A 139,726-nucleotide genomic window follows, 5' to 3' on the forward strand; every position below is an offset into this window, starting at 1 on the left:
CACAGAGACCATATGACCACTAGGCTAGGCTTCCATAGTTCCAAAGTGACATTCTTGTGTGTGTCTGTCTCTCTCTTTCCATATTTTTTGTTCTGACAACAGCTGATGTGCTTTAACCATTCACTGTGCCTATGAAATGCAGAGTCGGATGGGATGGGATGGGGGGGGTGTCACAGATGGATTTAATTTTAAAAATATCTTGCAAGATGTTGCCAAAGGAGCTAGTTGCTAGACAGGTTAGACCGACACACCCAGCAAGCTATGAGTGCAGGATAAAGCATTCAGTTGCTAGATTAGACAGGCCTTGTCTAAATGCAAGAAATTAATTTAAACCAGTTTAAAAAGATTGAGTTAACCTGGCACAAATCCCCGTGTGAATGCTCTTAATTCGGTTCAGGAACAGGTTTAAGCTAAACTGAAGTGGCTCTTAATCGACAAACTGAACCGAAATAAACCAGTTTCAATCCAAAATAGAAGCCTGCACACAAGGGTTAAGGAAATCATTTTTTTTTTAATCACCCTGGCATCGTTTTCTTGTGTGGACACCCTTAGATGAGGTTACATAAATCCTAGTAGGCTACGTGAAGAGAAGCAGTAGCTACATCAAACAGATGACTCAGCTCATTGTGATCTGCAGAATATAGCTAGTGAAGGAGGTTAGCATGACCAGCTGCCTCAAGCCACTTAATACATTTCTGATGCTGCCACCGACTCAGGCTACGTGAAAACTCCCATGAGCGCATTCCTCGCTTGGCCCCTCAGCCCTTCTCGACACGGCTCTTCCGAGCTGACAGGACTCGTAACAACTTCCATCAAGCATCCAGTGCCGATTCGTTTGTCCTTCAAAGGAACGACCTCGTGCCACCTGACATTATCCCCAATCTATCAGCTCTTCAGCTGCAACTTCTCCACTATGCTCTGTTCCCCTGCGAGAACAGGATGGCCAAACTGAACTCCCCAGCCTGAAGTGGCCTCCAGCCAAAGCCCGCAGCTGGTCTAGTCATTTCCTCTGCCCAATTCTCTTCCCTGATGGAGCTGGTTTGATTTATTTATTCAATCCCTCATTTGAATCCCTTTTCTCGTCCCTGCCGGGATGCTGTGCTGTCAGCAAGGGCAGCAGGCCCATGTCTTTTGATCTGGGCGGCCGCCCTTTCATCGCAGCCCTTTGCCCTTCTAACCTACCTCGCCGCCCCTTCCGGGAAGCTACACTACTTTGTCCAGAGCTAGCCGGCAAAATTCCATTCAGTCTACTGTCTGTGGGGCCGAAACCGCTCTGCAATCGTTAATCAGCTCGGATCTCCTTCCTCCCCGACCGCTGCCACCTCAAGTGGCACTCATTAACTCAGCCTGGTAAATAGAGTTGCATTAGGATTGCTTCACAGGGCGATCTGCCTGCCTCCCAAACGAATTTTAGGTATACTGCCTCCGCCATGGTCAGTGTCCAAGTCTCTGGCAGTAAGTTCAGGAAGAGGGGGTGACGTTGCACTCTATAGGATTTTATGAAAGTATGCTGATGAGTGTGAATATAATGTAACTAAATCTGCTTCATGCAAAAGGTCTCTTGTAAGGTATCATTACAAAGCTTATAATCTACTGAGTGTGGTCATCCTGTTGGTATAAATGTATCACTCTTGTACAGATGCTCCCCGGGTTACGCAAGACCCGACTTACGCAAATCTGGACTTACGGAAAAAGCTCTTCTTTTTGGGGGGGGCGTAATTGTCGGGTATACGTTCCCGACTTACGCAAAATTCGACTTAAGCAAGGCGTTCCGGAACGGAACGATTGCATAAGTTGGGGAGCGTCTGTATCTGAAACTAGAAATATTTCCTAGCATAGCTTCAGTACCATGGCTTGGTGGTTGGGTCTCCATAGACCCTGGGGGTACACAAAGGTCTTTGCGGGGGTGCACCAACTCATCTAGATATCTGCCTGGTTTTACAACAGGCTACATAAAAAGCCCCAGCCAAGTCAGTACAAACTAACATTTCGTACAATGACTTGTTTATGCTGCTCTATAGGCTATACACGGAAATGTAAGTACAAGATTTCTATTGTGATTGATTTCTTTTATAATGATATGGTAAAGAGGAGAAAGTCAGCGAGTTTTCAGTAATGGCGTTTGTGACACTTGCGTATTTTTAGGTCGGATTTTGTAAGCAGGTCATTTTTAAGTGAGGTGGAACTTGGGGGTACGCAAGACAAATCAGACTCCTGAAAGAGGGACAGGAGTCTGGAAAGGTTGAGAGCCACTGCCATAAAGGGCATATTACTAGCGCCACCCGGGGGAGCGCTCCTTTACCTCTAAACGGTAGATGGCCACATCCAAGCAGCAAGGTTCTAGCCCTGGGTCTGGGAGTTGCAATGCAACGGGGGGTGCATTATAGCCTCTTTGTTAAGCTGGCAAAGTACCTTAGCAAGCTCATGTCCGTCCAGCACCTGGTTTGGGTCACATCTACAGGGCAGAAGAGGGGACACCTTAATATCAGGTTACATGACAGCTCCTGCCTGGCTTCTCCCAACCCTCCCTTCTGTGGAGTAGGAGGAGCAGCTCTGTATTTTTCCAGAACATGAAACCTGAGTGTTTGCATTCCCATTTCTCCTGGATGGGTCAATATTTAACCACTAGGAACCCAGCCAAGAACCCCCGGCAGAGTTGCTGCGGTGCTTTTAATCTCTCGGGGAGGCAGCTAATAGTACAAGGATCGTGTTTGGTTTGTACTTGCCTTGGATGGCACAAAGGGCATTTAAATTCTCTCCCCTGCTGGGTTTACTGCCCCTGCCTGGTGAGAAGAGTCAGCTGGAGTCACACCTTCCCTACAGAGCCCGCTGGCCTTGCTAAGCGCCCCCCTTCAAAACTGTGTCATTGGGGAGCTCCAGACTTATTCCATCTCAGTGACTCTTGGAGCAGATTGGTTCTGCTTAGAATCAAGAGCCGATTCGCAAACAGCAGGCGGGTGTAGACCCCAGCTGGGCTCTGGGAAGGAAAAAAATAAAATTAAAAGCATGATGCTCTTTGACTCTGGCAACAGCAGCAAGAAACAAAAGCACCAGCAATCGGGATTTCAGCTAGCAAAGATACAGACGATGCGCGAGCAAGAATGGAATCTAGCTCACTCCCCTATAGTTGATTTGGATCCTGTGCACGGGGCTCGTAGCCGCCAAATCTTGTGTGTTTCACTGAAAGGAAACAGGTCTGGACTCAAAGCAGCAAAAAGCAGATACAGAGCCATTTCATTTAACGTCTTTGTACAGGGCCATATTCTGATCCCAGCTCTACCTGGGTAAATCTGGAATAACCATTATTAAAACACTCTCTGCAAGACCCACCACAGAGCAATGGATTATCTCCATTGTACAGCACATTCTAAACTAAATAGAATATCCTTTATCTCAGTACATTTTAGAAGGGGGATGAGTCTTATGTGTAAAAATAGTCTGGTGGGCAAGGCACTGCACTGGGACGTGAGAGGCCACAGTCCAATTCCTAGATCTGCAACTGTGTGACCTTGGGCAAGTCACGTCATCTTTTTGTGCCTCGGTTTCCCCAAAGTACCTACGCAGGGAGAAGGCATCTGATACTAAAGGGCTCTTAAATCCAGCCGATAAAGACATCCCAAGATCCAACAGCGAAGCTTGACAGATTCAAGCTAGAAAAAAGGCACACATTTTTAACAGGGCAGGTCATTAATTCCTGGAACCACTTCTCTAGGGGTGTGTAAAATTCTTCATCACTTGAAGTCTTTAAACCAGGACTGAAAATGATATACTCTAAGTCCAACCATGAGCTATTGGGCTCAATACGGGGATAACTGGGTGGGATTCTCTGGCCTGTGTCCTGCAGGAGGTCAGAGAAGATGATCGTATTGGTCCTTTCTGGCCTTGAAAAACTCCCCCAAAATCTGTAAAACTGGGGGTGGGAGGTGGAGAGATTCTCTCTCTCTCTCACCCTTTGTCTGTCTCGTCTCTTTAGCTTGTCAGTTCTTTGAGGACTGTCTCTCACACGGTGTACATGCAGCACCTCACACAACGGGAACCTGATCGTGATTGGCGTCGTACAGGGAGTCAGTCTTTAGAGCTCTATGCACTACTGTCATACTAATTAACAGACCACGACGAAGGCCCTACTTAATTTGCGATACTGCAGATATTGCGGCTCTTGTAATATTCCGCTGCAATTTTGATTTTAATTGGCTTACTTTGCACAGTCCGCAATTTTGCGCCCGTTTTGAAGGTTGCAACACACACTTCCCCTCCTCCCCCATTAGTACAGTAGAACCCCATTTATCCGAGCCCACAGCAGCTGGGGTTGGGCTGTCAGCCCCACACACGGTAGGGCTCGGGCTGTCAGCCCTGCGCATTGACTAATATAGTCGCAGCAAAATGTCTAGTTATCAAAAAAAAAAAAAAAATTAAGCAGGCATAACATAGTAATTGAGTGTTTATACTGTTCCAGCAACTTTTTCTTAAACAAATAGGTCATCTCTGGCTTTTTCAAATTGCCACAATTAAAAAAGGTCAATTATTACTTTTCCGTTATTTTCAATGTCTTGTCTGCAACTCAGACGCAATTATTGGACAATCATCTCGCGTTTCAAGTAGGGCCTTAATAATGAGTAGCAATCATTGCATAAGTCTGTGATTACAAGCTGGGATAGTATTAGAAGGATTTCAAATCCTCTCATTTCAGGGCATGAACTGATCTGTATTTTCCATATGCAACCATGTGACCTTCAGTGCAACTGACTTATTTTCGATTCAGAGCAAAGGAAGAAAGAACCAAAATAAAGTCCCTACCCCCCACCCCCACCCTGCCACTCCCATAACTGCTGGACTCCGCCTCCTAAAATGGCTGCCTGTCTCTGCAGGCTGGCAAGTTCTAGAGATTTAAAGGGGCAGGACACAGAAAATGGAATTACACCAGTGACACACTCGTTGCACAGGCTGGGGAGCCAGCCAGAAATCTCCCTGCATGATACAGTATTGCAGAGGAGCGGCCACCCCAGATCAGACCGATGGTCCATCTAGGCCACATGCCTATCTCAGGTAGTGGCCAGAACCAGCTGTTTCAGAGGAAGGTGCATTTTGGAAGTGAGACTATTAAATCAAATCCTCCCAGCTGTCAGAGACAGGCCATTAGACTAGATGGACCATCAGCCTGTGCCACTCAGGCAGTTCTTAGCAGCTGCATATTTCATTCTCAGCTTATAAATTATTTTAACAGAGAAAAGAAACACTGAAGAAATAACCCCTGGCTGCCTGGAAGGAGAAATAGCTTAGCTTCATCACATTCACCTACGCTTATGAGCAAATTTTCAATAAGGTAGCAAGTTCTGTCCCCAAAGGCCAGCAAAGTCAGTCTTAACATGGGAGCAATGGGAATGGAGGCCAGAGATGCCATGGGGAAGAGGAGACCTGCCTACTAAAGGAGAAGGGGAATTCAAGCATTCAAAGAGACAGGACCAGGACAAAATGCTTCCTATAGCCTTTGGAGTGCAGTAGAATTCGGTCCCCGGTGCCTTGCTTAGTTTTGTAGAGAACGGGTTGGAAAAATTTCGACAGCAAATAGCAGTTTTGTCAAAATCTAACTATCTTGCCAGATTGTGATGAATTTTGTTGACACACCAAAGTTGAAGCGTTGTTAGCGTCATTTTGACTTTCATATTCTATGAACGTATTACAATAATACAGTCTCTTTATTTTTGTTATCTCTAATGTGATGTTTAGGCCAGTTGATATTTGAATGCAATATGAAATGCAAACCGAAATGAGCTGAAATGACGCGGGTGAAAGGAAACGTTCCACAAGTCCTGAATCAACGTTTTTCAGAATTTTTGCTGGGTGGGAAATTCCTACAGTTCTGCTTTTTGTTCCAAATGGAAGCGGATTTCCCCCCAAAAATGCTGGACTGTCCCCTGCAAGGGAAACTCCAGTTCCCGACCAGCACTAGTTTCCCAGACTTGCTCTAAAAGCTTTGTCCGAACCCATCTCAGCAACCCAGGGAGGGAGTTATTCCAGAAATGCCTTCCCAAGGCAAGCAGTCAAGATCAGATCATCAGCATTGCACCTGTTTAATCATCCAGAGAGGGAGCAGGGGCTTTATCTCCCTCATCAACCCCCCTTGGGCATTGCTGCAGCATGACTGTGCATAGCACCAGCGAGGTGGGAGAGCAGGGGATTGCTTCATGTTGTTGTATCTCCACATTGGGTGGCTATTGAGAGAAGGGGAGGGGACTGGATGTGACCGTTCACACCTTCCCTGCCCTGTCATCAGTTGCTTGGCTTTGCAGGGGGCTCCTCAGGAAGGATGCTGAACACACCCTGCTGTGTGGGAACAACCGTGAAGCGTGATGCTGTTTGTCTTAGTAACCCTACCCCAGCTCAGCCCTCATTAGCAACCCTACAATAACGATCCAGCCACTGCAGCCCCACCCCTGCTAGCAACCTACAAAAACAGTCCACCACTGTGTGCAGCCCAGCTCCCTCTAGCAACCCCGCAGTAACAATCCGGTGCATGCCTCCCAGCCCCTTCTAGCAACCCTACAATAACAATCCAGGGCATGCAGCCCTCGCTAGCAACACAACACTACAGCTGTCGCGGTTTCACAGCTCTGGGACCTGAGCTAGCCCAATGAAAGCTAGCTCAGGTATGTCTACATAAGCGGTGCTCATACCCCATGATTGCAGTCTAGCCATACCCCCCAATCACTCTGTGTCGTTGTTGCTGTGAAAACTAGCCTCTAGAGCAATCATAGAATACCACGGTTGGAAGGGACCTCAGGAGATCATCTAGTCCAACCCCCTGCTCAAAGCAGGACCAATCCCCAATTAAATCATCCAACAGATTTTTGCCCCATATCCCTAAATGGCCCCCTCAAGAATTGAACTCATAACCCTGGGTTTAGCAGGCCAATGCTCAAACCACTGAGCTATCCCTCCCCCAGGCATCAAACTTTTTTTTGGGGGGGGGAAGGGAGCCTTCCCACTCAGTCATGGGGTTGCAACCCCACTCCTGAAATTTGGGGCAGCTGCCCCCTGACATCATGACGAAGGGGTGGCCAGACCGAATTTGAGCGAGTGGCGTTTGCGACCTACCCGGCGCATGGGCTCACCACGCCCACTAGCACTCTCTGATCATGCTGAAGTTGAAAAACAACCCCCTGTCAACCGTGTGGATATTAAGGTTCGTGGTTTGTAGAAGGTTTCCTAGCCCGGGCACGGTTAGCCAGCAGGCTCAAAGGCCTGATTGATTCCAATCAAAGGGGATTTCAATCAATGTATTAATGGCCCCAGCTCCATCTAGATTACACTGGAAAATCCCATTTTGTAAAGGGGCGGTGATGAAAAGCTAAAAAAAAAAAAAAAAAGGATCACTAAAACACCCCCAGCTTTACAAACCCTCCCGCCCCCCCCAGAGGTTAAGAGCGCACTAAGGCAGTTCACAGTTTACCCTACGCTCCAGCGCAAAGGCTGCCTGCCAAACAAGCCGCCCTGTTTATTTACCAGCCTCAAGAAGCAGGAAACAAAAATTAAAATATTCCCCCCTGCTGAACGGAGCATCCGGTTTGCTCAGCAGCAAGGCAGCCGGGTTTCTGGCCGTGGGGCAGCATCTACCTGGACATTCCTAACATTCCTTGGCCAAGGCAGCTGGTCGTAGGTGGCGAGGGGGGAAAGGGCTCTTTACACCAATGACCCTACAAAGCCAACGTGACCTAGGAATGTCTCTACTGTGCAGCACTGGAGTTACGGGTACCAGAGCAGCGAGGAAGGCTGGCCCAGTGTTAGGATGCTCTGGAGAGACCTGCATTCAATTCACTCCTCTGCCACAAATTCCTTGGCCAAACCACTCTGGGCCTCAATTTCCCCATCTGTAAAACGGGAATAGCAGCCCTACACCGGGGGGAGGGTGTGTGTGAAATGCTGAGATCACGGGGACCATATCAATACCCGATAGACTGTTGGTTAAGAACAAACGGATTAAAACCATAAGATTAAAAAAAAAAAATTGTTTGGTCTCATCTCATTTAAGATCCTTAAGCACATACAGAATTGGTCCCTACAGAATGCTGCTCGGTGCTCAGGTCCATAATGAATGTGAGCACTAATTGAAATTCTGTCCTCACTGGCACAAATGGGGAGCCAGGGGAAATCAGAGCAGAATTCCCTTTCTATATAAAGAGCTTCACAGGCTGAGGCCGATAGAGTGAACAATGTCTGCTTTACGGACGCCCGATGGATGGGGAAATTGAGGTACTGAGCGGGAGAGTGATTTGCCCAATGTCACCCAGCAAATCTAGTTGCAAAGCCAAGCATACAACCCAGGAGTTTAAACTCTTAGTCTCCTTTATTCTGGACACCACTTCTCCTCCCAAGCCAGGAATAGAACGCAGGGCCTAACACTTTCAAAGACACCTAGTGATTTTGGGTGCCTCTGTTTTTGGAGGTCCCACTCTGAGATGCCTTATAAGGGGCCTGATTCCCAGAGGATGAGCACTCAACACTCGCTGACAAATCAAGCCCCTTTAGAGTGTCTCCCCAAATCACTGGTTACTTTTGCAAATCTTGGCCTGTATCTATAGAGACAGCTGAAATTGCAGCCACCTCTGGGGTGGAGCCCAGCAGCTGGTTCGATAACCGCACGGTAACCATACTGACCACAGCAGGATTCTGCATAGCTTGTGAAATCCAAGAGGCTCTCCAGCCCAAGGGGAGACTGATTTTTAAGCATTATTCAAAAAAAAAATATATATATTTTCAGTGGAAAGATATCAATGCCGCCTATCCAGCGATCGCAGCGCAGGCTCAACAAGGATGCTTGCCACACCATCTGAGCTAAGCCAAGTAGCCACTGCGCTGCATATTTGACGCAATATTTCTCCAGCCCTAAGAACAACTGACCTTTCTCTGGAAGCGGTGATCCCATTACACAATATTCTAGGTCACTGCTGCAGTACTCACGGTGGGATCTGTACCCACGTGTTACGGGGAGACTGCACGACACTGGTGCGATCATTTCTCGTCGGCAAGCTGCAAGACAACGCGGCATTGGGAAAGCAATGAGCCAAATTCCCCTGGTATAATCCCACTAAAAACAATGGGGCCTGAGCCCAGGCCTCAGAGGCGGTCTACTTCACCGAAGTCACTCCTGATTTATAGGGGGGGATGTAAAAAGAGAATCAAGCCAAGGGGGGTCTAGTGATTACAGCAGCTCAGCTGGGAGTCAGGACGCCTGGGTTCTATCTCTGCCACTGACTTGGTAAAGCTACCTCTGCTTGGCTATAAAAATCGAGGTAACACCTGTTTTGAGGGAGAGGGTTGTGATTAGCCCGGGTCAAAAATGTGGGGCTGAAAAACAGGCCAGCACCCCAGCTGCTGTAAAACAGCTCAGCTCCATTGAAGTCCACGGGCCAGATCCACAGCTGGTGTGAATGGTTTGTAGCTCCACTCCTGTGCTATTTATACCATCCGAGGAGCCGGCCATATAAGGATCTTGATCCACGGGGGCTCAGTGCTTTGTTAAAATGCCTTTGAGTATTAATATCCGACCCGGCCCCAGATGCAGCTGGGACTAAAAGCTCAGCACAAAGGCAGCTCTTTTCATTGCCCCGAAAAACATATCAATTTCTCCTTCCTGCTGCCTTTAATGGCTCTTGCTCCTTCGCTTTGTGCAGCGGGGTAGGGAGTGGGGGGGCGGCTCTTTTTAGTCTTTGCAAGCGCCACCGCTCCACCAGGGAAGTGGTTTGTTCTCCTGAATGCCTCAAATTGCAGCAAAGCGCCCTCACGTTAAGAGGCTCATGCTCCCAGCAGCGCCTTCCCACACGAGCGTGTCAATTTCTCGGCAGAGAGAGACCGTTTGCTAACTTAAGAGTAATGTCCCTGGGCAGATGGCTCCCTCCCTTTCCTCCTCTACATCCCTGACCCGGACTTTGGAACACCCTTAAAACCAAGATAACCCACCCTGCCTGCTCCTTCTGGGGTTTTTATACAGTCCCAGGTTTCACACCCACCCCTCTGCATGCTGGGAGAAGGCTTTGGGGATCAGATCCTCAGATCCTTACTGTACAGATGCTCATGTGTAATTGACCATATTTAGGTTGACAGCAGGATTTGAAGCCTAGACTTTCCACACTCTGAGCAGGAGCGACTACCGTTTCAGCTAACAAACTTAAGCCTGCTATATAGCAGCATCAAAACTTTTATGTGGACCTGCCACTAGTGGAGGACAAAGACTCTCCCAGCATTGGTTGTGCATATACAATCCATTGAGTCCTACTAGTCTCCCTGCACCTGCTCCAAGAGAGGGTGTCTCTTATGGGACTTGCTCGTTAGTTCAAGCTGTAGCAGCACATGCCTTTAGCTCTGGAGGTTCCCCAGTTCAATCCCAGGTGTGTTGGCCAAGGCAGCAGCCATCCCAAATACCGTGCTGACCTGATCAAAGAATATCAGGGTTGGAAGGGACCTCAGGAGATCATCTAGTCCAACCCCCTGCTCAAAACAGGATTAATCCCCAATTAAATCATCCAACAGATTTTTTGACCCATATCCCTAAATGGCCCTCTCAAGGATTGAACTCTCAACCCTGGGTTTAGCAGGCCAATGCTCAAACCACTGAGCTATCCCTCCCGCAAATAATGCACCTCAGTGGAACTCCTAGTAGCTTGGGAAGCAGCTAGGAAAGATTCCTTCCTGACCCATTGCCATCGGCCACTGAAGCATGACCATGAGAGGTGACAGTGTTGATGCTCTACCAGCCCAAAATCCTTTTCAGGGCAGTTTAACAGCCATGTTTGTACCATGTGGCACTGAATCAGGGCTTGTCCTGCAGAAATGGACTGGATAGGTGGCTCCCCCCCACACACACACAATTTGGGTGTAACCCACATTCCATCTCAGGCTGGATCCAGCATTGCTGGGCATAGAGAGGCCTGGTCCACACTACAGAATTCCACTTCCTGGCCAGTTTTAATCCACCATCCCCTTAGGCTCCCAGAATCCTTTTCCCACAAGCTGCTTTGCTGGTCCAGGGAGCTCAGACAGGGACTGCAGGAAGGCCCTGCAACACGTGACTAGAGCGCCTCATGTGGACGCGAAGTGTAACTGCCATCGGAACAGCACAGCGAGAGCGGGTACCCTGCACCACTGCTATTCACACTGCTCCCCACATCGCTCCAGTTAACTATGGAGCAGGCAGACACAGCAACCGCTTGCACTCCTCCTCCCCCATCTGACCCCTCCCCCACAAACCAACCCTCCCTCCCTCATGTCCTCCAATATCTACACGGCTCTGCGACAGGCTAACCACCTTGGCAACGTGGCATTGCCACACAGGCGCCGGTATGTCTTTTACCAACCATTGCGCCGCTAAGCAGGATTAATGAGCACCCGTTGCACCCCGACCTGGCTCGAGAGATTCCACGCAAACCTCATTAGAGCGAGACACACACCCCAATTACAGCCGGTCCCGCTTGGCTGACAGCGTCCCCTTTGACCTCCTCGCAGCCGCGCTGACGCAGGCCATGTCAAGACCGTTTCGGGGACCGGGACGGGATTAAGCTGGGAAGGAGCAAGCCATCAAAGGGGCCGAACAGAGCAAAGACCAAACACTGCGGGGGTCGTCGGTGGGGGAAGCCTGCTTGGAATCAACATGCAAGGTCAGCAGCTGTTTAAAAGCAAATTGGAAGGCACAATTCTAGTCCTCCCTTCGATAACAGTGGGAGCGTTGCACCGCTAAGAACGAAGGACTAATCATTATTTAAACTGCTACAGCACCCAGAGGTCCTACTCAGGATCAAGGCCTTGCCTGCTAGGTGCTATACAAACACCTAGGCCTGCTCTACACTAGCATTTTTAAGATTGACAGGGTTTATCGTAGGTGGGATTGATATTAAGGTCGCCTGACACTTCTCATTACAAGCCCCTGTTTTCAGTCGCTTATAGCTTCACCAAACTTCAACCCCTTGGGGGGAAATTTTCCTTGCTGGATGTCTGCTTCAGGCTGACCTGTTGTGGAAAGTGTCAGCCAAAACGTTTCAGCTGTTTCTGATAATGAGACTAGGGGAAAATATATTGTTTAGCCCATGTTAAAAAAAATCTGGCAACCTTTTCTTTAGAGAGCTCATGGCTTTTGGAGTAGGGTCCTGAAATTTGGCAGGAGGCGGGGTGGCCTTTGTGTCAGGGATGTGCCTTTTGCTGTGCCAGTGGAAATCCACTCAAATTTGGCCAAATTATGAGCCTTTTAAAAATGGCCGGTTGCACGTGCTCAGTAGAGATTTTTTTAGATTTTAAGCAGCTAAATTCCCAAAGATTTGGTCCATGTAGAGCCAGCCTGGCACTGACCAAGGCTTTCCCTGCAACTGCAGCTCTGGATTGCTGCAGTTTGTGCCGGGTCCAGGCACCTTAGAGGTTTTTAAGGTCAGGCTTATCAAAGCCCTGGCTGGGATGATTTAGTTGGGGATTGGTCCTGCTTTGAGCAGGGGGTTGGATTAGATGACCTCCTGAGGTCCCTTCCAACCCTAATCTTCTACGATTCTATGATATACATTAAGTTCTATATAATGCTATGTACTGTGAAAACAAACCAGCATCTCAGATCAGACACCCAACATTAGTGGCTACGAACGCTCTGTGCCTTGGTTTCCCCTCTGTAAAATGGGGATAATACCATCCCCTTGCCTCACAGGAGTGTGGGAAAAATAAACTCATCTGGGAAGCGCTCAGATGCTACAGGGGTGAGTGCCCTAGAGAAGCCCATGAGGAAATGAATCATTCCCTCTTCAGTGCAGGTTTTGGAGAGTGTGAAGTAAATAAAGCCTGCAGCCACCTACTGAACAATGAGCAGAAAAGAGGCGATTAAATAGCCGCTCTTTAAGTGACCACTCCACTCTGTGCACTGAACGGGGCCAGGCTCCTTTAGGGTAAAAAAAAAAAAAGGAAAGACCGTCTCCATGCATAGGCACAAAGGGGTGGAATTAAGGATGCGCCGGCAGCTTTCCTTCCAGCATCTCCTGACCTCCAAGTGCTTGACTTTGCAACCTTAATAGTGTTCTTTGGACATGGTTTTTTTGTGTGCAATTAGTTATATTGCAATAGCACCCAGAAATCCCATGCAGGATTAGGCCGCTGGTGCGTTAGGGGCTGTACAAGCACACGGGTCTGCCCCGCACTAGCACAGTTGGTAGCAGAGCTATGGGATTTCTGTCCCTGCATCACGTAGACTTGCTCCGTGTCCACTTTAAGGCTCAGCCTCCAAGCTCCCATTTACGGAGCGGCTGGGTGGCCCTACCAGCGTAGGGGCTGTCCCCGGGTTCACTCTCACTGCATGATTCAAACCCGCAGCCAGCTGCCTAAGACAAATCTCTAGTCAACGCAGAGGGGAGCGTCAGTCCTCCCCAGCACACAGCAGCTATCTCCACATGGGGCAAAGGGGTCAGAGAGGCCTAACGAAGCAGGCAGGGTCTGAGTTTTAAAGCACACACACACACCCCTGCCAGGAAAACGTAAGCACCCAAAGATGACATGCAATGCACACGCCTACGCCCACACATACTGCAAGTGCACACACACGCTATACATTCACCACACACAGACACCTGATTCCACACACACACACACACACACACACACACACACCTGCCTGCAGGTCAGCTGACAGGCTGACACACACACACACACACACACACACACAGCTCCGAATGCAGGTACATCAACGGGATATACACACAGCCACGTAAAATACCCACATGCAGGATCAACGGCACCATTGCTAGAGGGTTAATAGTTAAGGTTGGGCTGAGATTTGCGGTTATAGCTGTGTGTGCATCCCCCCGACCAACACACAGGTGTGCATTCACATGTACGTACACACTCTCCCTTGCACAGACACGGTGACGCACATGCGGACAGGTGGAAATACCCGTGTGTCCGCCCCCCGCAGCCCGTCCTTTCTGGCCGCCAGGGAGCCACAACAAAGCCAGCCTTTCTCCCAGCTCGGCAAGCCGCGCCAACCTCACAACCCACTGTGCCAAATTACAGGCAGCGGGGCTGTCGTCAAGAGCAGGAACATTACCTGTCATCATCGCTGCCGCTCAGGGGCTGCACATGGCAGAGCACGGGGCCCCACCCCCATTCTCCTCCCCCGGCTCCTGGCAACAAGGGCCAGATCCCGCCAAGCTGCGACCCCTGCCGAGCCCCTGAACTTAACAAGGGTGGATCTTTGCTGTCACTTGATCGCTGCCTTTCAACGCGCCGTGCGCTCAGTACAGGCCCCTGGAGGTGGTAGGGGATGAAAGCCGCTCAGCTAATCCTTGAGGGGAAATTGCAGGGGAGAGGTATGAGATTTGTTATTATTTTCAGGGGGGGAAAAATACCATGTGCATTGAGTGGGAAGGGGCCGGGTTGAGACCCCTGTGGGCTGACATCCTTCATGCTGCATTTCTCGGCAGAGCAGGAAGAACGGCCCAATGGTTAGGGCGCTAGCCTGCGAGTTAGGAGATCCGGGGTCAATCCTGTCCTCTGACACAGGCTTCCTGTGTGACCTTGGGCTAGTCACTTAGCCGCTCTGGGCCTTGGCTCCCCATAAGGGGTGGGGTGGGAGGATAAATTCATTCAAGAGGGTGCTTAGTTATTAGGGTGCTGGGGGACCAGTCAAGGCCCTGCCTGACTCAATCCACACAGGCTCAGGCCCCCCCAACACCGCCATGCAGAGCCCCACCTGGGCTGGATTGGAACCAGTGGCCAGGAGGACTGGATCAGAGCTGTGGTCCCTCTCGCTCACACCAGCTGCTTCGGAGGCAGGTGCAAGATCCCCTACCGCTCTGGGCTGAGCTGACTCCAGGCGGGTGGCGCGGGACTCGTGCCGAGAAGCCGCAGGGCTCACAACGCTGGCTGATATTTACGAGTCTCGCTCTGGGTGGTCCTGTGGATCTGGATATGCTAGTCCCAAGCTCTCAGGTCTGCTTCATATGAAAGGTGGTCTAGTGCCTGGGCCAGACTCCCACCTGGTGTAAATGAGCCATTGCGCCACTGGCGTCAACAGGGCCAGACCCCCACCTGGTGTAAATCAGCCATAGCTCCAGTGAAATCCACCCGGACGTCCTCTACCCTCACAGCAGGTACAGCGTGGGCCGCAGCAGCGTAAGCTCCTCTCCAGCCACACACACGTGCTGATCCCTGAACAATCTAGCTGCTCCTACGCCCCACTCACCCCAGTGTCCGAGCACCTTACAGACCGGTGGCACAACTACTTCTAAGTGCCAGGTTGCAGCGCCGCTCAGGTTTGGCCCGTCTGCTCTTCTGTCATGCCCAGGGGACGGGGGGAGTTGGGGCCAAATCTGAGCGAGTGGCGTTGCGACTTGGCGCACGGGGTCACAGCCCTGCTCAGGTTTGACCTGGCCGCTCCCGTCGCCGTAGGCAGAATCTGTGGCCCTAGGCAGCTGCCTAGTTTGCCTATAGCTGGACAGGCCGCAGAGCAGGTTCTTGGATAGACCAAATCTATGCGCCCCCACCCCCAGCTTTAAATGGTGCCCCGCAGCCCCGGCTCACAGACATTAACGAATTCACCACCCCTGGGAGCTACGGCGCATCATCCCCACTTTGCAGATGGGCAACTGAAGCACGGGGACTATCAAGACAAATTCAGATTAGAACTAGGTCACAAGCCTGGAGGGTGAGTAACCAGGTGCCAGGGAAGTGGCGGATTCCCCATCTCTTGGTGTTTTCAGATCCAGCCTGGATTCCTTTCCGGAAAGGATGCTTGAGTCACACACGAGCTCTTGGGCTCCCTAACTGGATGCAATTCTCTGCTCCGCGTTACAGGGGGTCAGGCTAGGTAATCTCAGGGTCCCTGCTGGCTTTAAAAACTGACGCAGCTAGAAGTGACTAGTGCAAGGTCAGCCAGGGGCAGACCCAGGAACTGAACCAATCCAGCGCCCCCCAACACCCCCCTTCTGCCCACAACGTCACTCGGTCAGTCTGTGTCCCATTCACACCAGGGCCATTCTATGGTGGGAGGGGTCCCCCCTCCCCCCCGGATCTGGGCTGAGAACCTGCAAACTCATTTCCCCGCCTGCCAGAGGATGTGAAACAGCCGAGGACCGTGGGCTGGATGAGACAAAGCCAACCTGCTTTTGCAAGTGCTGAATGTTCAAAGCCCCGCAGAGGAATGTACAGAAGCGGTTGGAATAATGGCAGGCGTCCTAGCAGGGCAGACAAAGGCTTGAAGGCCGATCAAATTGCATTCAGAAAGGGGTTCATTACAGCCCTTGTAAACACTCAACGGCATATGTCCCTCATTAGATCCCCCGGCGAGACGTGCAAGTAATAGCGTTATATACAGCCAGCCAGCGCTGCCTTGAAAATCCAGCTGCAATGGGGCTGTCCCTCTCCCTACCCCAACACAAAGGCCTCCTCAGGGCTCGAAACCACTCGAGATCGCAGCACGGGTGGGGGAGAGCAGGACTCAGGTTAGCTCATGCTTGGCGTGGAGCAAAGAACCTGCCCCCCCGGATTCAAGCCATTTCTTTGTGAGCCCCTGGGCCCGAACAGACAGCTCTGCCGCATAGAACAGGTTGACGGTAGAAAAGCGCTGGATTTTTGAGGGGGACCTGGTACATTCAGGAGCTTTGGTGCCGCCACGAAATGAGCCCCATCAAACCCAGTGGCAGGGGCTGCGTTACGTGAGCCGGGAAGGAGTCAAAGCCTGATTTTGCCAGACCCACACTGGAAGCAATGAGATCCTGCGGCCGTCCAGCCATCTGGCCTCATTAGCAGGCTCCGCGCTAATCCAAAGCAACACCCCGGCAGATGTGAAAGGACTGACCTGAAAGAGGTCTATAAAATCATGCCTGGGTGTGGAAAAAGTAAATCAGGAAGTGTTATTTACTCCTCCTCGTAACACACGAACTAGGGGTCACCAAATGAAAATTAATAGGCAGCAGGTTTAAAACAAACAAAAGGAAGTATTTTTTTCACACAACGCACAGTCAACCTGTGGAACTCCTTGCCAGAGGATGTTGTGAAGGCCAAGACCATAACAGGGTTAAAAAAAAGAGCTAAATAAGTTCATGGAGGATAGGTCCATCAATGGCTATTAGCCAGGATGGGCAGGGATGGTGTCTCTAGCCTCTGCTTGCCAGAAGCTGGGAATGGGCGACAGGGGATGGATCACTTGAGGATTCCCTGTTCTATTCATTCCCTCTGGGGCACCTGGCGTTGGCCACTGTTGGAAGACAGGGTACTGGGCTAGATGGACCTTTGGTCTGACCCAGTATGGCCGTTCTTATGTTCTTAAAGATTCAAAGGGCTGGCTTTTCCCTCCTCATCCTCCAGTTGGGGACACCCCCTTCCCAATCAGAGGGTGCAAAGCAGCTTGGATCTCTTTCAGTTCCTCATCTCCACGCCCTGCATCTCGCCGATGGCAAGGCCAGAAACCTGGGTCACAGCACCTGAGAGGCAGCCGGGCAAGTTGGGAAGGGCACTGGACTGGGAGCCAGGAGACCTGGCTTCTATTCACGGCTCTGCCACTGATCTGCTGGGTGACCTTGGGCAAGTCCATGTCCCCTCTCTGTGCCTCGGTTTCCCCTTCCACCCTTTGTCCGTCTTGCCTACTTACAGTGTAAGCTCCGTGGGGCAGGGACCCTTACTATATATCTGCACAGCACCGGGCTCTGGATCGCTAAGTGCAGCCTTAAGACAAATACCCCTAGCTCCTCCATCAGAAGCCGGGAGGTTCCCAGGGGCCTGCTTTGCTAGCAGCTCCCTTGTTGGCTTTTTCTGGTCACAAACCTAACCCACCATGTTCAGCGCCACAACAGATGAAGAGAAGCAGCATGAAAGGGGCCATGGCAGAACTGGGGTTCCCGTGTGTACTGCAGCCATCGGGGATCCCATAGCTAACCCTAAGTAATAAATCCATACCGTACCTCGACAGCAAACTCCAGCAGCTGGTTCAGGGCCCGGAGCACCCAACGCCATAGTCCTTCTGCATACGACCACGCTCTCCGGTTCGCTCGCCGGGCAGAGGTAGCAATCACAAGCTGCAGCTGCCTGGCATAGGTCTGCTCGCTTTCCGGGCTCTGCTTCACGCCTCTGAGGCTTGGCACATGCCTTCCTGTTTTGGGGGGGGGGGAGGGGATGGGGACGGATGATGGGACAGGAGGTGAGATTGGGTGGAGGGGGCTGGGCAAAGGTACCAAACGAGGATTGTGCTCCTGAAAACGAGGTACAATCTGCGGGGGGAGGGGAGCCCGTGCACCACTGCCCCCTACTGGATGGACTCAGAACTGCTCAACGGGGTGTCAGAGAGCTTCACGGCTCATGAAGATTCTCCCCTAGTTCAGGTGGCAGGGGCAGAAGAGGCTCAAGACAATCAGCCGGCTTAGGCAAAACTTCAGTATGCTTCCCCTGCCCCACATCCCCATAGGTTAGGGTGGCAGATTTGGCCCCCCTCCCTCATGGCGGAGGGGAGGCCATGACGGAGGCGGGCCAGACTCCTGATCCAACTGGAAGCTGCATGTCACAGCTGGCCCTTCTGTCTACAAACCTAACCCCTAGATCCAGATCCCCCTCCCAGTTTGTTAGGGTTGAAAGTCAGGATCCAGAGCCTGCTCCTCAAATCCCCAGCTTGCGCTAATCCCTAGATCGGGGCAACCCCTGAAGATCTGTCCTGCACAGGCAGCGAGCGAGGGGTTTCCAAGGGACTGCTGAGATCCCTGTAGGACCTCAAGCAGGGCTGCCAAGGGGCCTGGCTTTGCACAGGGAGATTCCCTGACCCCCGGCGTCATCGTGGGTTTGAGATCTCAGCTCAAGGGCAGCGGGAGCGCACTGCAGAGCGACAGCAGGCTTAGGGGAGGCACCGGGCGGGAAGGCCCAGGGACGGGATGTTTAGACAGAGCCGAATGTTGGAGAAATGCTGCGAAGCAGAATTCTGCTCCAGGTCATTGAGCAGCAAAGGCCCAGTGGCGCTGGGGGAGCTCGGGGCAGCAAACTGCCTTTGTCTGCTCAAATCCCCGTGCAAAGCGCCGCACGGTTTTGTAGGGGCTTTTGATCAGCGCAACGGGTTTAACAGTCCCTGTGTGCAGCTCAGTGCTTGTGTGCAGCCCTGCAGGGGCAAAGCAGTGTGTGCAAAACAGTGCCCATGGGCAACCCTGCAATAACAAACCAGGGCGTGCACCCTAGCCCCCATGGGCAACCCTACAACAACAAACCAGGGCGTGCACCCTAGCCCCCATGGGCAACCCTGCAATAACAAACCAGGGTGTGCACCCTAGCCCCCATGGGCAACCCTACAACAACAAACCAGGGCGTGCACCCTAGCCCCCATGGGCAACCCTGCAATAACAAACCAGGGCGTGCAACCTAGCCCCCATGGGCAACCCTACAACAACAAACCAGGATGTGCACCCTAGCCCCCATGGGCAACCCTACAATAACAAACCAGGGCGTGCACCCTAGCCCCCATGGGCAACCCTACAATAACAAACCAGGGCGTGCACCCTAGCCCCCATGGGCAACCCTACAACAACAAACCAGGATGTGCACCCTAGCCCCCATGGGCAACCCTACAACAACAAACCAGGATGTGCACCCTAGCCCCCATGGGCAACCCTACAATAACAAACCAGGGTGTGCAACCCTACAACAAACCAGGGTGTGCAGCCTTGCCCCCATGGGCAACCCTACAATAATAAACCAGGGTGTGCAGCCTAGCCCCCATGTGCAACCCTACAATAACAAACCAGGGTGTGCAGCCTAGCCCCCATGGGCAACCCTACAACAACAAACCAGGATGTGCACCCTAGCCCCCATGGACAACCCTACAATAACAAACCAGGGTGTGCAGCCTAGCCCCCATGGGCAACCCTACAATAACAAACCAGGGTGTGCAGCCTAGCCCGCATGGGCAACCCTACAATAATAAACCAGGGTGTGCAGCCTAGCTCCCATGTGCAACCCTACAATAACATACCAGGGTGTGCAACCCTACAATAACAAACCAGGGTGTGCAACCTAGCCCCCATGGGCAACCCTACAATAACAAACCAGTGTTTGCAGCCTAGCATCTAGGAGCAACCCTACAATAACAGACCAGGGTGTGCAGCCTAATGCTTACAGACATCTCTGCAATAACAAAGGCTACGCAGCCCACCACACACAAGCAACCCTGGAACAGCAAACCCTGTCGCAGCGACCGCCCGTTAACAAGCCAGCGCATGCCGCCCAGCGTTCACCCACCCCCCAGCTAGTGCTTTCAGCTCTGGAGATCTCCGGTTCAATCCCAGGTGCACCACACTGGCACGGACGGAGTGAGGCCTGGCGGCTGGATTCCACCCCGAGTGCCGTGGTGGTGAGCTAAGGGATATCCACCTGCCCTCCAGCGCTCCCCCTCTCTAGAGACCTGGAGCTCCGCAGGTCACACACGCCACGGGGTTGCCGCGCAGATACAGCCAGACCCCCAAGCCTGGCAGGCAGTCTACGTGCCAGAGCCCATATAGCCTCAGAGGGAGTGTCATTGGTGTGGGTGACACAGCAGCCAGGGGTGTTTGCAGAGCGTCACCAAGCCCAGGGGAAATTGGGAATGACAGCAGTAGAATAGACAGCAGCCCCCTGCCCGCCCCCAACCGGCACATCAGCACCGGGGTCACCTGCAGCTCACCAGACAGGCAGGAGGAGGCTGGGGTGCATGGGGGGGAGGGTTGAGAGATTAGAGCAGGGGGCTGGGAGTCAGGATGCCTGGGCTCCACTCCCAGCACCAGCAGGGGAGCGTGGGCTAGTGGTTAGCGCTCCAAGTACCTCCTGAATTGGCTCCGGCTAAAGCCGTGCCGCACGCAGCAGGCAGGCTGCCTCTGGGAATCTGGGCTTTGCCATCCCCTCCCACTGCTGAACACTGGCAGAACCGTGAGTCATGCTGGCCGACGGGCAGCTTGCCAGCAGACCCCCCTACCTGCTGCTAGCGTCCACCTGGGACTGAGGGGGTGGTGGGGGTGTGAGCGGGAACAGGACTGACATCATTCCTCTGGGGAACCCAACAATGAAGCTGCCAGAGAAGGGGGGGTCTGGTGAGAACCCCAATATCTCAGCTAAATGCCAAAGGAAGTCGCTCTATTTTGGCTCATCCTTTTCTGCCACTGCTTCAGTAAACTGTTGCTGTGGGGCTGTTCAAAATCTGCCATGCTCCACTCCAGAGCTGGCTGCATTTCAGCACTGGGTGAGTGATCCCCGTGAAAATTTGCTATGTGACTGTTAGCCAGCTGCCATGTTCCACCCCAGAGGTGGTTGCATGTTGGTGGCAAGTGAAGGAATTCCTTCTGATGCTTTGAGATGAGCGGCACTAAAGAAACGTGAGATACTATTATCTACTCTCCTATTGAGGGAGTCGGAGTCAGGACTCCTGGGTTCTATTCCAGGAGGGAGTATGGCCTAGAAGTTAGCACAGGGGACTAGGAGTCAGGACTCCTGGGTTCTACTCCTCACTCTGCCACTGGCTCATGGGAGGACCTTGGGCAAGTCACTTTCCTTGAGCCCCGTGCCTCAGTTTCCCCAGCTGGGAAGTGGGGCTCGTGACCCTGACCGCCCCAGGGTCTGCCTGGCATGGCCTTGCTGGCAGGCTGAGGGAATCGCTGTTACTCACTGGTTTCTTCCTCTGTGGCAGGGAGATAGTGGTTCGCGATCTGCTCCACACGGCTCAGAGCTGCGTTCACGCCGGGCTCCAGCGCTTGGCGGACGACGCTGGCATTCAGGACGATGTTCACCCCCAAGGCCGCAATGCCCACCACGTCCTCCACCACCCCGCTGGCCCTCTCCGTCAGCCGGCCCACTCGCTCGGCGGTGCTGGCCTGCAGCTGCTCCATGCTCGCAGCCAGGCTGTCTCGCAAATTCCCGAGGACCTGGGGGCGACAGGGGCGAACTCACATCAAGAGGGGGACCCACTGAGTCCCAGGCAGAGCGCGGGGTGGCACCGTTACACGGAGGAGGAGGGGGCAGGCGGAGGGTTAAGTGTTGGGCCATATAAGGAGAGCAGTCCATTCAAAGCCCCCGGTATCATGAGGGGGTACAAGGAAGAGTAAGATTAAGGTGTGGGTAAGCGTGAGGGGAAAGTAAATTGTGCAGTAAGTTGGGGGGGGGCTGGGGGGTGCAGGTAAATTTGGGGTGTAAGTTTGTGGGGAGGATAAAGTGTGCAGGTAAATTTGGAGGGCGGGGGGCTGGTTGGCATGAGTTTCAGGTGCAGGGAGGGGTCTGAGGAGGGTGAATTCGAGAGCAGGGGGTGGTATGTGGGGCTAGGGGTCCCAGCAGGGTCGGAGGAGGGGCACAGTGGAGGGCTGCAGGGGGGGAGTTACCCTGCTCGGTGGAGGTTGCTGGGGGACATGGCACATGGGCACAGCAGCTTGCTCAGCGCAGAGCTACGGGCAATGCAGACTGGTGCAGCCAGGCTGGGAGCAGGGGAACCAAGTGCTAGGCCTGGCGTCTCCCCATCTCCAAGGGCAGCCAGAGGGAGAGGAGATCTCTGACGGGCAGCTGCATCCTTTGCCTCTGGGGCCCTGGCAATGGCTTTCAGCTGCAAAGAGCTGTCTGGGGGCGCCCTCTGGTGGCAATGCCATGTATGGCAGGTGTGCATGCCACCTGGATATGTGCTTTTGGGAAAATACCCTGGCACAATTACCTCCCCCAGCGCCAGAGACGGGGCCATCGTGGTCGGGGCGGTCTGTATGGCAGCAGGCCGGACCGCTGCTTATCTGTAATGATGATGCCCACACACTCAAGTCTCTCAATAACTTTTTTACATACATCCAAACCAGGGGTGCCAACCAGGATGAAATTGGCAGCTTCTCCCCCCAGTATTCGGCAATAATAGGGGGGCCTGCTCTTAGAGCTCCCGGAGTACTTTACAAGCACGAATGAACTGAGGCTCATCAGCTCCCTACAGGGTAGCAGAGATTATCCCCCTTCCGCAGGTGGGGAAACTGAGTCACAGAGCTGGGACGTGAGTCGCCCAAGGCTACACAGCTGGGAATAGAAACCAGGAGTCTTGACTTTCAGCCCCCTATTTTCTAATCACTAGATCCTACTCCCCCCTCCCAGAGTCCAGAATAGAACCCACGAGTTATGACAAGGAAAACGGGATGGGTTTGCGGTTGTTTCTTTAGTCACAGCATCCATGGCACCTCTGTCAGATCTCAAAGCATAACCCCGCCCCAGCAACGGGCCTTTTACCTCGTCTGCTGACTGATCCAGAATGGGGAATCTCGCCTCCAGCTCGTCCACACCTCTCAGTGTGTAGCTATTAACCGCAGCTACTGGGCAAGAGAAAGCCATATGCACGTCACAAATGAGCACCCGCATCTCGGACTCAGTAGGGTGCCAGCCTACAGGGGATGGGTTGGGGATCCAAATCTGGGTTCGGGTTTCAAGTTAGGGCTGTTTTTCCGCCAAGCCTGGTTTTCAATGGAAACTTGAGTTATTGAGTAAACTACATTTTCCACAAAAATTGTTTCCCTCTGGCAGAAAACTTCAATTCTCCGTCAAAAGCCAACCCCCCCCAAGCCAAAATATTGCAATTCTGAAATGCTGCCAGGGGATCTCATGGGAGTTGTAGTCCTGGTGCTCCATGCTTCCATTCTCCTATAGGGGTTGGGCTCCCCTGTCGGACTTCATCTCCTATGATGCACTGCCTCTTCTCAACAAGAAGGGATGCTGTGGTGCATCGTGGGAGCTGTAATGTGGCCAGGGAGCCCCACCTAAAAGGAGAATGGAGCCATGACGCATCCGAACATTCACTTAAAATTTGCTGCGTCCATAAATATTCCTGCCGCTAAAAGCTCATCCTGGAGAGTATTTGCAGGAAGTGAACACAAAAGGGACGTGGGATCAGGGTAGCTGGGTTGACCTGAAGCACCTCACCTTGGTAGCAGGGTTCTAGTCTGTTATGAAAGTGCTAAGGGCGTTTGCTGAGTTGCTGGTGCAGGTAGCTCGTTACCCTACTTGGACAGAAGGGAGCTGGGAGTGGCTTTCTGGGGAAAGAGGATCTAGGGTGTGGGCTGAGTAGCTGGTGCAGGTAGCTCGTTACCCTACTTGGACAGAAGGGAGCTGGGAGTGGCTTTCTGGGGAAAGAGGATCTAGGGTGTGGGCTGAGTAGTCCTGTGGGAGGAACCTTAGGAGCCACCAAGCCTGGGGAGAAGATTTGAGCTGAACTTGGTTATCTTGCTGCTGTTTGGTTTGTGACAGAAGGCCAAGCCCGGTGAGGGGGGTGGGTTTGGACGCCGTGTGGAGGGTAGACTTCCTTTGTAGAGCAGGTTGGGAATGGTGGCTGGACTCTTGCACCAATGCTTTGGTGCCATTCTGCCTTCACTCCAGAAGTGGAAATATTAAGATAGAGCAAAGAAAGGGCCATTCCCATGCCGTAGCCAGTCTGACCAGTCCTAGCAACATCACACAGAAAGCCTCGCCGCCCCCCCCCCCCCCGGGTCATACTCACTTGGCACCTCCAGCCTCTGCATGACCGGAGTGGCTGCCATCATGGCCACCCCCACCACGGTGCTCACGCTGCGCTCTGCCACGCCGCAGAAGAAACCCACCACGGGGTGGACACCTTTTATGTCCGCGTAGGTGAACACAGCGATCTGATAAGCCGAGTTGAACAGAGGGATACTGGCTATGCGCGCCAAGGTGTTGCCCTAGGGAGGAGGAAAATGGGATTCGCGTGAGTCTGGCTTGCTGGCGAGCATCTTTACAGAAGCATTTTCAGTGCCGTCGCCTTCAGGCCTGAACAGCAGCTACCCAACTGCATGATGCCACCTGCTAAGCGCAGCCCTTAAAGTCACCCTGCCATCCTGGAACCCCTTCACTGGCTTCTAGTGCATCAAAGGACAAACCCCTTGTCCTCCCTTTCAAACCCCTGTGCAGTCTCCCTCCCCACCCACCTAATACAAGGTAAGATTATTGGGAGGTTGCAGGCAGTCTAACAAGTTCTATTTAGCTGAATGTATCGGCAGTTAGATCCTGGATGAAATGCTGTGTTGATAGTTCTGATGCAGTTCTTTATTGACCTCTGCCTCCTACCTAAGTCTCTAGGACTGACCCACATGCTCTACAAATGCCATTTAACTGAATGAACAGGCAGCGAGATCTTGGGGGAAACACTATGTTAATATTTGTGGTCGTGTTTTGGTTTTAAACCTCTTCCTTGTCTGAGTCTCTACGAGGGACTCATTTGTAGGTGCAGAGCCATGCCTACACGTTCCACCCACTCCAGCAACTGCCCCAGGATTACACACATGGTTGAATACATTCTTTGCACTGGTTTCCTCGCTGCTGCCTGCGTTCGTCCCATTCCTTTCTCCTCCGTTGTCTCCGTTGCGGACAAATCCCGAAGCCCTTAATCAGGAAAGACTCCCACTGACTTAGTACCTCAGATTATTAGCGCAAGGAGATAAAAATCACAGTCGCCGCCCCAGCCTGCTCAAACTCCAGCTCCTCCGCAAGATTTTTTGCTCTTTTTGTTGTTTGTAGCCAGGGCTGTGCGGAGCCTCATCCCCACCTGCCCTTCAGTGAAGCAGTCTTATCCGGGCCTACTGTCCATCAGCCCCTCTCACGCCGCACCCTCCAGGTCACTGCAGGCCCTGCTCCCTCTACAGTTTAACCACCCCGGTGCCCTCAGAGCATTCCCTGTAGCGTCCAGCCCCTGATCCGGGGCCATGCGGACTATCCAGGTGTGCTGTGCCCAAAGGAACAAAGAGTGACGCGGTGCAATCATAACATGCTTCCCAGAGCCTAAACTTAGCAAACAGCTTAACCCCCTGTCTAAAGACATTTCCCTTGCCCAGCGTTCTCTTCGGCATTTTCAACCATGCCTGGTTGTGACTGCCTTTGCAGAAAGGTGACTCGCTGTCCATTTTCTTTCTCAGTGAAGGGCGCCAGGGGGTCTTCTCCCCCCACCTAAACAGAGCAGCGCAAAGCTTTGAAGTGCACCTCAAGGTAAGGTTCTCTCCCCCCACAAACACACACACACACACCCGCCCCTGCTGTTTTTCTCTTCCTGAAGTTCTCAGCCCTTCCTTTGCATTCAGTTCAGACTGGCGGCAGGTGACCCCTCATGAACCAGACCACGCTCCGGTGACACGGCCACAGATGGCGGGATGATCTCAACCTGGTTTTCGCCCACCCACCCCAGACGATCCTCAGCTGGTGTACACTGACAGATCGCCATTGAAGCCAATTCCGCTGTTGTCATTTATACCCTCTGAAGTTCTGGCCCAAAGGCTTCTGAACAAATTGTTCTGCAGAACTTGGGGGCAGCTTTTTGCTTTGTTCGTATACAGCGCCGAGCACAACGGAGTCTTGGCCATGCATGGTGCTCCTGGGTACTCCCATAATACACCTAATAAATAATAATTCCACGGGGAGCATTCATGCAATCTTTCTATTTAACATAACCAAAGGCAGAAATGTATTGTCTATGCGGCACGGCCTCCCACGTGCCTGCCCAAATCTGATGGGCCGGGGTAAGAGAATGAATATGATGAAATTTACTTACATTCTTTAAAGCCATGCTTCCCACTCAGCAAGTATGGGGGAATGGAGAACGCTGGAACCAGCCGTCCTGCACTACGATGAGGCTACTCTTCTCCCTAGAAACCAACCAGTGGGTAAAAAGTTCCCACTGAGCAGCTTTTATGTTGGAGAAGTCTCCACCCCTTCGCCTTTGATGGCTTTAATTGATTGTCGAGCGGAATTCCAGCCTCAACGAGGATTAATAGACTCAACTTTTGTCAATGAGATAATCTTGCGTCCCCCATCAAAGCCCGGCTCCAAATGGATCCAGAGAGCAATGTGTGGCTTCTAGACGAAAACCAAGGGAGGTTGGCACAATTTCACTGAGGGGTTTTTCTCTAGACGAACACTTCGGTCACGGAAAGCTGCTGTGTAAATCTACCCCACATGTAAGGTATGTCTGCATTGCAACTGGGAGGTGTCACTGCAGCATGCCTAGGCATACCCGTGTCAGCTTTCATCCAGCTAGTGTGGCTAACAGTAGTAAACATGGTAGCAGGGGCTAGAAACCCACGTACAAACCCAGGCTCGCCAGCGAGCTTGTACTCGGGTGACTAACCCATGCTGCCATGTGCTACACCGCTATTGTTACCCGGTGCTAGCTACATTAAAGCTGGCAGGGGCATGCCTACCTGTGCTACTATCACTCCTCCCCTTGCAATGTAGACGTACCCTGAGTGCGCAGCAGGCTAGTGCGGGGTAGATTTACATCCTGCTTGCCATGAACGAAATATTTGTATATCCAAGCTCTTAGAACCCCAAGGAGCGAAAGCCTCCATAGCCCGAACCCTAGAGAAGAGCTTTTGCTCATTGAGAAATGTCTTGATTCTAGAACTAGGAATGGAGCACAAGATTGGACGTAATCCTGATTTTGCGGCGTTCAGAGCTGGATCCGAACCGGCTCCTCTCTCTGTAAAGGGCCAACTCCAAATTCTGTATCCGGTTCCACCAACTATTATAAACAGAATTTCACTTTCCCACATCCCCCACGTAACCAAGGTAGGAGCCAACCAGATACTGCAACATCCCACTTATCCTTCTTTGCAGCATCCTTCCGAAGGAGCAATTTTTCTCTTGCTAAGCACGTGTAAAGCTAGCGCTTAGAACTGCTTGTTGGTTGCGTCTCCTGGTATCACTCCCCTCCCCCCCCCAGAACAAGCTGCCCTTTATGACAAAAGAGGAGCTCTCAGCTGTGAAAAATGTCATGCCCTGTGCGACGTGGTTAGGTCGACCTAATCCGCAGTGTAGATGCAGCTAGTTTGACGGATGAATTCTTCCATTAACCTATCTACTGCCTCTTGGGGAGGCGGGTTACCTGCACCGATGGAAAAACCTTGTCAACGTAGGCAGCACCGGCAGCTCCATAGCTGTGCTGCTGTATCGTGCGCATAACCTCAAGTTGAAATAAAGAGCAGAGCATCAAATACATCTGAAGTGATACACGGTGTTAGATTTATATGCAGCCAGCTAAGAGCTCATTAACATTTTCTCTGCATATTCAGCTATACAGGAGAGCAGGGTAGAATTTGGGGTCAGAGTCCCCCCTTTTCCATGGGGAGAACCCCACAATGAGGTTGGGGGGGGGAGGGATAGGTTTCATTCCCACATGGCACAAAGCAGCCAGATTATGGAGCTTTTGTTTGAAAAGGGAGATGAGCCCTGACACACGCTCATGTGAACTAGATGCGTTCCGGCGGTTAGCGCTCGCCCCCGTGTCAAATCTCTCTCGGAGGTCATCTGCAGAGACGTCGCTGCTACGGGAAGTCTGCAAAACAGCCTAATTAGGAACGGATTCAGGGTGATGCCTGGAGGGACACTGGGAAGACGGGTTTGTTATTTTGTGGGCCCCTTCGCCTATCCGCCATCATTTTTGAACCGTAACCTACGTATCTGGGGATAAAGCTTGACTGCTCTGGGTCCTTTTGCCAACACATCGAGAAGACACGAATTAAAATCCAGTCAAGAGTCGCACCTCTTCTCAGCTTGCCGGCCACTCGTGCGGTGCTGGTGCTCCAACCTCATGGATATCTACCCAGGTCCTAAATATTGCACCTGCCAAATGCAGTGCGGCAGCTTGGAGCTCCAGTCATCATTGTGGCAAGTTGGACTCCATGACCAACACTGCCCTGGTGGGACCCGGACAACTCCAGTCTCCAACCTTCCACTCCTGGCTGGTATCCACCCCCCTATGAAGGCAGGGCCCTAGCCGCATGGCTGCACAGAGCCACCTATCAGAACAGATTATTTCACGTCATCTCAAAGCCGCCTCAAAAATGCCAGCAAAAATCCAAATGCCCCTTTGCTGAATTAGTTGAGCCTCTCAGACAGTACATCAGATGTGATTTTTCTAAGGAACAGTGGCAACAGGTGGTGAATGCCATGCCCAGTCCAGTGCCCTACTCACTGGGTATGCTCTGCCACTGACTTGCTGCAGTTGTGAACAAGTCACTTCCCTTCTCTTTGCCTCCTTTTCCTCTCTCTAGTTCTCATGAGCTCCAGTCCAGCGGCCAATCTGCTGGACCATACCAGCTTTGCAACGTAAGTGCAAAGTCTGATCATCTCTGCCATCGGAGGACTTTTATCCATAGCTCACATAAGATTTATGAATAGCCAATCTTTTGCCTTTGGAATGGACTCAGCTGTATGCATGAGGAGAGATTAGTAAGACTGGGACTTTTCACCTTGGAAAAAAGATGACTAAGGGGGGATATGACAGCGGTCTATAAAATCATGACTGTTGTGGAGAAAGTAAACAAGGAAGTGTTATTTACTCCTTCTCATAACACAAGAACTAGGGGTCACCAAATGAAATTAATAGGCAGCAGGTTTTAAACAAACAAAAGGAAGTATTGCTTCACACAACGCAGAGTCAGTCTGTGGAACTCTTTGCCAGAGGATGTTCTGAAGGCCAAGACTCTAACAGCGTTCAAAAAAAGCACTAGATAAGTTCATGGAGGACAGGTCCATCAATGGCTATTACCCAGGATGGGCAGGAATGGTGTCCCTAGCCTCTGTTTGCCAGAAGCTGGGAATGGACGACAGGGGATGGATCACTTGATGATTACCTGTTCTGTTCCTTCCCTCTGGGGCACCTGGTATTGGCCACTGTCGGAAGACAGGATACTGGGCTAGATGGACCTTTGGTCTGACCCAGTATGGCCGTTCTTATGTCCAAACCGCGCTCCCAACTGGAACTCCGCTATAATGGCTCCAATCCTCCTTGCCCTTGTAAGTTACCATGTGAATACTGCCTCCCCCAAAAGAAACATCTGTTGCAAATTAAGAGACACAAGATGACAGAAAAATAGCAGCAGCTTTGCTTTTTAATTCATTAGTTTGCAAACTGCCCTGTGTCATCTTAAACCTGAGGAAGAGCTCGGTGTAAGCATGAAAGTTTGTCTCTTTCACCAAAAGCTGGTCCAATCAAAGATATTACCTCTCCCACCTTGTCTCTCTTTTTAAACTATTTACAAGTTAATTGTACCATATTTACATCAAACTGACAACGTGATTGTTAGAGACACTTTGCGGCTGTCTATTGTACATTTTAAGCTTCAAGAAATGTAACAATATTGCTCTAAAATGTCAAAACCTTCATGTTAACCGTATAAAGAAGCTGCTGGCGGCTGGGTTTGCTAGTGGCAGAAGCATGTGTCAATAGTCGGAAAACAATTTACAGTGATATTTTTACTTAGCATAACCCCGACCCATTTAACTGATTTATGTTCGATCTGCTCTCTCCTTCACCAACGTTAGGAAGTGTCAGAGCGACATCTAACAATATGCAACAATGGCACTTAACAGCTAAATTATTCTTACTGATATGTGATCTTCTACGGGCTCTGTACTCAGACTGAGATTAGCACCTGCATAATGCATACGGGTCACCGATATCCACAAAGACACAACTCTACTTACATTTTACCTGGACAATTTAAAACATCTTCATGTTGCAGGGGGTGGCAGAGCTGTGACCCAACTGAAAGTCTGGAGCCCAGTTCCTCTTATAACCGCCTTGCTATTTGTTTGGCTAACAAGCCGTCAGTTTTCTCTTGCTATAGCTTATCATAGTGCAAGGCAGCTAAAATCCGAGTTACCCGGGTGAATGAATATTTGTGTATGTACGTGCACAGCCAGGGTTTTTCTTCACCAGGGCAGGCAGTGGTTCTCCACCTTTTCCATACTGGGATCCATCCATTCCATCCCTTTTAGCACCAGGGAAGGGCAGTCTGGCCACAACCCCTTGACATCTGCTCACAAACTCCAGGTTGAGAAGCCCTGAGATAAGGTAAAAAGAACAGGAGTACTTGTGGCACCTTAGAGACTACTCCTGTTCTTTTTGCGGATACAGACTAACGCGGCTGCTACTCTGAAACCTGAGATAAGGTAAACAGCTGGGGTTCTAGAATACAGAAAGACTACACGTTAAAAGTGAGACAATTAAGGAGCAGTGCCTGCTGAAAGGGGGTCTACATAAAAATGGCCCCCAGTTACTCAGATCTCCGCTTCCTGAACGTATGGAGTTCCCATCGCTGATGAAAAGAAAGATCTCCCTTCTGCGAGCTTAGCAGGAGCGAATACAGCTGCGGGAGAGCGAGCTGGAGTCCATTCTGACTCATGTAGCACCAACAAAATGGTCAGCTAAGAACCTACTACCACAGTGATTAGGTCAGAAGCTGACCAAACAGCTGGGTTTTCACATCTCGACTGGGAGTCTCTGGCACCAGCAATTGGAGGAACCGTCTTGACTTGCAAACTAACAAAACTTGATCTACTTTGATCTGTTAAAATGACCACTCTGTTCCATTCAGAGAAATTAGGTTTTGCAAACGATGGGTCATTAGATATTTGATGGATCATTCTATAAAGTATCTGTCAGGATGCACAGATGGTAGAAAGGATTATTTAGTGGCTTAAGTAAAGGGCAGGGAGTCAGGACTCCTAGGTTCTAGTCCCAACTTTGCCACTGCCTTGCTGGGTACGTTGGGGAAAGTCACATCTTTCTGTGCCTCAGTTTACCCATATGAAAAATGGAGATACCAGCTGCCTCCAAAGGTGGTTTCATACCCTCATGGACTAATTTTTAAAGATGCTGAGCAGCTGCAGCCCCTGCAGATTTCACTACAATTTATGAGTGCTCGGCAATTGTCAAGGATCAAGCTGTTATATGCTGTACTAAGGCGACAAACGATGAAGGGGGAGATGAGTTTAGTAAGGTACAACAGCCGCTGGGGGTACTTCTGGAGGACCACTAGCTCTTGATTCCCCAAGGTTCAATTTTCCCTCGGGGTGCCCTTTTCCAGGTACCAGACCCCTTCTCCCACAGGGATCTTTTCCTGCAGTCCGCCCATAGGGTCTTCCGACACTGTGGCCCGCAAGGGCCCTCAGCTTCTTCAAGGAGGGATCCTTCTGCTGCTCGGTCTGGAATTCAGCTGCTGGGTTTGGGGTCCAGCCCTCGTTGGCTGTGCCTCAGTTTCCCCGCCTCGGGACAAAGCCTCAGCCCTCTTAAACCCTGTTCCTGGTAACTCACTACCCCCGTTGGGAGTTTTCCACATCCCCTGCTAGACAGACTCAATTGGACTGCGCTGTGACGTTCTAGGCTTGAGGGCCCTGAGAACGGCCTGTGCTGTGTTCAGACATACAATAAACCCTTCTCTTTTATGCTGGCTGAGAGTCCCGGCAGTCCAGAGAGCGGGGTGGCCCTGAGCACAATGGAAGTACAGCTTCACGGATTGATAGCAAGTTTGTTATGTTGGACGGCGGACGACAGAGCTCTGTGCCACTCAGACACTGGGCTGGATTCCCATTTAACCTTAAGGCCCCTTTACAGGGCTCCGGCTGTGTATAAGCACCTTAAAGTAGGCCAAAACAACAAGGAGTCTGGTGGCACCTTAAAGACTAACAGATTTATTTGGGCATAAGCTTTCGTGGGTATTTTCAGATGCATCTGAAGAAGTGAGGTTTTTACCCACGAAAGCTTATGCCCAAATAAATCTGTTAGTCTTTAAGGTGCCACCAGACTCCTTGTTGTTTTTGTAGATACAGACTAACACGGCTACCCCCTGATACTTAAAGTAGGCCATTCACACCCACTTTAAGGGCCCTTTACAACACTGCCCGAGTGGTGTGAAGGGCAATGAGAATCAGGTTCAGCAAATTACTCAATTCATTCATTCCATGATGACAGCCAGAGAGCAAGTTTTCAAACCCTCTGACTCGAAGAAGTGGTCTCTCTCCTAGCAGGCTCTGGCCACAGGCATTTTGGTGGGATTGTGGTTGGCACGTGCTGCGCACGAGGCCTTACATACACAAGGATTGAGCCAGCTTCATCCAAGGGAGCTGGCAAGGTTGGAGACGTATCAAGTACTGTGTTTGTGAAACATACAGGCTTGCTGGGCTGGTCCCTGGTTAAAGACTGCTAGACACACACCTGCCCTGACTATCTCAGGTGCTTATCTGCCCCCATTACCGATCTGAGCACCTCACACTAACATATTTATCCTCACCACACTCAAGGAGGCAGGGCAGGGCTGTCATCCCCATTGTATTGCTGGGGACCTGGGGCACAGGGAGGCTAAGTGATTTGCCCAAGGTCACATAAGACATCTGTGTCAGAGCAGAGAACTGAATCTAGCTCCCCGGAGTCCCGGGCTAGTGCTCTACGCACTGCACTATCTACTTCTCTGATCGAAGACAGGCACCTCGCGTCTACAGAATTCCAGCACAAATCGAAGTAAACCATCAGACACTGCTAATTCAGAAACATTAACTGATGGCGCTGATATTTTAAGCTGCCGTTCCGGGAGGGGGCAGAGGGGTGTCTTTAAAATGTTCTATTTAAAGACAGTTTTGTCCCTCTTTTTCATTGCTAACCATGGCTGCATATGAATGAGATCTTTGTTCCTTGTTATTTGTATGTTCCTGCTGCTTCAGGCAAAATTCTCTATTGGAGACACGGTAATCCACTCTGCAATATGTGCCTGGATACCACAAGTAGAGGACTGGGCCTTCGGGTGAGGAACAAAGCAGCCAAGAGCCTGGCTTCACATTAATACTACCAGCACCGAATACAAAGCAGAAGGAGCGAATTATACAGAGAATACCGTGAATTCTCCCGCCATGGAAGCTTTTGCTAGGTACTGATGAGGCATCAGTGGGATTTTAATGTCTAGGGGGTTGGAAAGAACAGGCCAACTTCTCAGGTAATGCAAGTCAGCTCCACTGAGGGACCACCACCCATTTACACCAGGTGGAAACCCGGCTCAGAATCCTCACGCTGTCACAAAGATCTGGGTTCAATTCCTGGCTCTGCCAGTGACTTGTCTACCCTTGGGTGGGTCACTTCACCTCTCTGTGCCTCTGTTTCTCAGCTGTAAAAAGGGAGATAATATTAGACATACCTCAAAGAGGGGTTGTCCTGAAGGCATGGATGAGTCCTGAAGGCATGGAAAAAGAGCACTGATCGCTAAGAGCATCCATGTGTACAGCCCACGACAGTTTAAACGCAAGCAAGATCATTCTCATTACCCTACATACATAATTAAAAGAGATCACCGAAGAACGCAGTGGCTTTAGGTATAAATGCAATCCTTGGTGATCAAGATCTCTCTGCAGCCAGATCAGCCATCAGTCTGGAGGGCTGCGTTGATGATCTGACTTTGCACAGAGAAACAGAACTCGATAAACTCCAGTAAAGTGGTAATTTCAGATCAGCACGTACGTTTATTACGAAAACAATCTCAATACAGATTTCCATTCAAAGTTAGCACTGCCCCATTTGTTGTCTTCTCCTCTCCAGTTTATTAAAGTACACCAAAGAAGCCATTAAAAAAAAAAAACAGCGGGGTGAGCATTTGGCTAGCTGGGTGAACAGGAGTGCAGGCACAGGAGGGTAGGTCTGTGTTATTCCTACTTTACAGATGGGGAAACTGAGGCACAGAGACATGAAGGTCCACAGTCATTCAGGGCACAAGGAAAAAAAACAAAAACAAAAAAACCCCCCAACAGAACCAGGAGTCCTCAGTCCTGTCCCTGCGCCGAGATCACACCTCATCTTACAGTCTCTACCCATTGCTGCAAATTGGTGCGGATCACGTCGGTTTCACTTACCCGCTTTCACAGGTCACCATGCTCCATGCCTGAACATCCCTACGTGCTTTATAAACAAACAATGGAAAAATAGAGCCAGACTGAAACAAATAGGAGAGGCAGGAGGAGAGACTGAATATTGCTGTTTACCTTTGTTTTCCTACCATCAAACCTAACCTAATGTTGCTGCCAAGGCAGCAGGAAAATCCACGGTTTCCAGGCATGGCAGAGGTGTCAGAACTGGGGACGGCATCAACAGGAACGGCTGGGAATGCTGCAGCCTGCACTCTGCCAGCGCACACAAGGACATGCCATGTCATGTCATCACCATTAAGTGCCGCTACTCCGCGAGCTTCCCCGGCACCTTTCAAAGTTACCTGGCATTCCTAATAAACCGGGGCTTCGCAATCCACCTCAGGAGTCTCTAGCCACTAACTCCAGGCGCTTGTTACTCACAGTACTTCAAGGGTTATATTTAAAACAGGACTTCCACTTGAAAGGTGCCAGCTGGCCAGCCGTGGAGACCAAAGTCCACTCTGTATCCATAGACCAGGTAGTACATGGGCAGCAGCAACGAAGGCCTCCCCTACTCGCTACCTCCTGGCTTTACAGGTTGGGAAACTGAGGCATGGAACTCCTGTAGGGACAAGAGGGGAGCTCAGTCTCCATGGTTCATCCGATCCCTGGCTAAGGCTGTGAATTAGCATCAATTCTGGTGGCGGACCGTGAACGCTTGTCCTATCATAGGATCGAGCCCCCGCCCCGAAATTCACTGCATACCAGCCACTGGATAGTAGCAACCTTGGACCCCTAACATCCTGGGCTGGCCTTGAACCGGTAACAAAGGCGAAGGTTCCACATCCCTCTACCAACCTGCCAGTCCTCCCGGTTAAGGTTTAAGTTTGAGCCAGGGGTGAACGATGGTGAGGATAGAGAGGATGGAGGAGGTAAGGCCGCACAGCCCCACAAAGCCCGGGTTGGTCTTGTACAGCCCCAGCTTGTCCAGCGGGATGAAGATATCACAGGCGTTTTTCACCACGTCCACAAGCAGAGGGGGGTTGCTCCTCAGCACATGCACAAGAAGGTGCAGCTGGACTTTCAGCCTCAGCACCAGCTGCTGGAGACTGCTGTCTGCTCGGAGCGCGTGCCTGGTCTCGCTGCCCTTCGGACGCTTCCCGCATGCCTCACGCTCCATCAGGAGCCGGATCTCGTAGGCATCCCGGCTCAGGTTCAGGATCAGCGCAAAGAAGTAATATCTGAAAGGCAGAAGGGGGAAGGAGAGAGGGTTTATCAGCTAATATTTACTGTCCACTAAAGGGATGAAACTCCCACTGACTCCAACAAGAGTTATGAGTCAGCAGTGTGCCCTCCTTGCCAAGAAAGCCAACGGCATCTTGGGCTGTATTAGTAGGAGCATTGCCAGCGGATCGAGGGAAGTGATTATTCCCCTCTATTCGGCACTGGTGAGGCCACACCTGGAGAATTGCGTCCAGTTTTGGGCCCCCCACTACAGAAGGGATGTGGACAAATTGGAGAGAGTCCAGCGGAGGGCAACGAAAATGATTAGGGGGCTGGGGCACATGACTTACGAGGAGAGGCTGAGGGAACTGGGTTATTTAGTCTGTAGAAGAGACGAGTGAGGGGGGGATTTGATAGCAGCCTTCAACTACCTGAAGGGGGGGTTCTAGAGAGGATGGAGCTCGGCTGTTCTCAGTGGTGGCAGATGATAGAACAAGGAGCAATGGTCTCAAGTTGCAGTGGGGGAGGTCTAGGTTGGCTATTAGGAAACACTATTTCACTAGGAGGTGGTGAAGCACTGGAATGGGTTACCTAGGGAGGTGGGGGAATCTCCTTCCTTAGAGGTTTTTAAGGTCAGGCTTGACAAAGCCCTGGCTGGGATGATTTCGTTGGGGTTGGTCGTGCTTTGAGCAGGGGGTTGGACTAGATGACCTCCGGAGGTCCCTTCCAACCCTGATCTTCTATGATTCTAAGAGCAGGGTGGCCCCCTAAAGCTACGTTACTGCAGCTGGGGTGTGTGACTGCAGCATGGGCGGCGGTTGCTTGAGTACATACCCAGGGTGCTGGCTAGCCTGTGCCGCTGCCCATGCTGCCATTGGAATGAGACCTGGCTCTATTAAAGCGACCTTGGGCATGTGCGCACGTGCTCCGATCACACCTCCCGACGGTAGCGTGGACAGAACCGAAGCATCTTCATCAGGATATAACCGTAGGACGTGTCGTTCAGTGGCCAGTCTACAGGTCGAGACACCAGGACTCCTGGGTTCTATTCCCAGCTCCTACCCGGACGTGTGACTGAAGGCTAAAGCAGTGGATTGGGTTCTACTGGAATGACCTTGGAGGAGTCCCGTCACCTCTCTGTGCTTTGCTTTAGCCAGCTATTGGATGGATGCAACACCACTTACCTCTCCAGGGGGTGGGAGGCGTCATGTCTGTCAAGAGCTTTGGGATCTCTGGATGGATGCTAGGGAAGTGTTACTAGAATCCCATCTGAGGGTCAGCTGCATGACAGGACATGTCACCTTATTGGAAGGCAATATGGCCAATGCAGATTGCCCCCCCCCAGACATTCACGTGCACCCAGCCCGACATGTGGACTGTTAAACTGAGCTCACTGACCCTGCGTGGATGTCAGAAGCAGCACAGTTCAGTGCACGGGACGCAGCACCAGATCCTGGTTCTATTCCAAGGGCTGCCACAACCTTGCTGTGTGTCCGGGGGGGAAGGGTGAGCTGCTCTGTGTCTCAGTTTCCTCGTGTGTAAAAGCACAGAAAATGATACTCACCCATTTCTGTGCAGCCCTGAGATCTGCAGACACAAGCTGCTGTGTTAAATAGTATCACTGCTGCTAATAAAGAGCCCTGGCCATTTTTTCTTGCAAGCGTAGGGGTGCTAACGCCATTGCCTTATGCAAATTCAAAACTAGGGCTTTATATTCTGCCTATTAGCACTTCCCAAGGAATTTCTATGGCTATGCTTCAATGAGCCGCGGCACAGAGTTCCTGCGGGCTGTTGAACCGTTCCTGCGGTCCACCCCAGAGGTAGCTGCAGTTCAGTGCTGGGCAAAGTGATTCCTGTATGCAAGGTTAACAAGGTGCTTTGGGATGGAAAGTGACTGGGAGCAGGGAAAAGGCAGAGCTATATTGTTCGCAAGGATTTGTCGGAAACTCCCCCCACACACACACTCACCAGACAGGATCATCCCTTACCAGGAAAAGCAAACGGCACTAGCCCAGCCTCACCTGAAGGACCGCTGGCTCCACTTTTCCTGGTCCATGTGAGGGAGGAGGCCCGACTTCCCCGCCCACAGGATGTTGTCGCAGGCGAAGTACATGGCTCGGTTCAGGTTGCTGACGGTGATGCAGAAGCGTAAGACCACATCCGACAGGTGGATGGCTCGCTTCGCCGACTCCAGGGCGTCCGCCGAGTTCCCCAGCCGGAACACTGGAACATCAAGCGGGTCGAACGAAGAGTCAGCCAGACACTCCCTGCTGTTATGTCACTACTAAGCACGTCACTGATGCCAAATGGGCCAGGGATCTGGGATAACTGACACATCCCTCCAGCCTTCCACGCCAAGCTGCGGGGCCACAGACCACCCCCATCCAGCATTGTGGCACAAAACTACAACCAAAGGTAATTACCGGGGTAAGAAGAACTGGGTTTCTCTTGTTCAGAGACCCTGGAAGCCTCCCATTACATCCCCTCTGAAGATGATTTCACTTACGCTTGCGCCCCAGGCTCATGTGAGCCTCGAGCTGTTTGATCCTGGCGAGGAAATCAGCACTCGCTCCATTCTTCTGCAGCGTGTAGCCGAGCAGAGTGCAGGCATACTGAGCGGCTCTGAAAGAGACAACTGAGTATAGGAAATGCACCTAGCAAGACAGGATTTGCCTTAATGGATCAGTCCAGCAAGCCCAGACTCCTGCCTCCACCAGTGGAGGATGAAACACCCTCTTCTTCCAACCCCGGTTGGCTATCTATGGAGTGCTGCCCATGGCAGGGAAGAAAAATTTCTTCCTGAGCCCTGCAATGATCATCATACTGAAGTATGAGATTCAATTACCAATATTATTACTGGCCAGGAAATTCCTGCAGCAGGGAGTTCCATAAGTTGGCCACGGGCTGCTTTAGAAAGCGGTCCCTTCAATGGTCTGTAAAGCTTGCCATTTCTACCCCACATCCAGTGACTAACCAATGAGGAGAATAACTCGCCTCTCAGCCCTACGAAACCCAACACACACACACACGAGTCCAACTAGCTCATTTCATCTGAGGCTTGTTAGACTCTGAAGAGTTTAGGTTAAAAATAAAAGCATAAAGGATCTGATGTCTAACTAAGTCTGCCTGGGACCGCCGCACTCCCCGCCATGCAGAATGGACATGCCCTGAATATTTAGCACTTTCCCATTGCAGCTGCACATCTTTGGATAGCATTTACAGGCCTTTTCAAATGACCCAACATGGGCCAGTTTCTGGACCCAGCTGACGGGACCGGTTTCAATTCTGCTAAGAAGATAGTTCTGCTTCGCTCCAGGAACTCTCTCTAGACTCAATAGCTTCCAACTTATTTTCTTTCCTAGAGGAGAGGGGTAAATTCCCTCCCCTCTCCCTGGCTTTCAACTTTGAGGTCAAATTTTTCAAGTTTGGGTACCTAAATTAGGCACCTAAATAAGACCCTGATTCGGCAAGGTACTTAATGCATGGGAGTTGTTCCAGTGAAGCCGGCGTTTAAGTGCCTCGCTGCATCACGTCCTAAGTGGGCTGATTTTCAGTGCAGTTAAGCACCTGCAATGCAATGATTTCCATAGGACATGTGGGTTTTCAACACCTCTGGAAAGGAGGCCACTTATTTAGTGGGCTAACTAGGGATAGAAAGGCCTAATTTAGGAACACAGGCCTAGGCCTGAAAGGGACTCCTGGGTCATTGCACCCAGTGCGTGCTATCACGGCCAACCCCCTCATCCCATCCCGTTCAGAAACTGATCAAGCTCCATTTTCAAACTGCTTAGAGGTTGTTTGCCCTTACAACTCCTACTAGGAGGCTGCTCCAGAACTTTACTCTTCTGCTGGCGAGAAACTTCATGCCCAGCCTATATTCCTGGCCAGTTTATCCCCGTTTGTTCTTGCGCCGACACTGTCCTTTAGCTTAGATAGCGCTTCTTCCTCCCTGGGCTGTATTTAGAGAGCACAACCATATCCCCCTCCTAGCCTCGGTTTTGCTAAGCTATAAAAGCCAAGCTCTTTTAATCTCCTCTTGTAAGATTGGTTTTCCATTCCCCTGATCGTGCTAATAACCCTGCAAGGGCCCAAATTACCACTTTAACTGCTTCCCAACCACAGAATTATTATTTTTAGTCATATCGCAGTGGAACCTGGGGATCCAAATCAGGGCCCCATTATGCTAGCCCCTATATTATTATTATTATTATTAATTTGTATTACCCTTACATTAGCAAGCTAAACATTTCGCATGAGCATTTGCTAAACATCTCATGGGTACTGTCATGGCTTTGAGGCTTCTGTATGTCCTTCCCCTACCCTTCTGGAAAGGGCACACAGAAATCATATGCCTTGACTTTCAGTATGTGGAAAAAATAAGGAGATTCTTGGCAAACTTCAGTGCATGTGACTTCTTAATAAACAGCTCCCTGTTTGACCATCTGGCTTGGTATGAAATTGCAGATCTGACACTTTCATCTCTGCGTAAAGCCAACGTACTTTTAACCCAGATAATAAATGTCAATGAAGTAGGACTGGGGAAAGTTGTGCCATCATGAGATCGTTTTGATGCCTATGGAAGATCTGTTCCGGAGCTTAGATACCATAGTGAGAACTGCCCTCGCAACACCTAACAGAGACAAAATGGTTTTTAAATAACAAAAATTAGAAGTAGGTTCTGAGAAGCATTTGCTCAAACACTGCGCATGGGGAGGATGCAAAGACGCACTGAAGATGCTGATAAAATCTCAGCAGACTTCTATAGATTGTCTCCTCGTAAAACTTTTGGCTGGAAAATGTTACCTCCCCCAGCCTAGCTTTAAAACATTACTGTCTGATCCTGAACTGCTCTTTCGAATGAATTTAGTCCTCCCAGAAGGTGTCACATCGATATCCAGGATTTGATCTGCTGTTTATTCCCAGAAAAGGGACAACCTGGGCAGCTTTCTCCCACCAACGAGCCTCAATTCCACCCTGGGCAGCAATGTCTAGTCTCCATAGCCAATTCAGTCCCCAGCCTCTATGCTGAGAAGGGGGCCCAATTAGTGCCAGTTGTGGTCATGATTTGTCACTCCTAAAATGAACCTAGGAAGATCCCAGACCCAGCCATGTTCAGCAGGAAGGAATGCAGCTGCAACAGGTTTGAGGGAGAAAACCTAAATAGGGTTCAGGAGAGAAAATGAGAGGATCCCCTCCACCTCCCCGCATCTTCTGACAATGAGGTTTCTCCTGTTCAAATCATGTGATTCCAAGGGCTACTTAAGGAAGAGGAACCAGATGAGGCTGGAGTTGGAGTGAGGCAGAGCAATTGGAAACGCTTCAAGCGGATAAACATCATCTGAATAAAAGCAAGCAAAGCCAGGAACAATATGTAACATGCCTGCTGATCATGCTTGCGTTAGACAGGGAAAAAAGTGTCCGTTCATGGAGAATTCAAGGGAGGAGGACAAAACATTATGGAAGCAATTCAATATTAGATCAAACTGAAAGGAGTGTGTCTCACAAATAACGGCCCCATTTGTGAGTACAGGAACAAGGTTTGATATGAAAAGGAGCTTGAGCACGCCAACTCCCAGGGACTTTAATGCTGCGCGTCTCAGGCTCTGGCCCAAGCCTGCAAAGGCTAAGGACCCATGTGGGTCATGGAAACAGGACATCACTCTTTGTGGAAGGACAGGATCGAGGCATGTTTGCAGAGGGAGGAGTGACCAGTGTTACCAACTCTCGCGATTGTTTTGCCAGCCTGACGGTTTTTGCTATTTTCCTTCAAGTTTCAGCTCCAGGAGTCTTGGGATTACGGGAGAATCTCAGCTTAAAATTTAAAATAAAAAGGAAGTTTCTAGCTCTAAAGGCTCAGAAAATCTTTAGAGATAGAAATAAATATTTAGCAAATAAAAAGAACCAATTTCTCCCCCTTAAATCTCATGATTTCTATGACAATTTCATAATTTTGCAGGGACCAGACTCATCATTTTTCAACACTGGGGTTAGCAATACTGAAGACACTTCCCACTAAGGGCTTGGCTACACTTACGCGGTAGTTCGGCGGCTGGCAATCGAACTTCCGGGTTCGATTTATCGCGTCTTGTCTGGACGCGATAAATCGAACCCAGAAGTGCTCGCCGTCGACTCCGGTAATCCTGCTCGGCGAGAGCAGTACGCGGAGTCGACGGGGGAGCCTGCCTGCCGCGTCTGGACTGCGGTAAGTTCGAACTAAGGTACGTCGACTTCAGCTACGTTATTCACGTAGCTGAAGTTGCGTACCTTAGTTCGAATTGGGGGGTTAGTGTAGACCAGGCCTCAGATGTAGTCTACACTTTGACTGTGAGAACACCTGCCTTATATTATTAAAACAAGACAACAAAAGTTGCTTCGTGCTAGATTTCTTCACTAACCCCATTCTCCCATCACACCCCCTTCGTCTGCTTCTTCCAGTGCTGCATCTCGTCACAACCCTTGACTGTGCTCAGTGCAGCAGGGACTGTCTTTACTTGTTTGTATAGCACCCATCACAATGGAGCCCAGGTCTCAGATTGGGGCATTTAAGTCCTGTGTGACACAAATAAGAAGTTTATTGGACAGCGAAACTAGTTTAACCTGTTCCACTGGGTTCCTTGTGATCTGGCTCATTGCTCCTGTGTTGAGCACCCTACATTGCAGCGTAGCTCAAACCGTCCAAGTTAGGAGCTGACACTATCTACCACTGAGACCTCGTGTGGTTTAGTGGATAAAGTCCTGGGCTGGAAGCCAAAAGACCTGGGTTTTATTCCCAGCTTTTCCACTGACCCTGGGCAAGTCACTTCCCCTTGCCTGCTCATTTCTCCTCCCACTCTGTGTCTTGTCTGCATGCACAACGCCTGGCACTACGGAGTCCGGAACTTGGTTGGGGCCAGTAGGTGCTACTCTAAAAGAAATAAAATATTAATACCACAACCACTGGAACGTTAAGAATCCCAGCTCTCCAGAAGGAAACCCAATGGTCTCTAGACCCAATGGTTCATAATATATCAGACCTTTAAATCTGTCACTGTCTCCTGGGTCTAGCAATGATTTTTTTAGCCCAGCTCTGGGACCGAACAAAGCAAATCAGGAATTATTTTGGGGAAGTTCTAAGGCCTGTGTTATACAGGAGGTCAGACAAAATTATCACAATGTTCCCTTCTGGCCTTGGAAACTACGAAATCCTGAAATCGATGAAATCAGAAATTTTAGGTTCTTGAACATCTGCTTCATGCAGGAGTAACCTGCTTCTAGAAGGTATTTCCAATCACGACCATGTGGCACTGAAAACTCTGATGTCATATCCTGTGCAAGCCAGAAGCTGCCAACTAACTTCACAGGAAAGCAACAAGTGTTTAGTGCCTTGGTCTTAAGGGTTTATTAGTCATTTGTTCAGAGGGGATTATCAAATTGTCTTCTGCATGGTTTTCATCCCACCCAGCAGTCAAAACAAATAATCTTTCTGAGATACTAGTTTGCCCTAGCTAGTTCTTCCCCTTTCAGAGCACTATTCTATCCACCGATCCCAAAGCACTTTACAATCAAGCATTACAACATCCTGATAGGTATTATACCTATTTTACACAAGGGGAAACTGAGGACAATACAGTTAAGAAACTACAAGAAATCACTGATGTCAGGAATAGAACCCAGGAGTCCTGGCACCCAGTCCTCAGTTCTAACTACTAGCCAACATTCCCTCATGGAACTGTGAACAGAAATTCCCCATTCTATACTCCTTTTATTAGACCACACACACACACACACTTTCCCCCAAAATGCCCTACACGGCTTTTTCCTAGTCTAGAGGCTTTTCTGCCACATAAACTGGTGTCCATCAAACTGACCCTGTTTGATTTAGACCTGAAGGTTAGGCTTGTTTTCCCCCTTTGGTTGCCTAAGAAGTTTTCCATTGTTTATTGGGAGACTAAAGTAGTCACAGAATTGGTGCTATTAATAATGTAAGAAGGGAATTTGTTTAAAACTACATAATTATCTTGACAGCAGTTCCCTTACAGGGGTCTGATCCAGCACACACTGCTTTTTCTAGTGACTAATGGGAAACTTTGTTGAGTATTTGTCAAGCTGTAATAAATAATATTTATTATTTGCAATGCAGTAGCACCTAGGAGCTACAACCATGGACATGGACCTCATGCTGCTAGGAGTGTACAAACACAGAACAAAAAAAGACAGTCTCTGCCCCAAATGCACCATAAAGCTTCACCCTCCTTTGATTCGCCACAGAATACAAGTCAAAACAAGCTACCAAGAAAACAAATTCATAAGAAGAATCTTTTAAACGTTTCTCATCTCTGGCTGAAAAAGCCTACATATCTCAAAACTTGCCTGCCCCATTGGGGAAAAAATGCTTCTTATTAATTACCAGAATTTAAATCTAACCCCACAATGATTATGGAAACTTTTTTTGAAAGCCCAAGTTGTCCAGAACATCGGGAAAAGCACGACTGGTGAACAGATTTCACAAGCACAGAAATCCTCTAAGCATTCAACCTCTCTCTAGGCTGGGACAAGGGTTTACAAGGGGATATGCAAGACCAATGCCGCTTCCAGGCAGGAAAACACTAGCTTCTCGCTGCTTACCTACAGGGCTTGCTATTCCCCGGCCTTCTCTATATACTGCTTAACCAGTTCATTGCAAGGTAATTCCAGCTCCACAGAAGAACATGACATTATGGAAGAATAGGATTATTTGGCCTGTATAGGAGGGGAAATCTAACAGAGGTGCATTATATAACATAACTATTGCCCAGCAAAGGTATTTTGCAGGATTACAAGACCAAAGAGACACTGAAAATTTTAAAGCAACACATTTAAAATAGACAAACAGAAATATACATGGCATAAAAAAAGATCAGCCAGTGGAACTTGATACTGTAGGGAGTGTTTCTCAACCGGGAGAGAGACAAAAGACAATCAGGGAGATGGCGAGGCACTGAAATTGTTATTACAGTCTAAAGCAGTGGTACCCAACGCGGTGCCATGGCACCCGCTGGGGCATTTATGCGCGCCCGCCTACTGACAAGGACAACCAGCCGCCAAAATGCCGCCGAGAAGCAGTAACGCCAAGAAGCGTCGCCGCCGAAATGCCGCTGCTTCTCGGCGGCATTTTGGCAGCGACGCTTCTCGATGACGCTGGTTCTTGGTGGCTGGTCGTCCAGCGCCTGCCACACTCTTCAGAGAACACGAATATGCTATTGCAATAGAAAGGTTGGGGACCACTGGTCTAAAGCAAAGCAAATCTCATTCCCCCACTAACCTCCCCTTCAAGGGCAAATATTCTCTGTCAGTCTCTCAACACACACAAAAATCAATTACACAGACTTAACACTTATCACGGATACATTTTTTACTCATATTTTTATTGTCAATATAAAGGGATTTCAAATAAGGGGTTGCCAGCCTGCATAGGTTTAGCAACACTCCCGTAGGTTTGGTGGTTTTGTTGCTTTTTCCCCACCAGACAAACAACTCAAGTTTCTTTTTTTAAATATTAGGTGCCGATCTCAAAGATTTGTAGCTATGGTAAAATTTCATCTATTGAGTCTCATTCTTCAGGGCATGAGCTGGGAGTCCAGAAGGAAAGTCTTTCCCACAAGCCCAGAGGATAATTTGGCACATGACCATTCCCTGGGACATTTACCATAAGATGCCATGGGTATTGGGGAAACCAGACTTAGGCCTGGTCAACACATAGGTTGTTGTACCAGTATAACTGTTGGTTAGGAGTGTGGTTTTTAACAGAAAGTTATATCAGGACAATCCCCAGAGTGGATGCAGTTACACTGTTTTAAAGGGCCTTATGCTAGTATAGCTTATTTCCCTTCCCATAAGTGCCCACACTACAGTGGTTGTACATGTTTACCATACTAGGACAGTTCAAGTGGTAACAACTTTTTGTGCAGACAAGTCCTTAGACAGGACTATTGGTCTGGCCAAATTCCCAAGACACCCGTTGATTATCATACAGGCAAGTTTGCCTCTGTCCCGCACAAACCTCAGCCCTGAAAATATTTCTGGGCTTCTTAGTCACCCTGCAAAATCCTTGAAAATCACAAGGGTTGGGGAAAGAAGGCAGAAGCCAACCGTTCTGGTGAGCCAACAAAAACAGTAAGTGATTAGGATTCCGCAGGGACTGATGCCTTGTCTAGGCTAGAAAGGGTTTGCTAGCTCACCTTCCTCCTGGAGACATAACTTATACTGGCAAAAAATATCATTTGCTGGCATAGCTTATACTAGTTTCCTGAATGAAACAAGCTGTGCTGACAAAGGGAACGTCTATGCAGCTTGGAGCTTTCCAGCCCAGATCAACAGACTCAAGTGTGAGGAGTTCATGCCAGCACCCTGAAAATAGCTGTGCTGACAGGCTTGGAAGTTCAGGCTGGAGCATGGGCTCTGAAGCCCACCCTCACCCCTAGGCTTCAGAGCTTGACATGCAACTACAAAGCACAGTCTACACAGCTTTTTCAGAGTCCTAGCACACACCCCCACAACCTCAAGTCTGTTGATCCAGGCTGGGAGGCTTGCTGCTGCAGGCTGCATAGACATACCCAAAAGGACTTTTTTGCCACTGTAACTAAATCTACACAGAGTCTTTGACTGGCATAGTTAGGTGGGTTCAGGGTGCGATTTCCCCCCCCCCACACACACACACACTCCTGATACAGGTATTCCAGCAACACCTTTCACTGCAGACCAGGCCTAACACTAGTGGCACATTTGCAGCCACAGGTGACTGTTTTGACACTGATGTCACAATGGAATTTCATAGGCCCTGGCAACTGAATTCAGGTCCCATTCCCGGGATGATCCAACAAAGCCAGCAACTCAGGGCACGGATGCACCCCGGGGTCACCTCAACCCCTTCCCTCTGGCGCAGGGGCAACCCGCTACTCACCGGCAACCCTTGGCTTGTTAAGCCCCAGACTTCCCCCACATATTTTGCTGGGCTGATACCGCACCTGAAAACCCGCTCCTTGGCTTGGCTCTGGGCACTGAACTGCACCCAGAAATCCATGGTGCTGGTGCCCCTCCTCCAGGCACAGCCGGTCCCAAGATCTTCCTGCCTTCCTAGGTGAGCTGATTACAGGGTCCTCCCCCTCCTCCCCTGGGCCTCCCGGGGCAGCTCCGCCTGGCGCCCCTCCGCCTGGGGCCTCCCGGTGCAGCTCCGCCTGGCGCCCCTCCGCCTTGGCCCTCCCGGTGCAGCTCCGCCGGGGGGGGGGGGGGCTCCGCCTGGGGCCTCCCGGTGCAGCTCCGCCTGGCGCCCCTCCGCCTTGGGCCTCCCGGGGCAGCTCCGCCTGGCGCCCCTCCGCCTGGGGCCTCCCGGGGCAGCTCCGCCTGGCGCCCCTCCGCCTTGGGCCTCCCGGTGTAGCTCCGCCTGGGGGGGGGCTCCGCCTGGGGCCTCCCGGTGCAGCTCCGCCTGGCGCCCCTCCGCCTTGGGCCTCCCGGTGTAGCTCCGCCTGGGGGGGGGGGGGCTCTGCCTTGGGCCTCCTGATGCAGCTCCGCCGGGGGGGGGGGGTTCCTTGGGCCTCCTGGTGCAGCTCCGCCGGAGGCCCCCCCCTACCCTCGGCCTTCTAGACCAGGAGTCTAAGCCGGGGGAGGACGGGTCGCTCCGTTCCTGCGGGGAGGGGGTGTTGAAGTCCCCTCCGGTCACAGGCGAGACGGTTGCAACCACTTCCGGGAATGAAACGGCGGCGCCCAGGGATCAAACTTGGAGAAACCAACCAACGCGATATGGCTGCGCCCCCTAGAGCCCAGCAGAGGAAGGGCAGCACCTGTTCTCCCTGCAGCCCTCGGCCCGCACCCCTTCTCTGCCTGCTCCCTGCCTGTTGTTACAGAGGGGACCACGGCCCCCCTTCCCCTAGCTCGTATCTCCCAGTCCCCCAAATCAGCGCCCCCTCCTCCAGTCCACCCAATCCAGCACCTCTTCTTCCCCCAATGACCTCCCAGCACCCCCAATCCCCTCATAACTCAGCACCCAGCCTCCCCTTGCACCCCACAATGGCCAGGGACTCATCTGTGTAACTCCCGCAAGACAATACATCTGTGTCCCCTTTACTTCTCCCCCAGAGGAAATGATAACACCCTTACAGTTAAATGTAAATAATTTACTCCCTAAACTGGGAGGCGTGGTAGATACGCTGGAGGGTAGGGATAGGATACAGAGGGACCTAGACAAATTAGAGGATTGGGCCAAAAGAAATCTGATGAGGTTCAACAAGGACAAGTGCAGAGTCCTGCACTTAGGACGGAAGAATCCCATGCACTGCTACAGACTAGGGACCGAGTGGCTAGGCAGCAGTTCTGCAGAAAAGGACCTAGGGGTCACAGTGGACGAGAAGCTGGATATGAGTTGACAGTGTGCCCTTGTTGCCAAGAAGGCTAACAGCATTTTGGGCTGTATAAGTAGGGGCATTGTCAGCAGATCGAGGGATGTGATCATTCCCCTCTATTCGACATTGGTGAGGCCTCATCTGGAGTACTGTGTCCAGTTTTGGGCCCCACACTACAAGAAGGATGTGGAAAAATTGGAAAGAGTCCAGTGGAGGGCAACAAAAATGATTAGGGGGCTGGAGCACATGACTTATGAGGAGAGGCTGAGGAAACTGGGATTGTTTAGTCTGCAGAAGAGAAGAATGAGGGGGGATTTGACAGCTGCTTTCAACTACCTGAAAGGGGGTTCCAAAGAGGATGGATCTAGACTGTTCTCAGTGGTGGCAGATGACAGAACAAGGAGTAATGGTCTCAAGTTGCAGTGGCGGAGGTTTAGGTTGGATATTAGGAAACACTATTTCACTAGGAGGGTGATGAAGCACTGGAATGGGTTACCTAGGGAGGTGGTGGAATCTCCTTCCTTAGAGGTTTTTAAGGTCAGACTTGACAAAGCCTTGGCTGGGATGATTTAGTTGGGGATTGGTCCTGCTTTGAGCAGGGGGTTGGACTAGATGACCTCCTGAGGTCCCTTCCAACCCTGATATTCTATGATTCTATCTCCTGTCGGAGGGTCTCACAGCTCTATTAACATTAATGAATTAACATGCTCATAGCCTCCCTGGAAAGGGGGTCAGTATCACTGTCCCTATTTCACAGAGGGGAAAAGTGAGGCACTGGAAGAGGGGAAGTGACTTGGGTTAGGGTTACACAGCAAGCCAATGGCAGAGCTGGAAACAGAACCCAGGAGTTCTGAGTCCCAGTCCCCTGCTCTCACAACTAGACAGACTCCCCCCTCAAACTGGGAATAGGAACCCCGATTCACAGACCCTTTGCTTTAACCACTAAACAATGTTCCCTCCCTCAAGGAGTATGTTTTCAAGACTGTCTTCCCAGTTGCCACCTGTCCTCAGTAGTCATGTAAAGGCAACCATAATAAAACCTGCGTGTCACTCTCCTGATCATCTTCCGCCCTTTCACACCAAGTCTCTTTCTGTCACTTTCATGCTGCTGCTGCGAGGTTCTAATTTAAAAATGTGCTGAGTAACCATTCCTGGGGGTGAGAACATAGGAGAGCCAGTGGGTGCCCTCGCTTGCTTCAACTGCCAACTCCTGCCAAACAAAAGGGATAGCCAGAGCATAGTGCAGAGGGACAACAATTCTTAATTCTTTCTGCTCACTCCACTGCACTATATCTAATTACAAGCCCTGAATAAAGGCTATTTGTTCCAGATCCTCTCTCTCTGCGACTCCATGGGCCCCTTATAATATACTTCAATAAAAGACCATTTTATTTTCTACAGTGTCTTTCATATAAATGGCATCCCAGCACGCTTCACAGAGTTAAATAAATAACAGCAGAAAGATGTGAGAAAAGAGACATTTTCAGCTGAGATCAGAAAGCAAAATCGCTGAAGCAGAAAGATACGGGTGGGGCTGTTCCAGACTGCAGGAGCTGTGAAGGAGGCTCTTGCCCAGCATTAGAGAGGACAAAAATAGACACAGGTGCTCAGATACTCAGGCGATAGGCATGGTGTAAAGATCTAGAGATATAAATTTTAGATAGAAGATTAAATACAATTTAAATTTGATTCTTAGAGTCCTGTAAAATGTTCAGATACTTGATAGAGCAAACACAAATGCAAACCCTATCCTAAGCACATGCTTAACATATCATCACTACTTCTGTCACATACCTGAGGTCTCTATCTTTTCCCACACGTTGACGACACTTCGGTTAGCTTGTCCTGTGGATGACATATTTTGAACGGCATTAACAGAAAAAAAAAAAGAGAGAGAGTGAGGAGAGGAACAGGGCCCTCCTGCTGATTCAACACAATCCAGTTACAAGTTCATCTGTAATAATAATGATATTAATAACATCTGGTGATGCTGCTTTCCCACTCAGCCCTGCCTTTAGGGGACCCATGGCTTGTGAGCGTGTAGGAGGGTTTGGATGCTTGTGAATGAGAAAGGAGTCATTTGCTGGGGATTGATCATGGGGAGGGTGGGTCTAAATTAAGGGGGGCAGATGAGATGGCAGATAGTGAGGGAGGTTAAGTGGGAAGAAGGGAAGATCCCATGAGTGCTCCCTGCCATGATGTGGTGGGGACCAGCCTAATCATCGCCCCTCCGCAACCAAAGACTGGAATAGAACCCAGGAGTCCTGGCTGCTTGAACCCTTTGCCCTGTGCCGCACTTTCCCAGAATCCGTGGCCACACTACCAAAATTCTTAGCACTTAGCCAAACTCCCAGAATTCCTTGCACTTGGCCACACTCCCAGGATCCATTGCGCTAGAACATGACTGTCCTTCTCTAGCAGGAGATAGGTGGGTTCTAATTGGTTAAATCCCATAGTCCCCGCCCCCTGACAACACAACCTGGGCTGTGATTGGAGTATTATCATGTTTCTCCTCTTTTTTCCAGTGAGGCGTAATTTAATTGGCTAGATTTTTCATTCCCCGCCCACTTTCATCCAGCCAGGCCGCTGGTTGGGCAACTAGAGAAGTCCCCGCCCCCTCAATTGATAATCTGCCTTTTGATTCGTTCGCTCTTCAGTCATCGTTAGCGATCCGGGCTGTGATTGGGTTTATCTCCTTCAAACCCCGCCCTCTCTTGGGAAGACTCTCTTTTGATTCGGCCACCCTCTCTCCTTCTTCATAGCTGGGCACACGAGCTCTGATTGGACGGCTCACTTTCAGACCCCGCCCACTCCTTTGGGAATTAGCTCGGTGATTGGGCCATTTCTTCTAATCCTCCGCCTCTTTCCCGGGGCTCTGCGCTGCGATTGGCTTCTCCATCCTGCAGGGCCCGCCCAGCCCCCGGTGAGTGGCAGCCCCGGGGCCGCGCAGCCCCCTCCTCGGCTCAGTAGGGGCAGGCTACGGAGGCCGACAGGCGGCGGCGATGATGATGGAGTCGGTGCGCGCCCAGCGGCTGCAGCCCGGGGTGGGGACGCTGCGCTCCCTGCGCCCCGGGGTGACCGGGGCCCCCGCGGTGGCAGCCTCGGCCCCTCCGCCCCCCGCTCCTCCCCCGCTGCCGGCGGCGCCCCCGGGGCTGGTGCTGCCGCCGCCTCCTCCGGGGCTGCCGGGCCCGGGGGCCTCGCCGGGCGGAGCGGGGCCCCCGGCCGTGCTGCGCGAGGCGGTGGAGGCGGTGGTGCGCAGCTTCGCCAAGCACACGCAGGGCTACGGCCGCGGTGAGTGAGGGGAACCGGGGGACCCCCGCCCCGGTGACCGGCACCCCCCGTGCGAGGGACCCCCCCAACCCGGGCGGGCAGGGCCCCCGGCACGTAGCGCTACAGCCGGGCTGCGTGAGGGGGGCTGGGACTCGCCCCCCCCCCCGCCCGCCCCCCGGCGATGGAGACCCTCCCTCAGGGCTGTGGCTGAGCCGGGGAGGGGGGGGGTGTCTCTGCTGCGGTGAGTGGGACTCCCCATCTGAGCTCTCCCCCAACCCTGGGGGGCTAAACCCCTTGTACACCGCACTAGGGCCCGGCTGGGTGAGGGGGGGACCGTCCCCCTGCCCCAAGGACTGGGATCCCTACTAGTCCCCCACATACACCCTGGGGATCCCCAGGCCCATTACATGGAGCCGGGAAGTGGATGGAGCCGGGATCTCCTACCCCACACCGCAGGGCCACCTTGTCCTGGGGCGTGGGTCCCGTCCCCCGCAAGCAGTGTGACTATTGAAGTGAGAGGGGGGAGCTGGGAGACCCCCCACTCTGCCGTCCCTTCAGAGGGGGGACTCCCTGTGCTTGGGGATATAGTAAAGGTGAGGAAGGAGACCTGCTACTCCATCCTGATTTCTAACTGGGGACTCCTGGGCTGGGGATCCCCTTACACTCAGGGATGTATGTATGTGGCAGAGGTGAACTAGGGGATTGGAAGTGACCAGAAGACATTGGTAATGTGTTTGCTCTTCTCTTATAATGTCTCTCTTAAAAAAAACAAAACACCTTTCTCTTGTTACAAGTGGTCCCTAAGATCAGGGTAATGGACAGCTCTTGCGGCAAACAGCTGATCATTCTGTTTCACCTCCTGCAGTTGATAGTACTTTGCATCATGTCAGTTGCACTCTTTCCCCCTGCTTGGTCCTTTGTTTTCACTTGGGGTTTGCCTGGGTGCTCAACCTGAGACACCTAAAAGGGCCTGTATTTCACACAGTGCTGAGCCATCTGCTGTCTGAAAATCAAGTCCCTTTAATGCGTCTCAGGTTGGTCAATTGAAATCACTAGTCTTTGAAAACTAAGGGCTGGTCTACACTGGGTGGGGGGGGGAATGAATCGATCCAAGATACGCAACTTCAGCTACGCGAATAGCGTAGCTGAAGTCGAAGTATCTTGGATCGAATTACCTGGGCTCCAGACGGCGCGGGATCGACGGCCGCGGCTCCCCCGTCGACTGCGCTACCGCCGCTCGCTCTGGTGGAGTTCCGGAGTCCACGGTGAGCGCGTTCGGGGATCGATATATCGCGTCTTAACGAGACGCGATATATCGATCCCGGATAAATCGATTGCTACCCGCCGATACGGCGGGTAGTGAAGACGTACCCTTAGGCCTGGAAAAAATAGGTAAATGTCACTATAAGACTGGTAGGGGGGCAGGAATGTTGGGGGGGGAGGGGTTAGGTGTAGGATCTGGAACAATTCTTTATTATGTTTGAAGATGGGTAGGTTTCAAACTCATGGTGCTTCTGTAACTTGCTGCGTAAATGTATGCCAGTTACTAATCTCCCTATCAGAGGAGTAAGGGTTTGTTTGACAGCTCTGTGTGCAGGGCCGCCCAGAGGCGGGGGGCAAGTGGGGCAATTTGCCCCGGGCCCTGCCGGGGCCCCCACGAGAATATAGTATTCTATCGTATTGCAACTTTTTTTTATGGAAGGGGGCCCCCAAAATTGCTTTGCCCCAGGCCCCCTGAATCCTCTGGGCGGTCCTGTGTGTGTTAATGGTTGAGTCCTGAGCATGTGTATGAGACCTTTACTCTCTGGTTAGTGCCTGACAAAAGGCTCTTTCACACCCACAAGGCAGCTATGAAGGGTGTTTTGCTGGGCATACTGATGGTTTCCTTTTTTCCCACCCCCATGCTTGCATTCTAAGTGACTGTATTTTCCATAAGATCCCTGTCCCTGCTCAGCTTACCTGCAGCTACAGGCGATTCTTTTCACCACAACGGTGAGTGGAAGAAGTGACTAGCTCCTCAGACTGTATGTCTGCACTAAAGTGGGCTGCTGTGGGAGTGTTAACTACACCACACCCCATCCCGAGGACTCCAAGTATTGCCTCAGATGCTCCCAATTCATATGAGAGCACTCCAGGGAAGCCTCAAATCTGAGTCTCCTGCACATCCCACCTGGTCCTCTTAAGAAATGTGGAAGCAGTAAAGAGGATTAAACCTCAGATTTTACTGGCACAAAGGTGGAAAGTATCCTTCTCCCCACCCATCTGGAGATGCTCTGCAACTGGTTTGAGTTCCCGAGTTCCGGTTATGGCGGCAGGTCCGGTAGATGCAGTTGTACACATCCTAACTGATAAATGCTTGGCAGACGTTATGTGAGTTGAATGCATTGGAACTGCTGCTCTTCCGGCTCAGAAGCATTTCAGCACCATGTGGAATCACTTATTCTTCCTTATTTAATATGCGAGTCAGATGTGCTATCATATACACAATACAGGGACCGGGGGTCTACGCTCCAAGGCAATAAACAATTGATATGACTGATGGCCAAAGCACTCTATATATGTGTGACTGGGCTACATCTCTTCCTGGCCTGGCTTTAAGTAACAAAGCTAAGTGGGAATTGCTGCTTTTCTACTGGTTAAGTTTTGAAAAGGGAGAAAAGCTTTTGCTCCATGTAGGACTCTGTAGATTCAGTGCTTTTCTCTGGATGGGGGGCATGTGTGCGTAGCATTTCCCATTCCCTCACGGGTGATGGTCATAAATGCTGAAAAGGGATTTTGATTGGACCACTTGCTGCCAGTGTCAATGTTAGAGCTTGTTGACCCAGTGGCTGCAGTTCTCAAATGTGTTAAAATTCCTTTGGCTAAATACTGGTGTCTTGTATGCAAGATGGAAGTTGATACATCATCTGCCTCGCGGCCCCTCTGTTCTGTCAAATCCTTTCTCAAATCCCAACAATCTTCTTCCCTTTTCATTTCAAGATTCTTGTATCTTCTCAAACCCCAAGTGCTCTGTTTTGCTTCACATTCTCATTTATACGATAAACTGTTCTGGGGGAGGGAACATGCCCTAAGGTTGTAAAGCGCCATGTATATGCTCTATCACTACTAGTCCAATAGGATCTTAGGGCACTTTAAATATTAAAATAAACCTGGCAACCTCCTGGTGACATCCCTGGTTAGAGATAGGGAAACTGAGGCATAGATCGAAAACAACCCTCCAGGGTCCTACAGCAAGTCAGCAGCAAAATATAACTGAGTTGTCCTAACGTGGTCCCTTGCTCTAATAACAACACGTCATTTCCGCACTAAATGAATGTACCATTTGATTCAGTTGGCCCCCTCTCCCAGTCAAGCAGTGTCTCAAATGACTACTTTTTCTATAGTATTCTGGCTGCCACTAGGAGTCTTCAAAAAGCTGATCTTAATGACACTTTTCCAGGTCGAACCTAGTCATCAGAGGATGTGAGCAGGGCTGGGCCTGCTCATAACAGTTTTAATATTTTAATGGAAAACTGGACAACTCAACATCTTCAGTTGTTTCTCAAAGGGTCACAGCCAAAATATGCATCCAACTTCTGGCTTGCAACACAGATGTTATTTTACATCCTGTTTGGATCAGAATCTCCAGTCCTCTTCCCTTGTGGCTTTTGATTTTTCCCGTCTCCCCACTCCTCCTCCTGTTAATTCACATGGCAGCAGCAGAACTCTGAATAGGGCGACCAGACAGCAAATGTGAAAAATCAGGACGGGGGTGGGGGGTAATAGGAGCCTATCTAAGAAAAAGACCCAAAAATCAGGACTGTCCCTATAAAATCGGGACCTCTGGTCACCCTAACTCTGAACAATATGAATCCACCCATTTCAAGCACGGTCTCTTTGGGAGGATGGGGGTGAATCGGTGATGCGTTTTGAGAACTCTAGTCCGGCAAAGAGCTGAAGATTGCTACCCAGAACAAATACAAGATGGAAGTTGTCTTCCCCCCAGAATCCGTATGCCGCTGTGAACAAATGCTCTTTGCCGTCCGACTGGCTGAAAGATCACTCCACTGGCTAAGCACTTATTACCTGATAAATATGCATGGTGGTGTGGCCTTTATAGCGCTATTCAGCTGTAACTATGCTGAAAGGGAAAAGACAGATAGGACTATTCAAGAAATACCATAAGCTCTGATACTATTATTTTTTTAAAGTCTTTTTTTCCATTCACAGCAACCAGGCTTGCTGAGTTTCTCTTGCAGTTTTTTCTTTAAAGTATCTTTGCCGAGTTCCAGTTACTTGTTTAACTCTCTCCTCTCTCTTTTTAAATCGCCCCCATTCTCTGTTGGGCTGGAAGCACCAATTTCAGTCCTTGAGAGAGAACCTCTTGGATACTCGCTCAGCTGCCAGACCTAATGCTCCAGCAGTTGCTAACAAAGCACCCTGCGAAACAAATAAGCAGTGTGCAACATAGAAAGGAGCTTGTCTCACACTGGGAACTCAAGTCCCATGCACTGGCTAAACAGTGTCTCCTTGTTACCTCCACTTAGGCGCTCAGCATCCAGTTTCTTGTCTTAACTAAATTAACAAACTTTTTATTGTTTTGAATGTTCATAATAACAAGGGGGGGGTGATTTCAGCCTTTTCATGCTGCTTGATGTGGCTTAATTTCAGTTTTTCATTTGCGAAGTTGCTGGTATTCGGTGATAGCTGCAAAGATTCAGTTGCCCTGTGCCAAACGGGGTGTCACACTGTTTGTTGAATAAGGCATTGTCTCTGGCGCCCCGTGGGGATTATATGCATGATTTATCTTGTCAGTAGAAAGGGAATCTGATTGCCCATGTTTGAATTCCGTGCTCTGGCTGGTGTGCTGTAGCGTTGGCCAGGAACCACATAGATTGTGTACGTTTCCCTGTGAATCTCGGGTTTAAAACTGCCCCCATGTTGTGTGTTTAAGGAAAAATCCATACCCCAAACTTGAAAGTGATCCAAGCCAAGTGCTCGTTATTAACTAACTCCCTGAAACGCTGCATCTGGGGCAGGCGGGCAAAATGTTTTAGTAAGAAACTTCGGGTAACTATCCTGTTGGTTCCATTCTACAGGAAGCTAATGAAACTAATAACTTTAGAGGCAATAAGATAAAGCTAGTTCTCTTATCCTGAAAACTGCATGGCTGAAAACCTAAAGTGTTACTTACAGTACAGTGTGTGGGCCAATAAAATGTTTAGCTGGATAGCTTGAAGTACCTAGTGTGGTACTCTTTGTGTGTCACCAAACTGATCTTCCGTCTTGTCACATTCCAATGGGGGGATTTCTGTAAGCAGGGGAGTCCTCTTGCTTGTTCTGTCTTCCTGTAAAAGAAACTGGAATAACTCTCTAGCAGGATTCCGCATGGAAGGGCCTAACTCTTCTTTCCAGTAGCATTCTTTTGTTTGCAAAATGTTACTCTAATTCATTTTGTACATTGCTTCATTTCAAAGTGATAACTGAGGTTGGAGAAGGCCCAGAGAAGGGTAACGAAGATGGATTAGGAGAGGATTTTCCTAGAACTAGATATCGCAAAAACCTAGAATTATTTAGTTTAGAAAGTAGCTTAGAGAGAATTTTCAGACTCGGGATTTTGATGGAAGCTGTGGGATCCCTCCAGTGGCAGGAGGAATTGCTCTAATGTTAAGGGCAGATAAATTTAGAACAAATAAAAGGAAATGCTTCTTCCCTCACAGCACGTGAAATAGCTGCAGGGAATCTTGGATAATGTTGATGACTAATGTTTGTAATTCCTGCACGTATGCAAAGATAAGAGTAATTGAATCTCATGCTCCTGGCCACACGCTTATCACCACAGAGGTTCGGAAGCAATCTTTCCACCATGTGCAGCCCTGCACAGTTAGTTGGGTGCGTAGTGGGATTTTTGCCTTCTCTGAAGCATTGGGGTATTGTCCTCAGGCAGAGGCAGGATATCTGCTTGAATCTAGTATGGCAAATGTTCTACTTGTTTAAGGAACATCTAGAAGACTGTTAAAGACTGGCTCTTATCCTGAAAGGACCATAATTGCCAAAGTAAGCCAGGGTTAAAGATTTGGACTCTGGTTTCCTGACATGAATGGGGGGGGAAAACAAAACACTTCTACTAAAAATGATATTCCTTATTTTAGTATGTGATTCACCATTCAATTATACCTCCTCCCATTCAGAAAGACAGTCATGATTCTTAAATGAGGCCTCTCCATTCCCACCCAAATGTCAGTGGAATTAGGGAAGGATTGAATTGGGCAGCCCACGCCTTTTCTGAATGAGCCCTCTGTGCAGCTCCATAAAACAGTGACCTTCTCAAACTGGACATGAAATGTCTGACTTAAGGGCAGGTGATCTCTATTGGGCATCTTAGTGCCAGGGCAGGTCAGTGAGGTTATTATTGGCTCTAATTAGCCCTGCCACCTGCCGCACAGTGCCACTTGAACACTGCAGAATCTTTTGTGGTCTTAAATGTCTGAAGAATCGCATCCAGTCCGATTCCTGACACTGACAGCCCAGCTGATTGGCCCAAGCAAGGGGCAAACACATCACTACCAATATAGATTGCCTTTAGGAAAAAGACATTGCTGATTTCTTCCCTTATTAACTCAGATCCCTTCTTTAAAATACTCTTCCAAGAGCCTTTCGGTCTTCCCACCCCCCACCCCACCAGCTTTCTCTAAGAGGAAAATTTCACTACCAAAAGCCTTGCCTTTTAACTCACTCACTGTATGTTTAGACTGTTGTGTCTCAAGGTTAGAACTTGGGTCTAGAGGTGCTGAGCACCTACAATTCTGCTTGAAGTTGACCATTCTCAGAATTGGACTGTTAGCTCCATGGGGAGGGACCCTGCTGTCATATTGGTACAGCTCAAGGTGTGTTAATGTGCAAGTGACTCTCCGTTTCTGTAGACCAGCAATCACAAGTGGGGAGCAGTCAAACCAGTTTCTCAGGCTCCGTTTCCTGCGCTCAATTTTTGCGGTATGAAAAGACCATTTCTCTCTCTGATGTCCGTCCTTAACTTTTTTTCCCCTGACTTCTATATCTTCAGTGAACGTTGTGGAAGCTCTTCAGGAGTTCTGGCAGATGAAGCAGTCACGCGGTGCTGATCTGAAAAACGGAGCCCTGGTGGTGTATGAGATGGTCCCTTCCAACAGCCCCCCTTATGTCTGCTATGTCACCTTGCCTGGGGGGAGCTGCTTTGGCAGCTTCCAGGTAGGACCACATGGCTACAGAGACTTGAGTGGCTTTAGCTACAGAGCTCATTCTCTGTAGAACTGGCTGAGGGGAGTCCATCAATTCCCTCAAGTCCCCATTCTAATGGAATCAAATTCCTCGCTGTGAGGGGTGGGTGCTGGAGATTTTCTGGGAGTCCCAAAACACAGATGGATCCGGACCCATAGTAGAGGGATAAATCCAACCCAACTTAGTTCAACATGGTAAGTGCAGTGGTTGTCTTTAGCTTGAGATTTGCTTTAGCTACGTTACCCCAGGATTACCTACTCGCTGCAGGGAATTAATAGGGATTCTGCAAATAGTGAGGTTGCATACATGGCATCTAAGGCAATTGGCAAGTGTTAGCATAACTGTTGTATAGCAATATTTGCCTTAAGTTAAATGCCTTATTCTTCACAGGGTTAAGTAGTTGAGTACGGTTACAGTGTGAATTCTAGAGACCATGAACTTCAGTAGAGTTTCAATCCCTAATACAGCTCTGAATTCGACCCAGTGTCTCTTCCCAAGATGCTCAGAAAAGTTTGGCAGCCAAACTAATAAGGCTTGATCAATAGCCACTGCCTTTCCTTTGTTGCAAAGGAAAAGGTCCAATCCAAATACTTAACCAGAAAGATTAAAGTCCAAAAATCACACAGGGTCCTGATTGCATTTCGGATTCCTTTCCTGCAGTGGCTTAAGGCAGAGTTATGCTCTAGTCTTGGTTTGAAGAAGGCATCCAAAAGAAACAATTCCAGCAGCTGAGCTGCCTCCCCATCCTGCAGCGTCGCCCTCGTGTTTAGAGAAGGCTGGCTGTGTTTTGGTTTTAAGATAATTAATTTTGTTGGCAGTCCAGTTGGTGGTATTTCCATGTCCACATAGTATGTGCTGACTTCAACTTCCAGTTTAATTTTTTGCATTCAGTATGGCTGGGCTTGCTGTGGTTTAAAACACACTCCTAATGACTTCAGGATGTCTGAGAAAATAGCTTTCCAGCACTCCACAACAACTGCCACTTAACAGCCATTTCGTATATGCGGGGAGAACTTTGGAGTGTGTCGGCCTTAACTGATCTCAGCCGTCTCTGCTTTTCTGTCCTGATGGCATGTACGTCTGTCCCCAGTTCTGTCCGACCAAGGCTGAAGCCAGGAGGAGCGCTGCGAAGATTGCACTAATGAATTCTGTCTTTAACGAGCACCCCTCCCGGAGGATCACAGATGAGTTCATTGAGAAGAGTGTCTCGGAAGCCTTGGCATCTTTCAACGTAAGGGCTTTGAATGTCTTGACTGTTGCAGTTGATAGGGACAGACTGGTTGGAAAATCTCATAAATCTATGGGAAGGGAAATTTCTTTTGCATCTGGAAACCCTTATGGCAGGTTTTCCAGTGATTCTTGGAATGATACAGAAATACTAAAAATAAAAATAAACGATTACTCTAATTCTTGTTTTCTCTCAAACTGTTCCCTTCCTGGATTCAAACTCCCTTCTCCATCTATCCTCTCAGCCCTGCACTTGGAGTTAAATCTGCACCCAGTTAGATCAGCAGACTTACTTTGGACTGGTGTATCGGAGAGCACCATTTAGCCCTTAATGTTTTCAGCATTCCCACTGTTGAGGGCCTGTTAACTCCAAACTTATTCCACTTCCAGGAGAAGCACTTCACACCCTTTCCTACAATTCTAGCCAAGTTTCTTTTAAATATAAAAATGTCTCTCTTGTATAGAACTGCTTTTATGTGAGCTAAAATGAAAGACTGGCTTACTCAATGCCTGCCCATGTCTGGTACTACCAGTAACCCGAAAGGTTGGCTAGATAGTCTCTCTTATTTTTCTTCTGCAGAAGATAAAGGTGTATAATAACTTGCTGGAGTATAGTGGGTTCCATGTGGTATTACTTGGAATGCCTGCAAGATGGGATTGTCAAAGGATCCTAAGGGAACTAGGCACCAGCTCCATTGACTTTCAAGGGGATTTGTGCTCTAAATCCCTTAGAGCTTTTGAAAATCTTCCCCTAATTCATGGTAATAGGGCTTGATGACACAAAAGTGGAGCATGTGATTTAAAAACAGGAGCATTTTATTACATGGTGACTTCTCTGCCGTAGATGTTACAATCAATGTAAGGTTGCCACCTATCTGGGATCCTGTGTACTTTTATAGGGATAGCCTCTGAAAAACAAGACTAATTAGGCCAGAAAGCATCAAAAAAGTTTTTCTAACTGCATGGGGTTGGGGGGATATTGTTAGGACTTTACAAGGCACTGCCCCCTCCAAATGTAACCAATAACTGCACCTTGCTGTTTCAAAAAGGGTGTCTGACTTCCTGGTGCTCACCGGGCCTGGAGCAAGATCAACTCCGTTCCATTACTCAGCCTGCAATGTTCAAGCCTGATGAACTCTTGGGGTGTGGAGCTTCTCTGATCAGCCTGTTATTGTGTGCAGCCTCGTTATTTAAGCCAGATGCATTACAAAGCCGTACCTGTTTAAATCCTTGGTGGTAGGCATGTTAAACTTCCTAGTGCCAAAATCATACTTTGTCAGAATGAGTTTTTATTGTGCATTCAGACAGCACCTAATGGAACCCAAACTACTCTGTGAACCGTGAAACAATCTTACAATCCTAAATGCTACCGAAAGAGAGCATCTGATCATAGAAATGTAGCACTGGAAGGGACTTGGAAGTCAAATTCAGTCCCCCGTCTTGTGCCAAGAGCATGAAACAGTTTGCATTGAAATCATGGTCAAAATTTGCATAGATCCTATGAGGTGGCTGGCTAATATGCTAGTCAACAAGTACAAGATACAACAGGCATGCAAAGTGTGACCTCTAAGACCTGTTACCTCATCAACTACTGAAACTAGGAAAATACTGCTGTGTATCTCTTGGAAAGCTGGTATTGCTGGACTTCAGTGATGATCCTGGTGGTCCAAAAGACATTGAAATGGTCACTGGTCCCTCACACTAGATCAACTTGGAGGCTTTTAAGAACTGGTTGGACAAACACCTATTAGGGATGGTCTAGGTCTACTTAATCCTGCCTCAGCACAAGGGAATGGAGTAAATGGCCTCTTGAGGTCTCTTCCAGCCCTACATTTCTAGGATTCATGAAAATATAAGCCATCATAGTTCACACAGAAGTCTGTGGAAGTATGCATGAGGAAATCTGCCCAGAGCATCAGGTCACAGATATTACATTTTCTGGGTGTTCCAAGATTCCTTGCTCAAATCTCAGGTTTCCTGTTAAAAGCAACAGAGAGTCCCGTGGCACCTTTAAGACTAACAGATGTATTGGAGCATAAGCTTTCGTGGGTGAATGCCCACTTCCTGTTGTCCACCTGAATCCAGTTAATTCCAAAGCACCTCTGAGCACTCCTCAGCTAGATATGGCTGCTGTAAAGTATCATCATGTTTCTCCAAGATGGAGACAAGTCATTGGCTTTTGTCTTGTCCCGATGGCTTCTGTCCTGGGACGTCTCCGAGCAAGAGCACACTGTTTACTGGGAGTTGGAGGAGTTCAAAATCTCTTCCATGTTTGTAGAATCTGAAACATTCAAGGTGGTTAAAGTTTGCCTCATCAGATTACAAACAAAGAAAGTCTGTGGAGCCTGAAAATGTCTGACTAATAGCAGCAGAGCCATGTGGGAACACTGCTTAGCAGCGTGCCAGCTGTGTGGTTGCCTTTTTCTGTTTAGGGGTTGTAATTCTTTAATATTACTCTTTGCTGCAGGGTAATCGAGAAGAAGCCGATAACCCGAACACTGGAATTGGTGCTTTCCGTTTCATGCTGGAATCCAACAAGGGAAAATCAATGTTAGAGTTTCAGGTACTATCCATAACTTGATTCCCTGCTCCAGTCTTGATTAAAGTGGGTTTTTGTGTTTTTTTTAAAATCTTCTAGTCACATCATTCAGTGCTACAGAATGTACCAGGCCTGTGCATTCAGAAAGCACGTGCTGCTATGGCTTTTGTGTTGCTATACCCTTAGTGCTAGATAGGAGCTCCAGCCACAGAATCCAGACCAGGGTTTTTCAAGCCTTCCAAAGTTCGACAATATCTGGATTGTGCAGGGTTCTGTTTTGGGCGCCCCTCCGATTAAAACAGCTCTTGAGACGCTCACATAGACCAGTATTGTGGAAGGGGTTGTGCATGCTTCATGTGCAATGCCTTCAGTATTGGAATATATTGGTAATGCAAGAAGCAACATGGTCTAGTGGTTAGAGGACTAGGAGTTCTGGGTTCTATTCCCAACTCTTCCACTGATTGGCTGAGACACCTTGGGCAAGTCGTTTCGCCTGTTGTCATTTTCCCCTCTCTGAAGATAAACGGGCTAGCTATTTCCATTTTAAAGCATCTGAAGGTATTTGGATGAAAGGCACTATGTAAGTGTATAGAATTAGGCATACTGAAGTCTTGAAATCATTGAGATCATCTTAGTTGGTTACCTGGGGTACATCTGCACTGGCAGATGTAATCTCCAGCTCAGGTAGATATGTGCGTGCTAGCTTTGATCGAGTCAGCATGCTAAGAATAGCAATGTAGCCAATACGTCTGTTAATCTATAAGGTGCCACGGGACTCTTTGTCGCTTTTTACAGATCCAGACTAACACGGCTATCCCGCTGATACAGTGTAGCCACAGTGGCACTGGTTGGTCAGGCTAGCCGCCCGAGTACGTACCTAGGGTCTCTGTCAGGACTGTAGCTTGTCCCTCTGTCGTGGCTACACTGCTATGTGCTAGCTCAATCAAAGCTAGTATAATGTACATCGCTTGAACTGGGAATTGCATCTCCAGCTCCAGTGTAGACATTGCCTCACCTCATAGTTACACGTTTAATCAGTGGAGACGATGCTTTGGGAGCCAAGGCTTTTCTGGGGTTTATTCCCTGCCATTGGGAGGGAGGCTTGTCCAATGCCTAGAGCAGTGGGCACACAGAATTGGGACTCTGTTCCCAATTCTGCATCTGACTTGCTGCCACATCTTTCTGCGTGTTCCCTTCTCTGTTTGATGGGGCCATCTACCTCTCGGGTGTTCTGAGGTTTAATTGTTTTTTCAAGTGCTTTGAGATCCTTGGAGGAAAGGCCCTTTATGGAAGTACAGATATTATGGTCACTGGAAACTTGAAACAGGGACTTTACACACTCCCCACTAGTAGCTGATTTATCCGGATTCAGGAATTTGATTCTCAGAAGGGGAGAAATAGACCCTACTTTCAGTTGCCAGATGCTCAAAGGAGCTTGGCAGCTTCATGCATGTAGGCAGGCGCCTTAAACTCGTAACTTAGTTTTTTATTTGGAACTCTCTGCTCTAGGCAAACTTTCCTGACACTGACTTTTTGCCCTGCTGCTCTCCCTTGAATGGTAACATTCTGTAGGCGGAGGATAAGTGTTTATATTAATAGCCCTGTTTACACAAACTGACGCCACATCCTGTATATTCCTCTGGCGGCATTGTCTGTGGGAAGCCTGGCTTTCTGTGGGAGTTTATGGAATGGGGTTTGTGCGGCCATCAGAGAAACATTTGCCCGGTTTCCATTACAACCAAGCTCTGCACTATCACCGACCAGCGTCTGGTGCAATAGCTCTGGGGATGAAAAGGGCAGAGGGAAGCACCAACAGAGGATGTTACGGCACAAGAGGTATCATAAAGCTTCAGCAGTCTGAAGGATCTTTCCCATCCCATCATTGGTAGTGGTCTTCTGTCTAGCTATGCAAGGCATGGGCAGTGCCCTTGGCTGATGGATCAGCCTATACAATAACATATGTCCTTTTAAATAGTTGTTCCATGAATGGCCCTTTTCATCTCTCTACTGTAGGACTTTATCAGCATGGCCTCAACTTTAAGTAAGCCTGCTGTGATCACGAATTTATTTATATTGCAATAGTGCTGAAGGGCCCTGTCAGTCTAGAGTCCTCCGTGGTAGGCACTGTGCAAACCCATAACACGGTCCCTGCCCTGTGAAGCTTATCATCTAAGTAGCAGTAATGGCTTCTAGCCTGTTCCACTCAAGGAGTTCAAAGCACTTCACAAACTTTTCCTGAAGCTTCAGCTCCCTGTGAGGTGGTTAACTTACGGGTGAGGGAAAAGATCTAGAAAGACGAAGCCACTTGCCCAGGATTACAGATAAGGGAATAGAACCGGTCTGTAAATGCCACATGGTGAGCTGGAAATATAACCCTGGAGTCCTGGCTCCCAGTCGTCTGCTCTAACCACTACGCCCTCCCTGCTGCCGGCTTAGTAACTAGATGGGCAAAAATGTAAGTGGAAGGAAGGACTAATTCACTCCTGTGTATCTTCCCCACCTAAGTCTGTCTTTTAATAATAGTCTGCACCTCTTACCGGCTGTAGCCCTAGCACTTCTTAGCAGCTGATCTCTAAGCACTTTACAGAGGAGGTCAGTATCATTATCCTTATTTTAGAGGGGGAAACTGAGGCACCAGGAGGTGAAGTGACTTGCTCAAGGTCACAATAGGTCTCCTGTGTCCCTTCCCACTAGGGAACACTGCCTCCTGAGGGCTCTATGGCACAGAAAGCAGGCTTTCAGCTGTGTGCTAGAGAAGCATTTTGCCTGTGTACATTGCTACCCTTCCCTTGATTCGCCAGTTCCTTCTGTTGACACTCTTGCCCTTCAAAGCTAACTGCCATTTCCCCTCGCAGGAGCTGATGACCGTCTTCCAGCTGTTGCATTGGAATGGCAGCCTCAAAGCCATGCGAGAGAGGCAGTGCTCACGGCAGGTAAGGCTGGCCTGGGCACTGGCTGAGTGCTGCTTTGGCAGCAGTACCGCAGATGCCTAAGGGATTCTTGGCCCTTTTGCTGCGGTGCTCATCCAGACCCGTCATTCATTTCCCATCATGCTGTCGTGTGCAACTGAGCCAGATGCTACTAGCCAATGCGCGTGTTCTTGGTGACTCGCCATTCATAAGCTCCCGTCCTATTTCTTCCCACTAGGAGGTGCTGGCTCACTATTCACACCGTGCTCTGGATGACGACATAAGGAACCAGATGGCCATGGACTGGGTGAACAGGGAGCAGAGCACCCCAGGAGCCCTTTCCAGAGAGCTGTCCTCGACAGAGAGGGAGCTGGATGAAGCCCGACTGGCTGGGAAAGAGCTGCGTTTCCACAAGGAGAAGAAAGACATCCTGATGCTGGCGGCTGGCCAGCTGGGGAGCATGCACTCCTCCAACTGCTAGACTCTGCACGCAAACTGTTCAGCTCCCCCATGCCTACTAACAATTCCACATTGAAGGGATCTGTACCGTATCACTTCGGGCATATAGCTGCCTCTTTTTCCAGAGTCCATTTGCACATTTTTTTTAAAGATGTTTTTAAAAGTTTCTGTACAGATTTTTACCCTTAGTACTTAGCCTTTAGGTTACTTTTCAGCTTTCTATTTGCTAAAGAATTCCTTCTCTTTAAAAGTGCATTTTAAAAAAAAAATGCACCCTTTCAGTGTTAACACTACTCTAAAGACCTCCGTTCAACCCAGGTACTGTACAGATGACCGTATTCAATGGAAATGTAGCATTTTCCCCAGGGAGATCTGGATTTGAAGAGATCCAGATGGCATGTTACGCAAAACTGCCTTTCCTTCTGCTTTTGCAGTCTGAGGGGTTTGGTCAAACCCCTCTTTTTGAAATGCACAGCATTTAGCAATATGTTCTGCTCCTTTGTACTAGAATCCGTGCTCCAATGGAGAGCACCTCAAAGCACATGCATGGAGTTTCGGATCTGGGATTTTGATTTGCTCCATTATAGAAATATGGGGTCAGTCTGCAAAATTGCCCATCTGCATCTGAGATCAGATTTAAAACTCCACAAAGTGTTACAGGATGGGATGTTTGGATCTGTTTTTAGCTTCGATCTTTTCTCTCTTGTACAGAAAGAGAGTCAGCTGGTGACATATGTTCAAACTGCTTCCTTAATACCAAATTACAAGACTCTGGTGGTGGTGAAGGGATTGGCTTTGGTATTAAGGAATTGGGCTCAGCTTTTTAATTACGTCTGTACTAGAGAGAGCTCTGCAGTCCCCCTCTTGAATCCCCTTTGAACTTTTATGGGATTTGACCTTAGCCCTGCAGGAGCGGATGAGCTTGGAATGGGCTGACTAGTAGGTGGTGCTATGAAGTGGACAGTACACTTTCCTAGAAGTCAAGCATCTTCGTAAGTTACTTAGTCTCACCTCGCCTAGGCTGGGGACACCAGGGTTCTGAGGCTATCCTATCGCTGTCTGGTGTCATGCTATTGTCTCCATGCTAGCAACCTGGCTTTGGGTTGCTTTTGAACACCATGTCGGACTAAACCTTTTTCAGGAAGACCTAATAAACACTTGCCAGATATTTAGAACTGGCTAATGGAAACGTTGGGGGAACTGATCCAGGTGTATCACCAAAGGCCCTGTGTTTACTACCTTGTTGACCAGAACTGTATTAACCTCTTGAAGCAGAACCTGGATCCAACTGGTCCCCAGCAGTGGAAGGTCAGATCTGGATCCAAACCCTATGGTTCAGCCTCAGGTACACTTGGTTTCTTTTGGCCGGCGTAGAGAGGTCTGAACCAAGTTATAAACAGGGCTGCACCTAGTCTATAGCACACTAACTTGTTTATAATATGGGTCAGATCCGTCTTGAGGATGCCAAGAACAGTCTCCCTACATGGTTTTACTCCCTAAAAGGTTTAGATTACCCATGCAAAATAGATAATAGTAGGCTGCAAAGGGCTGCATTTACTCTCCACTTTGGAACTTGCTCTGTTTGTTATAGTGTTGATTCCTGAAATGTAAATCTATATCTGCACTATTTTTTAAACTGATAGAGCCCCGCACTTAGTATAAATACTAGCCCTGTAGTACAAGTAGCTTAAAAGCATCCTTTCAAATACCCAGATGTGTCTATCGTTCAGATTTATAGCAGAAAGGGGGGAAATTGCTGGCTGCAGAATAGCAGCACAAAAGGGAAACCCAATCAAGAGACGACAAACTGCATTCCCAGCTCCTCTCTAGGGTCTGCTTATCCCCGGGATTGACACTGAGCTTTCCTAACAGGCTAGGCACTCCGTTGCGAACTGTTTCTTAGTTACCTAACTGCCCGAAGAGAGTTGAAAGAAATCTCCGGGGGTTTATCCATTCTGCCCAAGTAGAAACTTCGTGTTCAGGAATAGTTCGTGGATGTCTATGTCGTGGAAAGAAAAACTGCAGCTTTGTGGAGATGGGGGCAGTTGCGAGCACTGTTTTAATCGGGCCATATTTACTGAAGATGTAATCAAAGCACAACCATAGAACTGTTTGATTGTTGGCTTCTACACAGTTAGGGGAGCAGGGGAAGGAAGGGGTTAACAACACCTTGGGCACCTCTTACTACTTATTGGCCCTCAAATGATTCCAGTCTGCTAAATTCTCCTGTGCACATAGATGCCACTACAATGCAAGCCAGGGATTAATTGCTCTGGTTACAAACTGAAAACATTTCACTGCTTGCACCAGGGGACAAATGGGAAGTCATTCCAGCCCAGACCATCCAAGTCCCTGGATTTCTGATCTTTGTGCATCTCCGGGACAAATCTAATGGGCATTAGGGAGCCCATATTTCATATTTTGCTGTGGGGCCTTAGCCCAAACTTGCACTTTGATCAAAGATCCAGATCCATTTGGTTCTGCTGAGTTAAAAGAGAATATTAATGCTCAAAAAGCAAAATCGTAGCTTCTAATATTCCCAATAGGAAGTCATACTCTAGTGTTTCCGGTTTACGGCAATAACTAATCTCTCAGATCATAACTACCAAACCTTTTTACCTTTTATCTAGTGACTTGTCGATTTTGTAAGCCTGCTGTGCAAGGCATTTATTTGAAAGGATGTTGGACTCTAATCTCATATCCTGCTTTGTGGGGGCTTGCTAGTGTCTGATCAGTTTTGTAAAGGAAAAGTTACAGTATTGGGCTCCCTCCATTAATAGCAAATCTGAATCTATTTTTGTGGTGACATAAATGGCACGGGGATTGATGGAGTAGGAAGCCATGGTACAGAAAGTATCTGTCAGCTACGCCCACACTGTAATGGGACCAGTTTTAAGCTTGCTCGTAGGTCAGTCATCCAAGGCCGTTGTCATAGACTCTTCTTTTACAAAGTAGGGGGAAAACTAATGTTTTACAAAACAGCCACATGGTACATTTTCTGTACTGTTTGATTTGCAACATGTAGTGTGCAATGCAATAGATTTGCTTGTAATTCAAACGAGATGTCAGTCACGATCTCTTGGCTTTTCCTCTAATCAGCATTGAAGAGGTAGGAGGCCTCAGGCGGTGGGGAAGAAGGGGGGTAACAGTTGAGCATTTTGTACAGTATTTTGTATTCTCCGTTCACTAGTGTAGTTCAGGTTAAATAGCCAGCTAGAGCACGTCTCCTAGACAGTGCAGTCTAACAAAGCAATGATTTGCTGGTGCACAAAATAATCTTCCTCATAACACTTTAAAGCCTTTTCAGTGTATAATCCAGAAGAGCTGATGGGATCTCTTGTGGGATCTTGAGTCAAAGGCTGTCTTTAAAAAAAAAAAAAAGAAAAAGTATTCTACCACTTTGGGATCCTGGTGGATCTCTTCTCACGTTGGCTCTTGGTGTCTCACTAATTGAGACTAGTCTCTGAGGTCCCACTCCGAGAGCAGGAGCCTGCCACAGTTTTTGGTATCTCCACAGAGATCACCTCTCAACCCCACTCCATCTTTCTAAAGAAGCCTCTTGCGGAGGATGTTGAAGCAATGTTATCACAAGAGGGAGATCAAGAAGCAACTGCATTATTCTTCAGCCTTCTAGTGTTGTATTCCAGTCCTAACAAGCCTATGTCTGATGGTTTTTATATGTGTATATATATTTTTATATGCAGCCTTTTTACCTGATCGTATTAATGTTTAATGCATTTATAAACTTGATTTGTAAATGGTATTTTTAGTTCTTGGGTTTTGTTTTTTGGTTTTCAGGTTGGTTTCTTGGTTTCTGGACCGTTACTAAGACACTTAATCATTTACTTTCTCTAGAAACAGCACAGAGTCTTAACTTTCTGCGAACATTTCCACTTGTGGGTAGTGTTAAAATAAATCATGTGACACTGATTTGTCTAAGGATGTAATCCTGCAGATGCTTAAGACCTTGAGTACCTTCACATGAGAGAGGTGGCGTTCACAGCATTGGAACCCGAAGTGTGTATCTCCAGAAATGTTACTTCCAGTTTCTTCTTTATTTTAAGGCCATCTATACGTAAAAGGCTACAGCGGCAGCGCTTCAGTAGACACTTATTACAACGATGGGAGGGGTACTCCATTCTGTAGGTAATCCACCTCCCTGAGCGGCAGTAGCTAGGTTAACGGAAGTATTTTTCTGTCAACCTCCCGGTGTCTACACCAGGGGTTAGGCTGGCTTAACTACATCACTCAGGGGTGTGGGTTTTTCACACCCCTTACATGTAGTAATGCTGATCTAACTTTCCAGTGCAGAGCAGCCCACAATCAAATTACTTTTTGAATTATGGACCAGATTGTACCACTTTGGCAGAGCAAGGTGGCCGAATCTAGCCCTAACTGAGAATTAACCTGTCATGGGGAAGTTCTCACTTAGCCAGCTCTTGTGCTGACTGGCCACCACACTCCTTGTCCTGGTGCTGGGGTCAGGATGGAGTGCAGTTGCGTATAATCCATAAAGACCTGGGCCAATAGACATAAATTAGAGCAGCCCCATAGCTGCTCTAATGTGTCAGTGGGCCAGAGCTGGCACAATTCCTCCATGATTCTCATGGAGGCATAAGATGCTCCCTGAGTCGGACACCTTCCTCCCACATTGCTTGGTGCAGGGCAGAGTCTGGGCCTAGACCTCAGTTCATCCATGTTGGACTTTATTTTATTTTTAAATTGGCTAATCTGAATTAGTATTTACCCTACTGCTGACACAGGGTGGTGCTGCAGAAGTCAAATTGCATTAGAAATTTCCTCACTTATCCAAACATAGGCTGCGTTCCCTGTGACAGCTGAATAATCAAACTCTTCCCCTTCTGAAGTCTGGCACTTCAGCTCCCAGCAAGCACTGGAAGCTTCTTAGGGCCCATCTGCTCCTCATTTCGGTGCTAATTACAGATCTTTTCAAGGTGTATTTATTTGCTTATGTGAGACCTTAATGGTTCTCCACTAAAACAGAAATGCTAACTCTATTCAATCATCAGCATAGTGTTATACTCTGAATAGTAAGGGATACGTTTCAGATGCTTTTTGGTGCCAAAAATGGCAGCAAACGTAAGCTTTGAAACAAAGGATTGAAACAAAACAACCTATTTGTCAGAGGGTGGAGATGGACGGCAGGAGAGAGATCACTTGATCATTGCCTGTTAGGTTCACTCCCTCTGGGGCACCTGGCATTGGCCACTGTCGGCAGATAGGGTACTGGGCTGGATGGACCCTTGGTCTGACCCAGTATGGCCGTTCTTATGTTCTTAACATAACCTTTTAAGGATTACATGGTTTCTGTGATCAAAGGCTATTTCTCTTTAATGGGACTTCTTTGCAGTAGGAGAGGCATATCAAGACCACACACAGCAGTTTGTTTTAAAAGGATGATATGTTAGTGTATATCCGCCTTCTCCAATTCCATTAATCCATTCACACAGCGAATCTTCTTCCAGGCGAGTTAAACATCCCTAGTTTCCTTACCTGGGTTAAGGTTTGGAAAGGTCTGGGCAGGCTCTCAGACTTTCATGACCGTTGTGGAGGTAGTTTTTTATATTTATATGATAAAATCTGTCTTTATAAGTAGAGCCACACCAGAGGATTTGCCTGTTTCTGCTAAGCTAGAACTCTGGCATCTCATTGTAGACACTCCAAGAACTGATGCAGAGCTATGGGACGTTGCCTCATGCCTTTTTCTACTGGGAAGAGGATTTCCTGGGCAGGACCCAGTTTAGCTTTATTGTAAATAGCATCAAGTGTCTGTGAGTGTCTTTCCCGTGCCCCTGCCCCCCCCTTCTAATCACAAGTTGTCTTGAAACCTCTATCCCCCATGAGCTTCAAGGGGGAAGTTTGGCTGTTGATCTAATCCGTAGTACCAGCATTAATAATATCCTGGCTTCCTAAGCATCCAATGTCTCTTCTTTCCTGCCTTCATGCTGTATATTCCAAATCAAACACTACAGTAAGATAAATCACCATTCACATGCTGTCTCTGCCTTTGTTCCATTATATCATATAATGTTCAGTATTTCACATGCATTTTGTATGTATAATTTTATACAATAAAATAGATTTTTTGAGGAGCTGGTTTCTCTTTCCTTCCTAGGGAGGCGTGCTGGATTGACCAACTCTGCAGTGTGCATTTGGTCTAGATCCCCCCTAATCAGGTGCACCATGTGCAGCCGCACTGCATGCATTCGAAAGATCGCTTGAGCGTCTGCCATTTCCACCGCAAAGTGTACAAAGATCAGCGGACTGTTGGCTTCTTAACCAGCATCTCCCCTGCTCCACTTTAGTAACTAACTAAAGACACACACTAGCCATGGGGGTAGGAAAGACTAAATATTCCAGTCTTCCTTCTGCCTGGTTTACGGGCTGTTGCTCTGGGGTCTGAGCCAGGCTGGCCTGAGCTGTAACAACTGTCAGCAGAAGCACCTGGACTGCTGAGCTTTCGTTTAAAACACTAAACGTTGCAGAAGGAATGGCTTTCCTGCAGCCAAAGGGGGACCATCAGCTGCCCTGAGCGCCTTTCCTGCTGCTGTTTATGCTCCCGGCATCTGAAGCCTCTTGGAATAACTCCCTTATCCCCTTTGGCTGCTTGCTAATGAGTCCCTGCTGGCTGGAGTATCTGCAGAGTGTCTGATTGTATCAATTCAAACAGCATTTCTTTTGACCCATCTTTCCTGGTACAGAGCCTCTGAGCCCTGTTAATGTCACACAGGCTCTGCCTTGCCATTACGTTGCTAGCTGGCAGGCGCAGGCCAGATCTCGCAGCTGCCACGTCACACCCTCTTTACAGAAGGGTCTTTCCACAATGGGGAGTCGGATGGCTGCAGTCCCCCAAAGGCAATACTGCCGTCTAACATGAGCTGTTATGAACATTGGAGCTTGTGCCTCTGCAGTGTGGCAGGCTGTCGCTCCTCTGGCCTGGAGCATCTCCGCTGAAGGCAGTCAGGGTATGTCTACACTACAAACGCTACAGCGGCACATGTGCTGCTGTAGTGTAGACCCCTACTACAGTGACCGAAGGGGTTTTTTCCCATCGCTGTAGTAAATTCACCCCCTCAAGACACTCACTGTAGGTAGGCTGCCAGAAGAATTCTGCTGTCGCCCTATCTTGTCTACACCAGGGTTTAGGATGGCTTAACTATGTCACTCTGGGGGGGTGAATTTTTCACACCCCCCCCCCCCCCAAGCAACGTACACCTATACTTTAGGTGTAGACCAGATCTAAGTCTTACTACCTCGTATCCCAGGCACTTGTAAATCAAAAGCAGCTGTCTTCTGGTTCTAGCACTCAGCTCTGTCTGAGCAGGGAGTGTAATAACTGAAGGCCTGCTCAGGGTCTTGCTACACCAGCCTTGGTTTAAATCTTTGTGAAAAGAGAATGTTTGCTTTGCATTGCCCTCACTGGCCTTGTTGAATTAGCTACTTAACTCCCCCACCCCCCAATTCTATCTCCAGACCACCTTCTCTCTTATTTCTTTCCCTCTTCTCCCCTCGCCCCGCTTCACAAGGACTTTCTGCGTGGGACTATCATCTGTTTAAATGCACCAGAACAGGAACAGCTACCCTAATCAGTGGGTACATAAAACCAAATTTTGCAAATGGTAACTTAACTATTTTGTATTTCTATTGCTCTGACCATTCTCCGTGAATTAGAAATAACGCTTGGTAAGGGCTGTTATGCTTGTTCCTACTCTGGTACTTTCCATCTGAGTATCTTCCAAGTGTTTTTAAAGCACTTAACAGTGTGCACTGGGCAGGTATTAGCCCAAGCTTTACAGATGGGGAAACTGAGGCACGGAGGCGTTACGGGATGGACGTAAGAGAATTCAGATCTCCTGACTGCTCATGCACTGCCCTGTCTGCTGCCACATGCAGTGTAAAGGGAGAGCAGGCGAGAAGCTTTGGCTGAGAGGGGAAGCTTAAAAGAGCAACTCCTCGGCCTAAATTGAATAAGGAGAAATGGGTTTCTTCTTTACTTGTGACTGCATATGGGAGTAGCATATTCCGTTCATGAGGAGAGCTGCAGGGCCTAGCCTTCAGAGGAGCGGCATAGGCAGTTAGTGACCATTGCGTGGGCTGGGAGCATCAGACACTGGAAACATTCCCTTGGTTTAGTTTCCAAATATGTGTTCTCTCTCCCAATCTCCTTGGCTGTTGCTTTCCGCCTGTTGCTTCATGCTGTGGCTGCATCATTTCAACTCCACGGCCTTTGGGGATAACTTATTTAGAAGAACTTGAGCAAAGCAGTTTTATGCTGCACTTTCTTGGGGGTGGGAAGGAGGCAATATCTATCAGACCGTACCTGCCTGCTGAAAAAACAGGTGACAAGCCGCTTCAAGTGGGACATATGGTAAACCTCCACTCTTAAAAATAGATGAAGTAGCAGCGTTTAATTCCCTAATGAGGCTTTGTTTTTAATCTGGAAAAAGGGGACAAGGCTCATCCCACTGGCAGACACAGCATCTGCTGCACGTTGAGCAGAAGCTGTCCAAAACCACTTGGCCTTTGTGAGCTTTTGGAGAAATGATTGTAACTTGGCCGTCCCCTGTGTTAGGGATCAGATGAGATCTCCATACGTGGCCGTTTCAGACAAGAGCTGAGACGTGAAACAGGGCCAATGTACACCCTGGGTGAAGTTTGCTTCACCTGTAAATGGCTGGTTTGAATTTAGCGAATGGCAGTTGTGATGTCATTGGACGGCTGTTTGCTTGGCTTGTGTGGAATCAGGTGGGGGGGGTCCCATCCTAGTTCCTGCTAAACCGATGTCCCTATCAGCAAAACCCTACTGCAGTTAGCACTTAGTTATCTCTAACATTGGGGGGTGGGGGGGGGGGGTTAACATTTCAAAGGTGGTAACCCCAGTGGGGGTGGGAGGAGTGGAGTGGGGAGAAGGAAGAACATAGCCTCATGGGGCAGGGAGGAGAATCCCAAGGCCCAGATGAGGAGGAGGGAATTGGCTGGTTGCTATAAGAAAACAGCCGGCTGCAACTGGCAGGAGGGGAACCCTGCCTCCTGCCCTTCTCAAGATGGCGACCACACAGGGGCGAGAAATATGGACCTTCCCAAGATGGCGTCTCCCCAGCCGGGGAGGGGCGAGGCCACGTGACTCTACCAAGATGGTGGCCGCCGGCCGAGGAAAAACGCGTGCCCTTCTCAAGATGGCGGCCCCCTCGCTACTCACTTATGATTGGAGGGGAACTTCCGCCCCGCTTCCCGGCGTGCAGCGCGGTCCCGGCCCCGCCGGCTTCCCGTTCCCTCTGCGCCCGCCCCAGCAGCGGCAGCAGCAGCCGCGCAGTCAGTCGCACAGCGGGCAAGATGGCGGACGTGCTGGATCTTCACGAGGCGGGCGGCGAGGACTTCGCCATGGACGAGGATGGGGACGGTAATGGGGGCCTGAGCAGACGCCGGGCCGAGCCCCGCCCCCCAACGGGGCCTTGTCCGGTTCCGAGCCCCAGGCCCGGGCGGGTTCTGGCCCGTCCTCCCCGCCCCCAGAGGGGGGCGGAGCCCAGAACTGCTGCCCAGAGCCCGACCCGGGGGTAGGGGGGTTCTGACCCAGGGACTTGTTCGCCTCGAGGGCGGGGCTGGTTCTGAGTCCTGTCCCCGCCCCCCCGACAGGCTCTGACCCGGCCTCCCCCCGTGCCCGTCTCACCCGGTTCTGAGTCCTGTCCCCGCCCCCGCCCCGACAGGCTCTGACCCGGCCCCCCCCCGTGCCCAGCTCACCCGGTTCTGACCCGAGTCCTGTCCCCGCCCCCGCCCCGACAGGCTCTGACCCGGCCCCCCCCCGTGCCCGTCTCTCCCCGTTCTGAGTCCTGTCCCCGCCCCCGCCCCGACAGGCTCTGACCCGGCCTCCCCCCGTGCCCAGCTCACCCGGTTCTGACCCGAGTCCTGTCCCCGCCCCCGCCCCGACAGGCTCTGACCCGGCCTCCCCCCGTGCCCAGCTCACCCGGTTCTGACCCGAGTCCTGTCCCCGCCCCCACCCCGACAGGCTCTGACCCGGCCTCCCCCCGTGCCCAGCTCACCCGGTTCTCAGTCCTGTCCCCGCCCCCACCCCGACAGGCTCTGACCCGGCCTCCCCCCGTGCCCGTCTCACCCGGTTCTGAGTCCTGTCCCCGCCCCCGCCCCGACAGGCTCTGACGCGGCCTCCCCCCGTGCCCGTCTCACCCGGTTCTGACCCGAGTCCTGTCCCCGCCCCCGCCCCGACAGGCTCTGACCCGGCCCCCCCCCGTGCCCGTCTCTCCCCGTTCTGAGTCCTGTCCCCGCCCCGACAGGCTCTGACGCGGCCTCCCCCCGTGCCCGTCTCACCCGGTTCTGACCCGAGTCCTGTCCCCGCCCCCGCCCCGACAGGCTCTGACCCGGCCTCCCCCCGTGCCCGTCTCACCCAGTTCTGAGTCCTGTCCCCGCCCCCACCCCGACAGGCTCTGACGCGGCCTCCCCCCGTGCCCGTCTCACCCGGTTCTGAGTCCCGTCCCCGCCCCGACAGGCTCTGACCCGGCCTCCCCCCGTGCCCAGCTCACCCGGTTCTGAGTCCTGTCCCCGCCCCCACCCCGACAGGCTCTGACCCGGCCTCCCCCCGTGCCCGTCTCACCCGGTTCTGAGTCCTGTCCCCGCCCCCGCCCCGACAGGCTCTGACCCGGCCTCCCCCCGTGCCCAGCTCACCCGGTTCTGAGTCCTGTCCCCGCCCCCACCCCGACAGGCTCCGACCCGGCCTCCCCCCGTGCCCGTCTCACCCGGTTCTGAGTCCTGTCCCCACCCCGACAGGCTCTGACCCGGCCTCCCCCCGTGCCCGTCTCACCCGGTTCTGACCCGAGTCCTGTCCCCGCCCCGACAGGCTCTGACCCGGCCTCCCCCCGTGCCCAGCTCACCCGGTTCTGACCCGAGTCCTGTCCCCGCCCCCACCCCGACAGGCTCTGACCCGGCCTCCCCCCGTGCCCGTCTCACCCGGTTCTGAGTCCTGTCCCCGCCCCCGCCCCGACAGGTTCTGACCCGGCCTCCCCCTGTGCCCAGCTCACCCGGTTCTGACCCGAGTCCTGTCCCCGCCCCCACCCCGACAGGCTCTGACCCGGCCTCCCCCCGTGCCCGTCTCACCCGGTTCTGAGTCCTGTCCCCGCCCCCACCCCGACAGGCTCTGACCCGGCCTCCCCCCGTGCCCAGCTCACCCGGTTCTGACCCGAGTCCTGTCCCCGCCCCCACCCCGACAGGCTCTGACCCGGCCTCCCCCCGTGCCCAGCTCACCCGGTTCTGACCCGAGTCCTTTCCCCGCCCCCGCCCCGACAGGTTCTGACCCGGCCTCCCCCCGTGCCCAGCTCACCCGGTTCTGACCCGAGTCCTGTCCCCGCCCCCACCCCGACAGGCTCTGACCCGGCCTCCCCCCGTGCCCGTCTCACCCGGTTCTGAGTCCTGTCCCCGCCCCCACCCCGACAGGCTCTGACCCGGCCTCCCCCCGTGCCCGTCTCACCCAGTTCTGAGTCCTGTCCCCGCCCCCACCCCGACAGGCTCTGACCCGGCCTCCCCCCGTGCCCGTCTCACCCGGTTCTGAGTCCTGTCCCCGCCCCCACCCCGACAGGCTCTGACCCGGCCTCCCCCTGTGCCCAGCTCACCCGGTTCTGACCCGAGTCCTGTCCCCGCCCCCACCCCGACAGGCTCTGACCCGGCCTCCCCCCGTGCCCAGCTCACCCGGTTCTCAGTCCTGTCCCCGCCCCCACCCCGACAGGCTCTGACCCGGCCTCCCCCCCGTGCCCGTCTCACCCGGTTCTGAGTCCTGTCCCCGCCCCCACCCCGACAGGCTCTGACCCGGCCTCCCCCTGTGCCCAGCTCACCCGCTTCTCAGTCCTGTCCCCGCCCCCACCCCGACAGGCTCCGACCCGGCCTCCCCCTGTGCCCGTCTCACCCGGTTCTGAGTCCTGTCCCCGCCCCGACAGGCTCCGACCCGGCCTCCCCTTGTGCCCGTCTCACCCGGTTCTGAGTCCTGTCCCCGCCCCCGCCCCCGCCCCGACAGGCTCCGACCCGGCCTCCCCCTGTGCCCGTCTCACCCGGTTCTGACCCGAGTCCTGTCCCCGCCCCCACCCCGACAGGCTCTGACCCGGCCTCCCCCTGTGCCCAGCTCACCCGGTTCTGACCCGAGTCCTGTCCCCGCCCCCACCCCGACAGGCTCTGACCCGGCCTCCCCCCGTGCCCAGCTCACCCGGTTCTGACCCGAGTCCTGTCCCCGCCCCCACCCCGACAGGCTCTGACCCGGCCTCCCCCCCGTGCCCGTCTCACCCGGTTCTGAGTCCTGTCCCCGCCCCCACCCCGACAGGCTCTGACCCGGCCTCCCCCTGTGCCCAGCTCACCCGCTTCTCAGTCCTGTCCCCGCCCCCACCCCGACAGGCTCCGACCCGGCCTCCCCCTGTGCCCGTCTCACCCGGTTCTGAGTCCTGTCCCCGCCCCGACAGGCTCCGACCCGGCCTCCCCTTGTGCCCGTCTCACCCGGTTCTGAGTCCTGTCCCCGCCCCCGCCCCCGCCCCGACAGGCTCCGACCCGGCCTCCCCCTGTGCCCGTCTCACCCGGTTCTGAGTCTTGTCCCTGCCCCCGCCCCCGCCCCGACAGGCTCCGACCCGGCCTCCCCCTGTGCCCAGTTCACCCGGTTCTGAGTCCTGTCCCCGCCCCGACAGGCTCTGACCCGGCCTCCCCCCGTGCCCAGCTCACCCGGTTCTGACCCGAGTCCTGTCCCCGCCCCCACCCCGACAGGCTCTGACCCGGCCTCCCCCCGTGCCCGTCTCACCCGGTTCTGAGTCCTGTCCCCGCCCCCCGCCCCGACAGGCTCCGACCCGGCCTCCCCCTGTGCCCGTCTCACCCAGTTCTGAGTCCTGTCCCCGCCCCCGACAGGCTCCGACCCGGCCTCCCCCTGTGCCCGTCTCACCCGGTTCTGAGTCCTGCCCCCGCCCCGACAGGCTCCGACCCGGCCTCCCCCTGTGCCCGTCTCACCCGGTTCTGACCCGAGTCCTGTCCCTGCCCCCGACAGGCTCTGACCCGGCCTCCCCCCGTGCCCGTCTCACCCGGTTCTGAGTCCTGTCCCCGCCCCCCGCCCCGACAGGCTCTGACCCGGCCTCCCCCCGTGCCCGTCTCACCCGGTTCTGACCCGAGTCCTGTCCCCGCCCCCGCCCCGACAGGTTCTGACCCGGCCTCCCCCCGTGCCCGTCTCACCCGGTTCTGAGTCCTGTCCCCGCCCCCGCCCCGACAGGCTCTGACCCGGCCTCCCCCCGTGCCCAGCTCACCCGGTTCTGAGTCCTGTCCCCGCCCCCACCCCGACAGGCTCTGACCCGGCCTCCCCCCGTGCCCGTCTCACCCGGTTCTGACCCGAGTCCTGTCCCCGCCCCCGCCCCGACAGGTTCTGACCCGGCCTCCCCCCGTGCCCGTCTCACCCGGTTCTGAGTCCTGTCCCCGCCCCCGCCCCGACAGGCTCTGACCCGGCCTCCCCCCGTGCCCAGCTCACCCGGTTCTGAGTCCTGTCCCCGCCCCCACCCCGACAGGCTCTGACCCGGCCTCCCCCCGTGCCCGTCTCACCCGGTTCTGACCCGAGTCCTGTCCCCGCCCCGACAGGCTCTGACCCGGCCTCCCCCCGTGCCCAGCTCACCCGGTTCTGACCCGAGTCCTGTCCCCGCCTCCAACCCGACAGGCTCTGACCCGGCCTCCCCCCGTGCCCGTCTCACCCGGTTCTGAGTCCTGTCCCCGCCCCCGCCCCGACAGGTTCTGACCCGGCCTCCCCCTGTGCCCAGCTCACCCGGTTCTGACCCGAGTCCTGTCCCCGCCCCCACCCCGACAGGCTCTGACCCGGCCTCCCCCCGTGCCCGTCTCACCCGGTTCTGAGTCCTGTCCCCGCCCCCACCCCGACAGGCTCTGACCCGGCCTCCCCCCGTGCCCGTGTCACCCAGTTCTGAGTCCTGTCCCCGCCCCCACCCCGACAGGCTCTGACCCGGCCTCCCCCCGTGCCCGTCTCACCCGGTTCTGAGTCCTGTCCCCGCCCCCACCCCGACAGGCTCTGACCCGGCCTCCCCCCGTGCCCAGCTCACCCGGTTCTGACCCGAGTCCTGTCCCCGCCCCCACCCCGACAGGCTCTGACCCGGCCTCCCCCCCGTGCCCAGCTCACCCGGTTCTGACCCGAGTCCTGTCCCCGCCCCCGCCCCGACAGGTTCTGACCCGGCCTCCCCCCGTGCCCAGCTCACCCGGTTCTGACCCGAGTCCTGTCCCCGCCCCCACCCCGACAGGCTCTGACCCGGCCTCCCCCCGTGCCCGTCTCACCCGGTTCTGAGTCCTGTCCCCGCCCCCACCCCGACAGGCTCTGACCCGGCCTCCCCCCGTGCCCGTCTCACCCAGTTCTGAGTCCTGTCCCCGCCCCCACCCCGACAGGCTCTGACCCGGCCTCCCCCCGTGCCCGTCTCACCCGGTTCTGAGTCCTGTCCCCGCCCCCACCCCGACAGGCTCTGACCCGGCCTCCCCCCGTGCCCAGCTCACCCGGTTCTGACCCGAGTCCTGTCCCCGCCCCCACCCCGACAGGCTCTGACCCGGCCTCCCCCCGTGCCCAGCTCACCCGGTTCTCAGTCCTGTCCCCGCCCCCACCCCGACAGGCTCTGACCCGGCCTCCCCCCCGTGCCCGTCTCACCCGGTTCTGAGTCCTGTCCCCGCCCCCACCCCGACAGGCTCTGACCCGGCCTCCCCCTGTGCCCAGCTCACCCGCTTCTCAGTCCTGTCCCCGCCCCCACCCCGACAGGCTCCGACCCGGCCTCCCCCTGTGCCCGTCTCACCCGGTTCGGAGTCCTGTCCCCGCCCCGACAGGCTCCGACCCGGCCTCCCCTTGTGCCCGTCTCACCCGGTTCTGAGTCCTGTCCCCGCCCCCCGCCCCCGCCCCGACAGGCTCCGACCCGGCCTCCCCCTGTGCCCGTCTCACCCGGTTCTGAGTCTTGTCCCTGCCCCCGCCCCCGCCCCGACAGGCTCCGACCCGGCCTCCCCCTGTGCCCAGTTCACCCGGTTCTGAGTCCTGTCCCCGCCCCGACAGGCTCTGACCCGGCCTCCCCCCGTGCCCAGCTCACCCGGTTCTGACCCGAGTCCTGTCCCCGCCCCCACCCCGACAGGCTCTGACCCGGCCTCCCCCCGTGCCCGTCTCACCCGGTTCTGAGTCCTGTCCCCGCCCCCGCCCCGACAGGCTCCGACCCGGCCTCCCCCTGTGCCCGTCTCACCCAGTTCTGAGTCCTGTCCCCGCCCCCGACAGGCTCCGACCCGGCCTCCCCCTGTGCCCGTCTCACCCGGTTCTGAGTCCTGCCCCCGCCCCGACAGGCTCCGACCCGGCCTCCCCCTGTGCCCGTCTCACCCGGTTCTGACCCGAGTCCTGTCCCTGCCCCCGACAGGCTCTGACGCGGCCTCCCCCCGTGCCCGTCTCACCCGGTTCTGAGTCCTGTCCCCGCCCCCACCCCGACAGGCTCTGACCCGGCCTCCCCCCGTGCCCAGCTCACCTGGTTCTGAGTCCTGTCCCCGCCCCCACCCCGACAGGCTCTGACCCGGCCTCCCCCCGTGCTCAGCTCACCCAGTTCTCAGTCCTGTCCCCACCCCCACCCCGACAGGCTCTGACCCGGCCTCCCCCCGTGCCCAGCTCACCCGGTTCTGACCCCTTCTACCCCAAATGGCCTGTTTCAGACCTCCTTCCAGTTGAAATTAACACATTGAACTTCTCTGCAGAAAGCATCCACAAACTGAAGGAGAAAGCAAAGAAGAGGAAAGGCCGAGGATTTGGTTCAGGTGAAGATCTTGTTATGAACAATTGAGTTACTCTGTGAATCCAGAGGAGCCTCCTGTGCCATGTAGCTAACTGGAATGGTCTGGCTACTTACTGGAGTCACCTGGCTACTTCTAAACAGAAACTGCCCGATGGCTTAAGCCCCAGGAGTGTGTTTTAGGATGGGAATCAGGACTCCTGGGTTCCATCTGGGACTCTGTCACTGACTTGCTCTGTCCTTTGGCAAGTCACGTCAGCTCCCTTTGCCTCAGTTTCCCCAGTCTGTAAAATAGACCCCTCCAACTTATATACAAGGGTGACACAAGTTGGCCAAGGTCACCAGGAGTCTGATTCTTATCACTATTTTAACTACTGGGCTTGTGTCACTCTACAGGATTGTATGTGCTGTAAAGCTTAAATGCAGGGACATGCGTGTGTGCCTAGCAGTGCTTAGAACAGCTAGAATACATAGTTAAATGTATTTAGACTGTAAACCCTTCAGGGCAGGAATTGTCTGCCACTGTGTGTGCAGTGCTTAGCACAATGGGGGTGTATCCTTGGCTGGTCCCTAAGCACTAGCATAATAAATGTTTCTAGTCATCTAAAAAGATCTTTGTCTCCCCCCCATTGTGTGGCCAGAGGAAGGTTCGAGGGCCAGAGTACGTGAGGACTATGACAGCGTGGAACAAGATGGGGATGAACCTGGGCCTCAGAGATGTGAGTATCTGCTGGAGATGTTTGGTTTAGCATGTGTGGTCACCCAGCCTTGGCCGCGTGGGGTTGCTTGCACAGGACATCATGCTGTGGGGTTGCTTTAAAGATGGGGAGAAACCAGTTCTATTCCGAGAGACAGTGAGGTGTAGTGGATAGAGCACTGGACTGGGATTCAGGAGACCTAGGTTCTATTTCCCAGCTCTGCCACTGGTCTGTGGGATGACCTTGGGCAAGTCACTTCAACTCTTTGCACTTCGGTTTCCTCATCTGTAAAAAATTTTTTGCGATCGACTGATGAAAAGCGCCATATACGAGCTAAGGATTATCGTTCTAATGACATGTACATTGTGCCCAGACCATCCGCACTGTGTGGATAAACAGCATGATTGTCTCCAGGGCTAGATTCAGTCCTCCATCCGTTCTGCACCTGTTTTCACTTAGCTCCCTGCTGCCAATGGGTTCCGAGCTAAGCAGGGGGCCTGGCCAAGGTGTTGGGAGGATCCCTTTCCATCCTGCTTGTGTAGACGCAGGCGTTGTGTGCGCGCAGTGGGGTTTGCGTCCCAAGCTGAGGCGCGCGCCCTGCCTTCTGTGTAACGAGCGTTGCTTTTCCCTGCATGCCGTGGCTACAGCGGTGGAGGGCTGGATTCTCTTTGTCACCGGCGTTCACGAGGAGGCCACTGAAGAGGATATTCACGACAAGTTTGCAGAGTACGGCGAGATAAAGAACATCCATTTGAATCTAGACAGACGAACGGGCTACCTGAAGGTAGGATTTGGTGGATGGTCTAGTGGTTAGGGCGTTCCCCTTTGGCTCAATTCCCTGCTCTGCCGCAGACTTGGTGTGTGACCTCGGGCAGGTCACTTAGGCCCAGATCCACAAAAGTATGTAGGCTCCTAACTCCCATTGGTTTCAACAGGCGCAAGGCACCTGAACACCTTTGGGGACGTGAGACTTAGTGTCTTTGTGCTTCATCTGCATAATGGGGATAGCGACACTGCCCTACCTCGGGGAGGGGGGGGAGTGTGAGGAATAAATACCTTACAGATTGCATGTGGCTTGGATACTGTGGTAATGGGGACCAGGTAAGCTAGGCAGCCATACAGATGAAATTGCCCCCATGCAATTGGGAGAGGAAAAGAAACAGCACAGGGCTGGGAGCTGGGGTTGTGTTCCCAGCTTTGATGGGGGCAGGGTAATCTATTGGTTAGAGCAGGAGGGGACTGCTTGGACTCTGAATTGCTGTGTGACCTGGGGTAGGTCACTTCAGCTCTCTGGGTCTCTGTCTCTAAATTGAGGAGAATACCGCAAACAAAGGCCTGTGAGGCTTTAATTAATCTGCTTTGTCTTAACTAATGTGCTTTGAGCTCACCAGGGAAGCCCTACAGAAGGGGGAGGGGACATATCAGTGTAATAGTTAATGCCCCCTTCTCTATTAAATCCCTTTCTGGTTAAAACTAACAGTTCAAGGTACTAGTTTGGGGAAGCTGTGTGTGTGTGTGTGTTTAATTGAAAATCTCTATTTACGGTAGGGCCCACTCTATTTACTCCACTTACTGCCAAGTCGGTATTTCTCCTGCCACTGTTGACAGCGTTCCCGATGCCAACAGTGGAGCTGAGTGTACTGGAGGCTCTCGATCGGTTTCTGTGATCTGCTCTCAAGGCTGGCCCAGCCTCTGGCATGTTCGCTAAGCCCCCCCACTGGGCCACTCGCTGACTGAGGCTTGTCTCCTTGCATCCCACAGGGATACACTCTAGTAGAATACGAAACGTACAAAGAAGCCCAGGCAGCGATGGAAGGTCTTAACGGACAGGACCTGATGGGGCAGCCAATCAGCGTGGACTGGTGCTTTGTCAGGGGGCCTCCGAAAGGAAAGAGAAGGTAAGATACAGCCAAGGTTGAGGGCTGCATCCCAGCTGACATCGGCTTGGTCCCCAGCTTGGCAGTCTCATCAGAGATACCGAGGATTGAGTGAGTCATGGAGTCTGAGCTAGCCTCAGGCTCCCTCACAAAGGGAGACCCTCCACGGCAGTGTGGAGAACGCTTGCCTAGGGCTTTCTAGTGCTGGTGGAACGTGATGGATTGAGAGCCCTGAAGCCACTAAATAACAAACAGGATTTTAAGTTAGACCAACTGGAAATTCTTTCCCACGGAGTGATTCTCTCCCTCTTTTACCTGGAGCCGCTGCGTGAAACTCTTGAGTTCCTGCATTCAGTCCATGTGCATGCTCTAGGGGCTTTCACCTTAGCCTCCGTGCTTTTGATCCGGAGACATTGGGAACTCCGTTTCGAAATTCCTGGGAACAGATTTTTCCCAGAGGAAAATGGTCTTTGTGCTACAGACAAAGGAACTTCCTGAAGCAGGGCAGGAAATGTCAGAGTCTGTGCCGCCTGCTTCCAGGACCAGCACTCTGGGAAACGCCCTGTAGTAAAACGATGCTTTAGAGCTCTTCCGTGGTTTAGGATCCTGACGTTTCTGCTGAGGGGTGAAATTGAAGGCCTGACCGCTTGAGATCATGAAAAATTCAAGAACAGGAATGTTAACCCTGGGCTAAATTTCCAGTGGATCATGAATAATTCTCGCCAATCGGGAATTCTGTTGGATTGTGTTCTTCAGTTCTTTAATGGTCTGAGCAGGAGGTTGGCTGTCGAGATCTTACTAGTCTGGACCCAGCCATTGACGCATGTGACTTTGGGCAAGTCATTTAAGGGCTCTGTGCCTCAGTTTCTGTAAAACGAGAACCCGACTTACCTACCTTTAGTGAAGCGCACTGAGATCTGTGCATGAGCTTTAAGAGAATATTTTCCTGTTGCTCTGCATTATTAAACACCTGCCAGCTTCCACTCCAGAGCTGGCTGCATTTCTTTGGCAAGGAACATGGTCCTTGTGCATAGAAGTCGTCGATAGCTTTCAAATCTTTCAAGATGTTAGCTCAGGCTAGCATATATCTAACTCTGTCCCTGTCTGTCTGTCTTCCAGGGGCGGGCGTAGGCGGAGCAGGAGTCCGGACAGGAGACGACGCTGATCTCGCATTTCTCCATTTCCTTTTGATGGTTCCTAGGTGTAAATTCTCCCTGCATAGCTCTAGAAGCAGAAGGTCTCTCGTAAGCTGGCTGTGCAGACTCCTGCCTCGATCTCTTTCTGGGTTTTTAATTGTGCTGCATTTTTACCTATGAGTTCTTGGTCATATTTTTGACAGCATCTGTAACGTTCTTGATTTGTGTTAAGACGCTTAATCTCCTTTTGACCTCAGACACCTCAAATGAGAGAACTCATCCAGTGATGCTGAAGGGGGCTCTCATTTTGAAGGAGAAATGTTACCCATAAATACTGAATAAAAGTCTGCTTTTTTTTTTTTTAAAAAAGCCCTCTTCTGTTGACATCTGCCTGTATCTGTAAGGGAGACTGTGTGTTTCAGTTGATAGGACATCAGATGCCTGGGTTTCATTCTCAATCAGAGGTTAGTCTTTGTCCAGCCTATGGGTAGAGCGTATGGTTTTAGATTTTAACGGATAAGCACCCCCAATACAATCAGAATTGGTGTTTATGTGGTAAACACTGGAAATGGTTTTCAGTATTGTCTGCACCCCTTGTCCAGTGCAGTTTGTACAGGTAATGTCCCTGCTCCCTGGCTTGCATCAAGGGCTTGTCTAATGGAGCAGTAGTGTGGACTACAGTGAGTGTGATTTCTAAGGCCCAGTAACGTGTTACGAATTAATTGGTGTAGACCCTGCTGGGTTGCACTAAAGGTTCCCTGGTTTGCTTTAATTTAGTGCTCTTTGAAACAGTACTTTGTGTACCTACAGAGAGAGAACCCTGAAAAACCTACGTAGAGCTCAAAAATTGCTAAAAATAACCCTCCAAAAATGAAATTAATAAACCCCAAAAAAGAAAAGCCCAACCTATAGGGCATGGAGATTTGTAGGTTCTATCTAAGGTCCTTATCTGACTTCTATCACTAGAATATCTAAAAACCTTCAATGTATCTCTTTGCACAACCCTCCTGGGAGACAGGCTAGGACTATTAGTTGCTGTGTACAGAAGGGCTAAGTGAGCGCTCAAGCACACACAGGAAGTCTGTGGCAGAACAGGGATATGAACCCATGTGTCTTGGATCCTAGACTATCCTGCCTGTCAGTTGCTGGGTTGCTCTGCTTGGGGCCAACAGTTTCTTTTCGACCACGAGAGCCCATCAGTTTCCTGCTGCATTAGACTTAAGGATGGGAAAAGGCTGAGACTGCACCGCCAGGGTACGTCTACGCTACGGTGAAAGATGCATGCCACAGCCACGGCTTGCGCGGGTCAGCTGACCTGGGTTCGCGGGGCTATAAAATTGCAGTGTCGACATCCATCTCTGTCACTGAGGGTGTCTAGAACCCAGGAGTCCTGTCATCCTCCTCTGACCACTAGTTCACACACTGACTGACGGGAGTTATTGGGTAGGGGAACCCCTTGGAAATGTACCAGGACCCGGCCCCCCCTTCCCTGTTTCTGTGGGGGGAGCAGAGGCTTTCTGCACTCAGGAACCGACTGGTGTATTCGGTGGGGGACGGTATCATGGAAGTGCAAACTTGGGGATCCCCTCTCGAGAGCAGGAGCCCAGGTTCCTTTGTGTGTGTTTGAGTGGGGAGGTGGATCTGGAAAATAACAATACTCCCTAGCTCTTGTCTTCAGTAGATTTCAAAGCACTTTCCAAAGGAGGTCAGGAGCCTTCTCCCCATTTCACAGATGGAGAAACTGAGGCACGGAGAGGGCAAAGTGACTTGCTCAAGGTCACCCAGCAGCGGAGCTGGGAATAAACCCTGGGTCTCTTGAGTCAGGGATGTGTCCACTAGGCCACCCTGCTAGCAGACTTTTAGTGGCGACTTTTCCAAGGAGCAGAAGCCTACGGCAGTCCGCTCTCTGTGTCCACCTCCACCCATGCCAGCTGGGGAGCGTGCAGCCTGGCGCAGCTCTGGGTAGCGAGAGACTGATGGGCACAAAGGGAGGGGATCAAGGAGAGGCCACCGGCTGAGAAAATAATCTAGATTTATTGGTGAGTGCTTGAGTGAAGGAACAATTGCCCAGTAGCCCCCACTGGGCACATTATGGGGGTCCCACTGGGCTCTCCCCCTTGCTGGGAAGCCAGGTGTGGCAAAGGTCCACTCATATGAAGCTCTCCACTATCTTCTTCCTGCACAGTTCACACCTCCCAGCAGGCAGGGCCACATTAGCCGTCACTTCCAGTTCATACTTGCCCGAGCCCCCCTGGTCCTCTCCGGCACCCCTGATGGGCGCGGCCGTGGTGGAGGCCCGGAAGGAGCCAATCGGCGTGGAGGCCTGCTCCTTCCTGTGGTGGGTGCAGCGGCAGACGCGCCGGATCTCCCTGCGGAAGTGCATGGTGAAGAGGCCGTAGATGAGGGGGTCCAGGCAGGCGTTGAAGAGGCCGAAGAGGAAGAGGATGTGGCTGAGGGATGGAGGCACCTTCTTCCGGCTCAGCATCTCTGGGGAGAACCAGTACCAGAGGCCCAGGAGGTAGTAGGGAGTCCAGCACAGGACGAAGGTCAGCACGATGACAATGGACATCTTCAGGGTGCGCATCCTGGCCCGGGGGATGTTGTTGTAGGAGCGGCGGAGGTGGACCTCCTTGGAGGAGACTGCAGGGCAGAGGGAGGAGAGAGAATAAGAAGGGAGGGAGGGAGGGAACAGAGAATGAGAGGGGAGACACGGAGGGAAATTCTGCGGGGTGAAGCAGAGCGCTTGGAAGAGAATGAGGAAAGGGAGAGCAGGAGAATGAGAACAAGAAAGAAACTGAGCAGAGGGAGGAGGGGAAATACAATGAGAAGGGCAGAATGGGAAAGACAGGACAAAAAGAGTGAGGGTCCCCATGTTCCAAGCCTGTGTGTATGTGAGTGCTGGCACAGGTCCCCGCAGCCTCCCAGAGCTGGAGAAATGCCCAGGGTGGAGGGCAGCTGGGGACTGGTTCCTGGCTGCCTGGCTTAATGGGCCGTGGCAGGCCACCCATGGCAGCAGGTGGGAGGCGGGGTGTTCTGCACGGGGCACTGAGCCAGGGCCTGCCACAGCCGGAGTGCGGGGGGACATGAAGGGGACGGTTCTCTGCAGCTAAGTGCTGGGGGCTGGGATTGATTTTCCCTCGGGGAGAGGCAGAGGAGGAAGACGGATGGAAAGATGTGTGGGGATGGATGGATAGGGAGAGGTGCACACTCATTGGTGTACATGGTGCACACATGCATGTCCTCACACGCGCTCCCACATACACGTGCTCGTGCACACACACACACAGACTGGTCCCCCCATGCAGACCCCCTGCTGCAGTGAACGGGGGGTCCATGCATGCTGGGAGCCCGCGGGCGAGGGCCGGGGGACACGAGAGGCAGGCTGGGCTCACCGCAAGCTCTCTTCATCTTGCCGGAGATCTCGATGAGGATGCGGGAGTAGCACAGCACCATGATGAGCAGCGGCAGCAGGAAGAGGCAGGAGAAGGTGAACATGTTGTAGAGGGTTTCCTGCCAGTGGGCTTGGAAGCTGCCCACCGTGGCGCACTGGATGAAGTAGATGGGCTGAGAGCGGCTCACTGCGTGGAAGACAAACATCTGGAAGAGACGCCCCCCGCCCGGCCCGGAGAAACCGTTAGATCTCGGCACCCCCACAGGAGCTACACCCTGGACACAGCACTGGCCATCCAGCCTCGTATTCCTGCCCATTGCACCAGTGCTCCAGCATCCCTGCCTCTGGCCCATACCGGATCCATCTATCTAGGCCACCTCCAGTCCATACTGTATCTGACAACTGGTCCATCTAGCTCATCCTCTGCCCATCCCAGATCCATTGCCCGCAGGCTGGTGTCCTGGCTGTACATCATCAAACCATTGGCCTGTCTCGTCTTATATCCCTATAACTCAGGGGTTCTCAAACTGGGGGTCGGGACGCTGCAGGGGGTCACGAGGTTATTATAGGGGGGGGTCGTGAGCTGTCAACCTCCACCCCAAACCTGCTTTGCCTCCAGCATTTATAATGGTGTTAAATAGATAAAAAAGTGTTCATTTATAAGGGGGGGTCGCACTGAGAGGCTTGCTATGTGAAAGGGGTCACCAGTAAAAAAAGTTTGAGTGCCACTGTTATAGCTGATCCATCTAGTTTGGTATTCCTGTATCCTGCCCATACTACATCAGGTCATTGGCCCATCCAATCTATTACCCCCACACCACAGTGCATCAGAGGCCTGTTCTACCTAAACCAGACCCTGGCAGTACCACAAATGCCATGGCAAAAGGAGGCTGCGCCATGGGAAGCTTGTCCTGGGGTCCATTCCACGGTCCTTCCCTACCTGCACCATTGCCATGGCGACCTACCTGAGGTAGTGCCAGCAGCACGCTCAGGGCCCAGGCCACGCACAGCATGGTCTTGTTCTTCTTCTTGGCATCGCCCATGCTCAGTGGGTGCAAGATGGCCGCCTGGCGGTCCAGGCTGATCACCACGGTGATGAAGGCTGAGGCATACATGGCCACCAGCTTGAGGAACATGAGGGCCCGGCAGGCCAGGTCGCCCGCATACCACTGCACCGTGATGTTCCAGGCTGCGTCCAAGGGCATCACCACAAAGGTCACCAGCAGGTCGGCTGCGGCCAGGTTGACAATGAGGATGCGGATGTGCGGCCTCTTGCGGTACTTCTGGGTGACGGTCCACAGCATGGCGATGTTGAAGCAGGCCGAGGAGAGGAAGAGGACGAAAGTGATGGCTACCCGGACCTTGGCAGCAGTGGAGAACGTGGGCAGCAGGAAGACCTCCTCGCCAGGCAGGCTGGTGTTGGCTCCACCACCAGGCGAGACCTCCACCTCCTCCCAAGGCTGCCCACGGCTCTGGTTGCCCACGGCGGGCGACCCCGGCTCGAGCAGCTCACTGACCTTCATGCGGAAAGTGGCGTTCATATCGGAGGCTTGGGCGTTCCCACCCGGAATCTGCACAGCAGCCTTATGGAGACGTGAGCAGCCGGGACCCAGGGGGCCGAATCCGGCTCGTCCCCGGGAAGCCAAGCTCCTCCTAGACTGTGGCAGGGCTCGGAGACCCCGAGCATGTTTTGCTGCTTGGATGGAGACGCCGCTAAACTGGAGCTGCCCGGCTTCTGCTCTGGATTTAACGAGAACCACCTTCTTCTGGCTCAGGGAACTTTATTCCTTCTTCATGGAGCGGCAGTTAACTCCTTCGTGGCTTGAGCTGGTGAGACTCAATAGGGACGGCTCCTCTGGCGACAAATGTCCCACAGTTACAGAAAGAGTTCGGGTCGACTCTCGCTTCCAAATCTCCACTGGGAGGAGCCGGCAGGAAACGTGGCTCCCCTCTGCTTTCCCAGTGGTTCCGCTAGCCCTAGAGATGGGCCAGATTCACAGGAGTGAACAGGCACCTGTGCGTCTCTGATCAGCCAATCAGGATTGGTTCTGAGGAGGTAACGATTCTAGCTTGCATCTCGTTGGCTGGCTCAATTTGGTGGCTGTCACCTCCCCAGCTGGGAGAAGTGCTCCTGTAGTTGAATTCAGCTCTTAAAGACAATCCGTTGCTGGTGTGGGTGGAAGTTGAATACGGAGCCTCCAAGCTCTTCCATGCCGTGACTCCAAACACAGGTGCTCTCCTTCTGGGGTGCAAATTCGGCCTTAGCCCTGGCTGTTACAGTGTAAGATGCCCCCCGAGGGCTTTTAATTCCCTGACAGCCAGCAGCATCTAAGGATACTTCCCCTCTTTCATGGTATTGGTGTCATCCCGGGTGGATGCACGTGAGCGAATTCCAGCCCACCCTGGCGCTTGCAGAGCAATGCGGAGACACATCTGTACGGGGCGAGCTGTGCTTTACAGGGTGTGCGTCAATCTCTCACTCCCACCCCAGGATGCGACAGAACAGCCGGCAGCCTGAAGATCTGGCCTCTGTTTCCAGGACTCTGTGAATGGACCAAAAGAGACAAGTGTGTTAGCTGCTATTTTTCTACCTGCCACAAAGGGGCAAAAGGCAGGTCTAGTCTCCAAAGCCCATTCAATTGGGCTCTCTGCAGAGGGTGCCAACCCCGGGGGCCAGTTTCTGACTCAGAGGAGTCAACGCTCCCATTGGCTGATGGTCAGAGCATGAGCGCCCCGGGGCAGAGCTCTGTGCACGGGACCAGCCCTCTGGGACTGACGGTAGCAGGGGCCAGTGGTGGTTTTGGTGAGGTGGGATCAGCATCCCCAGGGCTGAGCAGTCCTGGGCCAGGAACTGGAGTGCCAGAGAGAACCACCGGGCCGGGCTGAGGCCAGATCCTGCTCCGGTTTGTGTCCATCACAGCCCCCGCTTGTCTCTTCCTTACCCTGAGGGATACTTTGGGCACAGGTCTGAGACCCACCAAACTCTCACTTGGGCCGCCAGATGGGGTCATCCTCCAGCCACTGCTAACCTGGATGGGAACGGGTGCTCTGAGGACAAAAGGCTCCAGATCCTAAAGTGGTTTTCAGAGCATGGGCCTGTTCCCTGAGGACTGCTCTTCCAATGGCTGAGAAGTCACTGACCACCCTTGCCACGTCCAGATCCCGGCGATCTATAGGTGAAATCAATCCAGCGTCCGTCGGAGCCGAGGGACTGGCTGAGAGTGACAAAAGAGGCTGACAGCAGCTGGCTGGCATCGATTCCTGTTATGCCCTGGTAGTTGCTGGCTCATTAATCAATTATTGCCCCGGGCTGGGGATCTTTTGTGGCTCTCAGGAGACACGGCTCCTCCGATTCTTGCTCTGTGTCCATCCACAGCTCCCCATGCCTGCCAGCAGCACCTCATTATCTTGCGCCCCATCCACTGCTCCCCGGCTGCTAGACGCTCCCCATCTCTCATGCCCCAGCATTCTCCCATGGGTGCAGCTCCTCAGAGATTGCCAAACAGCTGGCCCTGCTCAGTGTTGGCAGGAGGTGCCAGCCTGAGCCTCGGAGACCGCAGGTCAGCCCGGGCAACAGCAGGGCAAGACATATCGCATGGGAACGGTGCCCACACGGACGGAGAATCGGACAAACCCTGGGCTACACTAGCCATGGAAGCATCAGTGTCGGGCCCAGCTGGTTCATGGGACTTTCAGCCTGCCTCCCCCAGAGCTGGGGGACCAGCAGCCGGGTCGATCCAAGCCCAAAGGGGCTGCCTGTCTCCTGGCAGGTTCCAAGCCGGACCCCAGGGCAGGCTCTGTGCATGCCGGCCTGCTTCCGAGCACATCCCCCTATGCCAATCTCAGCCACCTCACCCTGACCCGTCCCAGCCGCTTTATTTTTAGCTCCGCTGCTTGGAGGATTTGCCGGCGGCTGATTTATTAGTTGCTGGCAGGGAGGAATAGAGGAGCCAGTGATAAGAGGCAGAGGGCTGGAGCTATTTCCAGCAGCCCAGGGAATGCAGCTGCCTACCAGGGGCCTGGCACAGAGACCTGTCCCACGTTCTCATGGCTGAGCTGTTGCCAGGGGGTTTCCCCAGTGGAATCCCCTGGGATTTCCCTTGGCGTTAGAGCCACTAACTGGGGCATGTGTTGGGATGGGGGAGGGAGGCTGATTCTCAGTTACACTCAGGCCGCTCTGGATGATGCTGGAGTAGAGATGGGGAGTGATATTTCTGATGCCAGGATGCCCCCCACCCTCCAAAATTTAGCTGGGCAGCTCCGTCCTCTCAGGGAGCTATTTGATCACCAAACCCCGGCCCGCGGTGGGGATCCAGGCTACGTTTCATCCGTAGATCTCAAAGCGCTTGACAAAGGAGGTCAAGATTATTATCCCCATTTCACACATGGGGAAACTGAGGCACGGGAAGGGGGAAAATGACTTGCCCATGGTCATCCAGCAGGCCAGTGGTAGGGCTGGGAATTAAACCGGGTCTCCTGAGTCTCAGTCTGGTGCCCTATCCGCTAGGTTACACTGCCCCGCAGGGTGAGGGTGTAAACCAGAACCCCATCCACCCCCTCAGCTTGTAACTTGCGTTCACACTGACTTGGTGACATGCATCTTAGACCTGGTCTGCCTGAGGCAACTGCGCCGGTTTAACTACAATTGTTCCTTAAACCTGAGTCAAACCAGCGCAGGGCTTGGTCTGGATGCTCTTATTTCAAGGTAACAGTCGCTTATTTCAGTTTAACTTCAACCTGTTCTACCGTTGAGTTCAGCTAACCTGATACCATCCTGTGCTGGGACCTGGGTGAGCCCCAGCCGGCTCTGCCATTGTCCCCACACTGCGGGCAGACGCCAGTGCACCGAGGACACCTGTCGTGGTAGCTCCGCCCACCTACGTCCTGCCTCCCCTTTGTCTCCCTCTAGTGTTTAGAAGTAGGAATTGACATGGACTCATCGCTGCTCTGTTCAGCAGGCATCATGCTCCAGCACAATTCCCTTCCCAGGGATGCCCCTGTCCGGGTTTTCTCAGGATCATCCCTTGTTTGAGGTAGCTGTCCCAGGACATCTGGAAGAGGACCTAGGACATTGCCAGCTGGCCAGTTTTATGGGCTCAGGGTCACCCCAGGTGTCATGGGTTTTTTTGTACCTGGGGGGGGGGGTGCTCCCAAGCCTCCTGATTGGGATTTGGTTCTCCTGGGAGCCCCCCACCTCCCCTGATGGGAGTGCAGCCGAGACACAGGAAAGCAGGGCGAGCATTCGGCTCCATCCGCCCAGCAGTTATACAGCTAACACCGAGCTCCTCCCTCATACCGCGCTATAGCCATTGAATAAGGCTGGGATTGGGGGAAACAGCTGCAATCTTGGAGGGAAGGCAGTGTTGCCTAGGGGATAGCGCAGTGGACTGAATCTTGGAAGACCTGGGTTCTAGTCCTGACTTCGCTAGTGACCTTGGGTAAGTCACGTCCCCGCTCTGTGCTTCAGTTTCCCTTGTGTATATAGACGGTCAGCTCTTTGGGGCAGCGACTGCCTCCCGCTATGTGTACGTACAGCACCTAGCACCATGGGGCCCTGATCTTGGTATGAGGCCTCTAGGTGCCACTCCAATATAAATAATAGCAATTTGGGAGGCTAATACTTTAAGCCACTAACCAGTCACAAAATTGCCTGTAGCTTCTCTTTGGCTGTTGGTGTTGGCTCGAGGGGCAGAGCCCGGCAGGACTGCTGAATATTTCGGCTCCTAAGGGTGTTTGGGGCTGGTTTTATTTTTCCTAGTACGTGGTGCATTTTTTGTCTCATCCATACTGGGAGGAGGAGAACACGACAGCTGGCAAGCTTGGCTTTCTCAGCGCTGGAGAAGCTTTCCCTCCAGCCCCTGTCCTGCTCTGAACCTCCCGATGCCTTACAGAGCAGGGGGGCCTGGGAGTCGGGGCTCTTGGAGCTTCTAGTCCAAGCTCTAGGCGAGGGGAGTGGGATCTAGAACAAGGGGGACTGGGGCATCAGGACTCCAGGGTTCTGTGCCCAGCCCTGGGAGAGGAGTGGGGTTAGAGTGGGATGGACCACACTGACTCCCCTCCTCAGCTCCCCCCACCCCACTCCTGCCCTGAGCCACAGCCCCTCCAGTCTGCTTAATGGGCCGGTGTGCCCTGCCGCTCTTCAGGAGGGGAGCCCACTTCCTTGATTCCTGTGGGGGGAATGCCACTGAGAATAAGGGAAGCTGGCAGCTGTGGTCGGAGATCTGCTCTGGGTCCCCCTCTCTGCTCGGGGAGCAAGGTGCCAGCTGCAAAGGAAGGAAGTCATTAAACAGCAAGGGCGCCCAGCAGGCAGCCGAGGGAGATTCACCTTTTAACCCCTTCCCCTCCGGCAGCATCACTGCACCCCCTTGCCTCCCCCCCCCCCCTCCAGGCCCAGATCTAGCCCTGTGAGTCACACCTGCCGGAGAACCTAGCCCAGACGTGGCAAGGCTAACAGACACTCGGCCACGGTCCCCCATCGTAGCCCGGCCCCCGATCGCAGCCCTGCCCCCTCCCTCCTGCTGCCGTCCACTGTGTTATACGGGGAAGGGGTCAGACTAGGTGATCCCCATAGGCCCGTCTGGCATTGGAATCAATAACCCTATGAATCCATTATCCCTGTCCCGTCTCCTGCCCTCCCCGGGGATGATGGGCTCGGTCCATCACAGATAGAACAACGGGGTCTTTGCTGGAAAGGTCTTTGCACCCACCTCCTTGCTGTCTTTTGCTGCCATGCACTAACCCACAGCAAGCAGGGCCGGCTGGTCCCAGGAGCTAGTCTGGGCCTCACTTTAGCTGGCTCTCAGAAGCCCTAAGGGCCATTTCCCAGGGGCCGAATCTCCGCCACCTGGCACCTGACGCAGCGGGGGGAAGTTGGTCCCGTGCTGGCCTGGCCTGGTGGCGGTTCACCCCCCCTTGCTGTGGTGATGTAGATGAAGGCACAGGGCGAGCCAGAGGGGATCAGTCCCCAAGGGCTTGTCCTGGTGTAATTTGAAAAGTCCCACCAGGCGATGGGGGCTCTGACGGGGAGACAAGGCCGCAGCCTAGGAGATCTCACTCTCAGGGGTGATCTGATCCTATATTTCACCCCAATATTCCCCATTATCCCCCCCATACGTAACACCCCTGCCCCATCCCTGTTTACACACTCCAGATACCTAGACCCTCACGCTCTCTCTTCAGCTCTTTGAATCACCCCTTAGAAATAGATCTCTCCAATCAAATTTGCAGCTTGCCTCTAAACCACCCCGCCCCCAACACCTGCTCCCGCTTCCCCCGGCTCGGAGCACAGCACGATCCGTTTGCCGCGCGGTGCCTCCTTCGTTTGCCTGCTCCCTCTGCCCTGGCTCAGGGCCGCCCTGCACAGCCCGCGCGGGTGGAACTTCCCTTACCATCCCTGTGCCTTTGCCGCCTCTGCAACCCTGCACAACAGCGCGACTGCTGCAGCAAGATCCTTCCAGCACGGGGGAGGAAGAGCGTTCCCCGAGCTCCTGGGCTTCTTCCCAGCGCTGCACCCCGGCTCCTTGACAAAGCCCTCCGCTGTGAGGCTGGATCTCCCGTCTCCGGGTCCCGCAACACCCCGCCGGTTAATTACCCAGCGCTCCGGACCTGCTCCTCACGCTCCTGGAGGTCACTGCAGTGCCTGGTTGCCTTCCGCTGCCTTCTGTCGCTGCCTTACCCCACCCCTCCTCCACCTTCACCTCTCCCGGCTATTTAAAGGTGCACCGCTCCGCGTCAGGCACCCGGCTTCGCGGGGCAGGAGGCTGTTATCCCCGAGAGATGCCAGCTAAGCAGCAGGGGCTGGCTCTTGTGAGGCAGCGCTAGATGGATGGATATTTCAGGGTCCAGCCCCACTGTAGAGGCTGAGCTGGAAAGTGGCGCTCGGGACATTATTTATTGATGGGCTGGCAGGGCCCTGTGCAATGAGGACATGCTTCTTGGCTCAAGGAGTTTGGAGCTAAGGGAGACATCCAAGCACCCTAGGAATTCCCAGACTGGACCAGCATCGCCCACTGCTTCAGAGGCAGGTGCAAGAAATGCCCCCGGTGGATAGTTACGGGGCAACAGCCCCTCAGTTAGTGAGTTATAAATGAGAGGGAGTTTAGCAGGACTCTAAATCCATCTACTCCAGGGTATAAACTAACCTCTAGTATAAAGCGCACTGGGTTATGATTCAGGAGAGATGAGTTCTATTCCTGGCTCTGCTGCTGGGGTAAGTCACTTCCCTGTTCTGTGCCTCAGTTTCCCCATCTATAAAGCGGAGATAAGAATACTGTCCTCCTTTGTAAAGTGCTTTGACAAATGCTAGATAAGGGCTCTTCACATCCCCCCCCCCCCCAAAGAGATTTTTCTGCAGCAGCTAGATTGTTGTGCAGGATCGTTGTTAACATTTGGTCTTTTCCTTACATCCCCAGCTCCCGGAGTCATGTGATGATGTGAGACTAATGTGACGTGCAACATGAGCTTTTGTTAAAACATAAACGTTTCTAGCTGTGAGAGTTGCAGAGTAAAGCTTGCAAACCTGACCCCTAAATGCTCCAAATCCGGAAGTTGAATTAAAAAGAAGGCTGGTGATGATGATGACTGATGATGATTTTTTTTAGGGGTCCTGAATCATGACGTTGGAATGTCTGAAGCTGGTGATGCAACTGCAGCATTCTCTTGACCTGTCTCTGCTGGTTGAAAAATAGGTAATGCATTTTTGGGGGAAAGGTTCTGAAAATTTCAAAGTCTGCCTGTTTTTTAAAAAAAGAAACAGTTGTTCATTTGGTGGAAATCTGCCACAAAAACTTCCGTTGCCGTTTCAGGCATACCTTTTTCTAGGATATTTTCAGTTTCAAAAAGGGGCGAGGATGTTAGATTTTATTCTTTCCTGTCTCTCTGCCCCCCCCATCCCCCGCCTCCATTTTGGCGCTCATAAATGAAGATGGGAGAAGGAAAAACTGCATTTTTTGTTGTTGTTCTGGGGATTTGTCCAAAAAAAAAAATTTAGAGAAGTAAAAAAAAAAAAAAAATGAAAAAAATTGCAAACTGTTTCACTTGTGTAAAAAGGCCATTTTTAAAAAATGAAAATTTGGTTTTGTTTGTAAAATTGCAACCAGCTGTCCTCGGAAGCAGCTGGCCCCAGGCACCGGGTATTGGGCCAGATGCACCATTCATCGGACAGCTTCTCTCTTCTTAGCATTTCTGTCTTATTTTCCATTGGCTTTTTAAAAAGTGTTTTTATTATTAATAGTGCAGTTGGGCGCTGCACAGCCACATAGGCAGGCTATTTTATTATTTGTGTGACCATAGCACCTAGCAGTCATGGGCTGGGCCCCTTTACGCTAGGCGCTGTACAATCAGGGCAGAAAAAGATGGCCCCTGTTTAGGAGCTGCCAATTCTTGCACGGTGCTAGCCTGAGGCCAGGCTACAGAGGAGTCATGTTAGTGGCTGACGCAGCAAGTTCGCTCCCCGTAGGCCCGATGCTGCCAGTCGTGCCGGCTAATTCGTCGGCTGAGCACCACCACAGCCCAGGGAGGGGTTTGCAGAAAAATTCAAGCTCAAAGAAGCTGCGTATTTGTCAGAGGGAGGGTAACTTGCGGTTGGATTCCCAAAGGACACGGTGGCTTGGCCGGCACTTGGAGGCTTTAACTCGGGACCAGGTGACTGCCTATAAGAAACCCATGAGCCGTGGAGCTTGACGCAGGAATCGCTGGGAGAGGTTCTCAGGCAGCAGGTCAGACTGGATGATCTGCTGAGCCCTGCTGGCCTTAAAGCCAGAACGTTTCAAAGGGGACGCTGTGGACACAGCCGGCAGCAGCCAGCCTCAGACCCCAGCTTGACAGACTGGGGCTCCTGCTAAAAACAGCGGCCTAGCCAGTGCTTTGAAGGTACAACCTGTGCTCCTAAGCGGGAACTGAAGCATCTGCCCAGCGCGGCATCTGCAGCATCTGCCCAGCGCGGGAGCCTGTCAGCCTGGAGGCTGCACCCTTAGATCACTTAGTCTGATCTGCATAGCACAGGCGTTGAACTGCACCCACTTACCCCTCTGGGGAGCCCATCGGGAGGGTTAGACTGAAGCATTTCGGTCCTTGGGAGGCTAACCAGTCACAGACCCACATTCGAACCAGCAACCTACAGCCCAAAGGATCCCAATCCCCTCAGCTGCCATAGCCTGCTGCTCACCCCGGGTTCTCCCTGTTGGCGCTCAGTGCTGGATTGATCTTTTTCAGCTCGGCCCTTTGGCCCCTGTTCCCGGCAGATTGAACCTCCCGTGTTAGCATCTGCAGCCAATCTCCCTGTCTGCAAGCATTGTGGGATGCGGGACTCTCTCCGATCAGCTGTCGGGACGAGGCCAGAGAACCTCAAAGTACTTTACAAACACTGCCTCAGGCTCTTAGTGTCATCCCCAGTTCTTCAATCTGGGGAAACTGAGGCACAGAGAGGCGGCATCCCATTCACATAGCAGATCTGAGACCAGAACTCAAGATTCCTAGGCTCCTGCTCTAAGCAGCTGATCATATGCTCTTCCAGAACTTGTGGTAAAAGTCAGGACTCCTGACTCCTAATCCAGCCTTTTTGCCCCTTTCTTAGAACCTGACCTTGGAGCATCAAAGCACTTAACAAAATGTTAAGTAATCGGGACTCTCATCTCAGCCACCTGGTGAGGTGTGTAAGGGACAGCTTCACCCACCACTGAAATGCAGCCACCTCTGGGGTGGGGTGTGGCAGCTATTTAATGTCACCCAGCAACACTACACAATCATTTAGGACCGAAAGGAAGACGAAGGCTGCGTCCAGTTGAAAGGTGAATGGCACGTGGCCAGGATAATGGGGGTTAACGCCCCTTATTATGGGATGAGCTGTGGGAGTCTGAATAAGCAAGAACTTGGTGCACTGAAATGGACATCTCTTCCTCAGCTCTTCTCTGAAAGGATCTATAGACGGGGCAAAGTCTTTGTATTAGTTTGCATTGATTTGAAAGCCGGTGGCGTGACTGGCACAAACCCTGCAGCCATAATAAAATGAATCGGCTATTGATAACATGTAAAACACTGCCAATCGGTTCTAACTTGGCACTGAACAATGCATTCAGAGCCAGGGGGAAGGGAGATCATATGGGTGGGTGTGTTGGGTCCTGCTTTCTGAGCTAGGCTGCCTGCCTGGGTACTATTCCTAGCTCTGGGACAAGTTCCTTTTTGTTTCCCCTGTGTCTGTCTTCTCTGTTTCGATTGTAGGCGCTTTGCGGCAGGGACTGTCTCTCGCTAGGTGGCTGTACAGGGCCTGGATCTCGTTTGAGGCAGGGCTGTAATAATGTCTGGCGTGTGCCCCCTGCTACCGCACGCCGCTTGTTCAGAACGTCTAAGGCCAGACGGGACCCTCCTGATCATCACGTCTGACCTGCTTAACCCAGGCCAGAGAACCTCCCCTGTTGATTCCCGCACCAAGCCCATGGCGTCGGCTTGAGCCAGAGCATCTCTTCGAACGAGACGCCCAGTCATGATTTAAAGACGTGCCATGACGGGGAATCCACCATGTCCCTTGCCGAGTCGTCCGATGGTTAAATGTTAAACATTTGTAGGTGCCGCTATTAAATCAGCCCGTGATCTCATAGCACTTTACAAAGCTGGCTGAATAGCATTACCCCCCTTGTCCAGATGGGGAAACTGAGGCATAGAACCCTGCCTGTGTGGTTATATGGCAGAGCTCCCCGCCATAGTAAACGGTCTCCATCGTCTCCCCTCAAGTCAGGCGACCTCCTGCTGAGATCTCTGTCCCCTCCCCTGCAATACAGCTGCTTAGAGGCTGGGTTATAGGGTCGTGTTCTGGCCCATTGTCAGGCACTCCGTTTTCCTGACAGACTCCATTTCCAGTGCCCACGGTGTCACATCTGCCGCTGCCTGGGCCGCTGGACACAGTCGGGCGCAGCTCACCAGTGATGTGAGTTCGGTGGGTCTCTCTCGCCCAGTCCCACTTCTGCACATGCCCCAAACTGCTGTGCCTATAGCTCCCGTTGTGCAATCGCTCCTCAGAGGGCCCAGGAGCGAAGGGGGCTGCAGGCTGGGAATGAGGTTGCGTCAGCGCAGCGAGGGGGTCGGGGAGGAAATCCCAGGACTGGATTAAGAGGGAGACAGCAGGTTAGGGGAGCCTAGGAGTGAAAGGGTGGGGGCTGTGAGTCAGGACTGAGGGGCATTGGCAGAGCTGTGTACGGGGGGATCCCAGGGCTGGGCAAGCAGAGTGGGGGGGCCTCTGGGCCAGGATTGAGGGGCATCAGCAGAGCTGTGTATGGGGGGATCCCAGGGCTGGAATAGCAGACTGTGTGTGGGGTCTCTAGGTCAGGATTGAGGGGCATTGGAAGAGCTGGGGGGGGGGCGGATCTTAGGACTGGAACAGCAGAGTGTGTGTGGGAGGGTTCTGGGCCAGACTGAGGGGCATCGGCAGAGCTGTGTATGGGGGGATCCCAGGGCTGGAATAGCAGACTGTGTGTGGGGTCTCTAGGTCAGGACTGAGGGGCATTGGAAGAGCTGGGGGGGGGCGGATCTTAGGACTGGAACAGCAGAGTGTGTGTGGGGGGGTTCTGGGCCAGACTGAGGGGCATCGGCAGAGCTGTGTATGGGGGGATCCCAGGGCTGGAATAGCAGACTGTGTGTGGGGTCTCTAGGTCAGGATTGAGGGGCATTGGAAGAGCTGTGGGGGGGGGGGGCGGATCTTAGGACTGGAACAGCAGAGTGTGTGTGGGGGGGTTCTGGGCCAGACTGAGGGGCATTGGCAGAGCTGTGTATGGGGGGATCCCAGGGCTGGAATAGCAGACTGTGTGTGGGGTCTCTAGGTCAGGATTGAGGGGCATTGGAAGAGCTGTGGGGGGGGGCGGATCTTAGGACTGGAACAGCAGAGTGTGTGTGGGGGGGTTCTGGGCCAGACTGAGGGGCATTGGCAGAGCTGTGTATGGGGGGATCCCAGGGCTGGAATAGCAGTGTGTGTGGGTTCTCTAGGATTGAGGGGCATTGGAAGAGCTGTGGGGGGGGGCGGATCTTAGGACTGGAACAGCAGAGTGTGTGTGGGAGGGTTCTGGGCCAGACTGAGGGGCATCGGCAGAGCTGTGTATGGGGGGATCCCAGGGCTGGAATAGCAGAAGGAGTGGCAGGTTGGGGGGGTTCTCCTCCCTGCCCCTGCCTCAGGGACCCCGAGCCACCTGGATCTGCAGCCAGCGGAACCAGGCTCCATCAAGGCACAACAAGAGCATGGGCCCAGGGACTGGAGTTAGCGTCTGTGCCTGGACTGATTGACCCGCCCTGGAGCCCCCTGCCCAGCCATTAGTGGGCCTTGTATAACGCCGGGGTTGTGCTCTCCAGGGCCTGGCCTTCCTGTTGGATTAAAGTATGAAGGAAGCAACTTGCCCATGATCACCTGACGAACCAGCATCAGAACTGGGAATAGGACCCAGGAGTCCTGACTCCTAGTTGTTTGCAGCCAGTGCTAGACCATGCCTCTTCCTAGAGGTGCATGTAGACGCCCCAAAGTCCTGGCTCCCAGTCTCCTTGCTCAGGCCACTAGATAATGTTCCTTCCCAGAGCTGGGCATAGAACCCAGGAGTCCTGGCTCCCAGTCCCCCTCACTCTAACCATTAGACAACTCTGCCTCTTTTGCAGCACACCCCTCAGAGGAGGTGCAGTGACGGGGGGTTGCAGACAGGCGGCACTGGACCGTAAGCGCTGGAGTCTGGATTCAGTCGTGATGGTAGCCAAGGGGCCGTCTGATCAGCAAGCCAGCGGAGGGTGTTTTATCTGCAAAGAGCGAAGCTGAATGCAGGTTCAGCTGGGCAAGTGAAACTGCATTAAACCCCGTGTGCTGCTCTGTTCATTGGGATGAGCTGCTCCCAGCCTAACCCCCCGTTTTCTTGATCGGCCAGCAACAACTGTCCCCTGAGTCCATGCCCACTGATCAGGGGCATCATGAGCCCTGTCCCCATCTCACCCTACGCTCTCCCAGCTAGGGGGACCAGATGTCCCGATTTTATAGGGACAGTCCCGATATTTGGGGCTTTTTCTTATATAGGCACCAATTACCCCCCACCCCCTGTCCTGATTTTTCCCACTTGCTGTCTGGTCACCCTACTCCCAGCCAGGGCCGGCTCCAGGCACCAGCTGAGCAAACTGGTGCTTGGGGCGGCAGATTGTTCGAGGCGGTGTTCTGCCCAATCCTAGGGCGGCACGGCCGCTTTTTTCTCTGTTTTTTTTTGTTCCGCTCCGGCCGCCCTGTAGGGGGCGGCGGCGCGGAGAACCAGAGCGCCCTGCAGGGCAGTCCTCTTCCTTCCCTCCCCGCCGACCGGAGCGGAGCCCTCGCGGCAGGCGGCAGGAGGCGGTGCAGCGGGAGGGGCCGCGTGGCAGCGCCCCTGCTGTAGCCCTGGCCGCCCCCTTCTCTCTCTCTCCCGCCCACTCCCTCCCCCTCCCCTCCCCCCCCCCCCGCCGGTCCCCCTGCACCCGCGCTCCAGCCACGCCGCAGGGTTTGTTTGGTTTTTTTTGCTTTGCCATTCTGGCCGCCCCGTTTGTTTGTTTTTTTTGCTTGGGGCGGCCAAAAAGCCAGAGCCGGCCCTGCTCCCAGCCCAAACACCAGCATGGCTACAGAATAACACATCCCTGTAAGATCCAATTTACCGTGTGCTGCAACCACTGGGCAGAGACGCTGCGAGGAGAGATTCCCGTTCACTTCTCTGTCGCTTCTGGTTCGGGCTCGTCACAGGCCCATTGGGCTCAGCACTGCACGGGGCGGCTGGTTGGATCAGCAGGTTGGGCTGCCGCTCGCGTGTTCTGTATCCAATTTGTGGGGGGGTGACAGGGGCAGATGAGAGCAGACACTCGCCGCGTCTTTGACCCATGCTGCCATTTATCTCCTGTGTGGATGCTCATCAGGCCTCATGAGCAGAGGTCACATACGGCCCAGCGTATTCAGTTGTTTCCCTGCCCACAGCCACTTGTGGCTTCAAGTGACTTTTAGTCTAAATTAGAGGAGAGAATGAAAATAGAATCATAGCAATGTCTGGCTGGAAGGGACCCCGAGAGATCACTTAGTCCAGCACCCTGCGTTGAGACAGGACCAAGTTAACCTAGACCATCCCTGACAGGGGTTTGTCCAGCCTGTTCTTAAAAACCTCCAATGACGGGGATTCCACAACCTCCCTGGGAAGTCTGTTCCAGAGCCTAACCCCCGCTTAGACCTGGCCTACGCTAGAAAATTAGGTCATCATAAAGTCACCCAGAGGTGTGAAAAATCCACACCTGGCGCGCAGGACTGGAATTATGGGGTAGCAAACAGGGCAATTGCCTGGAGCCCCAAGCCAGCCCCGCACGGCGGGGTGGGGCCCACTCCTTAGTTTCTGCCTTGGGCCCCAGTGAGCTAAGCTGCCCTAAATTCCTGTGTAGACAGTTACCACCTCTCGGGGAGGTGGCTTACCTACACCGACGGTAACAGCTGCACCGTTGAGGCATTTTAAGTGCCCACAAGCCCTTAGAGTTAGAAAGTTTGTCCTAATCTCTAACCTAAATCTCCTTTGCTGACGATTTAGCCCATTACTTCTTGTCCTAACTTCAGTGGACATGGAGAACAATTGGTCCCTCTTTATAACAACCGTAACCGTATTGGATAACAGTTATCTGGTCCCGCCTCAGCCTTCTTTTCTCAGGACTAAACATGCCCTGTTTTTGTAACCTTTCCTCCTAGGTCAGTATCATTTTTGCTGCTCTGCTTTGAACTCTCTCCAATTTGTCCGCATATTTCCTAAAGTGTGGTGCCCAAAGCTGGACGCAGGACGCCAGTTGACACCTTGCCAGTGCCAAGCAGAGTGGGAAAATTCCTGCCCATGTCTCACCCACGACACTCCTGTTAATAGAGCGAGAGCCCAGCATGTCTCTCTCACCTGTACTCAGCACCATCTGCACTGAACTCAGCACCGCATGGCTTCTTAAAGGCACCCAGACCCCGGGAGAGAGCCCCAACGGTGAGCTAAAGACACAACTGTATTAGGGCCGGTGGAAATGTCTCCATCAAACCGCGCGAGCCCCTTGACTGGCTTGTGCTGGGTGAGGACCTATGGGAGCAGGTGCCGAGTCAGCGTCAGGAGCTTTTGCCTGGATGATTCGATCAGCAGGACGGTAAATAATTCATTGGCATTTTGCAGCCACCCAGTTTGTCAGTTTCAGCCTGCGCCCGATCCGCAGGTGGCTGTGATGGCCGCAGGCTGCTCCCTTTGAAGCAGCTGGGATGTTTTTCAAGACTGGTTGTTTTTCCTAAAAGATCTCTTCCCCCCCAAGAGTGATTTCAGGGCGTATCTCTGGCATGTGATATCTAAGAGGTCAGACTAGATGACAGTGATCCCTCCCGGCCTGGGCATCTACAACTCTACAATGCCAGGGGTGAGCCGAATCAGGCCCCGGTGCAGTGAGAGAGAAAACTGGATTTCTCCCCCTCACCCCAGCAGCGAGAGGTGCCGGAGCTCCGCCTGCTCTGCCGTGTGGCTCTGAAAAGAGAGAGCTGGGCCGGCGCCAAGGGAATTGCAGCTGTGTTTCCCAAACCAGTGAGGCGCTTTGGAAGATACAAGGTCTCGTGCAGTGAACACAGGAGCGCTGCCAGCTTTTCTGCCGCCCTAGGCGGTGGAAGGTCCCACCCTGAAATGCCGCCCCCCACAGAGGCAGCTGAAGGTCTCGCTGCCGAAATACCGCCGCAGTCGCTGCCCCCAAAATTGTAGTGCCCTAGGCGACCGCCTAGGTTGCCTAATGGGTTGCGCCAGCCCTGAGTGAACATGGGACTGGAAGTCCACTCGCAGAGCTGGACGTGATCTAGAGCCCAGCAGTGCGATCTAGAGCAGGGGACTGGGCACCAGGACTCCTGGGTTCTGCTGTTGGAGCTGGAAGGGAGTGTGATCACTAGCCGTAGCGCCTACGAGCCCAGTCACGGACCAAGACCCGACAGTGCTAGGTGCTGTATAGACTGAACAAAAAGCCAGTCCCTGCCCACCACAGAGCTTATAATTTAGGGTCAGAGCAGAGGACTGGGGTCCAGGTTCTAGTCCCAGATCGGGCAGGGAACGGAGCGGTGAGATAGCTGAGCGAAGGGTTCACGTCTCTGTCCCGGCAGCTGGGTGGTCTGGTTCCTGGGCTCAGGAAAAATGGCTGAAGCGCGTGGAACAGAAAGGAGGCCGGGAGTGCAGAGGTGAGTGCCCCCCCTGCTGGCTCTGGGTTTTCCCCTTAGCTCTGCACTGACACCTACCCTGTTAGCAATGTCCGTAGCTTCACGGTGGTCAGGAACCTGGGCCCAGCGTATCTCAAAGAGCCTGAAAGGCTGGGTGGGGCGCTGGGGGTGCCAGCTCTGCCCCGCAGGCCCCAGGGGCGCTGGAACAATTTGTACAGTGGAGGTGCTGAGAGCCATTGAACCAAACTGTAAATCCTGTATATAATGGAAACCACTTCAAGTCAGGGGGTGCGGCAGCCTCCCAGCCCCCCTAGTTCCAGCACCTATGGCAGGCCCAGTGGAACTTTCTACCACCAGGGGAAATCTCGTGTGGAAGATGGAGCTTTCCCAGGGGCCGGTCCCAGACTGTGGAACAAACCCCTCTGGGGAAGAAAGATTGTCCCAAACCTCACCTCCCCCAACAGCCCCAGGGCGCTCCTCTGACCAGCTTTTGCTAATATAAACACAGAGCAGTGCATTGAAAACAAGAGAGACCCTACCAAAACCACTCCACTGCATGCATAATTCTCCCCCTGCCTCAATTTTCTCAGGGATAATTCTCCCCTCCCATCCTCTGTTTACACTAGACCATGGTCTGTTGGTCAGAGCAGGGGGCTGGGAGCCAAGACCCATCCAGGTTTTTAATCTGGCTCTGTCACAACCTCACTGTGTGGCCCTGGGGAAGTCCCCTCATTACTCTGGGACCGCAGAAGTGTTACCCCAGGGGTGGATTTAGCCTGAGAGGCCTCAGTTTCCCCATCTGCAAAATGGGGGTGAAATTTACCCATCTTCCCACACTACAGCAAAGTGTTGACTTCCGTGTATCGACTTCCAGGCACTCACATATTCATTATGGAAACAGCCCCCCCAGATAAGCCAGGGCCAGCCTGGCGGCCAGTCCCCAATCTCCATAACAGGCAGAACCGAACCCCTGGATCCAAGCAGCCCCCAGATGTGGGGAAGCTCCTATCTCAGCCCTCTGAGTCAGTCTCTGCCCCTGAACCAATTAATTCTGTGTCAGGTCATTCGTATCGAGCAGCTTCCCCCGTGAGTCCCGTTCCCTGCTGGATCCCACATCGATGGCTGTTCATACTGAGGGTTTAAATCCCCTTCCGTCGACACTGGGTTCTTGGCAAGAGCTAACATACCGAGTCGGGGGGAGGCGTTTGTGTGGCTGCTAAGCTGTATTGACGAGATGAAATAGCGGTGGATTTCAGTGTCATGTCAATATACACATGAATGGATCCCTCCCTATGGACAACTTAGAGCAGGCCACAGCCAGCGTCCTAGATTCAGACATCATGACCTACGGGAAAGCTCCGATCCCCATCTAAGTCCCAAGAACTTGTGACACTCCTTAGCAATTGACGTCCTTTCTGCCGCTGCTCAGCTGCTGTCTGCGAGCCACTCTTAGTGGCCAGGGCTGGTGGAGTCCCCCCCAAATGGGCCTGACTTCAAATGGGGGGGGGGGGGAATCTGAGATGCAAACAACAGGGTTGCATTGAAACCATGAACGGTGTTTGCGATGTAGCAACCCCGGTTAGAGCCACCAGATGGCAGCATGACTCAAAGAGAGAGGAATGGTGTGTCTGATGTTGGAGGCAGTAGATAAGGGCCTTATTGGTCCTGGAAGGGACATGCAGTGATGGGGGGAGGGGGCACGGATTTTAGTCATTATATGTGGGTGTGTTTGTCTCCCCGTTCCCACCGAGCCAGTCAGGGCTTGCTGTAGGAGCCCCAGATGGACAATACCAATCAATGCTGACATTCGTGCAGTACCGTCCATTCCAAAGGGCTTGGCAGACACCGAAACGCAGCCACCTCTGGGGTGGAACGTGGCAGCTCTTTAACAGCCTCCTAGCCCTGCGGCCCAGGGATCACTCACCCAGGGTTGAAATGCAGCCGCCTCTGGGGTGGAATGCGTCAGGTGCTTAGTCGTGTTCACCAACAAGAGGTGAGGATTTAGGGCAGAAAAGGAAAAAGAATCCTGCATACAAATGAAACAGCAGGAGGGGTTTTTGGAGGCCGAATGGGATTATCCAAGCTGGAATCAGGACGGTACCAGGCTGCCCAGTAACCTATCACTCAGGAAATAGTGCCTTGGGTTTATTAGCCTCAGACAATCCGGGCCTTAGCTTTGTGCCCCATCCTAGGGGTATGTACGGCTGTTACAGCAGGACAGCTGCGTGTCGACACATCTTACATCCACAGAAGGGGGTTTCCTGTTGGGGTGGTTAATCCACCTCTCCATGAGGCCGATAGCATCCTGGGTCTCCCATACAGCCCCTGCCTAGCAGAGCCAATGAGCTCGCAGCCCAAGGAGGTCTGGCTATAGGCCAGAGCACAAGGGAATGCCTCTGCTAGGCAGGCGGGAGGGAGTGGGGATCCAGGCGGAGACAGAAGCCCTGGATTTTCCTCTCTGCCTCTTGCTCCACGTGAGTGGGTTGAGCTGAGGATGAACAGCTGCTTGCCTGGGTGGGAGGGAACGGGACAAAGACGCTGGCTCAGCAATCAGGGCACCCTGGTGGGGAGCGAAAGCAGCCTGCTGCCAGGTGGGTTGTGCATGAGGGAGCAGCATCGCAGGCATGGACGAAGCAAGAGAGGCGCTACTCCATCTACATCTCACATTGCAGGTCTCCTGCCAGGAACGGAGACTTTTCAGTGAGGACTGGATCGTTCTGGGGGGGAGGGGTTGGTTTTTTTGGGGGGGGGGCTTTAAGTTCCCCAAAGCTCTGCTGTGCAGAGTCCCCCGGGGTTGCTCAGCGTGTTGCAGAGGGGATGCACACACTGCGCTCTCCCCCTCACGCAGGTGTTTGGAGACACAGTACCCAGGGATCCCACGTCTAGCTATGCCAGCGGTGATAATGGCTTGGGGAACCAGCATGCTTCAGGGCCTAAGTGGGACACGTGCCGGGGTCAGCCAGGATTTGCCTCTTATCCCCATGTGTATCGCTATGTACGGTAGGCCCAGGGCAATTTAAACCTTCCTCTGAAACACTGGATATTGGCCACTGCTGGAGGCAGGGACACTGGCCTGGATGCACCAGTGATGGGGGTCTGGTGGGGCAGGTGGAGGGATGCTTGACTAGAGGGAGCAGTGCTCTGATTCGGTGCAGCACGAGAGAGGATACAGGAATCGATGGACCAGTGCAGGGAGGAGATGGGGGTCTAAGGATTGGTTGGGGTTGATCTGGTGCAGCGGGTGGAGGGATACAGGAATCGATGGACCGGTGCAGGGAGGAGATGGGGGTCTAAGGATTGGTTGGGGTTGATCTGGTGCAGCGGGCGGAGGGATACAGGAATCGATGGACCGGTGCAGGGAGGAGATGGGGGTCTAAGGATTGGTTGGGGTTGATCTGGTGCAGTGGGCGGAGGGATACAGGAATAGACGGACCGGTTATCTTATCTGGCATAGGGAAGAAACAGGAGGATACTGATCGACCAAGGAGTCCGGTGGCACCTTAAAGACTAACCGATTTATTTGGGCATAAGCTTTCGTGGGTAAAAAGCCCACTTCTGAAGAAGTGGGTTTTTTGGTGCCACCGGACTCCTTGTTGTTTTTGTGGATACAGACTAACTTGGCTGCCCCTGATACTTGACACTGATGGACCAGTGGCCTTTTCCCAAAACCTTCTGATCCACTACAAGGCCACTAGGTGGCAGAATAACCCCCATCCCCAAGAAGACGCAGGTGCGAGCCAGACTCAGCTATGTTGGGCTTTTATTCACTGCTACATAAAGACCAAGAGATCCCCTGGCTGGGAGAGCAGCTGGGGCAGGCTGGAATTACTTCCCCCAACCGAGTTCTTCTCCGTTCCCGTCTCTCCTCCTCGCCTGCCACGCCCCAGTGGGGACAGGAGCACCCTGGCCAGCCCAGAGGAAGAGCTCAGCGGAGAGGGGGTGGAGGAAGGAGATCAGACACCGCCCAAGGCAGAGAAAGCAGGTGGCCTCGTCAATACAAGTCTCGCCACCTTTGGGGTGGAATGGTGACCACAAACCCAACTCACTTCGGCTCAGAGGGGTGCCCCCCCCCACCGCCTCGTTTGCTAAATTGGGGAGGGTCTTGTGTTCTAGAGCAGAGCTGGCAGGTGTTCACACATTAGCTACTCAATCCTACGGATGGGTCAGGGTTATTAGCCCTATGGTGCAGGTGGGGAAACTGAGGCACCGAGCAGAGCCGCAGCTCTCCAAAGGTTATGCAGTGAGTCAGCGGCAGATAGGGTGACCAGATGTCCCGATTTTATAGGCAAAAAGAACAGGAGTACTTGTGGCACCTTAGAGACTAACAAATTTATTAGAGCATAAGCTTTCGTGGGCTACAACCCACTTCTTCGGATGCATCCGAAGAAGTGGGCTGTAGCCCACGAAAGCTTATGCTCTAATAAATTTGTTAGTCTCTAAGGTGCCACAAGTACTCCTGTTCTTTTTGCGGATACAGACTAACACGGCTGCTACTCTGAAACCGATTTTATAGGGACAGTCCCGATTTTTGGGTCTTTTTCTTATATAGGCTCCTATTACCCCCCCCACTCCCGTCCCGATTTTTCACATTTGCTGTCTGGTCACCCTAGCAGCAGAGCCAGGCATCTTGACGCCCAGTTCCCTGCTCTAACCACTAGATAACACTCCCCTTGCGGCGTTGGGATAACTCAGGCATCCTGATGCCGAGTTCCTCAGCTCTAACCATTAGACCGCGCTCCCTCGCGGGATGGGGAGGTGGACCCAGGAATCCTGTCATCCTGCCTAGCTCAGAGGCGGGTCTGAGGGGCGAGGGATCGGCAGAGGGTATGAATATGCACAGCGGAGTGTGTGAGTCCTCTGCCTGCCCCGGCCCCTTGGCAATATTACCCAGTGATCGGCTGAAAAGACAGCTGGACCCTGCACTAACCTAGCAGCTGCAGAGGCCTGTGCAAATACACCCAGCTCCATTTCTAACAGGGAGGACTCGCTGTACGCTTCGCCTATGGGCTTTCAGCCCACGGGGCCCCGGAAGCTCCTACATAAGTTCTGTGCAGAGGAGTCGCTTCCCCCAGCCCCGAAAGGCAACGCTGCACGTGGGCCTTCAGGGAAGGCCTGACACTGATTCCTGGTATTCATCAGCGAGCCCCGGTCACTTTTGTCCTGCCCACGTTTTTGACCTGCGTTGGTCACATGCTTCCTCTTTGCGTCCTGCCCTAAATGGCTGTACAGTGTGCTGCCGCGCTCCACCCCAGAACTGGCAGCATTTCAGCCCTGGGCGGGATGGGGGAAGGGGATTCCTGTCTATATTGCAAATAGCATTGAGATCTGGTGGGATGAAATGGAAAATCATTTGCTCCTACTGATGAGCCAGGCACTGCATTATTTCCGATTGTCCCTCGCGTGGCATGTCAGGCGCCCTGGTGGTGACTGGAGCTTGTGTCTGCTGAGATAATAACCCCACGTATCCGAGGGAGAGGGGTATTTTCAAAGGGCCTCGGTGGTGATTTAGGTGCCTAATTCTCCTTGAAAGCCAATGGGAATTAGGTGCCTTGTCAGGAACTTCTGGAAATCTCACCCTTAGTGTAAAGGATTTAAAGCTGGACTGAAGCATCTGTCTGGATCCAAGTTTCCCCCTGAGTCGGCGGCTGCTTGGATCCATTTTTTTCGCTCAGCTCTGAAGAGGATGGAGACCGTGTGCCTGGACTCTCACCCTGGTCGGCTTCGCTGGGCGTCACCAGCGCTGGGATGGAATGACCGAGCTGCCCACCCCAACGGTGCTCTGAGGCCTGGCCTGCCCGACAGAATTCTCCGGCTAGCTCTGTACTTATGTGCCCCCATCACCACTGTGTCTGGGCAGCTGAAGAAACCAGCTTGCGCTAAGCAGGTTCTGATCCGCCATCGCACCCACGCTGCAGCTTCTCTCCCCACCTGCGGCACAACGGGATTTCACTCTGGTCTCATGCCACCCGCTCTAAGCACGGGAGCTGGGCTGAGAACCCAGGCGTCCTGCCTCCGCTTCGTCTGCTCTAACCATAAGGCTACATTTCCTCTTAGGACTGGGAATGGACCTCAGGAGTCCTGACTCCCAGCCCCCAGGCAAAGGGGAACAGAGCCCCAGGAGGACACAAAGGCAGAGGGCGACTCCTAGAATGGAGTTGGGGCAGTGCTCCCGCACGGACAGCTGGGAATCAGGAGGACTGGTGAGCATAGTTACCCACATCTGTCTGTGGACTGCAAGACAACCGGGGGGGTCACGACCTACCTGCCCTTCCCACATTGCTAAATGCAGAGCCGGGCTAGACAGATAGCTCAGTGGCTTGCGCATTGGCCTGACTAAACCCAGGGTTGTGAGTTCAATCCTTAAGGGGGCCATTTAGGGATATGGGGCAAAAATCTGTCTGGGGATTGGGCCTGCTTTGAGCAGGGGGTTGGACTAGGTGACCTCCTGAGGTCCCTTCCACCCCTGATATTCTATGATTCTATAACCACCATCATCTGGGCAGAACCAAGCTCGGGCTCCCCCTAGGGAAGGGTAGGTGGGGGCAGGGTCCTGCTATGGAAAAGCTTAAGAACTTCTGAGCTAGAGCCTGGATTGTGTCAGAGAGGACACAGCTCAGTGACATGTGCAGGGACTGGGTTACAGGAAGGGGTAAAACTGATTGTGTCACAATATGCATAGGGTGTAGAGACCTCCTGGTTGGCCACAGTGGTTGGGATGCCACCTAATGCTCAGGAATATTCCCCACTGGCTAGTTGATAAAGGGGTAAAAATGCCCCTGGAAGTTGTTTCAGTCAAACATCCCCTCATCCGTCAGGTTTTGATTTAGCAAAACTCAAAGGGACCAGCCACCTGGTTTCATCCAGAACTCTACAGGTGGGGGAATGAATTAAGAAACTGACCCAGTTCTACTTCATTATCTGCAGTTCTCTGTGGCTGTCTTTAATACACCCAAGGCGGGGATGGAGGGGTAATACACACACACAGTATACCCAAGGCGGGAATGGGGGGGAGTAACACACACACACACACACACACAGAAATCAGTTCCTTTTGTGTGCATTTTTTGTCCATACAGACCAGTGTTGCTCAGACTGAGGCTTGCAGTCACAAGTGGCTCTTTAATGTGTCTCCTGCAGCTCTTTGCAGCACATGATATTAAAACACTGGGTGATTTAATTATTAACCAATTGAAGTTATTAACCAATCAGGATGCTTTTTACCATGTTACTAACCGCTTGTCGTTGATAAAATAATCATTCTCGGTCAGTCATTTTGCTGTGCAAATGAAATATATATGGTAAGTGAAACAATGAATTCACACTCCGGTGGCTCTGTTGGTCGCTAATTTGACTCCTGAACCGCGGAGGTCTGAGTATCACTGATCTAGAACTTACTACCTAAAAGCTGTAAGACGACCCCTAGCTAGGAAACCACCTCCCAGCAGTTTGTGCATTTGGCCAGCAGGGGTCAGCATTCTGCTAGTTCCACCATAGGCAGAGGGAGAGGGGCATGGTACTGGGTGGGAGACCCTGGGGCAGGTTTGTTCCAGGAGCCTTGCTTCTTAAAGGGTTAATAAGCTGTGTATGGTTACAGATTCATCAAGGGATCTGTCCAGACCTGCTAGAAATGCATGTGTGTGTTCCAGGTGTGACAGCTGCTATTTTGGGTGATAGGGCTTGAACCAGGGACTTCCAGAGCTAAAAGCAGGAGCTGATACAGCCTGAGCTAAAGATGACACCTGGGGGTCTATAGCTGGTGGGAATTTCCCATCCTCAGACAAAACTTGCGATTTCAAAAAATTTCTCGTCCCAAATTGGAACCAAATCCCAAAATCTCGATATTTTTTTTTTGCAAACCCAGTTGCCCCCCCCCCCTCCGCCCCCCCCCCCCCCCCCAAATCTTTTTGGCTGATATTTTGTTTTGGTAAATTTGAAACATTTCGTTTCGATTTTGACCTTTTAAACATTAAAACGAGCGAATAAGCTACGCTGCCAAAGGAAACGGTCATTTGGAGCTGAAAAACGGAAACGTTTCGTTCCGAGGCTGGCGAAAAGGGGCATTTTGACATTTTCAAAACATTTTCATCTCCATTTTTTCTAAATGAAAAATTCGGCGGAATTGACACATTCCTGTGGGACGTTTCGGTTTTGATGACTCGGCGCTTTCTGACGGCAAATCGTTTTCTGGAAGAAGTCTCACCCAGCTCTAGTCCTTAGCTGGGGCTGTAGCAGACAGGTCCTCTGTGAATCAGACACAGAGGGGGGCCTGTAAGGGACACGCACCAGTGGCTTATGGCCACACATATACTGGAGACAGATGTGCTCAAAGCAGTTTTGATGGCCTCTGAAATCTCAACGTGAATTTGGTTCCAAATTTCACAGTTGAGCCCCATCCTGCTGTAGCGTGGTGGTCACCCACTCCTGCCCTGAGCAGGAGCACCGCCAGCTTTTCTGCCACTCTAGGCGGCGGAAGGTCCCGCCCCAAAATGCTTCCCCCCACAGAGGCGACGGAAGGTCCCGCCGCCGAAATACCGCCGCGGTCGCCGCCCCCCAAATTGTAGCGCCCTAGGCAACCGCCTAGGTCGCCTAATGGGTTGCGCCGGCCCTGGCCCTGAGGGGCTTAGAACAGCCCAGTAGAGGGCTGGGGCTGGGGCAAAGCAGTTCCCAGGCTGATTGGGGAAGTAGGCACAGCTGGGAGCCACGTCCCAAACAGACCACAGCAGGCCCCACTAAAAAGGCTTTGAGCCAGGAGCACAGAGAGTCTCTCTCTGCTTTCAGAGAGAGACGGGGGCTGGCTGCTGGGAAGCTCAGGGTGCCTAGAGTGAGGCAGGGCTGGGGAGCTCCAGGCTGGCAACACCCCAGGCTGCAGGGCCTTGTCCAAGGCCCCATAGAGGCACTGGGTTGCAGAGGGAGGCAGCAGGTCCAGACCCAACCTTGCCTATGATGAGTGGCTTACACTGCAGTCTGCCCCAGGACGCGGGGGCGAGTTGGTGACTGGCAGTAGCCTACAACTGGGGATAGGGCTAGGGGGGGAGACCCCGAGACTGAGGGATGTACTGCCAGGGGGCAGCACCCCAGATAAAGGGGCACCGGAGTCCAGGGAGGGACATGGGGGCCAAGCGGCAGCGGGATACTGGCCTGCAGAGGGCGCTCCAAGGCTGGCAGAGCTAATTCCCGGAAGACACCAGCAGGAGGCGCCACAGGGGTGAGTCCCGCATCGTTACACCTTCTAACCTGCTGACTGAAAACCCCAGATCCAACCCCTACAAGTGTCCCAGATACAGACCTGAAACCATACTCACATGCTGTATGTTCTCTGATATACACAGGCGGAGAGGGCATTTGCCCTAGTCGAGGAAGGCCCCATATATCTGCAGCAAACTAGCCCCCAAATCCTGCAGCAAAAGGCCCCAAATCCTGCAGGAAACTGGAAATCCCAGAACAGCGTCAGATACACTGAAATAATAAGGTTTCTATTAAACTAAACATGGCAGTGGCTAACGCAATCAGCACGGGATAAAGTGTGCTAGCTAATCCTCTGGCCAATTTAATCAGATGCGGCCCCTATCATTTTAAGCCCAAATTCTCAGCTGACGTCAGTCAAGAGAGGCACCAATTTACATTAGCCAAGAATATGGCACTTCATTTTCAATGTGCTACAGAATTTTGTAACAAAAAAGGCATAAGTGCTTAGCACGAGCAATTGGGAGAGGGGGTGGGGTGGCAGTTGGGGGCTTTTGGCATCTGGGGATTTAATTGGGAGTTGTGAGAGACGCACAATACAATGCAACATTTCTGCTAAAATCAGCAGTGGAATAGTTAACAATGTTGTTGTCTGTTTGGTAGTCAGTAGGTTTCAGAGTCAACGCCCACTTGGCATCAATGGGTTCACATCTAGAGTGATCATTGTAGGCTGTCTAAAGACTAGGTCAGGCCACATGGCATCAGATACATGTCAATCAGGGCTACAAGCGTATCTCTGCAAACAGAAAAGGGAGCACAGCCAGGGGGTGGGTTCTGCAGAGTAGCGGATACACGGGGCCCTGATTACAGTCTCCTTGTGCTTATAGGGAGACCTGTGCAAATGTTAACTCCCTTAGTTAACTCGAACTTTGCAGCATCACTCAGGGACGTGCAGGGAAACCTGAGCACACTGCAGATTCATAGCTTGGTAACAAGGGGCCAGATCTTCCCGCTGGGAGTCAGGCCCCTAAATACCTTTGAGGACTTGGGCCTAAAGCCTTGCCTGCAACGGGGTTTGTTTGCACCACCGCAGTTGTGCAATGCACAATGACAATGCCCAATTCCACAGCTCCCCCTGGTGGAAAAGCGGGGTAACCCATGCCAGTGCACTGGGTCTGCACTGTGGGGTTAGCAATGGGTGTCTGTTTGCCTATTTACACTGACTCAGTCCCCTCCCTCCCCCCTGAAATGGTTTCCCCTCTGCATCAGTGATGCTCTGCTCAATCCCTCCCCCTGTGCCTAGAGGGTTTATTCCAGCCCTCCCACCAGTGTTTGGGGGTAACTTCTTGTGCGTCCCCAGTCATATTGCTTTGTCTAGGGCTGCGGCTCCGCTAGAGACCGAATGCTAAATAAATAACAAATAGGACGTAGCATTTCTAGAGCGCCGCTGATCCTGGGATCTCCAAGCGCTTTACAGACACAGGTCGGTATCATTCCCTCCATTTGACAGGTGGGGAAACTGAGGCACGGGGAGGGCACGTCACTAGTCTAAAGTCACCCAGTGAGTCAGTGGCAGAGACAGGCAGAGAACCTGAGAGTTGTTAGCGCCCAGTCCTCTGACCACTAGACAACACTCCCCCTCCTGGAGCTGGGAACAGAGCCCCGTGCCTAAAGTGCTTCCGTTTTTGAGTGCTCCCGTCTGAGAAGCCTCGAAGGGGCCTGGTTCCAGCGGGCGAGTGCTCAGCACAGTTGGGCGTCCCAAATCACTAGCCTTTTTGCAAACGTAGCCCTAGGTGTCCCTTTACTGCGCCCGCCAGACAACACTTCCCCCCCCCAGAGGTGGGGAGCGAACCCAGGAGTCCCGACGGCGTTCACACTAATCAATAGGATATTGCAGGGAGCAGCAGGTGGGGTGCAAGGCCACCGGGGGCGGGGGAGAGGGGTGTCTGTCTTTTGGATCGCCGCCTCTTCCTTCCAGGTCGGAGAGCCGTGCAAACCGAGCAGGGCTGCCTTTGGCTTTGAACCTGGATCGGGCACAAACCGCTGCCGGAAATTGGAAGAGGCTCCGGCTGGCCACGTTCCTGATCTCGAACCCAAATCGACCCTTTCATTCCCTTTTTCTTTCCCCTCCTCTGCATCTCCAGGCCGTGCCCGGCAGGACCCGGAGGGACGGGACCCACGCGCCTCCCCTCTGGTTTCCTGACTGGCACGTGGGAGCAGTCGTTAGAAGCTGTCACCGTCCCACCCCCAACGTAGGCCAGATTTCCCAGCGGACTCCGGGCGCTCTGTGGCCACGTGGCACAGTCCTGGGCGGTAATGCTTGGGGGCGTTCTGCTGCCAGGCCGCGGCCTCCACCGAAGGGGCCCAGTGCCATCCAGAAATTGGTCGCATGGGGATCCTGGCCCAATTGAGTGCTCCTGTTCCGGTCAGATTCCCTGGACCCTGGGCGCGGCCCGTGGCTAGGATTGATACACAGCAGGGCGGAGGATAAACAGCAACCCAGACACAATGGGCTCGCCACCCAGGATGGGGTGGGAGAGATGGGATGGGGAGGTGTCTCCAGCTCCTCCCCACTCCAGGAGCAGCCAATGGGATGGGGATAGAATAAATCTAGGCCTCTTCTTCTCCTTTCCCTTGTTGGGGCTTCTGTCCCTTTAACTGGCCGGGTCGCCCTGGGCCAGCAGGTTCTGGAAATTGACCAGCTGCTTGATCTGTTCTGTTTGCATAGAATGCCTTCTGAACAGCTTCTTCTTCGCCTTGGGGGAGCTGGGGGCCATGGGGATGAGCCCCCTGTGCACGGGCGATGGGGGCCGGCCGTTGGCCCGGATGTCAGGGATGGGAGGGTGGGGGTTGATGTTGAGCGGGGGCAGGAAGCCAGGCCGGGTGTGGGCGATGTGATCTAGGAGGAGAGTCCCTGATCCCCTCCTCTCCAGCAGCCCCGGGGAGCGACGCCGCCCCGTCATGGGGGACACAGCGCTGGGAATGCTCTCTAGGGACTCCCGGGAGGAGCTGGCTGGCAGGGTCAGGGGGGAGGCGTTGTATTTCCTCCTCTCCAGGGAGACGCGGCCTGAATCCGGGGAGCCGGGGATGGAGTCCGGGCAGAGGTGCGCGTCCGACTCGCAGTGCTCCATGCGGGCCAGCTTATGGTGGGCCACGCCCCGCAGGCCGGGTGCCGGGCCCCCCCCACTCTCCTGGGCCTCGGGGGCCGTGTTGCGCCGCGACAGAGGCTGGTGGAGGTGACCAAAATGAACCTTCTCGGCCCAAGGTGCCTCCGGACCTGGGGCCTCTTCCCCGAAGCCTTGCGGGGCAAGCGTCTTGAAACCGGGGGGCTCCTGGCCCTCGATGCTGTGCCTCCGTGACAGCACGGGCCTCTTGGTGATGCTCAAGCCATTCATCTCGGCCGTGATCCTCTCCTCCGGCGTCCGGGCCTTCTCCAGATGGGCGGCGGCCAAGGTGGAGGGCGCCACCAGCCCCCACGGTTCTGAGTTGAGTCTCTTGAGTTGCCTGGGCCGGCCCTTGGGCGGCGGGGCTGCCGGCGACTGCTCTGCGGAGGCCTCAGCCTCCAGCCCCTTGGGAAGAGGCAGCGGGGGGCAGGTCAGCCGGGTGGCCATGGTGAAGTTGAAGACGTCCCTCGCCTCCTCCTTCTCGCTGGCCCCGGGCGACTGTGTGGTCTTGACGTCGATGTCGGAGGGCGACATGCACAGGGCAGGCGACTTCTCCTCCAGGCCCGGGGATGGGGGTGAGTTCAAGTACTGCTTGGTCTTCTTGGTGCCCGAGGGGGACGTGTCGGTGGTGATGATGATCACCTCCTTGCCCTTGGCCTTGCAGGCGTCCAGCAGCACCTGCAAGGTCTCCCGGTCGCCCCGGTTGATGGCGTACACCAGGGCCGATGCCCCCGCGTAGTCCCTGGCGCTGGGGTCGGCCCCGTGCTCCAGCAGGACCGAAGCCACCAAGGGCCCGGCCCGGTCGGCGCAGGCGTGCATCAGGGCCGTCTTGCCCGTCTTGTCGGGGATGTTGGGGTCGGCGCCGTTCTCCAGCAGGTAGCGCACCATGCGGGGCTTGTTGTGCGGGTCATCGTAGCGGGCCAGGCAGGCGGCGATCAGCGGGGTCTCGCCCTGGGCGTTGCCCTCGTTGATGTAGGCCCCACCTTCCAGCAAGAGACGAGTGAGGCGGAACTTGCCCTGCCACACGGCCTTCAGCAGGGCATTCCCCTCCGCGTGCGGCATGGCGGCTGGGTCGTTCATCGCCAGGCGGGGCCTGGGGCCGGGCGGTCTCGGGGGGGCATTGCACAGGCAGGGCACCTCCCTGGACAGAGAGAGAGAGAGAGAGAGGGAGAGCACATAATGAAATCTTACCCTGCTCCAGCATCGTTGATCGCTAAGCAACCCCTTCACCACTGAGCTGCCACCTCTGGGCTGCAATGCAGCAGCTGGTTAATAGCCGCACAGCCGGGCTTCACCGTGACCACGCAGCTGGTGCTGAAATGCAGCCTGCTCTGGGGTGGAACATGGCAGCTGTTTAACAGCCACACAGCAACGCTGCAGAGAGATCACACAACCGCTACTGACATACAGCCAGCTCTGGGGTGCAGCTGCTTAATAGCCCACGGCCACGCTGCAAAAGGATCACTCACCCAGCACTGAAATGCAGCCAGCTCTGGCGTGGAACAGGGCAGCTGTTTAACAGCTGCACAGCCATGCTGCACAGGGAACACTCACCCAATACTGAAATGCAGCAAGTTCTGGGGTGCAGCATGGCAGCTGCTGAAAAGCCACAGCAATGCTCCACAGGGACACTCCCCCAGCATTGGAATGCAGCCACCTCTGGGGTGGAGGACAACACCTGTTTGATGACCACATAGCAGTGCTGCGCAGGGATCACTCACCCCACACTGAAGTGCAGCCAATGCGGGGGGGAGCTGTTCAATGGTGTACCGCAAGGCTGCACAACAGTTTAGGACAGGAAGTGAAGGCTCCAACAGGTGAAGCTAGGCAGGCAGAATCTCCTTATTCATACTGAAATTGGGCCTGGCTAAGAAGTGCCCTGGGATTTTTAAGGCCTCTGCGGGACAAGGCCTCAGTTTCACATCCATGTGTCTGGTTTGCATCACCTCTGCGCCCATATTCAGACTTCCCAGAGAACCAAGGCAAAACCAGTTGGGAATTCAGCAGCTCCTGCCGCAGAGAAACCCACCTTCGTCCCACTCTGTTGTCAACGGAGGGGTGGCAATAGAGCAATCCAGACAAGACTAATCTCTAGCTCTTATCACTGGTGGGGCTCAAAGGAGGGGAGGCTCATTACCCCCATTTTACAGATGGGGAAACCGAGGCACGGGGTGTTGCCCAAGGCCACCCAGCAGCAGAGCTGGGAATAGAATCCAGGTTTGCCTGAGTCTCACTCACCCTGCCTTCATGGCACATGGGACAGCTCCGGGGCATTGTCCTGCATATCTCAGGTATAGCTTTATGCACTGTCCATTAATCCAAACCAGGACCTAAGCAGCCCCTCTCTGGTGGTGCTAGGTGACTTCTTCACACCACGCACAGTCAACCTGTGGAACTCCTTGTCAGGGGATCGTGTGAAGGGCAAAACTATAACGGGCTTCAAAATGAATTAGACACATTCATGGAGGGAAAGGTCCATCGACGGCTATTTGCCAAGATGGGCAAGGAGGCAACCCCATGCTCTGGGCGTCCCTAGCCTCTGATTGCCAGGATCTCGGTGTGGATGGATCACTCAATGGTTGCCTGTTCTGTTCATTTCCTCCAAAGCACCTGGCATCGGAAGACAAGATACCGGGCTAGATGGACCATTGGTCTGATCCAGTCTGGCCGTCCTTATGCAGCACGGTCTACTCTCTTTCGCTTCTCCACAGCCCAGGCTAGATTCTTGTCTACCGCGAGGGATGCTCCCCAACAGCCATTAGCAGGTCGCCGAAGAGTTAAACGCTCAACTCCCATGCATGTGCCGTTAAAAATGTCACCGAGCGCTGGCAGATCCCCTGGCTTCCCATCCCAACCTGCCTGCCTGACTCAAAATCCTACCAGCTGGCGCCCGCGTGGAAAAGGGTAATTAATTCAACGCTGGAAAAAAACAAGTTAACTAATCAAAAGGAGTTTGGCTGGTGAGCGCGTCCCCCCCCCCTCCCCCCGTCCGCCCCCAGCCCCTTCTGCCCTGGCAGCTGGTGGAGGGGCATTGGAGAAGGGCTGCCGGTCCTGCCTCATTTACCAGAAATATCTCACTCGGGGGTGTAGGTGACACAGTGTCTATTGGTGCCAGCTTGCGGAGTCCGATGCAAACAGGGCTAGCTTGCCCAAAGAGCTGCAGGTTGGATTCCCGAGGGCTCAGACCTCCCCCCACCCCCCAAATCAGGGCAAGCTGCCAGCGTAGGCACCTGAACAAATTCAAATTTCAAAGGCCTCTGTGTGGGTCCCACTGGGACACAGATGGGCAGCGGCTTTTCAGAAGGGCCCGGCTTCCGGCCTGCGCAGCTCTTTGGAAAAACCCGGCCACGTGTTCTGCTGGATTGATTCACGCTGGCTCCCACCTGGGCCCACGCTGGGAAATAGAAGCCAAAGGAGAGGCAAGAGGGGTGAAGCAGGGAAGCGGGGGGAGGAGAGAAAGGAAGAGTGCAGGGGAGGAAGAATGAGATAGATGGAAAGAATAAGCGATGAGGGAAGGTAAAGAAAAGGGGGAAGGAACAAAAAGGCCAGGAGAAGGAGAAGAAGGAAGGCGCAAGGGGGGAAAGGCAGGGGAGGAGGAGAGAAAAAGGGGCCTGGAAGACGGAGGGTGAATAGAGGGGACGCAGAGGAGAAAAGTAGAAGAGAATAAAAGAGGTGTGGAAAGAGAAGAGGCAGAAAAGGAAAGCGAATTAGCAGGGCTAATGAACGAGCAGCGTCCTACAAATCATCAGAGGCTGGCGCCATCCCCTGACCCGGTGCCCCGGGAACCAGGGCCTGATTGAATCACGGACGTTGAGCGCGGCAGATTAATGGCACCGAGTCGGCCTGCTCAGAGCCCTTCCAGTAAGAGGCAGTAGGCTGCCTGTGGTTATAGCACATGGCTCTGGGCAGCAGATTAAGCAGGGTTGGTTGAGGTTATGGCTTAGATGGGAGACCCCTGCCCCCAGTGGTATTGGTGACTCAATGGGGGGTGTTCTTCTCGGAAGGCCTCACCACATGTGGTCATCAGCAGTCCGCTTCTTGCTAAAGCTGGTGGCCTGATCGAGGCACGACCGGGGTAGTCACTGGCCACAACGATCTTTGCTTCCTATCCTAAAGTGCTAGGGAGTATTCTGTCCTGGAGGGAGTGTTGTCCAATGGTTAGAGCAGGAGACTGCAAGCCAGGACGCCTGGGTTCTGTGCACGGTGCTGGGAAAGACTGGTTAGAGTAGCTACACTGGGAGCTTGGAAATCTGGTCCAATGTGACATTACCAAGGTCACCCGGGGAGTCTGTGACAGAGCTGGGCACTGAATCCCTATCTCCTGGTGAACGTGTAACACGGTGAGCGGCTGTGAATGTGAAAGAGGCAGACGACATTTCTGTAGGTACAGAGGCAAAAGGTTTACGCTCAGGATTTGTCTCCTGAGCCCACTTGTGGGTCGGGTCAGAACCTGGCATATGAACCATCATTCTCACGTAGCCTTCTCAAACCCTTCTAGGAACCGCCCCCCACCCCCACCCCGAAATAGCTCACCCCTCTCTGCAAGGATCGGCCGGGTCATTAATTCTGCCCAGGACAATTAGTCTGTGTGGCTGGCTGGACCCAGGAGAGAAGCTGGAAGAGGCCAGCTCAGCTCGATAGCCCCAGCTGATGGAGGAGAAAAGGGGGAAGATAGGCTGGTGTTTTCTGTGGGATTTGGATGGTCAATTCCCAATGAACCTAATAGGAACTGGGCATCCAAATACTTTCAGCAACTTGAAACATCTCAGCCTTCTTCTCTAATCTTCCTATCTATCTATCTACCTAATCTTCGTCTGCATCTCTCTCGAGCTATCGGTTGCATGAAACATTTCCTATAGTCTTTCAAATTAAGCATATTAGAAAGGCTGGCACGTCCCTCTGAGCCAGTGGAGCATTCCTTTTGAGAAAACACTGGATTAACTTGCAGTGACTAGCTCTGTTAAAGTGTCATTTCAAAACCCAGCCATGTGCAGCAACACAAAGCCACGGGAGGGCCCTGGAATCATTTGTCATTTGTCAGACAATGACTGAGCTGCCAGCTAACCCACACTAAGTGACCTGCTTTATCTGTTTTGTTATTAGCACCCAGTCATTTCCTCATTACTTCTAGATTTAACTCAGCGTCCCCAGAGCTTTCACGGGTGGGGGGGGAAGGAATCTAGTATGGTTTGAGCATGGGCCAGGGCTTCAGTGTTCCTGGGCTTTCTTATCAGCTTTGCAGGCAGTACACACTAGTAGTTAAAGCGGGCAGAAGGGGTCTGATGATCAGAACTCCTCGAGGTTTTTTTTATTTTATTTTAATATCTGTAGCAGGGAAGGCTGTTGAGCAGTTGGGAAAGTGGACTGGGAATCAGGACGCCTGGGTTCTATTACCAGTTGTAGGCCAGAGTGCAATCTAGTGATTAGAGCAAGGGGACTGGGAAGGGAACTCCTGGGTTCTCTTCTTGGCTCTACCAAATCATGTCCCCACTCTGTACCTCAGTTTCCCCAACTATAGACTGGGGATCACAGCTACTCACCCACCTTTTTCAAAGCACTTTTGCGATCTCTAGCAGGAGGCGAGGGATTTTCAAAGAAACCTAAAGGAGTTAGGTGCCCGCAATGCCCAGTGGGCTCCTAAATCTCAGAGGCCCATTGAAAAGCCCAACTGAAAAGTGCCACATAAGGGCCTGATCCAAACTCCATTGAAGTCAGCGACAGCCTTTCTATTGACCTTAGCGGGCTGCGGATCAGAACTGAAGTGCGATGCCCTATGAGGGGGATTTTATTTCTGACTGATTTTATCCTGAGCAGTCACCAACTTTTCAGTAACACCAAAAGGCACGCAAGAGAAAACAAGTCGATCGATAAGAGGCAGCAAGCACTAAAATTTCTGCACATCTTCCCTTCCAGAAAAGCATCTAGCTCCCAAGATGCCGGAGGAGATATTGACCAGCAAGACGCTTCAAAAATGAGGCGCTCTCCTCCTGCGTCAGTTTCTCTCCTCTGGACCTCAAGTCTGGAAGCAAGAGAGCGCAACAAGAGTGGGATGCTTTTGTTCGTCTCTGGAACAACCCCTGTTCCCTCAACCCCCCTTGTTGAGGCCTCCATGAATATACCTAAAGCTGTCAGATTCACCATTTAAAGCTCAAACCCCGCCCCTTATTTTATATTATTTTTTCTCTTGCCGCTACTTTCTGGGGGCTTTTTCAAGGGACTGGTGCCCGCAGGGCCTCTTGGTTGGTTGGTTGTTATTATTTATTATCTGTATCTCAGTAGCACTTAGGAGCCCGTTATGGATAAGGTCCCCCGGGGTGCTAGGCGCTGTACGCACACAGAACAAAAAGCCAGCCCCGGACCCAGAGATCTTACAACCTACGTTTGCATCACCGGCGACTGCACTATTGATGGCTCATTAACAGGCTCCATCCTTTGCCAAAGGGAACCCAAATCCTGCGCAATTTACCTGCGCCGACCCCGACGGGAGCTTGGCTCCAGCAAGGCGGGCAAAGTTGGGCTCTTACAGGCTGAATCTGCTACCCTTAATCCCACAAGTCATCCTTACTCACCTGAGTAGCCTCGGTCACTTCTATGGATTCACCAGGATCGCTCACCCCAGTGAGGGTTGCGGCAGCGGGAGGCTCGGGCCCTGATCCAAAGGCAGGGCCTTTGGACTGACTTCAGTGGGCTTGGGCCCGCTTCAGTGTGAATCTCCCCTTCTCCCCTGGGGTTAATGGAACTGCTCAGCGTTCATAGGTTTTTCAGACCACACCAGGCCATTTACCATCACCATAGGATTGGACCCCTTCTGGCTTAAACATCCTAGACAATGTCCCTCCCCTCTGTCTATGTAGCTTGCCCTCATCAGCATCCCATCCGTGCTCTTCACAAGCAGAAATGGGTTATCCCCGTTTTGTAGGTGGGGAACTAAAGGCCCAGGAGAGATGAAGCAACTTGACCAAGGTCACACAGGGAATCTGTAGCAGAGCCAGGAATTAAACCAGATCGTCTGGGTCCTACTCCCTGTGAGACCATCACCCCTTCCACCCCAGCTACTGTCTCAGTTTCAAGGCAGTGTTGATACACTGTCTTCCACATTGCTCGGGGAATGAATGAGCAATTACCTCTCTCATTCCTCCGGTTTCTCTCCTGAGCTCCACCATAGGAAATCTATGAGAGCCCTATATCATATCAGAAAAATCCATCTGTCATGTTGGGGTGTCATAAAGCAGGCAATTTCAGCTCGGGAATCCTGTAAACCCTTCATCATTTATTGTCCAGGAATGCAGGCTAAATAAGCTACGGTCTGGTAAGATCTCACTCTGTTTGTCCCCATAGGACCTCTAAGTATAAAAAGCCATTTTACCTTTGGAATCTTTCAAAGACAAGTCCCGTGCTTTCGGGTGAAAAAACCACAGCCTTTTCCAGATGAAACAGCCCTTTTTTTCGTTTAAAAAAAACCCAGCCCAAATCCCTGAAGAGCCCTACGGCTTTAGGAAACAAAGGTTTAAAGCTCTGACAGCGACGTTGACTATCAAGGCATGCAATGGATGAAAACAAAGAGGGGGAAAAAGCCAGATCGGTTCTTTGCCGCATCTTTGCATTTGTGGGTTGCAACTGGAAAAGGAAGAGATTCGGTTTTTGGCAAATTGCTACGGAGGTGAACTGGGAATGCCTAGTGGATTTCGGGGTAGAAATGCTCTGATGGGAATTTATTGGAATCAGAATTCTTCCAGGGATCTGGGATTTCAGGCGCAAAGGGATTTTCTTGGGGGTGATGAGAGAAACCTAAAGAAAATATTCTGGTTTAAATTAGCAAGAGCTTTCACCCACGTCTGGTTACATAACCACATAAGAATGAATGCAACCTACTGAATGGAGTGAGAGAAATTATATATATGGAATTTGAACTTGTGATGCTGAATATTATAGTTCAGGATGGGTACAGCGAGTGAAATACATTTAAATCAAAGGCTAATCCTATTCCCGTTCTAATTCGATTAAACAGGTGGATTTAAAGCAACACACCTGCTAGTGGCAATAAAACGTGATTAGATTTTAATATAAAACAGATTTCTGGCTTGGTTTGGATCAGCAGAATAAAACACCGAAGGGACCAGAGCGGGTAAGAGCAGCAAGACACCGGAGTGGACATATAGCCACAGAGAAATTAATGATTAGTCTGAGGGAAAAGAAACACATTTAATAATAACTACGAATCAATCATTCATTAAATAAGTGCAACCCAAGAATCCCAGAGTTGCAATGCAAGCTGGGCTGTTCTGGAAACCGGCAGCAATTGAGGAATGGGATTTTAGGACAAACTGACAGTGAATGTGACAGACAGACAAGATCTTCAGGCTGTCCAGGAGACTTTCTCTCCCAGCCCCGTCTGCATTTTAGCGCCGGACCCAGGCGCTGAGCCCCGGCCAGAAGCAATGGTGGTGCTTGCTCCTTTCAGCCCCCACTAGCTGCTCTAGCATTCTTTTATAGGGGCTGGAACTTGGGGGGCTGCCGCACCCCCTGGCTTGAAGTGGTTTCCTTCCTATCCCGCGTTTGCAGTTTGGTTCCCTGGCTCTCAGCGCCCCCACTACACACATTGTTCCAGCGCCCCTGCGGCTCTCTTCCTTTTTTAAAAGCGGTTTCGTACCTGGCGTGGTTGGACCCGCTCCCGTCACCTGCTGCCGGCTCTTCTGGGCCACATCCTTCCTCCTCACCCCCGGGAAACCGGAGCCGGAGCCTGGAGAGTTTTCATGGCTTGCGCCCTTTGCTCCCCTTTTGTGCATTGGGTGCGTGCGGGTGTTTAAAGGAAATCGACCCCATTCAGCTTGAGACAGGGGGATAGACACAGCGAAGCCGAGTAATTCACTCCATCAAAGCCCTTCTCGGCATCTTTTTTTTAGCAGCATTTCCCTCTCTTGCCCGCCTCTCCCCCCGCCCCACGCCGGTTGCAGCCCTGCGGATCGGTGACTGAGCGCCGGTGTTTTCCACTGACTGTCACAGCTGGCCCGGCTCTTTGCGGAGACAGAGCCGGGCTGCTATTTTTAGCTCCCTTCCCATAGACCAGAAGTAGCTATTCCATTCAACTACCCAGAGCAATCACACTGCACCAATATACATGGGAAAGGGGCCCGCCTCTTCCACCCCCCCCCTCCCCTGCCAGTGCTTATGAATTATGCTCAGTCTTGGTCCAATCCCTCCATCTCTCTCTGTAGCAATTTGGTGGCACTCTCCCAGGGCTGCCCAGAGGGGGGGGGCAAGTGGGTCAATTTGCCCTGGGGCCCACGGGCCCCCCACGAGAATATAGTATTCTATAGTATTGCAACTTTTTTTTATGGAAGGGCCCCCCGAAATTGCTTTGCCCCAGGCCCCCTGAATCCTCTGGGCGGCCCTGCACTCTCCAGGGGCGCCGGAACAATGTGCATTGTGCTGAGAGCCACCGAACCAAATGGCAAGCCCTGCATCTGATGGAAACCACTTCAAGCCAGGGACTGTCTCCTTAGGATGCTGGGGACGAGTCCTGTGCATGCTGCTGTATTATAAATACCAGCCCCTGGCCACTGCAGTGCTGGGCGCGATTAACACTTGATCCTCCGCTGCCCTGCGCCTTTGTGTTCCCGCTAACACCCCTCGCCAAGTCGTCTGGTTTTAGGAATATTAGTGACCTGCCTGGCAGCAAGGCCTCCAGGCCTCAGCGGGGATCATTCAGTGGCAGTGTTAGGCCTCTGCAATGGCGGGGGCCCCCGAGCAGCAAGGGGCCCCCCACCCGCATGGTGAGTCAGTTACTTGGCCCTGGTGACAAAGCAAAAGCCAAGGTGAAGCATAACCCTCCCCCCCCCAACATGATGATGCAGGGACGCAAACCCTGTCCAGCGTGTTGGACAGCAACACCGGTAGCCCCCCACTCCCACAACTGAGCTTTTCAGGGGGCTGCTAGAGGATAAACCAGGGGTGCTGGATCAATGGGGGGCTGAGAGCCATTGGACCACATTGTAAACCCTGGATATGATGGAAACCACTTCAAGCCAGGGGATGTTCCTGCCCCCCCCCCCCCCGCGCCCCTAATTCCAGCACCTCCGGGATAAACGGCGCCACTGGCCCCATTGTGCCGGGCACTGCACTGACCCAGAGTGAGAGACGGTCTTTGCCCCATAGTGGCTTACAAACCAACTAGACCACACAGACAATGGGGGGGAGGGGAAACTGAGGCACACAGCGGGGCCGCAACTTGCCCAACATGACCTAAGCAGGGCAGTGGCAGAACCAAGAAAAGAGCCCTGGTCTCCCCAAGTCTCAGACCAGTGCCCTACCCACTAGCCCACGCTACCTCTCACGTGGCAGGGTTGTAAATGACTTCGCAAGTCGCAGAGCAAGGGCGGGGTGTAAGATACTCAGCGTCCGCCCAGGGTCTGTCTCCACTGCATTGTAAAACTGGGTCTGTGGCATCCGGGCTTGTGGGCTCCATGGTGCATTGGCAACCTGGGCTAACAATTGCTAGACCCATAACTCACCACTGTGGCAACGGCTCCATACTGTGCTACACAGACCTTCTGACTCGGGTCTGCGGCTTGAGTTGTGTCCACACTGCAAAACGACGGGGCTTGGGCCTGAGCCTCAGAGGGACTAGGGCTCAGACCCCCTGCTAGGCGGGTCCTAGGATTCAGATCCTGAATGATTGCTGACCCCATCACATACAGCTTTGTGTGTAGACAATACGGGGGGTGGAGGTTGGGTTCAAACCTGAGCCTAAACCCAGGTTTACGGTTCAGTGTAGACATAATCCCAGTTTCCCCACCCCCGTCCTTGCCTCAAAGAGTCATTTTGGATCCCATCAAGGGTGGAGGTGGAAAGTGTTGGCTAGTGGTTAGAGCAGAGGACTGAAAATCTGGACTTCTATCTCCAGCTCTGCCATGGGCTCCCTACATGCTCTTGGGTGAGCCCATCCCTTGCTCCATGCCTTAGTTTCCCCACCTGTAAAATGGAGAGACCGGCATGGACCTGCTTGCATGAAGCCCTTTGAGGATGGAACCTGCTCTGTGTTTGTATGGTGATCGCTGTCTTGGGTTGTTGCATGAGTGATATCTCATAACCACTGCCAGCTTCTTGGTGCCTACGCCGGGAGATTCAGTCGTGCTAAGGGAAGAGATGAAAAGTGGCCAAGGTCTGAGGCCACCAGGTATAATGGGCAGATGTGTGGGTGTGCGTGTGTATGGCTCTCCACGCGGGGGCTGCGCCTTCCAGAGGCACCTCTTCGGAAGCTTTTGTAATCCCTTGTGCCTGCCCTCCACTGTTGCCATGGTTACCTTGACTAATTGTATTCCTATCGGTTCCGAATGCGCTAGGTGTTAGTGGGGAAAAGTCAGTTTCCTTCATAATTCTTCAGCCCCAGAAGACCTTTGACCTCAGCCAAACCTAGGCGGTGGATTGGTTAAAATTGAGTTGTTGCTGTTATTGCAATAAGGCCAACTGAGATCAGGGCACCGTTGTGTCAGGGGCTGTACAGACATTCAAGCTGGGAATGCTAGGGGCTGGACAGACACAGGCCTGGACATACGCACAGTTTTTGGACCGGTATAACTGTGCTGGCTATGGGAGTGATTGTTTACCAATATAGTTAGTACAGCCCCTACTGTGTCCACAATTATACTGTATAAAGAGGCCTTATATTAGTATAGGTTATTCCCCTTCCCATACAGGAATAAGTGATATTTAGGCTTTCAATGATTCGATTTTTATCGGTAAACGTCAATTTCACCGCACATACACCCAAACCCGTAAAAAAGTCCGCCCGTTGATGATTGAAATTCACAAAGTATGAAAAATGCTGCTTGACTGGTTCTTGGAGTTTGATTGAAGGAGAGTTACTTTGCATATTTTGCAGGGGATGTTGGCAATTTGTGTTTTAACGGTCATAAAGCTCTAACTTTTTGAATCTCAAGGTTGACTGTTATGAAATAATTATTGTCTGACCCCTGCCGTCAGGGCCGGCTCCAGGCACCAGCTGAGCAAGCAGTTGCTTGGGGCTGCCAAGGGGAAGGGGCGGCACGTTGGGGTCTTCGGCAGCAATTCGGCGGAGGGTCCCTGTCCCTCTCAGAGGGAAGGACCTGCCGCCGAATTGCCGCCGAAGAAGAAAGCGGCGCGGTGGAGCTGCCGCAGATCGCGATCACGGCTTTTTTTTCCCCGCCGCTTGGGGCAGCAAAAACCCTGGAGCCGGCCCTGCCTGCCATTGTCTGACCTCCCCTCCCGAAATTTCTTCCAACTGTAAACATTTAAATTGATAAAAATCAGCAAAAAATGCTTAAAAACAAATGTTGATATTATCCATCAAAATGATAAGAACGTAAGAACATAAGAACGGCACTACTGGGTCAGACCAAGGGTCCATCTAGCCCAGTATCCTGTCTTCTGACAGTGGCCAGTGCCAGGTGCCCCAGAGGGAATGAACAGAACAGGGAATCATCAAGTGATCCATCCCCTGTCGCCCATTCCCAGCTTCTGGCAAACAGAGGCTAGGGACACCATCCCTGCCCATCCTGGTTAATAGACATTGATGGACCTTCCTCCATGAATTTATCTAGTTCTTTTTTGAACCCTGTTATGGTCTTGGCCTTCACAACATCCTCTGGCAAGGAGTTCCACAGGTTGACTGTGCGTTGATTGAAGAAATACTTCCTTGTATTTGTTTTAAAATAACAAAAATTGAGTTCTGACAGGCCTAGCTATACTGGTATAAGCAGATTTATACAGATATAACCCCACCCACAGTCAGGGAATTGTACAGGCTTTAACCGTACTGGTATAGTTAAAACACTATGACTTTTGTATGGAGAAAGCCCTTGATTGTGGGTTTAAAACCGAGTTATTATTATGGGAGTAATGCCAGCAGAGATTAGAGCACCATTATGCTAGGTTGTGTACAGACATAGTGCCTGCCCTGCAGAATTTATAGTCACAAGAGAAGTGATTTGCCCAAGGTCACACAGCTGGTCAGTAGCAGAGCTAGGCATCAAACCCAGATCTTCTGACTTGTAGTCTCCAGTAAACAACCCGTAGGCTGACATTTGAGAGAGAGAGAGGCCCTGACTTTATAGGCTCACAGCTGGAAAACTCATTTCCCATCAATTTCTTGGCTTCATTCACCCTGCCTTTGCTGTGTGATTTGGCAGGCTTAGTCAGTGTTATTTGGTTCCCATGGCTTGATGCAGGATGGGCTGACACCCACGTCAGTGACCATAGCCCTGCAACCGTCTGTAAAGCGGAGTGACACTATGAAACACATATGGCCAAGTTGGGCCAGCGGGACTTGCGCTATAGGGATGCTATGTATTAGCTGATTGCCCTGGTAAGTTACACAGAGGCAGGGGGTAGGAGAGCTGGCTTAGTGGAGAGTGGGATTCAGGAGACCCGAGCTCAAATCCAGTACTGCCACAGTCCTCCTGTGTCATCAAGTCATCTGTAAAATGGGTATAATCCTTCCCTGCCTCCCAGGGATGTTGTAAGACAGAAGCCTGTTAATGATTGGGAGATGTTCAGCTGCCATGGTGAAGAGGGACACAGGAATGTATCAGGTTCCATAAGACCCTGTTTTCAGTTGCTCCTCTTAACTTTGCCAAACTTTAACCATCTGGGCTGGAATTTCCCATGCCCCAGTGTCTGCCTCTAGCTGATTCTGTGGTGAGAGACGTTATCGGCTAAAGCCGCCTGGGCCTTTCAGGGAACGAGATTAGTTACAGAAAGTCTACACTGCTAGTTTTAGCCCCAGCACGGGAGCCCGAGGCAGTTGATCCGGGTGCTGAGACTTGCTGCCCCGGGGTTGTTGTTTTTTTGCAGTGTAGATGTCAAGGGCTGACCCCCACCCTTCTCACTAACACCGGATGGACTACGGAGCGATTCCCACTGAAGCGGATGGCACCGTGCCGGAGCGAGAGCAGCATGGGGGACTGCGGAGTCTGGCCGGGTGCCTGCTCGCCGTGAGAGCTAAAATCAAGTGTAAGTAGTCTCTTGGCCTATTAAAGGCTATGATCAAGTGTCTTGATGTGTTTGGTCTTTTGGCCCTGAGATGAAAACCTTGTCTGTGTCTCTTGGACCGTGAAGCACAAACATTATCTCCTAAGCTAATATCTGTTCTTATCAGTTGAATATCTGATATGTCCTTTATTTGAGGACTGTATATTAAATTGATTTTTGTGAGGACTTCCCAGGATCCAAACCCTGCAGCTCCGCCCTCCCCCGGAGCTCTTCCATGGCTATTTGCAAAGGGATCCAGGTACCGGCCTGCCAGTGAAATTCAATGGCGGTGAGGTTCCTAAGTCCCTTGGGCCCCTTTCACAGCCGACATTCAGCCAGGTGGAGAGAGGAATGATTTATTCTAGGACCATAGAGAGGAAATGAACTATGAAACTGGGACAGCTGGCCGGGGGAAGGGGACTCTCTTTCTAGACGTTGGTCACTTTCTTTCTTTCTTTCTTTCTTTCTTTCTTTCTTTCTTTCTTTCTTTCTTTCTTTCTTTCCCTTCCTCCCCCCCATCTATCTTGGTTGCCAAGGCAACTTCACAGCTGGGCCTGCTCCCAGAGCCCCGCTTCTGCTGCGGATTGAGACTAGAATCCCGGCTCCCTGGGAGCAGGAGGTAGGAACCAAGCGCATCTTCTCTCTGCTTCTCATCCCGGCACCAGCCAGGTGCTAGCAGTTATTTTGGGTTCCCCCCTCCCCCCTCGTTGCTATTTTCGGCCGCCCTGTCGGAATCGGGGTGGAGGGGAGAGGGAGATGAGTCACCCCATCTGCAGCGCAGCCAAGGAGCCGCTCGGCAGAAAGCATCCTCCGGGCGGGGGGCTGGCGTCAGAGGTAGCAGGGTGCTTCATCATGCTACAAAGCACGGCACGGCGCGGCTGGGATCTTTCAAAGAGGTACCCACACCCGGGGCCTGGATCCTCCAGAGGTATCAGCACCCAGCAGCCTCTCCCCGGGGCAGGTTCCCGCGCTTTGGAAAATCCGGCCACTTAATTCGGTGTCCAAATGGGAGCTGAGCTCTTGTGAAAATTTGATCCTAGGGCAGAGCTTTTAGAAACCCCTCCAATCTTAATATAATATTCCAGACACACACACACTCTCGCACAAGTGTGTGTGCGAATAGACTGTAGGCCAACGCTGTTGTGTGGGCTGAAATCAAGCTACATGGCTGGAGTCGGGAAGCCCTGATTTCATGCTCTAGTCTGGCACAGGCACTGGGGAGAGGGAAATTGTGACAGCCTCTAGGATATTATATTAAGATTGGAGGGTTTTCTAAAAAACTCTGCCCTGGGAGTTATTTCGGGGCAGGTCTCTGGCCCGTGCTCTATGGGAGGGTCAGACGAGATGATCAAAGTGGCCTTGTAATAAATGAATATGTGATTATATGATAACCTGCAATGTTGGGGGTGGGGGGGGGGAGCAAAAAGTGGAGGACACAATGGAGCATATGGACCTATGAAAAGTCAGGGGGAGGGGACAAGGTCAAAGGGCCTGTCCCATAGCAAATGACACCCCTGTAGTCTAGGCAAGGCTGACAGATCACACAAGCACACATCTGTACACACACACACACACACACACACAGAGCATCAGGAGAGTCTCAGCTCACAGACCCCCAAGTCAGTTTAGCTGGAAGGGGCTCCCCACACAGGCCCCTGCCTCTGCTTCTCAGGACCCGTATAAAGGACGGAGCAGCCCTGGTCCAGGGGAAGGGAGATCTGGATCATGTGGAGGGAGGTGTGAAAGCTTTAGCCAAGCAGCCGTGGTCCCTGCAGCTACCCTTGCTCTACGCACCACCTGCCTTAGCTGCAAGGAGCTTGTTGGTGCGCTTTTCAGAGCAGCGATCCATGGGGGGGGGGGGGGGGAATGGGAGCAACCAAAGGCTCCCGCAGCCCCCCCCCTCCAGCATGGAGTCCCCTTCCTTTATGCCGTGAAACCTTTAGCAGCGGCAGCCAAAGCGCCTTGCGCTTGGCGTGAGGAGGCCGCAGCGTGAGATGATTTGCTCACCCTAGCAACTTCCCTGTTGGGTCTGACATTTATCTCCCCCCCCCCCCCCCCCGCTGCCTGGGGACAGAAGCTGCAGCCGAGAGAGCAGTCTTCGGGGACAGTTGATTTGTGTTATGTGGCTAAACATCCCCAACAGGTCAGCTAGACACCCACACGATCTCATCCCAGCCTGCAACCTGAGCGGGATTTAAACCTACAGCAGCCATACGAAAGCACTAATCTCCTATTAGAAAACGGATCCAGCCTGATGGTGTTGCACTAAACTCCTCTATCTGAGGTATTTATCCCGCCCCAATCATCGTAATATCAGCACATCTCACAACCTTTAACACATTTATCCTCACAACCCTGCATGTGAGGCAGGGCAGTGCTGTTATCCCCATTGTGCAGATGGGGAAACTGAGGCACACAGCGGCTAAATGACTCGCATAAGGCCAGAACTGAATGCAGCTCTCTTAAGTTGGAGGCCAGCCTCCTAACCATTGCTCCAGCCTTCCTCTACCAGCCTCAAAATCTTTCTTTAAAAGTCAGGAAGATCAGTGGCCTGTTTATTGTGAGGGATTCGTTTGCATGCAGAAGCAAAACAGCAAGGTGCTGAATAATCAGAGGAAGAGGGAGAGTGAAATTTCATCTTAGAACAAGGAGTACAGAAGAGCTGTTCCTGAAAGCAGCCAGTTCTTTGCTATTTATATCTGTGTAACTTGGAGCAGATCTGGCTCCTGAGATAGGGTAGGGTGGAAAATCCTGTATAGAGCTCCCTATTGTCAGGAAATGGATGTTTTTGTTCCTATTGTAGAGGCAACTTCAGGAAAGGCTGAAGAGGGGAGCAAGGGAAAGCAATGGAAGAGATGCATCTCAGGTCCTACAAGCTAATGCTTGGATGGGAGATCTCCCATGGGGGCTCCACACACTGGTATCTCTCTAGTTCTGACGACCTGTGTCGTTGGCAGTTTTGCAAGGCCCCATGTCATGTAATAGTTATTTGTCCCAGTGGAAGGGGGCAGTAGCTGCCTTAGCTCTGAAGCCCTTTGTTTTACTGTCGGAGGTCATCAGTCTTGGGGACCGATGCCGTTGGAGTCAGCTCTAGCTGGCTGGGCAGTAGCAGTGAGGCAGAGTTGAGGATCTAGGCTACCCAGGGAGCTTTGCATGCTCAGCTGTTAGGGTAGAAATGCCTAGAGAGATGGCTCCAGGTCAGACCATGCTGTCAAACCTGCCACTTCAGGGAACCCCAGTTTTAGAGGCCCAACCTCCAGGGCAGGTTTAACAAGGACAGTAGTAACTTAAACCCCCGGCCAATAGGGAATCAGGGGGTTTCCCCCTTTGGGGCAGTCCCAGCCCAGCACATGGCAGGTCCCTCCATCCACCCTAACCCTCTCCCCATGCACATGTAATCCTAACGCTGCCCCCATGGGTTCCTGTGCCCCTGGCTAGCAGGGCAGAGCAGTGTGGGGGAAGAAGTCAGGGCCGAAAGAGTGTTGGGGGCTTGAAGACCCTCCTGAACTGTGCAGGGCTCTGCTCTACCTTCCTCTGCTCCTTCCACAAACCCCTACACTTCTCTCTCCCTTCTCTCTCCTTCTCATCCATCCATCCATGTTTTTCTCTCTTTCTTTCTTTTTCTACTCCATCCATCCATCTTTTTTCCCATCCATCCATCTATCCATCTTTCTTTATCTCTCTTTCTCCTCCATCCATCTTTTTTCCCATCCATCCATTTCTTTCTTTCTTCTCCTCGATCCATCCTCCTTTCTTTCTTATCCACCTTTATCTCTTTGTCTCTTTCTCTCTCCTCCAGCAAAAGCCTCAGGCTCCGCCCCTTACGCCCGCCTCCTCCTCCGTCCTTCGATTGGCCCCGGCGCGCACCACTGAGCGGCCGCCTTTGGGCCCCGCCCCTTCGGAACGTTGTGTATCCAGATTCGCTTCCGGGCGGAACCCACGTGGAGTCGTCGGAGAGGGCGGCGCGAGCCCGACCCAGTTGCGCGGCCCGGGTAAAGCGCCGATTCGGTCCGGTCCGGTCCGCGGCGGCCCAATGGGAGGCGGGGAGCGGCTGGCAGCGCCCCGCCCCGACACACCCCTTCCCCGGGGCCTGGGAGCATCTTAATGAGCATCGAGCCCGGCCTGGCCTTGGCCCGGTGCGCCCGAGCCCTGCGTCCTGGGCATTGGGTCCTGCACCGTGCACCAGGGGACCCCGACCCTGCACCTCATAGCCTCAGTTCTGAGCCCTGTCTCACACGCTCTGGGCCCTGTGTTAGTTACTGAGCCGCTGGAGCATTGGGCTTACACTGTCCGCTAGGAGCCATTCCCTGAGCGTCAGGCACCCTCAGCGCTGAGCCCTGCCCTGTGTACCATACGTGCTCCTTTAGGAATCCAGCGCCACGTACTCCGGTTCGTGCCCCATCCACCCTCAGCTCTGAGCCATGCGCCCCGGGTCCCGGATTGCGCACCCTTGTTCTCTTACATGTACCACATCAGGGCAACTTGCGTGGTTGGCTAATGCACAGGTTGGACACCGTTTAACCCCCCCCCCTTAACATGCTGCAAGATATTAAGAGGATGGCTGCAGTGGGTTGTAGGCCTAGCAGCAGAAGGGTGAGTACACCGGACAAAATGAAAGTGTGTTTCCCTATTAGTGTTGGAAGGAGCATAGAGCAGGGGCGAGCATACTATTCTAGGCTGCGGGAGATCTGGGTTTAAGGCCTTATTCCCCCTTGGCTGTCTGTGTCTCCATCTGTTCGTCCCCAAACTGGGGTCAAGCACTGCTCTGGAGGTGCAGCGAATAAATCAGTTGAAGATTTTTGAGGTGTTGAGATTAAACTAACTTCCTCCAAGCGAGGTGGCCCTCATGTTATTACGTGCAGGGTGTTCCTAGCACGGAGCTCACTCCCCTGGCTTTCTGGGGCCGTGGCTTTGGGAAGATGCCATTCTCTAGGTTCCCGAGGATCAGAAAAGGCGCTCTCATCCCCTGTGCAGGTCTCGGCTGTGTCGGATCCCAGCTCTATGTCCACTTCTTCTCGCAGAGCGAGCCATGGCTGGAAGAGGAGGCAGAGGGAGGGGTCGGAGCCAGATGACCTTCAGCGTGGAAGCTGTGGGCATTGGGAAAGGCGACTCGCTGCCCCCATCCACCCTCCAGCCCTCGCCGCTCTTCCCTGTGAGTCCGGCGCGTCGGGGTCCCGTTAAACGCACAGTCACTATGCGTGGATGAAAGGTGCTGGATTGGCAGCACTGGGGCAGGGAGAGTGGTGGGACAAACCTGCCCCGCACGCTGCCCTGCCAGTGCCCCTCCCTTGACCTGGGGGGAGTCTACGTGGCCTTTCAGCCCCCGGCTAGCAAGGCGGCCGACTGGTGCCAAAGGGGGATGTGGAAGTGTGTCCTCTGGGAGCCGAGACCCACCAACTCATGGCTCTTCCCCAACCATCAAGAGGTGCTGCCAGCCTAGAATTTAAGTGAACCCAGGCTGTAGATGAGGGGTTCTCAACCTTTTTCCTTCTGAGCCCCCCCCCCAACATGCTATACAAACTGCCCGGCTCACAACTGCTGTTTTTCTACATATAAGAGCCAGGGCCAGCGTTCGGGGGTAGCAAGCAGGGCAGTTGCCCAGGGCCCCACGCCACAGGGGGCTCTGCGAAGCTAAGTTGCTTGGGTGGCGGGCCTTGGGTCACCGGGCTTCAGCCCCATGCTCTGGGGCTTTGGCTTTCTGCCTTTGGCTCCAACCAGTCTAATGCCGGCCCTGCTTGGCGGAGCCCCTGAAACCTGCTCGCAGCCCCCCAGGGGGCCCTGGACCCCTGGTTGAGAACCACTGCTGCAGAGCACTCCATAATGCACTCTATAAAATCTCCATAGCCCCACCCCCGTTGCATCTATATACACAAACACACACGCATCTGTGCCTACACTCACATACGGACACACACACCAATGCATGTGTACAGACACGCCCATCCATATGTATGTACCTATTCACACCCCTGCCTATGTATGTACATGCATGTGCACCCACATGTGTACATATATACATAGATACCCATGCATATGTATGTACATACACACACCCATGCATACATCTCTATACATGGACATACACTTACAAATATGTATGTACACACACACACACACACACACAAAGGTACATACACACCAGTATGTTTATATGTCAGAGCTGGGCTCAAACCAAAGCCCCAGATCCTAACTCCCTCCCCCAACTTTAGGGGGTTTGAAATCCAGGTCTGGATTTCACAGCTGGGCCCCTTCTCTCATGATGCTGGACCCCTGCGTACGTATCATCAGCTTGGCAGCCCCAGCTTTGAAGTTGATACTTGCTTCTCTCCCATCCTGTCTCTGTAGCCCATGGAGTACAAGCCAGTCCCTCTGCAGACGGGTGAGGAGGTGGAATACATGCTGGCACTGAAGCAAGAGCTCAGGGGAGCCATGAAGAACCTGCCATATTATGTCAAGCCGGCCGCCCCCAAGAAAGGTACCGGGGGCAGCTCCAGTTGATTTAGGACCAACATTTTAACTGGACTTTAAACAACTTAATGTAAATGAAAACACTGGGCCTGAATTCTCAGTGATGCTAAAGTCCTTTTACCCATGAGTGAGAGATAAAAAGACTTCCTTTAAAAAGTGGAAGTCAAATCCTAGTGAGACAAATAGAAAGGAGCATAAACGCTGCCAAATTAAGTGCAAGAATGTATAAGAAAAGCCAAAGAGGAGTTTGAAGAACGGCTAGCCAAAAACTCCAAAGGTAATAACAAAATGTTTTTTAAGTACATCAGAAGCAGGAAGCCTGCTAAACAACCAGTGGGGCCCCTTGATGATCGAGATACAAAAGGAGCGCTTAAAGACGATAAAGTCATTGCAGAGAAACTAAATGGATTCTTTGCTTCAGTCTTCACGGCTGAGGATGTTAGGGAGATTCCCAAACCTGAGCTGGCTTTTGTAGGTGACAAATCTGAGGAACTGTCACGGATTGAAGTGTCACGAGAGGAGGTTTTGGAATTAATTGATAAACTTAACATTAACAAGTCACCGGGACCAGATGGCATTCACCCAAGAGTTCTGAAAGAACTCAAATGTGAAGTTGCGGAACTGTTAACTAAGGTTTGTAACCTGTCCTTTAAATCGGCTTCTGTACCCAATGACTGGAAGTTAGCTAATGTAACGCCAATATTTAAAAAAGGCTCTAGAGGTGATCCCGGCAATTACAGACCGGTAAGTCTAACGTCTGTACCAGGCAAATTAGTCGAAACAATAGTTAAGAATAAAATTGTCCGACACATAGAAAAACATAAACTGTTGAGCAATAGTCAACATGGTTTCTGTAAAGGGAAATCGTGTCTTACTAATCTATTAGAATTCTTTGAAGGGGTCAACAAACATGTGGACAAGGGGGATCCAGTGGACATAGTGTACTTAGATTTCCAGAAAGCCTTTGACAAGGTCCCTCACCAAAGGCTCTTACG

The 139,726-nt window shown here is 52.5% G+C and overlaps 7 protein-coding genes and 1 pseudogene across 10 annotated transcripts in view; 4 read left to right on the top strand and 4 right to left on the bottom strand.

Annotated features, from left to right (window-relative positions):
• Nucleotides 1-17,376: 17,376 nt before the first annotated feature.
• LOC135892613 (perilipin-2-like) lies at nt 17,377-27,931 on the bottom strand. Its single transcript, XM_065420411.1, has 6 exons — nt 27,857-27,931; nt 24,467-24,665; nt 23,206-23,288; nt 21,626-21,881; nt 17,919-18,106; nt 17,377-17,427 (listed from the first exon to the last, which is right to left on the bottom strand). The coding sequence occupies exons 1-6, from the start codon at nt 27,929-27,931 to the stop codon at nt 17,377-17,379; spliced, it is 852 nt and encodes a 283-aa protein (XP_065276483.1).
• A 5,190-nt stretch (nt 27,932-33,121) lies between these two features.
• Nucleotides 33,122-46,906, bottom strand: PEX11B (peroxisomal biogenesis factor 11 beta). Of its 2 annotated transcripts, XM_065420061.1 has the most exons (5): nt 46,851-46,906; nt 38,375-38,490; nt 37,890-38,091; nt 35,503-35,885; nt 33,122-35,266 (listed from the first exon to the last, which is right to left on the bottom strand). In XM_065420061.1, the coding sequence occupies exons 1-4, from the start codon at nt 46,904-46,906 to the stop codon at nt 35,519-35,521; spliced, it is 741 nt and encodes a 246-aa protein (XP_065276133.1). In that variant the 3' UTR covers nt 33,122-35,266; nt 35,503-35,518. The 2 variants fall into 2 exon arrangements, with proteins under 2 accessions (XP_065276133.1, XP_065276132.1); XM_065420060.1 differs by having other exon boundaries at nt 33,122-35,885.
• Nucleotides 46,907-51,223: 4,317 nt separating this feature from the next.
• On the top strand, nt 51,224-69,231 carry LIX1L (limb and CNS expressed 1 like). Its single transcript, XM_065420084.1, has 6 exons — nt 51,224-51,512; nt 58,534-58,697; nt 59,818-59,958; nt 62,422-62,517; nt 65,349-65,426; nt 65,641-69,231. Exons 1-6 carry the CDS (start codon nt 51,224-51,226, stop codon nt 65,881-65,883), a joined length of 1,011 nt encoding a protein of 336 aa, XP_065276156.1. The 3' UTR covers nt 65,884-69,231.
• Nucleotides 69,232-75,136: 5,905 nt separating this feature from the next.
• Nucleotides 75,137-97,323, top strand: RBM8A (RNA binding motif protein 8A). Of its 2 annotated transcripts, none has more exons than XM_065420140.1 (6): nt 75,137-75,282; nt 81,609-81,668; nt 82,285-82,362; nt 82,989-83,125; nt 84,103-84,239; nt 97,157-97,323. In XM_065420140.1, exons 1-6 carry the CDS (start codon nt 75,216-75,218, stop codon nt 97,179-97,181), a joined length of 504 nt encoding a protein of 167 aa, XP_065276212.1. In that variant the 5' UTR covers nt 75,137-75,215; the 3' UTR covers nt 97,182-97,323. The 2 variants fall into 2 exon arrangements, with proteins under 2 accessions (XP_065276212.1, XP_065276211.1); XM_065420139.1 differs by lacking the exon at nt 97,157-97,323 and adding an exon at nt 85,338-85,698.
• LOC135892600 (gonadotropin-releasing hormone II receptor-like) lies at nt 87,504-90,286 on the bottom strand. The gene is made up of 3 exons (XM_065420396.1): nt 89,711-90,286; nt 88,747-88,951; nt 87,504-87,994 (listed from the first exon to the last, which is right to left on the bottom strand). Exons 1-3 carry the CDS (start codon nt 90,284-90,286, stop codon nt 87,504-87,506), a joined length of 1,272 nt encoding a protein of 423 aa, XP_065276468.1.
• A 20,423-nt stretch (nt 97,324-117,746) lies between the features above and the next one.
• Nucleotides 117,747-119,336, bottom strand: ANKRD34A (ankyrin repeat domain 34A). Its single transcript, XM_065420528.1, has one exon. The coding sequence runs from the start codon at nt 119,334-119,336 to the stop codon at nt 117,747-117,749; it is 1,590 nt and encodes a 529-aa protein (XP_065276600.1).
• Nucleotides 119,337-132,319: 12,983 nt separating this feature from the next.
• On the top strand, nt 132,320-132,455 carry LOC135892857 (U2 spliceosomal RNA; annotated as a pseudogene).
• A 4,837-nt stretch (nt 132,456-137,292) lies between these two features.
• The window catches only part of POLR3GL (RNA polymerase III subunit GL), a 7,201-nt gene continuing 4,767 nt past the window's right edge, over nt 137,293-139,726 (top strand). For both annotated transcript variants that reach the window (XM_065420504.1, XM_065420505.1), the window contains exons 1-2: nt 137,293-137,415; nt 138,609-138,738. In XM_065420504.1, coding sequence (XP_065276576.1) covers nt 137,293-137,415; nt 138,609-138,738 — 253 coding nt within the window. The remainder of the gene's footprint in view (nt 137,416-138,608; nt 138,739-139,726) is intronic.

The sequence above is a fragment of the Emys orbicularis genome, chromosome 20 (assembly GCF_028017835.1).
Source record: "Emys orbicularis isolate rEmyOrb1 chromosome 20, rEmyOrb1.hap1, whole genome shotgun sequence".
Lineage (NCBI taxonomy): Eukaryota > Metazoa > Chordata > Testudines > Emydidae > Emys > Emys orbicularis.

Bases quoted from the DNA above. Each gene is read 5' to 3' on its own strand.
- LOC135892613 (XM_065420411.1), bottom strand. From the start codon at position 27,931: ATGCGCACGATACAGCAGCACAGCTATGGAGCTGCCGGTGCTGCCTAC. The intron at 24,666-27,856 runs GTAACCCGCCTC...CCTCCTCCCTAG, and splicing joins AGGTTTTTCCATCGGTGCAG to GGCAACACCTTGGCGCGCAT. The intron at 18,107-21,625 runs GTGAGTAACAGC...CCCCCAAAACAG, and splicing joins TGCCACAGAGGAAGAAACCA to GAAGGCATGTGCCAAGCCTC.
- PEX11B (XM_065420061.1), bottom strand. From the start codon at position 46,906: ATGGATTTCTGGGTGCAGTTCAGTGCCCAGAGCCAAGCCAAGGAGCGG. The intron at 38,491-46,850 runs GTGCGGTATCAG...TGTCTCTTTCAG, and splicing joins GCCAAGGAGCGGGTTTTCAG to AGCCGCTCAGTATGCCTGCA. The intron at 38,092-38,374 runs GTAAGTGAAATC...TTGATGTTCCAG, and splicing joins CATGAGCCTGGGGCGCAAGC to TGTTCCGGCTGGGGAACTCG.
- LIX1L (XM_065420084.1), top strand. From the start codon at position 51,224: ATGATGATGGAGTCGGTGCGCGCCCAGCGGCTGCAGCCCGGGGTGGGG. The intron at 51,513-58,533 runs GTGAGTGAGGGG...CTATATCTTCAG, and splicing joins CACGCAGGGCTACGGCCGCG to TGAACGTTGTGGAAGCTCTT. The intron at 62,518-65,348 runs GTACTATCCATA...TTCCCCTCGCAG, and splicing joins AATCAATGTTAGAGTTTCAG to GAGCTGATGACCGTCTTCCA.
- RBM8A (XM_065420139.1), top strand. From the start codon at position 75,216: ATGGCGGACGTGCTGGATCTTCACGAGGCGGGCGGCGAGGACTTCGCC. The intron at 75,283-81,608 runs GTAATGGGGGCC...ACTTCTCTGCAG, and splicing joins CATGGACGAGGATGGGGACG to AAAGCATCCACAAACTGAAG. The intron at 81,669-82,284 runs GTGAAGATCTTG...TTGTGTGGCCAG, and splicing joins AGGCCGAGGATTTGGTTCAG to AGGAAGGTTCGAGGGCCAGA.
- LOC135892600 (XM_065420396.1), bottom strand. From the start codon at position 90,286: ATGAACGCCACTTTCCGCATGAAGGTCAGTGAGCTGCTCGAGCCGGGG. The intron at 88,952-89,710 runs GTAGGTCGCCAT...CGTCTCTTCCAG, and splicing joins TGCTGCTGGCACTACCTCAG to ATGTTTGTCTTCCACGCAGT. The intron at 87,995-88,746 runs GTGAGCCCAGCC...TCTGCCCTGCAG, and splicing joins CAAGATGAAGAGAGCTTGCG to TCTCCTCCAAGGAGGTCCAC.
- ANKRD34A (XM_065420528.1), bottom strand. From the start codon at position 119,336: ATGAACGACCCAGCCGCCATGCCGCACGCGGAGGGGAATGCCCTGCTG.